The sequence below is a fragment of the Salmo salar genome, chromosome ssa19 (genome assembly GCF_905237065.1).
Source record: "Salmo salar chromosome ssa19, Ssal_v3.1, whole genome shotgun sequence".
Taxonomy (NCBI): Eukaryota; Metazoa; Chordata; class Actinopteri; order Salmoniformes; family Salmonidae; genus Salmo; species Salmo salar.
In genome coordinates, this window is record NC_059460.1 from 74,031,179 (window position 1) to 74,161,991 (window position 130,813).

The window sequence follows — 130,813 nt, forward strand, 5'->3', positions numbered from 1 at the left end:
AGGAAAATACGTTTTACAAAACATTTTGAAAATAAAAACCTCTCAATCAATCTCATTTGACTCAGTGGTGAGTTACGGTGTTCCATTGTTACCTGAGTAGTCACACCTGTATGCTACACCCATCATAGAGAGCCAAGCTAGTGAGGCTAGCCCTCTTGGGATTTCCACTGGCCCAAATACACATTGGTATTTATTAGGTCAGGAGACAGTGAAATAGTTTGTTGTTATCCTAATGCCTGTTAGTTAATCCATCGTCGAGAGAACCACCAGTGCAGTGAAAGCGTTTGTTAATCCTTCCATATCAGACTCCTGTATATTACATTTACATTTAAGTCATTTAGCAGACGCTCTTATCCAGAGCGACTTACAAATTGGTGCATTCACCTTATAATATCCAGTGGAACAACCACTTTACAATAGTGCATCTAAATCTTTTAAGGGGGGGGTTAGAAGGATTACTTTATCCTATCCCAGGTATTCCTTGAAGAGGTGGGGTTTCAGGTGTCTCCGGAAGGTGGTGATTGACTCCGCTGTCCTGGCGTCGTGAGGGAGCTTGTTCCACCATTGGGGTGCCAGAGCAGCGAACAGTTTTGACTGGGCTGAGCGGGAACTGTGCTTCCTCAGAGGTAGGGGGGCCAGCAGGCCAGAGGTGGATGAACGGAGTGCCCTTGTTTGGGTGTAGGGCCTGATCAGAGCCTGAAGGTATGGAGGTGCCGTTCCCCTCACAGCTCCATAGGCAAGCACCATGGTCTTGTAGCGGATGCGAGCTTCGACTGGAAGCCAGTGGAGAGAGCGGAGGAGCGGGGTGACGTGAGAGAACTTGGGAAGGTTGAACACCAGACGGGCTGCGGCGTTCTGGATGAGTTGTAGAACTGGAGTCAGTGCCTCTGTAATCTCGGAGTTAACTCCGAGATGTGGTTGCTAAATTCTGGTCACTTTCCCCAAATTCGCAGGTTTTTCAGAGATCCCGGTTGGAAGATTCAATATGCTGCAAATCTGGAATCCTTCAACTGGGATTTCTGGGAAACTTGGACATTATAGAACGATACCTGTATTTTGCAACCTTAGTCACTCTTCCTTTAGTCTGGACTGACTATGATGAGTGGGCTAGCCAAAAACCTTGAACTTTTATCTCACTCACTCACTCACTCACTCACTCACTCACTCACTCACTCACTCACTCACTCACTCACTCACTCACTCACTCACTCACTCACTCACTCACTCACTCACTCACTCACTCACTCACTCACTCACTCACTCACTCACTCATCCATCAGTAATCACTCCTGGATCAGTAATTTAATGATTGATGTAGCTGTTGTTTACAGGAAACTGGAAAAGGCCTCAGATGTTTGCTATTGTATTATTGGGGGGGGGGGGGGGTCCTTTCTGGGGCATACATCTACATTCAAAAATTTTTTTGGGGGGGCTAAGATTTAGCAGCGGTGGTGCTTACTGCGTATAGGGGAAACACTGCAACCACTCTACAGGGGAAAAAAAAGGTCCTTCAACACACATGACCTAGGAAATGGCACGTCCCCAGTCTTTCAACACACATGACCTAGGAAATGGCACGTCCCCAGTCCTTCAACACACATGACCTAGGAAATGGCACGTCCCCAGTCCTTCAACACACATGACCTAGGAAATGGCACGTCCCCAGTCCTTTAACACACATGACCTAGGAAATGGCACGTCCCCAGTCCTTCAACACACATGACCTAGGAAATGGCACGTCCCCAGTCCTTCAACACACATGACCTAGGAAATGGCACGTCCCCAGTCCTTTAACACACATGACCTAGGAAATGGCACGTCCCCAGTCCTTCAACACACATGACCTAGGAAATGGCACGTCCCCAGTCCTTCAACACACATGACCTAGGAAATGGCCTTTTTTGTAATGAAATCGAGGACCTACTACTCTGTCCTTTCCTCTTGCTGTGGTTATTTATTAACAGCGGTTCTCATAACTGTCTTTTGTCGGAGAGGGCTGACGTGGACCTGATTGAGACCCTCTAGGGAACTGGTTCGATTTTATGATGCCAGCACTTACATGTAGTTTGTTTTTCTTCTCCAGAGAGAATTGCTGTGATTTTTATATATATTTCTGTATTAAGAAATAGGAACTTCAATCACTCTTCTTTTTACAAAATAAAACATTGCAAATGTAGTAAAGTCTGCTGCGTTCAAATCATGGAATGTATGTTAAATATCACTAATTGTTGAATGTTCTGTCTATTTTAGGTACAAATATATGAGCTGGAGGAGCATAAAATTGAAACGTGGAGAGGTATGGGAACTTTCCAGCTATTTTACAGCAACTTTCCCATTTCAAAAGCAACATTTTTATCAGTTGTCCAACAAATAAAAGACATTTATTTTGTAGTTTGATGATTTTATTTTTAACATTTTTTTAAGAGCTCTACCTACAAGAAACCTTTAAGCCGTTAGTGAACATATCACCTGATGCAAGGTAAGCTTGTTATACATGACACCTGCATTTCCTATTTGTCTTTATTTTATGTAGTTTAAATAACAGTTATGATGGGGGGGAAATGAAACTGCAGATCCATGAATAGGATAGTAATGATCCATTCATGATTGACTTAGTGTGCGACCCATTCAGAGCTCTTTGTTCATATAAACAGACCGATTTAAACCCAATCTATAATCATCTCATAGTTGATTGAGAATTAAAATGTTAAATTAAATGTTCCCTATTTATTTTTTTCCCCCCACATATAAATACAATTGTATGGTCATAAACACAGTAAATAAGTCTCACTCCACATTAATTTATAGGTAGAGTAATTTACTGTCAATACACTCTCCCAGGTGGAGTTTTATATTTCTTGTCCATTCCCTATATTTCCCCTGGGGGAAGGTCTGGTACCTTCCCCTTGTATTTCTGCAACTTTTTCCATGTTCTTTCCATTGGGAGCATAGTTTATTTTCCTCACTCTGAATCATTCAAGGTCCATTTTGTGAAAAGACGTATGGGCCAGACTCTTCAATAAAAAAAAAAATGTATCTATCTATCTATCTATCTATCTATCTATCTATCTATCTATCTATCTATCTATCTATCTATCTATCTATCTATCTATCTATCTATCATACTTTGCTTAAAATACTACTCACCTCTCCGTCATCCCAGGTTAATCAACTCAAGCCTCTGGTTTGGTTATGGGCATTTTCTGGCTCCTTTTGGGAGAACACCAGCATCATTTAATTGCTTAGTGACTGATTCCGCTGTCTTCATGGCCAGGTCTTACTGACTGATTCAGCTGTTCATTGCCAGGTTTTCTGATTATGTACTCTAGTGTATTTGTTTTATGGGAGAGACCGACTGACTGTTAGACATCCCTGATAGTCCCTTGTTTCTGATGACTTCCTGTATGGTTTCTGGTTTAACACGCATGGATGCTTTGTGTGTGTACATCTGGTCAATTTGCTTCAGCCCTTTACTAAATCAAGATTATGCTCACTTTATTGGTCAATTGCCAGCCAAAATGTGACCTTTGCTCTTAACCCAAACCCTCTGAAAGACACAACTTTTGCAAGGCACTGTTTCATTCCCCTTGGCGTTTTTCCTATTTTGTTGCATTACAACCTGCCATTTTAAATGGATTTTTATTTGGATTTCATGTAATGGACATAAACAAAATAGTCCAAATTGGTGAAGTGAGAAATAAAAAAAGTGTTTAACAAAAAAAATGCTAACAAATAAAAAACAGAAAAGTGGTGTGTGCATATGTATTCACCCCCTTTGCTATGAAGCCCCTAAATAAGATCTGGTGCAACCAATTACCTTCAGAAGTCATAATTAGTTTGATTGCACACAGGTGGACTTTAAGTGTCACATGACCTCTGTGTGTGTGTGTGTATATATATATATGACCTAGGAAATATATAATCATACATACATACATACATACATACATACATACATACATACATACATACATACATCTGTTCTCAAAGGCCTCAGTCTGCGGCACCATGAAGACCAAGGAGCTCTCCAAACAGGTCAGGGACAAAGTTGTGGAGAAGTACAGATCAGGGTTGGGTTATTAAAAAAAGATGCAAAACTTTGAACATCCCACGGAGCACCATTAAATCCATTATTAATAAATGGAAAGAATATGGCACCACAACAAACCTGTCAAGAGAGGGCCGCCCACCAACACTCACGAACCAGGCAAGAAGGGCATTAACCAGAGAGGCAACAAGGAGACCAAAGATGAAAAAAATCTATTTTAATTCCAGGTTGTAAGGCAACAAAATAGGAAAAATGCCAAGGGGGGGTGAATACTTTCGCAAGCCACTACACACACACACACACACACACACACACATACATTTTGGAGAGGTGCGGGGGGCTGCCACATTGGGCCTTCAAGGCATCTAGGATATGATACCAGCAACCCTCCGGTTGCCAGCTCACTTTTCCCATCAGATGCGGGATTCTAACTGGCAACCCTTCGGTTGCTGGCTCAACTCTCTAACCACTAGGCTACCTGCCACCTCAATCAGGTCTACGTAACGTTTTATGGCACCTCTGTTAGGTACTGTAACATTTCACTCCTAGCAGAAACAAATGGTGTGAAACAGGGGTGAGTTTTGAAAGCCTCGTAGCCAGCGCAGTACTTCACTCTCTATAACCAGGACCCATTTAGAACAGCACAGCAAAGTGCTTAATTTGACTGTTTGTTCATGCACAGAAGATTGGCTGTCAAACATTGGTTTTAGAGTTGTTACTCTCTCATGGCTGTCTGCCAGGGTTGTGCGGAGCACGTTATTTCTAAGTTAGCTATGAGGCTTTCTGAAAACTCACCATAGTTTAGTTATGGGCAGACCCTCAGGATACCAAACATTAGGAACATCTTCCTAATATTGAGTTGCGCCCCCTTTGGCACTCAGAACAGCCTCAATTCTTCGGGGCATGAACTACAAGGTGTCAAGTGTTCCACAGGGATGCTCGCCCATGTTGACTCATACTTCCCACAGTTATCAAGTTGGCTGGATGTCCTTTGGGTGGTGGACCATTCTTTGATACACACGAGAAAATGTTGAGCGTGAAAAACCCTGCAGCGTTGCAGTTCTTGACACACTCAAACCATGTGCCTGGCACCTACTACTATACCCCGTTCAAAGGAATTTAAATATTTTCTTTCCCATTCACCCTCTGAATGGCACACACACAATCTGTCTCAATTGTCTCAAGGCTGAAAAATCATTAACTTTTCTCCTTCATCTACACTGATTGAAGTGGATTTAACAGGTGACATCAATAAGGGATCATAGCTTTCACCTGGAGTCACCTGGTCAGTCTGTCATGGAAAGAGCTGTTCTTCGTTTTCTATACTCGGTGTAAATCTATGCTTTTTCTCTCAAACTATTCACTATCACTTTAATTCAGAAGAGCTCTCTCGCAGCACACTCACTGTTATTGTTCTATGCTCTTAACATCAAACAGATTGACTAAGTAGGATGAATGACTGCACTTAAAGGTAACTTGGACTTTGAACCTGTTCTTTTGTAGAAGACTCCACCATGGCAGTGCTGTTTTAAAGATGGAGACTATTGATTGATGAAGAGTCGATGTATCAACACCCTCTGTCTCCAGTGCTTTATTGGCAACAACAAGTTGTCTTATTTTAACCTGATCTTCTATCTTACCCCTCTCTCAGTATATTTGACGCAGTATACTCGCTCATCATGAACAAGATCCACCGGCTGCCCGTCATCGACCCAGTCAGCGGCAACGCACTTTATATCCTCACACACAAGAGAATCCTCAAGTTCCTCCAGCTCTTTGTAAGTAAGCCTAGCACTGGATTGATGAAGCATGGGCTCTCTTATGTAAACAAACAGTGGATTGGAATGTAAGAGCATGCTGCCCCCTGCTGGATCTCCATGGAATTAAAGATTACATTTGTACATTTTAGTAATTTAGCAGACGCTCTTATCCGGAGCGACTTACATGATCAATTAGAGTTAAGTGCCTTGCTCAAGGGCACATCGACAGATGTTACACCTAGACGGCTCTGGGATTCAAACCAGTGACCTTTCGATTACTGGCCCAACGCTCGCAACCGCTAGGCTACCTGCCGCCCCATCTGACGAAAGGGAAATTAAAGAGGAAACACAATGGCAGGGTGATGAAAGGATGGCAACAGAGCCTAGAGAGCTGTCCTGATTCAGTAGAGGATTAGTTTAATCTGATGATCTGGGATGACCTCACCAGTCTAGAGGAGAGAATGTCTGGGATGACCTCCTCACCAGTCTAGAGGAGAGAATATGTCTGGGATGACCTCACCAGTCTAGAGGAGAGAATATATGTCTGGGATGACCTCACCAGTCTAGAGGAGAGAATATGTCTGGGATGACCTCACCAGTCTAGAGGAGAGAATATATATCTGGGATGACCTCCTCACCAGTCTAGAGGAGAGAATATATGTCTGGGATGTTCTCCTCACCAGTCTAGAGGAGAGAATATGTCTGGGGTGACCTCCTCACCAGTCTAGAGGAGAGAATATGTCTGGGGTGTCCTCCTCACCAGTCTAGAGGAGAGAATATATGTCTGGGGTGTCCTCCTCACCAGTCTAGAGGAGAGAATATGTCTGGGGTGACCTCCTCACCAGTCTAGAGGAGAGAATATGTGTCTGGGATGACCTCCTCACCAGTCTAGAGGAGAGAATATGTGTCTGGGATGACCTCCTCACCAGTCTAGAGGAGAGAATATGTGTCTGGGATGACCTCCTCACCAGTCTAGAGGAGAGAATATATATCTGGGATGACCTCCTCACCAGTCTAGAGGAGAGAATATGTCTGGGGTGACCTCCTCACCAGTCTAGAGGAGAGAATATGTCTGGGGTGACCTCCTCACCAGTCTAGAGGAGAGAATATATATCTGGGATGACCTCCTCACCAGTCTAGAGGAGAGAATATATATCTGGGATGACCTCCTCACCAGTCTAGAGGAGAGAATATGTCTGGGGTGACCTCCTCACCAGTCTAGAGGAGAGAATATTGTCTGGGGTGACCTCCTCACCAGTCTAGAGGAGAGAATATGTCTACGGGTGACCTCCTCACCAGTCTAGAGGAGAGAATATGGTGACTATACAATGTAGTTCACCCGTTTCAAATCCATTCATTCAGGAGATGAATTTGAGAGTTGGAGTCCAATGAGGATTCCTTGAATTCCTGTGAACTGTATTCCATTTTGTTAGATTTCCTGAATTGATCGTGTTAACAGGGTAGTACTGTAGCGGTCTGCCGGGTAGAGAAATAGTATTGTCTAAATGTAAAGTGTCTGACGTAGAAGTGAGTGTGAAATGTAAACCACCTCTGCATAATGAAATAGACAGCAGGAAAGACGTTTGGAAACATGAACCCACTTGACCAAAGGACATCCGTCTGTCCTGGGCTAGACGAAATGATAGACCATAGGTGTCTGCACACACAGGGACAGATACAGACCGAATGTAAGATCGGTAGACAGACAGACAGAATATGAGACAGATTGGAAAAAAGACAGACATTCATTAGTTATATGAGAAGGACAGACAAACCTGACAGACCGACATGGAAAATATCAAATGGGACACGTACACTGCTAGAAAGACAGAGCTGACACTACATTAGACGGTCAAATGGAGATGAAACCAGTTTAGTTGATACTCAAATGCCCTCATTAGGGCTCGCAACGAAAACTTTTGCAACATTTCTGAACAGAAAACAAAAGTGAGTTTCTCATTGGCCATGTCTAGGTACTGCTGCCTGGTTTGTCTGTTTTCTAACGTTCCCCCCCCCCCCCCACAAAATCTCTCTTCTGAACATATCCCAGGTGTGTGAGATGCCAAAGCCTGCCTTTATGAAGCAGACCCTGGAGGAGCTGACCATCGGCACCTACCACAACATCGCCTTCATCCACCCCGACACACCCATCATCAAGGCCCTGAGCATCTTCGTGGTCCGGAGGGTGTCCGCACTGCCAGTTGTGGACGAGTCGGGTATGTGTGTGCGTCAGAGTATATGTCTTTGCCGATATATTATTTTTGTGAAGTTGGATTCTGAATCTCTTTGGTTTTCCTCTTTTCAGGGAAAGTCGTGGATATTTATTCCAAGTTTGATGTCATTGTAAGTAATCCCTTCAGTTAACATTTCATGGAGAACCCTTTTAGGAATATTACTAATTTGTTGTTAATGAATATTCCTCATAAGTGTACGGTGAACATTCAGAGATGGACCAACTAGTTGTTCGTCTTTGCTGTGTGTAGAACCTTGCTGCTGAGAAGACCTACAACAACCTGGACATCACGGTGACCCAGGCTCTGAGGCATCGCTCGCAGTACTTCGAGGGCGTGATGAAGTGCAACCGGCTCGAGACACTGGAGACTATCGTGGACAGAATAGTCAAAGCAGAGGTGAGATTGACACACACACCTGACCTGAACCCTCTCCTGTCAGTCTGACATGGTAGCTAAATAACGTCTTGTTTTTTCTCCCATTTCCATTAAATCCCCTTCTTTCCCCGCTCCTCTTCTTCTTTCCCCGCTCCTCTTCTTCTTTCCCCGCTCCTCTTCTTCTTTCCCCGCTCCTCTTCTTCTTTCCCCGCTCCTCTTCTTCTTTCCCCGCTCCTCTTCTTCTTTCCCCGCTCCTATTTCTCCCCTCTCTCGTCTCCAGGTCCACAGGCTGGTGGTGGTGGGCGACAATGCCCACATCGTGGGCATCGTTTCCCTGTCGGACATCCTGCAGGCCCTGGTGCTCACCCCTGCAGGTATAAAGGCCCAGCGTTCCTCCTAACTATATATATTTAACCCAGGTCTTGTCTGGGTTGACCGAGGCTCTTAACTTGCTGTGACTGTGGTTTCCTTCTGGGGTATTGAAGCATGCAGGATGAAGATACTGACAAGGGAACCACTCCGTGCATGGAAAACACAGGGTTTGCTTGCTTCAACATATGCAAGCTTGTGTGTTTTTAGTATTGTTTGTCGCTAAGGCTGTTTCTGTTGTATTCAAATACATGTTCTAGCAAGAGTGACAATGTTTCTTCAGTGTGTGTGTCACATCATGAAGGCTGATAATGATGAATGAGTAGCAGGCCCCTCTATTTATCCTGACACTCTCCATGTGTTCATGCCCCACCCTCTCCTCTCTCCTCCCTGATGGATTGCTTCTCTACTACTTCCCCTCATCATTCCTCTTTCCCTCCTCTCCCCACTCCTCTTTCCCTCCTGTCCACCGTTCCTCGTTCCCTCCCCTCTCCCCCATTCCTCGTTCCCTCCTCTCCCCCCGTTCCTCTTTCCCCCCTCTCCCCATTCCCCCCCTTTCCCCGTTCCCTCCTCTCCACCGTTCCTCGTTCCCTCCTCTCCCCCGTTCCTCGTTCCCTCCTCTCCCCCATCCCTCTCTCATTTCTACATGTCAACACATTTCCCCCCTGCTATAACCATCCAGCATTGGTTTAAATAGTCATTTTCTTTCAAACACTTCAGCTTTGCTTGATTGAGCTTCCCTGGCGCTTGAGGAAGTGTGGTGAATGTTAACACGCACAGTCTTAAAACAGAAATGCAAAAACCTCATTTCTGAGGATAAGACTTTTTTTATATAAGAACACACAGATGCCACCAACAAACCTATAGGTGGCCTCTCCTGAGCAGCAGCAATAATTGAATCACAAATAGTTTGACTTGATTAGAGACATGATGAGAGATCACAGCCATTTACGGCCAAATAGATTTCACCTCATAACTTAACCTAAATGATCTTATCTAATCAGGAAACCCAAGACTTAAGTTAGAATGGGTATGCAGCTAATTTCACTTAATGTAGAACAACAAAAATAGATTTCCACTGCTAACTGGTCATTTCCACATCTCTGAATGCAGCTGCATGAGCATGGACAAGAGCCTCTGAGATGCTTCCATACTAACCCAACTCTTCTCGCTCTTTCTCTCTCCAGGCATCGGCAGAAAGAGCAGCCAAGCACAATCAAAAGCAGAGGTAGAGACAGAGGCACCACCAGAAACATTGGTAGAGGCAGAACTAGAGGCAGAGGTAGTAGGGGCTGAACCAGCGACAGGTAGAGGTGGTGAAAGCTGAGACAGAGACTGAGGTGGAGGGTAAGTCTGAAGTAGAGGTAGTGGGGGTTATGTCTGAAGTTGAGACCGAGACGGTGATGGCTGAAGCAGGGGTAGTGGGGGTTAAGACTGAAGTTGAGACTGAGATGGAGAACACTGAAGCCATGGCAAAGACTGAGGCAGTAGTGAAGGTAGAGACTGAAGCTGGACCAAAGGATGCTGAGGGAAAGGCGGAGTATGTGCTGTGTGTGTGACTGACCTGCCGTGACACGGGACATTGCTGTGAGAGGAAGTTGACAAGGAAGACTGATGGAAGTTGAACCCCCAGACTGATGCAGCATTGTCTGGGCTGAGAAAAGGGTTGGATCGGACTGGTGGGATGAGTGGTACAGTCAAAGTGACCCTCTGGGTAACCAGGGCCCTGATGGGTAATTTGCTGTGATAGGGGAGACGTGGTCACATGGGTGACTGATTCGGGCTGACCAACCTGGGATCATTTTACTAGAGGGTCTGGGGAGGCGGTGGTGCCTCCTCTTCTCCCCCTCAAGATTGTGCATCATCACTCCCCTCTACTTTTACCCCCTGGATGTTCCAGAAACAACCCCTACCCCCTAGGCCCTCATTTTAGACTTGACATGAGTGGAAAGGTATTAGCAACATGGCTAGTATTCCAGCTAGCCTATCTGAAGCCCCCGAGGTGGTTTGAGTTGTTATTATAAGCTTATTTTTAGTTGCAGGTTATTTTCCATTTTAATCATAATCGTGTCTGCTCTCCTTCAGGGAAAGAGTATTGAGTTGTTTTTTTCTGTATTTGCACAAGGTTTTGTGAATGGAACCAAGGGATGTCGGTGGCTCTCTGAAAACTACACCAATCCCCCTCTGCTACTTATGATGTCCCTGTGACAGTGGGCGGAGTTTGCTGTCCTGTCTTTAACGGCATTGGTGCCTTTCGAGAGAGATTTTTTTGAAAGAGGTGATGGTATGACGACTTTGTTGTTCAATGCAATTCAAGAAGCAGCAGCTGCCTATATACAATATGTATGTATACTTCTCCAGTTACTTGGAGGCATGCAAGATATATCTTGTACTCTGTATCGATCATACTGGAAATATAGAGAAACCTTTTGTACTGAGGAAACTAAGTGCCAGAGAAAGGACAGTTATATTTTTTCTCTTTAGTCAATATTGTAAGATCATGTTCTTTTTGTAAAATGTACTGATTTATTTTCTTGTCATTCAGATTGTGAAGTTATATTGTTAGTCTCTGAGTGGTTTATCTATTGAAAATGAACAGATGTGTCATGAGTGTGACATAATACATGTTTCTGTTATTACATTTTTCTTTTGCTGTTTAAAAAAGTAATAAAACATACTACTGAAATCTTTTTGTCTTGTGTGTATGATTGTGGTATTTAATTGAAGTATAATGACATCACCTAGTGGCACAATTGTGCAAATGACACATTGAACTAGGCTACACATTTAGCAATGAGGTATAAGTGCCTTGCTCAAGGGCACATCAACAGATTGTTTTACCTGTTCAGCTCAGGGATTTGAACCAGAAACCTTTTGGCTACTGGCCCAATGCTCTTAACCGCTAGGCTACCTGCCGCAAACCAAGAGAAGATCCAGATCATCAGAGCCCAGTTGCTATAAAAACAATTCTGGATCAGAATTATCTGGATTCTGTAATCCTCTTTTTTTGCAATCCAGGATCAGATCCATTTGGCTGTTTTTTTTTTTTTTTGTACTTTATTTTCAACTACCAAAAAATCTGGAATATTCTGATCTTGATACCTCAAAATCAAAGAATCTTTATTTTCAGTGTTTTAAACAAGTCTACACCTTGCCATCTACTGGACAGGTTATGCTACTAGTGCCATACTGAGGGAAACAGGCTTTTTTAGAATCCGAGAGGGGAAATTCTTACAATCTCAACATGTAGGCTCAGAATTCCAGAATAGTCTCTTAACAAATTAGAAAGTTGAATAAACTTAATTTCAAATTACTTTACCTGTTGTCTGCTGATTTTGTCCCCATGTCGGAGGTAATCTGAGACAAAATATCCACAGGCAAACATTCTCGACCTGACCTTCAGTCGAGGGTCTGTTTATATTTTTTCGCACACAAAAAACACTTCCAAAATATAGCAAAGCCTAACCGAACCACAGACCGAATATGCGATCAACTGGCATATTCCACAAACACTTCCAGCTGATTGCGAGAACTCGCCTCAGTCGACTATGTTGGGTTAAATGTGGCTATTTTTTCCATATTGTGCATCAAGTTCAATGCCTAAGGAGATTGAAAATACAAGTGACCGAACCCATCAATGCCGCAAAAATGCATGTTAACACTTTCCTGTGATTACCCTATCTCCACCTCCTACCGCCAAAAGGACCAACAGCACAGACAACCGGTAAAGTAAGGGTGTATATATAATTTTGACTTGAATCTTTTTTAAGCAGACTTCTTTCAGACTGAATATCCATGAGGTAACCATGGTAAGTCTGTTTAGGCAAAGGGAAACAGATGCGTAAACTATATAAAGGTATCTAGATTAAAAATAAGAGCCTGCATATCACTTAAGTACACACATTTATTTTACTTAATATAACAACTGAGCCCATCTATAGCCTACTGCTGTCAATTTAACATAATGAAGCTTTGGTTTTCAGATGTAAGAACGTTTTTTTAAAACCTTGTCACTCACCTTAGTTAAACATTTCTTGTTTGTAGTGCCATTCACCATCCTAATTCCACCGTTCCAGCGGGATCAATACTATTCTAATCACCTTTGAAAAAGACCAATCTGAAGCCCTATCTGGAGGATCAGAAACACATTTTTCAGTTTTGCAAAACCCAATTGTTACGTTTAATCCTATCTGATTGCTGAAATCCGATATAACTTTTTAAAAACTGGGGGCAGGGAAATTGATGGGTTTTCAAATCTGCCTGACCATTCAAACATTTTTTACCTGCCCTGACCGCAACAAATAGGAAACTCAGACACATTTAAAAGAGCGTGAGAATAATAAGAGCGGGAGAAAGGTCAGGCTATGCCTAGTTATGTAAATTGATAAGCTACTAGAATACAAGATGGGTTAATGCTATTAAGTGCCACTGAAAACAAAGTAAGCCTACTATTCGCTTACTGCTCCACTTTAAACACAGCCTAATTTCAATGTTTTAGTTGCAATTAAAATATCCATGGTGTCTGGAACGCATAACGGCCAAGCTGATTGGCAAAATGGTTCTTATCAATAACAGAGAATTCTGTATGGCAAATCAATGTAAGAAAGTTATTTGGAACAAATTCAAAATGAAAGCGTGAGATAAATGTGCAGGAAGTATCACTTCCGAAAGTGGTTTGTGAGCGCGCGCTGTCTATCCGAGCACAGATGTGTGCGTATGATATGTGCTAAAAAGTACACTAGATATACTTTGCAGTACACAGCCTATTGATATGAGCTATTAGAATGTGATTCTGATCAACCTCACGAAGACACAATCCTGGTATGGTTCAAGTGACTGTCACACAGCAGGCGCTTCACACTTGGAATAAAGTAGAATAACTTCAGTTGGAGCGCTTCCTGAAAGCATCTCATTGGTTGTTTCTACTGATAGTGAGGGACACCTGACTAAAAACTCTACATAGACATTATAAATTGTCCATACACTCCCATAGAGATAGCACGTAGGCACATCGGACAGACAGAGAGAGCTGAATAAAATCCCTATATTTAAAGGTAATTCTTTTAGAAATTATGATTTCTTATAAAGCCTTCTATTGTTATTCATGCTACAGGAACTGTATGTACACTCACGTTTACGCAACAAGTGTGCAACATTCAGATGTACCTATCAATATATATAGACTACCTGTAACACTTGGATAATATTTTGTTCTTTGTCTTTAAACCCAAATGGTTGGATTTATAGGCTACCTTGTTCCATTCACAAATTAATTAATTAAATGTTAGCTTGTTTGTCGCTATGAATAGATTTCAATCAATTACAAGTGTAAGCGTGTGAAGTCGTTTTTGGGAAATATCAATGCATAGGCTATTTTATTGTCAGCAAAATTATTATAACATAGGAGATTGTTGGCTCCTTTTGTTATAGATGGTTTATCGTAGGCTATTGGGCAAATGTCTGGCATTATGAGACGTACAAATGCACAATAAAATGCCTTTTGGTTTGCAGAATTGACAATAAAACATCATACAGTATCTCATGCATGCGCCCCCTTGTTGTAAATGTAGCAACTCTTTAGCACCCAAAGCACTACGTGACAGTCGGTGCGCACACATCCACACTCGAGTTAGCAGCATTCTTCAGTTTGCCCGACACCTGCTCAATATGAGGCCCAGTCGGCTGGGCGCTATTTCCGAATCAACTTCTGCTGTCGTTTACTGCTTATGGTGTATTGGTTTACTCAACAGAACCAAATACTGTATATGCGCCCCATTGGTGTTGCATAGGAAACATTCCTTTTAGAAATCCACCCATAATGTGATTTTGACAACGGCCAAATCAACTTCAAAATTAGAAGGTGTTATATTTTGAATATTTTACCATTTCACCCCAAATTAATACCGTACATGGAAACTGGGTTTATATATTTTATGCAACTGTTAAGAGTTAAATGTCCTACCATAACTGCAACTGCTTTGTATAAAGTGACCTTACCATAGCTTTGTATCTGTCCAGATGTTGACCTCTCGAGCACTCGTGCGCGGGCTGAAGAGCTGGTTTTGGAGACCACTTTCATCTACCAGCAGCGTGCAGGCTGCTCATGGAAAAGGTAAACTCTTCCTATAAGTCTCATGTCCCACAGTTTAGGCTACATTCGAGAGTGGTCATCTCCCGAGGTCTGATTTGATAGGTTACCCCGAAGCAAATACATTTGTAAATACGCGCTCTCATACTTTTACACTCGCTTGCCAAAACCGCTACACAATGCACATTGGCCACATTTTAAAACAGTGTTGTTTGGTTTTCATGATATAAGCAGGGTGCTAATTGGTAACAAGGGTGTCCGCGCAAATTGTGCTTAGGACAAGACTGGTATACTATAATGATTAAGCTGTCAATCCGCGCAAATTGTGCTTCAGACAAGACTGGCATAGTATAATGATTAAGCTGTCAAGTGCCACTTGCTTTGGAGCCACTCAGACAGTTAAGGCACAAATTATGGGTATCACATTCCACAAGGTCTGGTCTTTGCGCCAACCATGTCACAGGGTCATTGGGAGTGCTGTATGGCGCTGGACTACGCACTATTCGGCCAGTAGAGGGAGTGATAACATCATTGACTGTCCTGTGTGAGTTAATGTAGGCTAAATTTGATTGGATCTTTGAAATACATTATATCACGAACATTACAAATAAAGACAGTTTCCAATCAGTTTACCAAGCACCATTGATGTCACTGTCTGTCTCTGTTTTTGTGTCCGAATATATAGATGTGAGCCCTGATGTGCTTGACCCCTCAGTGCCACAGTACAACAACCGCCTAGACACTCCTCTCTCTGACGTTCCATTCGTTAGGAACCTCAACTCAGAGCAGAGGCAGCTCAAGGAGAAGGAGAAGGGGCCCTGGACCAAGCTCACCAAGGAGGAGAAAATTGCATGTAAATCCTAGTGATCAAATCACATTCAAAACTGGATTATGTTCACCAGGGCACACAACAGAAACGGTTTTAAATTGTTTTGTAACGGGAAATGACAGTTGCAGTTTCTTGTTGGTAGTTACCCCCTGTTTCAGATAGTTTGCTTCCATTTGGTGCCTAATGAAAATGACCTCGGTGGGTCAACAAATATCCATTCATATGAAAACAAAGGCGAAGGAATTGAACTATTTCTAAATGTTTGACAGTGTTAAATACAAATTACAATCACATTTCCTCATGTAATACAATGAGGGACTTTGGCCCCAGGTGTTTCATACATGATAAGAAAGCTCTCCCTTTATGTTGGAAAGGGCTGTATACAGTTCTTTAGAATCGCTCACTGGGTAATAGTGCATCTTTAATTCAGAGACACACCTACAGTATGGTGTACTGGGCTGCATTGCATTTATAGCAGGTGAATGGGTAGAAATAATGTTTTGAAAAACATAATCTGGAAGTGCTCCAAAGGTACAATAAATTCAGCTCTCAATAGATTCAGCTGTCAATAGATTAATCTCTCAATAGATTAATCTCTCAATAGATTCATCTCTCAATAGATTCATCTCTCAATAGATTCAGCTGTCAATAGATTCAGCCGTCAATAGATTCAGCTGTCAACAGATTCATCTCAATAGATTCATCTGTCAATAGATTCAGCCGTCAATAGATTCAGCCGTCAATAGATTCAGCCGTCAATAGATTCAGCTGTCAATAGATTCATCTCAATAGATTCATCTCAATAGATTCAGCCGTCAATAGATTCAGCTGTCAACAGATTCATCTCAATAGATTCATCTGTCAATAGATTCAGCCGTCAATAGATTAATCTCAATAGATTAATCTCAATAGATTAATCTCAATAGATTCAGCCGTCAATAGATTCAGCTGTCAACAGATTCATCTCAATAGATTCATCTGTCAATAGATTCAGCCGTCAATAGATTCAGCTCTCAATAGATTCAGCTCTCAATAGATTCAGCTGTCAATTGATACAACTCTCAATAGATTCAGTCTGAGCGTTTAACGTTGGAATCTTCTAATGCAGTAAAAATGTGGTGCCATTTTCCTATCTTGTTTTATGACCACATTAGTTTGATTAGATTTGGAGTTTTAATTTTTTAATAGGATTAGGACGTTAGGTGTGAAGGTGTAATACTGACCACTAACGTTCATAAATAGGTGAAAGATCACTGTTACTGTTGAATCTGCATGAGCATTACTTGAATATTGACAATGTGTAGTTCAAACACAAGGTGGCAATATAAACTCACTTTATGCAAGAGTTATTTCTCATGGTGCATTGTTCTGAACAGATTCTAGGCTGCCCATATGAGATGACAACTCAAAGAGATATTATTCACCAGTTTGATAATAAGCTTCAATAATCTTGCATATAATATTGTAATCAAAATACATATTGTCTTCTCACAATGAAGACAGTGACTCCTGAATTTTGATCAGAATTAAATATGAAATATGATTTGTGTCAAGCAATTATGCAAAGAAATACTTTGAATTACATAATGTATCAAACCCTCTTCATTTTCAATCAGATAGTTACAAAAAATTATTTCAACATTGATATGCAATCCTGATGAACTCTTTCTCGTTCTCTGTCTCTCTCATTCTCTCTTCATCTCCCTCCCTCCATCCCTCCTGTTGCCTGATAGTGTACCGTCTGACCCATGAGCTGACCTACCCTGAGATGAGGAGAGGCTCCAGTGAGTGGAAGACGGTACTGGGAGGGGTCTTCATCTTCCTGGGCTTCTCTGGCATGCTGGTCTGGTGGCAGAGGATCTTTGGTGGGTCTCCCTGTCACTTTGTCATTATTTCAGTTGTTGTTATATAGTGGGTAAAGAGTGGATCAGGAGAGCTGAACCTAGGCCAGCTAAAAGCCAAATGCAGCTGTTTTTTTATTATATCAAAGTCAAATCATTTATCAATATCAAATAATTCCTTTGTTACAATTAAGTACCTCACTGTAATAGATTTTTTTTTAAACAAAAAAACTGTACTGTAATAGATTTCCATTAAAAAGGTCAAAAGTAGCTTTTTAGCAAAAAACTATTTCTCAAGCAAGAATTGAGCTAGGACTGTCTGGGAGTGGTCTAAGTGCAGAGAGGAAACCTGTTATTGGCAGAGAGGTTTGTAACTCTCTTTGTTATTGGTCTATTTGTCATAAAGTTCGTCGTCTGAAGAGGAGAAATCATTGGACCAATATGCAGCGGTTAAATTGCTCATCTTCTTATTTATTAAAGAAAGGAAAAAAATACTCATACAAAACAAACGATGAAAAACAGTCCTGTAAGGTGCTCAGACTATACACGGAAACAACCACCCACAAACACAAGAGAAAATAAACCCACTTAAATATGGCTTCCAATTAGAGGCAACGACAACCAGCTGCCTCTAATTGGAGGTCGTTCCAAAACCCCAACATAGAAATAGAAAACCCAGATAAACACATAGAAATAGAAAATATAGAACATACACCAAAAACCCTGAAACACACAAAACAAACACCCTCTGGCACGCCCTGACCACACTACAATAACAAACAACCCCTTTTACTGGTCAGGACGTGACAGTACCCCCCCCCAAGGTGCAGACCCTGGATGCGCCGAAACACAAAACCCCACAAAAAAATAACCCCAAACTAAAGGGAGGGAAGGGAGGGTGGCTACCGTCACCGACGGCTCCCGTGCTACACCCCCCCTCCCCAATCCTCCAACTACGGAGGTGGCTCAGGCTCCGGCTTTAGTCCCCATCCTAACCTGCCCACCCCCCTTGAAGGCTCATGGCTGTAGACCACTGCTGAAGGCTCTGGGCTAAGGCGCGTCGCTGCAGGCCCCGGACTGTGGGCCGTCTCTGCAGGCTCCGGACTGTGGGCCGTCTCTGCAAGCTCCGGACTGTGGGCCGTCTCTGCAGGCTCCGGACTGTGGGCCGTCTCTGCCGGCTCCGGACTGTGGGCCGTCTCTGCCGGCTCCGGACTGTGGGCCGTCTCTGCCGGCTCCGGACTGTGGGCCGTCTCTGCAGGCTCCGGACTGTGGGTCGTCTCTGTCGGCTCCGGACTGTGGGACGTCGCCGGAAGCACTGGACGGGGAACTGTCGCCGGAAGCTCTAGACGGGGCACTGTCGCCGGAAGCTCTGGACGGGGAACTGTCGCCGGAAGCTCTGGACGGGGAACTGTCGCCGGAAGCTACTGTCGCCGGAAGCTCTGGACGGGGAACTGTCGTCGGAAGCTCTGGACGTGGAACTGTCGCCGGAAGCTCTGGACGGGGACTGCGCACTGAAGGCCTGATGCGTGGGGCTGGCTTTGGAGGCGCCAGACTAGTGACACGCACCACAGGGCTAGTGCGAGGAGCAGGAACAGGACGTACTGGACTGGGCAGGCGCACCATAGGCCTGATGCGTGGGGCTGGCTTTGGAGGCACCAGCCTAGTAACACGCACCTCAAAGCTAGTGCGAGGAGCAGGAACAGGATACACTGGGCCATGAACCCGCACTGGAGGTCTGGAGCGCACAGCCTGCACAACCCCGTCCTGGCTGGATGCCCACTCTAGCACGGCACTTGCGGGGGGCTGGTATCGACCGCACCGGACTGTGCGTGAGGATGGGCGAGACCGTGCGCACTTCTGCATAGCACGGTGCTCTCCATGCCAAATGCTCCCCATAATAAGCACGGGTAGTTGGCTTAGGGCTCACCCTTGGCCCAGCCAAACTACCCGTGTGCCCCCCCCACATTTTTTGGGGGCGGGGCTGCCTCCTCTCCTCCTGAAATGGAGGATATAAGGCCTCATACCTCCGTCGCTCTGCCTTTGCTGCCTCCAGCTCCTCCTTCGGGCGCTGGTACTCCCCAGCCTGGCTCCATGGACCCTTACCGTCGAGGACCTCCTCCCATGTCCATGACTCCAAATAGCTCCTCTGTTGCTCCTTCCTCCGCTGCTTGGTCCTTCTTTGGTGGGTGGTTCTGTCATAAAGTTCGTCGTCTGAAGAGGAGAAATCATCGGACCAATATGCAGCGGTTAAATTGCTCATCTTCTTATTTATTAAAGAAAGGAAAAAATACTCATACAAAACAAACGGCGAAAACAGTACTGTAAGGTGCTCAAACTATACATGGAAACAACCACCCACAAACACAAGAGAAAATAAACCACTTAAATATGGCCTCCAATTAGAGGGAACGACAACCAGCTGCCTCTAATTGGAGGTCGTTCCAAAACCCCAACATAGAAATAGAAAACCCAGATAAACACATAGAAATAGAAAATATAGAACATACACCAAAAACCCCGAAACACATAAAACAAACACCCTCTGCCACGCCCTGACCACACTACAATAACAAACAACCCCTTTTACTGGTCAGGACATGACACTATTAACCAATTCACCACATGAAGATGTCACATTGGAACACTGACACTCCTGCCCATGCAATCCTGCTGATTAGAAGGTCCTGTGTAGATTGTATTTTCAACCAGTAACTATCAGGAAATATCACAGATTTAAAAATATCACACTTTTATAGTGCTAGTTTATCAGCTGTTGTACAATTAAGCAATAACGCCCGAGGGGCTGTGGTATATTGCGAATATACCACGGCTAAGGGCTGTTCTTATGCACGATGCAACGTGGAGTGCTAGGACACAGCCATTAGCTGTGGTATATTGGCCATATACCACAAACATCCAAGGTGCCTTATTGTTATTATAAACTGGTTACCAACGTAATTAGGACAATAAAAATAAATGTTTTGTCATACCCGTGGTATACGGTCTGGTATACCACGGCTTTCAGCCAATCAGCATTCAGGGCTTGACCCACCCAGTTTATAATATAATATGAAACACATGGCACATAATTGTGACTGCACTTGTCCTTTAAAGGTAGACTCACTTGAGTGTCCCTGTTATACACACTAAATGCTGTATTGTTGTATTTCTAGACCAGTCTTAATTTATTAATGTATTATAAATTGTCTTTCTGCTTTAATTATGATGACATAACGTGATAAGCATGAATAAAAGTACCTGATATCAGATTATGCCAACTGACTTTACACAGACTTGGTTTAATGGTCAGCTAGCTAAAGAGTAAGGCCTGGTTAGATTGCATACGGCTGATTTCTGTCATTTTATACATTCGCTCTTATGACTTCTTCTGACATCTCACACTAGTACTGTAGAAATAATGCAGTGGAAATGGAACGAGTTAAAGCTAAGTGTTACTAGACGTTACTTCACTAGACAGTTTGGTGCAGTGTTGGGTTGTACTAAACCTTAATCCAGGCCCTTACAGAGAATGGTCTCGGTACAAGTGATTCTGATTTAATTATCATAACATTAGCATTGTATCACAAAATATATATCTATTTTTTTTTTTTATTATAGACCGATAGGCCATGTGCTAAAGAAAAAAAATAACATATATTATGGCTTGGCTGAAATCGAAAATGTTATACTTTATATCAGGGATTATTAAATAAGTGTATATTCAGTCAACCAGGAAGAAAATGGTCAACTCTGGTATTCTATTAGCCTACTGTAGTGCAGATCTCAGATTCACAGTGTCAGACTTGCAGTAGACACAGCCTTTTCACCTGCAGCACCCGCTCCCTATTTAACAGAGTTCACTCAATCTCTCCACAAGCTAAAATAATTGGATCATGCTGTGTTAGAGAGAGAGAGAGAGAGAGAGAGAGAGAGAGAGAGAGAGAGAGAGAGAGAGAGAGAGAGAGAGAGAGAGAGAGAGAGAGAGAGAGAGGGAGAGAGAGACAACACACTGGTGTTTGAGCCAGGGCTTCAGTTGAGGAATCCCCCTAGACACACCCTGTTAACAATGATGGTGATGAGCACCTGGTCTAGTTTCAAGGTTGTGTGTGTGTCTATCTGTTGGAAGTAACACAAATTCTCTCTCTTTCTCTTTCTCTCCATCTCCTCCTTGAGAAACCCCATAGCGTTCAGGGAGGAAGTAAAACGCTATATCAGGAGAAAGCCAGCCAGGAAATGAATAGGACCACAACACAGAGAAAGAGGCAGAGAACAGAGAGAGAGAGAGAGAGGAGACACACAGGACAAGAGAAGAGAAACAGAGTGAGGAACAAAGGTAGGGAGAGGGAAAGAGATGGAGTTAGAAGCAAAGCAAAGGGCAAGTGAAATAAGGAGAAAGGAAAGAAAAGGGAGAGTGCAAAAGAAAAATAGGTTGATGTGAAGTGTGTCAATGAGCAAATGAGATAAAGGGACTTGAAAGGAAAGAGGAATTAAGAGGCTGATACACGGATAGAGAGAGAGACAAAAAGAGGGAGACCCACAGACAGACGGGAAGGCAATTCAGTTTAGGATGGGGTATTTCCCTTAGTTTGGAGTTCAGGTTGGGACTTGAAAAGCAGGGTGCATGCAACGCTGAGGGGGCTCCCTCCACCTAATTAGAGAAAAAAATAGTTGCTTCCTGGATAGACTTTACCACTCGCTACTCTTCTAATAGAGCGGATAAAGATCAATGGTGATTTTCCCAATCTCTCTCTTCCCCTCAGGATACAGGTTCATTCCCACCCGCCTCCGGCACATTCCGACACACAAGTGGCTTTCACCGTTCCCACAGAATTCCCATTTTGGGAATGCTCCCTTAAAGAATGTTTGGTATTCCTTGTAGTTGATGGTTTTGTGTGCCTTTGAGTGCTTCAGCGAAATAGCATCATTTTGTCACAAAGGTTGGTTTTGATATTGGAGCGTTGTGATGTTAGAGTAGCTCTCTAGGCATTGGAATATTGAAGGTTGAAATTCTCCCATGGGTATAGGTGCTTTACTTCTCAGTTGGCACAGTACAGTAGTACCCTCCCGTAGTACCCTCCTCACTGTGTGGTATATTTACAGCACAGTAAGCTGCTGAGGGGTGGACAGCTCCCCTTTGACGGAACAGAGCAAATGGAATGGCATCAAACACCTGGAAACCATGTGTTTGATGTATTTGATACCATTCCACTGATTCCGCTCCGGTCCTTACCACAAGCCCCTTCTTCCCAATGAAGGTGCCACCAACCTCCTGTGATTTACAGTAGCATTGTTAACAGTTAATAGGGAGAAGCTGTTTCATAACATAATAATCTATTCATTTCACACTTAATTTCTCCACTACACCCGTCATCTATAGACAAATGTGATAAAAAGTTGATACTACTATAGGTAGGCTAGGGCTAACTAACGGTTGTTTGATACTAGGTAGGCTAGGGCTAGCTAACTGTTGGTTGATGCTAGGTAGGCTAGGGCTAGCTAACTGTTGTTTAATGCTACGTAGACTAGGGCTAGCGAACTGTTGGTTGATACAAGGTAGGCTAAGGCTTGCTAACTGTTGGTTGATGCTTGGCAGGCTAGGGCTAGCTAACTGTTGGTTGTTGCTAGGTAGGTTAAGGCTTGCTAACTGTTGTTTAATGCTGTGTAGGCTAGGGCTAGCTAACTGTTGGTTGATGCTACACTCTTAGAAAAAAGGGTTCCAAAAGGGTTCTTCGGCTGTCCTGGAACCAACAAGGGTTCTTCAAAGGGTTCTCCTATGTGGACAGCCAAAGAACCCTTTTAAGTTTTCTGAGTGTAGGCAGGCTAGCTTGCTAACTAACTGTTGGTTGTATGTATTGCACTCTCTCTGGGCTCACTCTCAGACAATATGCTGCCCCTGGAATTCACTAACACTCATTTCTTTATTGTGTAATCACTCTACCACTGAAGATAACGTGACAGAAGGGCATTTGGCACTTTTCTGTCTGCTGTACGCTCTGGTGCCATGATTAATTACTACCTTCCCTGTTTCCTCCAGTGTAGCGGCAGTATGAAGACTAGATGGGTGGGTGGGTGGGGGGATTTTGTACAATCAACAGTTTTACATTTGTTTATGCCATTATTTTATGTGTGAAGTTAACTGTCTTGTGGCTGAGTGAGTGTCCATTAGTTAGTAACTGAATGGAATGAACATTTGTTTGATGTAGAAATAACAATCCCCTTTAAGGCGAATGGGATCATTGAGTTGGTCAAATTGTCATGGTTCATGGTTGAACCACCTTGCACCTTCTGTAAAGGAATTTAAGCAGAATGACTTCATAGCTTCATGCATGCAGACTCAAAACATAAGTGCTTTTAATATCGAACCTAAAATAATAGATTCTTTACTTCAGCTCAAGTGTGGCTGAGTTCACTTCTGCTTATGCACGGACTGGTGTACATGGCCTGACACTCAAGACGAACTACCTCAAGATGACTATTTATCTAATGCCTTTTTGGTCTCATGCAATGTCTCATCCAATGCACTGAGGAAGACAACACAAAACACCTGACTGTAGACCGGTTTTCCAGGATACAGTTTAATAATACTAGTCCTCGGCTAAAAAGTGGAGATCCTCCATTGATGCCAGTTGTTTTGCCCTGGACTAGGCTTAATCTCTGTCCAGGAAACAGGCCCAAACTGTTTGCCTCACTGAGACAATGTTTTTACAAGAAGAGTGTCCTGGAAGATTCTTGAAACAATAAACAATTGATTCTTATAAATGATGTTTACCCATTTTGCGTCCTTGTATGATCCAGAAAAACATCTTGCAACACAGTTTTGCCATTGTGTGGAGACAGTCACGTTTTATCTCTTGAGACTGACATTGTCTAATGCAACAGTCATGTCTTTCTCTCTCTCTCCCTTTTTCCCTCTCCCTTTCTCTCTCTTCTTTTCTCTCTCTCCCTTTCCCTCTCTCCCGCTCCCTATCTCTCTCTCACTCTCTCTCTCCTTCTCTCTCTCTCCCTCTCTCTCCCTCTCACTCTCTCTCTCTCTTTCTCAGTGTTTGGCGAGGTTCCTCACACTCTGTCTGATGAATGGGTGGAGAAGCAGACCCAGAGAATGATTGACATGAGGATAAACCCCATCGGTGGGTTTGCCTATCACTGGGACTACGCGAAGAAGCAGTGGAAATAGGAACTTGTGTGTATATGAGCCGTTTTTGTTGCGTTAGTTCACTCTAAATACAAATGAACATGATTTTGCCAGTTCCCTTGGTTGTAGTTAAAGGTAAGTGGGAAATCATGTTAATTTGTATTTCGAGTGAACTATCCCTTTAAGTGCCTCAGTAACATTGCTCTCACTTTCAGGGCTGAACATCAATTCTTATTTTAAGATGGATTCATTCTATAAACCAAATAAACATAAACTGTGACCAATTTCCTTTAAAGGTCAGATTTTGTTCATCTTGCAAAATCTCTGTCGAAATGTTGATAAGCTGCAGCAACATTTCTGAATTTTTAAGCACATGTTTCTGGAATTGCATTCCTTTTTGTCTCTGAAAAAGCTAAACTAAACATACTCGTGTTCGCCACATTTAGTTCCAACCCTGAAATTAAACATAGTCTTAAATTCTGTGACCGTCATCATTTTTGATGCCCGAACAATTCGCAAAAAACAGGCCTCGATGCCAGCAATTATCTAGCTATCCACACAACTAACTACCCCGCAAGCGAAACTGCTAACTAAAAAAACACTACTTATTTTTTCCACATGATTTAAAATTCTCTTTCTTCTCCTCCTATGTAGTCCAAGTGTTACATACAGTTTCTTCTTAACAGTGATAGCTCTGGACTCAAATTAAATTAATTCCCAAGTTCTCAGCAGGATGTAGCTCCCACACTGGAATTCTGAGGACGGGGTTAAGTCCTGCGGGTGTGGGATGCTGAGAGGGGTTAAAGCAGCCTTAATTTGGAACCAGCAGCTGGTTATCCAGGGAGACATAGTAATTAGACTGTGCCTTGCCCTGGCACAGTTGGATGAATACAGATCATCATCTTAATCATAGGGCTGATCATAGTGTAATCAGCGATGGCTACCATCATCACCATCGTCCTCTGTAGCAGCTGCAACAGCAGTAGATAGGCAGGTAAAATAGAGAGCAGAGGTTGCCATTTGGTACAGGCATAAACCTGGGTGCATTTTGATGCCAGCGACCTCCCGACGAGTCATTGTCACACTTCACAGCTTTGTTCCTTCCCTCAGGTGACTATTACTGTAATACTGCAATGGGGAAGCTATGATAAATACCACCCTGAAGTGTGTCTGTGTGCGCACAGAAGCTTTAGTACCCAGTGGATTCAGCACACCTCCTCAAATACTATTCATCACGCACGCACGCACGCACGCACGCACGCACGCACGCACGACACGCACGCACACACACACACACACACACACACACACACACACACACACACACACACACACACACACACACACACACACACACACACACACACACACACACACACACACACACACACACACACACACACACACACACCTTACAGCACCTCAGGCTATGGAGGTCTTTTTATATTCCATACCGTACTGTGCAGTTAGGAGATTGCATAATGTGAGTGCTATTCATGTTTAAGGGATAGTACACCAAATTACAAAATTACATATTTGTTTTTGTTCCTAGTAAGCAGTCTATTAACAATGACAGAGTACAATACTTTCTTTGGGTTTGTTTACGTTGCCACTGCCACCATCCGCTGATGTTAACATTGTCTAACCAACAACCGATGCAAGTCAATGTACCGGATATTAGCATGTTTTTAAATTTCATGCCCAAGTCGTCTCAAAGGCTGTGTTTACACAGGCAGGCCAATTCTGCTCTTTTTTCCCAATTATTGGAAAAAGATCTGATTCTGATCAAAAGAACTGGGCAAAAGATCAGAATTGGTCTGTCTGTGTAAACAAAGCCAAAGTACCTCCAACCAAGTCAGTGAGATAGGCTACCAATTCCTTTCAAAGCATACACATCGAACAGATCTTTTAGTCAGAAGAACACAAAATATTGAAAAATACCCATTCATGCTTGTGTCATGGCATACTCCGATCCCAAGCGTTGCTTTTTTCTTCAAAACCGCTTAAAAAAAAACAACCAGATAGTCATGCTTGAACTACTATCAAAGATATGACAAGTTTAAAAGAGTGAGAGATTAAAGTGTTATCGTCATTCATAATGAAAATAGCATGGCTATACAATTAGATATTACCATGGAGACTAGAGGCGTAGTCTAAATACAGAATTATCATTAAAATAACTTAATTGTAAACCTATTTATGTGCATGTAGGTACTACCACAATTCTATTTAGATTTCACTGAGAAAGTTGGTTTGCTAAGAAGTCAACAACAGAAGGTAAAAAGAATGATACAGAACTATCGTATTTTCTTCTGTTTGTCCTACGTGTTTCAGTTTTAGTCAACAACAGATGCAAAACAGGTCCTTCGACTCCAAGAATACAGGTGCAAAACAGGTCCTTTGACTCCAAGAATTCATAAAACAAGATAACATTTTCTCTTGTTTATTTCCATATCTGACTCTCTTTAATTTCATCTCACCTCAGTAATTCTCATGTGGCTTCTTCAACATAGACATAATACAATGTGGAACAATCAAATACTAGCAGCTCTGTGTACAGTTTATGAAAACTACTCCTGCCTTGGCAGTGAAATATCAATTAAACACGTAAATATTAATTCAACACAAACTGTGGTTTGTAGACCTAGCCCTCACTGTTTCGGTACGATTGGTAGGCTGACTATCACCTCTTCATGGTTTTTGTTCAGATCAATATCCAGTAACTAATCATCCCTATGTGCTGTTCAAATCTTATTTTGTTTCCTTCTGAAGAGAGAAAAATGTCAAAACCGTTAGTTCCATAACATATTTGTGATCTTCAGTGCAGTTGAAGATCTTGATGGATCTCATCACACCACTCTGCATTACAGACATTTTCCTGATGATACAAGACCATGAACTGCAGTATAGTATTGCTTTCACTGATACTGCCAAACTCGAGATGCATGTGCATCGTATTTAAGTCTGTCTTTATATATTTTGATATTTCCATATGGAAATCATGATTCATCAATTTTTTTGTGTCTGTTATATTTTTGCTATTTTTGCTCACTCCAATCTCAGCTTTAGGAAGACGTCTCATGGACCTCTGTGCTCTAATGAGTAAAAGCAAATGGAAATGTAGTTATGATCAGTGTTATAGGATTTCTCCATCTTTGCATTTTTATCACGTAGCCTACAGAGTAGCAAGGTAAACTGTGAAAACTGAGGATCGAAACAAAAAAAGACTATGGAAGTTCAAATGAAAATGAATGACCTGATCTGTCTAGCCAGATAAGAGAGGGAGCAGTGGGAAAATAAAAAGCTGCCAAACAATACTTTTTTGGAGCGTCCTTTGTATGTTCAGCTTTAACAGTCTTATCACACAATCGTCAGAAACAGTTAAAAGATTTACCCTATGGTGTATCCTACAACCTTTAGTTAATATACTATATGCAAACTACACAGCATTATTTTAATTACATTGCAACTGGAATTTCAGGGTTGCAGTCTAATTCATCTCAACTCAAGATACACGATACATTTCTATCTTAATCCTAGCCTTGTACCCTTCTGAACCGACACCTGCTTTTAAGAACATAGCAATTCAGAAGATCCAATGACAGTAGTTACAGTACACATCGGAAGTAACCAACCAGAGGCCGTGGAACACCAGCTCTGTCCAATAAGAGGCTTTAAAAATAAAATGTCTCCCTGATGGGAAGAGTGGTGCCTCGGTGTCTGCTTCCACTGATGAGAAATCAACCCTCCCGTCATTGGGTTGTTATATGATACCAGGTGATCGATGCATCTCTCTCTTGGTTGGAAGTGGCAGCAGACAGATTTGGTAAAAGAAACATTAAAAAAAACATTATCACTGTAATGTACCATTATCACTGTAATGTACCATTATCCCTGTAATGTACCATTATCACTGATCCATATGTTTGTCTGGACTTAGCTTTAGCCAATTAAGAATTACAAGCCAGGAAACGAGGGGGTGAGAGAGTGGGATAGAGATAGTGACAAAGAGATGGAGAGAGAATGAGCCGTGTGTGTGTGTGTGTGTGTGTGTGTGTGTGTGTGTGTGTGTGTGTGTGTGTGTGTGTGTGTGTGTGTGTGTGTGTGTGTGTGTGTGTGTGTGTGTGTGTGTGTGTGTGTGTGTGTGTGTTTGTGTGTGTGTGAGAGAGAATGAGTCGTGTGTGTGTATGACAGAGAGAATGAGCCGTATGTGTGTGTGTGTGAGAGAGAGAGAGAGAATGAGTTGTGTGTATGAAAGAGAGAATGAGCCGTATGTGTGTGTGTGTGTGTGAGAGAGAGAGAATGAGTCGTGTGTGCGAATGAAAGAGTGAATGAGCTGTGTGTGTGTGTGTGTGTGTGTGTGTGTGTGTGTGTGTGTGTGTGTGTGTGTGTGTGTGTGTGTGTGAGAGAGAGAATGAGCCGTGTGTGTGTGAGGGAAAAAGAGAGAGAGAGAGAGAGAATGAGTCGTGTGTGTGTGTGTGTGTGTGCGTGCGTACGTGCGTGCGTGTGTGCGTGCATGCGTGTGACAGAGAAAAACTGAAGAAAGGGGGAGATAAAAAGACAATAAGTTGAGAGAGAAGAACAGACGCTGTAGCTAAGAGGGAGAGTGTAATAGCAGAATAGTAACAGCAGAAGCACACCTGTGGAATGCACCAATATGTGACCTTGGTTGGGAGGTGGAGGGGATTCTGGACCATCACCAAACCAAAGCCCTATCAATCTTGTTTTCCCATAGCAGCTTCAGTAGCTCCTCTGTTCTCTGGAGCTAGTGCACACACACACACACACACACACACACACACACACACACACACACACACACACACACACACACACACACACACACACGCACACGCACGCACACGCACGCGCACGCGCACGCGCACGCGCACGCGCACGCGCACACACACACACACACACACACACACACAGCTGCTTGGGATTAACAGTTTTATCTCTGTGGAGCATCCAATGGGAGAAAGGCCTTTACCAGGTGGGTCAGCGAAAGTCATGATCCTCCACATGACGCTTATCTAGGTTCTCTCAACACCCTCTGCTCACACAGAAACCGGATGCACGGCCCATCGAAGGGTTTGGGTCAAGGGGTAGGGCCGGCTAAATACATTCAGGCGTGCTTGAAAAGGGCTTCTTACCCGCAGAACATAAGTGAGAGAATCTGGAGAATTTTCCTTCAGTCCTTGTCAACATTAGTTCCACAAAGAGAGAAACAGGGAGGACCAATCAGCGCTTTAATAAGGAATTCATCTGTTGATTGAAGTTCCCTTGGGGGTTTGTGTACAGTGAGCTTTCACCAACCAAACACATAGAAAAACACCTAGGCTGTGTTTAATAGGCCGGAAAACAAAAATCACCATTTCTTATTGGACAAGTTTGGATTGTAACTCTTGGTTTCGGGCCGTTTTCTTCCATTTCGGGCCCACTGAACACAACCCTGACTTTGTCCGAACCAATCATTCTGCCAAACGTGCTCCATGTCATCAAAAGGCATCATGCATACATGGACACTGGCAAAAATGGCCACTTTCACCACACATGCTGGCGATGGAAGCTGGGTGTGTAATGTACATTTGGGATGTTTTTGTTTGTTTTTGTTTTACTTTTCGGTCAGTGTCATTGTTACAATGTTACATGTACCACAGAATCATGCTGAAAACAGTTATCTAAAAAAACAGGTTGTTTTTCAGTTTATGGATAAACAATCACTTGTTGTGTTATGTTCATTAACCATATATCATACAAGTAATTTGGTTGTGAGAATGCACGCTGAGTTTGTGTGAATATGTTCACCTCCAAAATGCAATATTCATTGTGTCTGTTGGTGTGTGTCTATGTATGAGTGTATAATTATCCAACAAGTATGTATTCAATCTTTCCATAGATATTCCTTGTTGTTAAGTTCCTACAGTAGTATAGAATATGCATGGGTGCATCCGTCTGTGTGTGTATGCATATACAAGGCTGTACTTTTCATTTCGCAGGAGGACGGGTCATAGAGTATGAAAGAACTGTTCTGTTGGCAGTTGGGGAGTAACAGAGTTGTGCAGTTTCCTTTGAAGAGCCGGGAGCTCTGGGATAGAACCAGGCTACAGACCCGGGCTGGGCAGTGCTAAGCTGGGAGGTGCTTTCATAGATACATGAGGAAAAACGAAAGAGATGGGAATGAGAGATGAAATCTTGTAGTCTGTGCACAGCAAAGTTATAGGCTGCCAGTGTTTTGGAAAGAAAACTTGCTGTGGGCCTTTTTTTGAGGGGGGGGGCTACTGGGTAAGGAGCCTTCATCTGGTAGCAGGCGATTGACGAGAGGGAGGGTCTTCTGGGGGCTTTTGAATCACTTCTGGGTGAACAAGGCTCCGATGGTGACTCCAGCGGCTCCCAGGGCGGCCAGGCCGAACACTGTCTTTAGGTACGGCCAGGAGTGAGAGATCCTCTGCTGCTCATAGATCTCCACAAAGGCGTCCTGAGAGAGGGAGAGGGAGAGAGAGACGGGGAGAGGCAGAGAGAGACGGGGAGAGAGATGGGGAGAGAGAGAGGTTAGTATCACCATCATCAAAGCCACCCTTTAACATTACATCTGTTCTTTATTCTGGTTACTGAACATTCACCTGCTGTGTATGTGACTTTGTTACATTATCAGTTTGTGTCCCATCAAGCCCTGAGTGTACAAGACATTAGGAACACCTTCCTAATATTGTGTTGCAACCCATTTTGCCCTCAGAACAGCCTCAATTCGTCAGGGAATAGACTCTACAAGGTGTTGAAAGCATTCCACAGGACTGCTGGCCAATGTTGACTCCAATGCTTCCCACAGTTGTGTCAAGTTGGCTGAATGTCCTTTGGGTGGTGGACCATTCTTGATACACACAGGAAACTGTTGAGCGTGAAAAACCCAGCAGCATTGCAGTTCTTGACACAAACCGGTGCACCTGGCACCTACTACTATACCCCATTTAAATGCACTTAAATATTTTGTTTTGTCCGTTTACTCTCTGAATGGCACACATACACAATCCATTTCTCAATTGTCTCAAGGCTTAAAAATCCTTCTTTAACCTGTCTCCTCCCCTTCATCTACACTGATTGAAGTGGATTTAACAAGTGACATCAATAAGCGATCATAGCTTTCACCTGATTCACCTGGTCAGTCTATGTCATGGAAATGTTTTGTCCACTCAGTGTATGTATAGGCACTAGGCATCAGGAAACCCAAACCCCCCTGGGCCTTGGTCCAGCAAGGTCTCAATGACAATGGCTGCATGTGGCCCAGATCTCTGAGGCTCTACTCCTGAGCCTCCCCTGTCTGTGGTACACATTGGGACAAAAGACAGGAACAGACAACCATGTCTCACAGCCAGCCTCTCAGTAAGAAAGAGACTCAGAATAATGCCTCACACACACACACACACACACACACACACACACACACACACACACACACACACACACACACACACACACACACACACACACACACACACACACACACACACACACACACACACACACAGAGAGACTTTTCAGGTCATTATGGTGACTTTTTAGGTCATTATGGTGACTTTTCAGGTCATTGTGGTGACTTTTCAGGTCAATATGGTAACTTTTCAGGTCATTGTAAGGACTTTTCAGGTCATTGTGGTGACTTTTCAGGTTTTATGGTGACTTTCAGGACATTTTGTTTCTGATAAAGTAGGAAAACTTGTACACACACACACACACACACACACACACACACACACACACACACACACACACACACACACACACACACACACACACATTTACGCTCCTTCTTTGCCAGGCATAGCAAGACCAAAACATCAAATTCTACACGACTATGAACCACATGTAAATGTATCTCAGCATATCTTGGTTTGCAACAGGTTCTTCCCCAAATGACCAGTTACAAGGAAACGTTCAGGTTCTTCCCCCTGGGTGTTCAGTGTAGTGTAATTGTAAAATGATAAGCAAGGGGATAACCCTAATGAATCACTGTTCCTGGTAATACTTTGCTTTTTATAACTAGTTGGAAAAAATGTAATCTGATGCAATATAATCCCACTGCAGCTCCTCTAGATGGAACCTTTACAAAGTTAGTTTAAGAGGATGTAATACTGCCTCAGGTGCTAGACTGCCTCCAGTGTTTGACGTATTTTGGTCGACATCGAAGGCTGTTTTATCACTGTAAACACTGTTACTGTGTGTGGTTGTGACCTGTGACCTGTGACCCCAGGTTGTGCAGTAGGAGCTGGGTATGTAACACTGTATTCACAAAGCTTCACAAATTTGTGTGTTTCTTTTTTACAGCCAGAACTCTATGGCCAGAACCCTAGATCCTAGTGTGTGTGTGTGCGTGTGTGTGTGTGTGTGCGTGCGTGCGTGTGTGTGTGTGCGTGGTTGATAGATTGTAAGGCATTTCACTGTACTTGTGCATGTGACATTCAGACTTGAAACTTGAAACTAGATTGAATACTAGTGTGCCTACGATTTCTTCCCCCCCTCCCCATACACAGAGGAGTAGCCTGCTTAATAAGTAAAGCCACATTGTTTTTATTGCAGCGTACTTGAACCGTATTACACTTGGCACAGACTCTCATCTGCAGCTCAAACCCGTCATCTGCGTTCAGCGTTCCACAACGTGCTGCCTGGGAGGAGGGTAACAGACTGCAAAAAGGAAGCTTCCCCAACGTGCTGCATGGGAGAAGGTTAACCCACAACCGCCGCACATCAAAACCAGTTAGAGCAGATGACGAGACGTGAAGGGGAGGAAAGAGAGAGAAAGGGGGGGAGAAGGAGAGGGGTAGAGGCGTGCTCTGGTGCTGGGATGTTAACCCACAGCTGCACATCAAAACCAGTCAGAGTAGACGAGACTTGGAGGGAAGAGGGGAGACAGAGAGCAAAGAAGACCTAGCTCAAGTCAGAGCGCTGATGCAATATTCAGCACCATTTATCCAGAGGTGTAGCTCACACAAGTCTGTCTTCATAGTCCAGAATCATCCTCTAGTTAGAATGGATAGGCCAACGAAGTTGGATTTAAGTCTTGGAGTAATCCCAATTTCCCATACACACATACCTTCCCTCATTCTACACTAAATGTCACTGAGGAAAAAGCACGTCATGGATCTTTTCTCTGACAGTCACGGGTCAATATCCTGTGTCTTGTATGACGAGCACAGCATCACATCATGTACTTAATCCCCTCTCTTCCAGAAATATCATGTTTATAGCCATCCTTCCCACTTCCAATATTCACCCACGCTGCTTACTGTAGTAAAGATGATCAATTGAAAAGTGCATCATTCAAAGTGTTCAATTACGAGAACAATTTCTCTACATTTCCACCACTCAGCAAAAAAAGAGATTGATGACATCATGGGAAATTCCTTGATTGCTCAGTCTGGTCATACAGAGGCGTGACAGCATCACAATAGGAACTGCCTCTACTTGTCTCATTAGCTTATTCATAAACGTTGTCCTATCACGGCTAATTACATTAATCGATTCCAGCTGGGGGAACAGTTGTCCAGACGAGTACAGTTGATCATGCATATCCAGCGTTAACAAAGCAACTTTGTGCATGTACTGTAAAGAGTAGATGTCACACTGGTTCCCTGTTGTCACAGTTGTGTCCACTGTCGTGCTTCCACAGTATGGGGCAATACACTAGCACTGACAAGAGAGCTGTCCAAAACATGGACATACGTCAGTCCAAAGATACCAACGCTGGTTTGATGTCATGGTTTATTCCATTCTCTCGACTCGTTTGTTCCCCCTCTGGCCAGATAGAGCAGACGTGCAGTGTGTATTTCATTATGACACACAAGCAAGGGCTATTAGGTGTTTACACCTGCAACAACAGCTGCTTTGTTGATCACCTGATACACACACACTCTGTCCCCTCTCTCTCCTCTATCTCTCTCTCCCTACCCTCTCTCCTCCTCTATCTCTCTCTCCCTACCCTCTCTCTCCTCCTCTATCTCTCTCTCCCTACCCTCTCTCTCCTCCTCTATCTCTCTCTCCCTACCCTACCCTCTCTCTCCTCCTCTATCTCTCTCCTCCTCTATCTCTCTCTCCTCCTCTATCTCTCTCTCTCTCCCTAACCTCTCTCTCCTCCTCTCTCTCTCTCCCTACCCTCTCTCTCCTCCTCTATCTCTCTCTCTCCCTACCCTCTCTCTCCCTACCCTCTCTCTCCTCCTCTATCTCTCTCTCTCTCCCTACCCTCTCTCTCCTCCTCTATCTCTCTCTCCCTACCCTCTCGCTCTCTCCTCCTCTATCTCTCTCTCTCTCTCTCCCTACCCTCTCTCTCCTCCTCTATCTCTCTCTCCCTACCCTCTCTCTCCCTACCCTCTCTCTCTCTCCCTACCCTCTTTCTCTCTTCAGGTTACTTTATGGTGCTGTCCTCTCCAATGGCTTCCATTCCTCCTCGTCTAATGTTTTGCTCTCACAAATACAAGAGCAGGTCCCCAAGGAATGCAATGACTTTAATTTGGAGTAAACCTTTCTTAGCAGCTATCCTGTTTGCTAGCCAGAGGGTCGGTGACAGACAGGACCCCTTGGATTTCCAACATGTTGACAGGTTGGCTACCTCCATCCCTGTTTGCTTTACGTTTTTCCCCCCACCTCGGCAAACATTGTCACTCGGCAAGCTTCCGGCGTGTGTTTGAACAGACCGGCTCTGTTTTCCCAAGGCCAGTACTAATAACCTCTGAACGCAGCTCTGACTTTTAGATGGAGCAGCTGAGCTAGCTAGCTGAGCCAAAGATGATCTGTTATATTGACAAGATGGACCAGTGACCGGTCTAAACAATGGAAATACATGTCCTCAAAGATAGAAGGCGAGAGCAGGCGAGATCAGGTGGGACCATTCTAGCCAATGAAAGGGCAGATACGCGTGTGAACATTTTTGCAGAAATGCCACGTGTCCACTTATTATCAGTGCATTTGTAACAACCTAGCCATTACAAAACTTATATTCAATCAAATAAGCCTAATGTAGCAAATGAATAATTACATTTTATGTTGACCAAATTCAACATTCTCTCATTGACCTCCAAACCAAAATTCCTCACTTCCTGGTCTTATTTTTGTGGACTGATTTTGGGGCGGAGTAAACCCACTTGCTTCGCCAGTGCTGTCATGGCCACCAGGATATACTAGCCTACTTGTTCGGGCTTACGTAATGTTAACAGCGAGGTGAATGAAAAAAAGTGGCCACTATGTAAAGATGTCAGTAAATATTAGTAAAGGGTAAGTTGTGAATCTTCCGAATGTCACATCTGACCATTGCTCTATAAACAGATGTCATTATTTGTTATGCAGACTTTGCAGAAGCTTTATATGCATCCTAAGAAGTAGTGTTACTGACATCTCTTTACAAACAAAACGCTGACATTTACTCAACCTGAAAATGGCGCCAACATGCAGGGCTGCCTCGCTTCTTGCTCTTAGGAAACTTTGCAGTATTTAGTTTTTTTATGTATTATTTCTTACATTGTTAGCCCAGAATTATTGGGGGGTTATTACATACACCTGGGAAGAATTATTGGATATCAGAGCGGCGATAACTCACCAGCACTGCCAGCATCACGACCAGGAATACGACTTTCCCGAAGCAGAATCTTTGTTCGCATCTCCCAGGGCAATTGAACTGACTCCAGAAGCCGACCCAAAACAATGGAGGTGAAGGAGAGGTACTCGGAGTGGTCTTCTAGTCCAATTTAGGAGACGCACACACCACCCACCGCTTCCGAGTATATTACTCGCTAATGTTCAGTCTCTGGATAATAAAGTTGACGAGCTCAGGGCGCGAGTCTCTTTCCAGAGAGACATTAGGAATTGTAACATACTCTGCTTCACGGAAACATGGCTCTCTCGGGATATACGCGCAGACAGGAATAAATATCTCTCCGGGAAGAAGAAGGGCAGGGTGTATGTTTCATGATTAACGACTCATGGTGTAATTGTGATAACATACAGGAACTCAAGTCCTTTTGTTCACTTGATCTAGAATACCTCACAATCAAATGCCGACCATATTATTTGCCAAGAGAATTCTCATTGGTTATAGCCACGGTGAAGGTAGGAAACAACACCTCCACTTCTCTGATCCTCAATACTGGGGTCCCACAAGGACGTGTGCTCAGTCCCCTCCTGTACTTCCTGTTCACCCATGACTGCATGGCCAAGCACGCCTCCAACGCAATCATCAAGTTTGCAGATGACACAACAGTAGTAGGGGAAGGTGAGGGCTCTGGGAGTGTGGTAGCAGGAAAATAACCTCTCACTCAACGTCAACAAAACAAAGGAGATGATTGTGGACTTCAGGAAACAGTAGAGGGTACACCCCCCCTATCCACATCGACGGGACTGCAGTGGAGAAGATGGAAAGCGTCAAGTTCCTCGGCATACACATCACTGACAAACTGAAATGGTCCACTCACACAGACAGTGTGGTGAAGAAGGTGCAACAGCACCTCTTCAACCTCAGGAAGCTGAAGAAATTTGGCATGTCACCTAAAACCCTCACAAACTTTTACAGGTGCACAATCAAGAGCATCCTGTTGGGCTGTATCACTGCTTGGTATGGCAACTGCACCGCCTACAACCGCAGGGCTCTCCAGAGGGTGGTGCGTTCTGCCCAACGCATCACTGAGGTCAAACTACCTGCCCTCCAGGACACCTACAGCACCCGATGTCACAGGAAGGCCAAAAATATCATCAAGGACAACAACCACCTGAGCCACTGCCTGTTCACCTCGTTATCATCCAGAAGGCGAGGTCAGTACAAGAGCATCAAAGCTGGGACCGAGAGACTGAAAAACAGCTTCTATCTCAAGGCCATCAGACTGTTAAACAGCCATCACAAGCACATAGAGGCTGCTGCCTAGACTTGAAATCACTGGCCTCTTTAATAAATGGAACACTAGTCACTTTAATAATGTCTACATATCTTGCATTACCCATCTCATATGTATAACTGTTTCCTATACTATTCTACTGTGTCTTATTCTATGCCGCTCTGACATTGCTCGTCCATATATTTTACATTCTTAATTCCATTCCGTTACTAGATTTGTGTGTATTGGGTATATGTTGAGTAATTGTTAGATATTACTTGTTAGATATTACTGCACTGACAGAGCTAGAAGCACAAGCATTTCGCTACACCCGCAATAACATCTGCTAAACACATATATGTGACCAATAATTATTTTTGATTTGACCCATCAGTGTACCTATTCTTCAACAACCTGATTAGCGCAATGATAACTGACTTCCTTGGAATATCAATAGCAATACTACCTAAAAACAGCCAACCAAGCCCTTTCCCAGAGTTTTCCCTAATGGATTGGATCAGAGCCCAGGTAATGTGACAAAGCCAGCCAAATGTGACAGGCTCTGACTCACGGTACCCTTACATGGGTTATTAGGGGTTTGAGGTCGTTTAATCCAGGGGGATTAGCCAAATGGATGGGATTTAGACGGATTTGCATGAGATGCTGATTAGGTCATCAGACTGGGTAATGGAGGAATGCTTCATCTGGGGAGTTATCTCTGTCGGTTCACTGGGGGTTCAGCATGATGGGATGGCTCACTGTGGAGAGACGATCAAACTCATAAGTGCTCTCTTTCTCTTTCCTCTCTCTCATTTCCTTATTCCTGGGTCTCTTTTCTCTCTCTCATTTCCTTATCCCTGGGTCTCTTTTCTCTCTCTCATTTCCTTATCCCTGGGTCTCTTTCCTCTCTCTCATAGCCTTATCCCTGGGTCTCTTTCTTCTCTCTCATTTCCTTATCCCTGGGTCTCTTTCCTCTCTCTCATTTCCTTATCCTTGGGTCTCTTTCTTCTCTCTCATTTCCTTATCCCTGGGTCTCTTTCCTCTCTCTCATTTCCTTATCCCTGGGTCTCTTTTCTCTCTCTCATTTCCTTATCCCTGGGTCTCTTTCCTCTCTCTCATAGCCTTATCCCTGGGTCTCTTTCTTCTCTCTCATTTCCTTATCCCTGGGTCTCTTTCCTCTCTCTCATTTCCTTATCCCCAGGTCTCTTTCCTCTCTCTCATTTCCTTATCCCTGGGTCTCTTTTCTCTCTCATTTCCTTATTCCTGGGTCTCTTTCCTCTCTCTCATCTACATATCCCTGGGTCTCTTTCCTCTCTCTCATATCCATATCCCTGAGTCTCTCACCTCTATCATACACATCCCTCTCTGTTTGTTCTTTATCTCTGTCTCTGGGCTTGATTCAATCCATAGCGCTGAAGTTCTGTGCTGTAGCGCGGTTGAAATTGAAAGTGAATTTCCGATTGAGCCAACATACGCAGCGTTTAGTGTGAATGCAGTCTACACGGGAACATTGCTTTTAAATTTATTGCGTTGTAGTACAGGTCTTCAGCGCTATGGATTTAATTGAGCCCTCTGTCTCACACTCCACCTCTCTCTACTTACATACATTAACTAGGACATATATACATTTACATTTACATTTACGTCATTTAGCAGACGCTCTTATCCAGAGCGACTTACAGATTGGTGCATTCAAAAGTACATACCAGTGGAGGCTGCTGAGGGGAGGACGGCTCATAATAATGTCTGGAACAGAGTGAATGAAATGGAACACATGGACACCACGTGTTTGATACCATTCCACTTATTCCACTCCAGCCATTACAAGCCTGTCCTCCCCAAATAAGGTCCCACCAACCTCCTGTGGTACAAACACAAACAGTAAAATATATCATAAAAATGCAGAGTGGTTAAAGATCAGAAAAGGAACCAAAAGGTTCAGTCATGAAGGTCCTGTGTCAAGGTCCTAACAATTATAGGAAGACGCGTGTGTGTCAGTGTGTGTGTGTGTGTCCAGTGTCGGTGTGTGTGTGTTGAGTGTGTGTGTGTCCAGTGTGCGTGTGTGTGTCTCAGTGCGTGTCCGTTCAGTGTGTGAGTGTGTGTCCAGTGTTGGTGTGTGTGTCCAGTGTGTGTGTGTGTGTCCAGTGTGTGTGTGTGTGTGTGTGTGTGTGTGTGTGTGTGTGTGTGTGTGTCCGGTGCGTGTGTGTCCAGTGTGGGTGTGTGTGTCCGGTGCGTGTGTGTCCGGTGCGTGTGTGTGCCGGTGTCCAGTGTGTGTGTGCCGGTGTCCGGTGTGGGTATGTGTGTGTGTCCAGTGTGGGTGTGTGTGTGTGTGTGTCCAGTGTGTGTGTGTGTGTGTGTGTGTGTGTGTCCAGTGTGCGTGTCCAGTGTGCATGCCCATCCAGCGTGTCCAGTGTGTGTGTGTTTATGTGTTATGCCATCCAGTGTGTGTCCGTCCAGTGTGTGTGTGTCCAGTGTGTGTGTGTGTGTGTCCAGAGTGTGTGTGTGTCCAGTGTGTGTCCATTTGTGTGTCTCTGTCCAGTGTGTCTCTGTCAAGTGTGTGTGTGTCTGTGTCAGTGTTTGTCCTATATATATATATATATATATATATATATATATATATATATATATATATATATATATACAGTGCATTCGGAAAGTATTCAGACCCCTTAACTTTTTCCACATTTTGTTACGTTACATCCTTATTCCAAATAGGGCTATCTTCTTTATTCTGTCCATACCTTGTCACAACACAACTGATTGGCTCAGACTCATTAAGAAGGAAAGAAATTCCACAAATTAACTTTTAACAAAGAACACCTGTTAATTGAAATGCATTCCAGGTGACTATCTCATGAAGCTGGTTGAGAGAATACCAAGAGTGTGCAAAGCTGTCATCAAGGCAAAGGGTGGCTACTTTGAAGAATCTCAAATATAAAATATATTTTGATTTGTTTTGGTTACCACATGATTCCATATGTTTTATTTCATAGTTTTGATGTCTTCACTATTATTCTGTAATGTAGAAAATAGTCAAAATAATGAAAAACCCTTGAATGAGTAGGTGTTCTAAAACTTTTGACCGGTTGTGTATAACCAGAGTCTATACCAGGTAATCGCCTTTGATCAAATGACGTAGGTGGTCCAATTCCAGGTGAGGTAGTCTGCTTAATGTGGAAGGACTGAGAAAAATCCCTTGTTGTTCTTAGTGTAAAACAAAAAGAGATCGGTTATTCTCAAAGATCCAACAAAGGACTACCTCTTGGATTCTTGTCAGGCAGGGAGTTGAGAACGAGAATAGGAACGTTGAGGGCATTTCCCTGCTCAGGCACCTGTCACATGTTGGCAACAACACATCCCCCCTGCCTCTCATTTGTGCTGAAAAACCTCCACTGACCCCAACCCACACACAGATTTTATTAAGAGGGCCTCTTTTCTGGCAGGCATAAAAAAAATAGTTTAACGGTTTTAGATTGCCAGAAGGATGTCGCAATAGAGGAGAAAGGAAGCAAAACTCTCTGAAAAAGGGGAGGCTTCCGATTCAGGCCTACCCACCGTGTCAGGTGACAGTTGACCTGTTGTTTGCGTCAAAAGCCAGGCCCTTTGATTCATTGTTGTAAGTTCAAGGAAAGAAAGTAAATCGTATTGCCTTGGAGCTTTTGGTTGTGGCATCAATTGACAATGCTGGGATTGTACACAGAATAACATTGACTGTGTGTGTGTGTGTGTGTGTGTTTCTTTTAATTTGAGTCTCTTAAGGAGAAAACAAGGCCTTAGTTCATGTCATGGCCTCCAGGTCTCTGGCTTTGTCACGTCACATGTCAAGTGTAGTCAGTCCTGGAAAATTATGAGCTCAGACAATCACACACTCTTGAGTTTAAGAATGCAATTATTTGCTGATCTACTTGCTGCCTATCCCATGATGCACTGTGTGTTTAGCTCACAGGCCTCCTATGAGCCTTACCCTAACACATTATGACAAGCCATACCCTAACACATTGACATCCTTTCACAAAGCCATTAACCTGAGTCAACCCGTCCCAACTGACAACTGTACCATACAGCCAAGAAGGCCTCAGGTCTCATAACCCCAGAGCTGAACACGAATGTCTCCATCCATCCAATCACGTGGAAGCATGACTCTGGGTAAGGTTTTTCCGGTCATGTTTTCAACCATCAGAGCGGATTAATTAGCTGGCCACAGATATAAATGCACCATGGGAGAGGGAACAAGGCACGATTAACACTGCACTGCCTAAGAAGAGGAGGGTGTAGAGCTGTGGCAGTCATGACATTTGTCAGCTGGTGATCGTCATGCAAATATCTGCCAGTCTCACTTTAATTGACCGCTAATTAACATAAAACACATTTAGCATCTTGTGGCTTCCACGCATAGTTTACAAGCCACTGATGCAGACCCTTGGAACATCTACATTTTAAAAAAGTTGTATAAATCAACGTAATAGCCTACACCATCACAATAAATGCATTATTTATTTTAGACAGGTCTAAAGAAACATGATATGAAGAAAATGTGGTCTATTTCAGAAGAACAGAATAGCATATTCTGAGTTGTCCTTATGTTAGGCCCTGATCTGGCTATGTCAAATGTCTGTGCGCTACACAAGTTCATTTAGCAGACAAAATTGGCTAAGAATTCTGTGCCATTATTTTACATATTATTTTATAGTATGAAGAATACTATTAAACAAAGCTGAATAAAATAGAACGGATATTTTCTCCAAATTATTTGAGGGAGTGCACACATGCGAATATTCTGTGTTGAGCGGTTAACAAAGAAACAGGTCCTCCTATATGCTTCATTTAGAGTTAATGTAACTTTAGTTGTCCTACAAACGTTGGGCTACATGTTTTGGTTGTTAATACATTCTAAGGCTGCATGACGCGACTCTAATGACGACTTGAAAAAAGTTGCATGAAAGGCATGAGCTCTGCTCTGTTTCTTCCGCAGGCTGCACATCAGTCTCTCATTCACAATTTGACAAACACTTTATAATATTTTTTACCAATCAGACTATCCTTAATTTAATTTGGTCTACTAGCGTGGAATACATTTTGATTTAGAATGGCCCATACAAAAACATGTCATCTGTAGCCTGCACTCGAATAGCGAATGGCGGTTACGTGCGGTTACGTTTTTAATATGCAAGCGCAGGCTGCGCGTCCTAGGTTTAGGGAAGCTATGTTTCCCTGAAGTAGATGTAATTAAATTGGCAAAACTATATAGCCTAATTAGCATACTCCTGTCTATACAGAAATAAATAAAATCATTCAAAATAGGCTACTAAAGCATGATTTGGCCACAGAAGAATAATAGTTGTTTTTTTTATCGTTTGGATTGTTCTAAATTGCATTGCCTACAGTCAGAAGGAAAGGCAGCGCACGCAATTTGGGCAGATTATTGTTGAGTATCAATGGTCAGTGAAAAGTTGAGATGTCAAACCAGGCATATCGCAATATTTCGGAAAAACATAGTTTGGAAAGCAAATGGTTATAACTGTAAAGAGATGACAATGTAAAAAATACTCTAAACTGTCTTTTAGTTATCCAAATTCTAAACTTAATTGAGCGGACAACAGTAGGCCTGTAACCTATCTTATTGGCAGCAGCGGAGAGCATCGGCAATATCTCCGGTGAGTGCGCACTTTGCAAATTCACTGTTTATCATTGTTAGGTCAGTACGACTTAAAAGTGTTTTGGACAATAATTTCCTCCTCCAGTTTAGATGGATTTCATATTCTATTTGCATCTCTACTTCTCGTAGGCCTAATTTATGGACAACGTTATTTTTATTCATCTGTTTGTCAGTGTCAGCTGAGTAGGATACCCTTTAATTTGTCGTATTAAAAAAGACTGCTAATTTCTCCAGTCATATAAGTGTAGTAGAATTACATGAAATATGTTTATAAAAGGCCATACCCAATAGCCTAGGCCTACTCTACGTTATATGCGCTCAGGCATTGAACAGCCATTTTGCGAACAGTGATTGAGCTATATTGTCAGCCTAAATTATGACTATCCAATCTACTCATCACATAAGGTATAGTAGTCTATTTTACATAAGTCTGCAAATACAATGATGCGTGGAATTCTTTATTGTAAATTGACAGATGACAGTTGACCTGTTATTTGGATCAAAAGCCAGGCCCTTTGATTCGTTATTGTAAATTCAAGGGAAGATAGTAAATCGTATTGCCTTGGAGCTTTTGGTTGTGACCTCAATTGACGAAACTGGGATTGTACACAGAACAAAATTGACTGTGTGTGTGTGTGTTTCTGTAAATAAGAATTTGTTCTTAACTGACTTGCCTAGTTAAAAAAAGAAATACTTGTTTTTGTAAAGGTGAATTTTTATAGAGAAAATTAGCTTCCACAAACTTGAAACACAAGTGCCGCCTATGTACGCTACACTGGTTGTAAAGCGGATTCATGTGCTTCATTTTAAGAATGAAGCAAGAAATATAGCAGCACGAAAAAACTGGGCCAGTCAAAACTCTGTTTTCGTACATGATTGCGCAATGACTGGGCTTATAAGAACACGTTTCACTAGGCTCTGCAGGCTATGTGCTCTCCAACTATGTTCCAGGGGTCCGAGGATTATAGGCCCAGTTTGGAGTTATTTGGACACTTTAGTTGTGATACAAACCTTATCAAAACATATAGGCCTTTGGACAAGGCTACATGATGTGTGTGACTATGATTTGAAAAAGTCTAAATAAAGGCATGTGCTGTTTCTTGCCTAAGACTGCACACGCTGGACATCATTCACAAGTGGTAATAATGCATCATTCACATGTGACAATATTGTCACGCATTAGACTATTCTCAATTCTCAATCTTGTTTTTACATATACTAAATAATATAGGTGTGAAAGTAGTTCGTTTTGATTTAGAATGGAACATTATCATGCACCTGTCGGTACAGGGGTATATTTGGATTGATGTCAGAGTGATTAGAGGGACAATAGAGCGCTGAGTACCAAGCCATTAGTGACGGGCAGTTAGCCAGTTTGATAGGCTACTAATGACCATCAGTGGCATCAGAGTACAGTCTTGGAGAAGACTAGTTACCATGACTAAACGGTCAAGTGGAATTTGAGTCTTGACTCGGTAACTATGTCATGGTGTGTTACTGTTGGAACAGATGCATGCTGGGATTTACAAACAACAACGTTTCAATGTTTTAGAACGGTTCATACACATTAAACACAGAAATAACTACACCGGTGTTGTGTTATACATGTACTGTTCAGTATATCACCTTGACTTTAAATTAAAACAACGTAGAGTGACTTCCTGGGGAAATTGATATCTGACACAAAAAACTCTGCCCCTAGTGCCCCAGACCACTACACTAAAATGAAATGTGTTTATTTCTCAGAACTTTCCTTTTAGCTGTTACCCTAGCAACACTTCCTCTTCTTACAGCTCACTATCATGGACCTGCTGGGGACTAATGAGGTCTTACAAGCATTTCTTCTCCTTGAAATAACGAGATTCCAGTCATTAAGGCAATGCAGTGGAGGTGAAGACAGACCCCCATACTGTGCACAGGTTGGCACACCCCTGACTTCAGGGGCCCCCTTCCCAGGGTACCCTCCATCAGGGGGTCAGCATCACAGATAAAAAAACAGAAATGAAAAAGCACACATCCTCACAGTTCTATCCAATCAGTGTGTAGACCAGGGTGTGTGTGTGAGCACGTAAATATGTGTGTGGTAGAGAGAGAGAGTAGGGGTGGGGAAAGGGAATTGTGTCCGCTTTGATGTAGTAACCACAGGGCCTGAACGTTAGCTCCAGATGCACCTCCCACTGTATGCACCCCACGGCCGGGCAAGCGCAACGCAGAAAGCAGGAAATCATTTTGTTTAGATGAAGTAGCTTGGGGCAGATGTTGTCCCTTTGTGATGTTTTTTCTTTTCCATAGAGGAAACATTAACTTGTCTAGAAAATGTCTTTGCTCTTAGCGTCTTGTCGACCCAATTTCATATATTTTATTTTGTTATCATGTTATCGTGTGTTTAATGCAAAAAACATACGCTGACATTCTCATGGAGCGGTAACTAACTTGCGGTAGCACATATAAATCTGCAGCATAGTCAAGACCTTATATCATTATTTTCTCACACTTTATACCTTTATCCTTAATTGAATGATGAAACAGGATTTCAGTGTTGTGCTTTAAGGCCTAACAATGCTATTGGCAAGAGTAAGAGGCATGAGACATGAATAATGTTGTTAAATGTACGAAGCCTGGAGGGAGAGAGATAGATTTATGTTTTGTCTGTTGCTCTGTACCAGAGTCAGGAGTTTAAACTGAAAACAATTACCTTTTTAGGATGCATTGGATTACGAGGTCAAGGTTCAATCCCCCCTCCCTTCTGTGCTTCCCCACTCTGCTTCTATTTCTTATTTTATGGCGTTGACCCCTGTGACCCAGGGCGGGCAGCCCCACACTGACATGAGAGGATTGTGGTTTAGGAAGGTTCGGAGCGTGTAACATGGCACCAGACACTGAACCAAGAGGAGGGTCACACTGTTGCTGTTTCAGGAGAGACTTATGGGTAATGAGATTGGCCACCGTGGAAAGTCCTCTGTCTTGGAGGGGTGGTTGGGGCATGTCCCCCCACCCCATCTCCACTTTACTTAATGGGTTTTATTTAGTCCCTTTGTCCTCTCCTCCCCTTGACCGTGTTTTGGTTTGGAATAATTCTCTAGGGGACAGTGGGGTAAGTTGAGCCATTTTTTACATTCAACATCACTCCATCAAGGGAAATGTAGTATTCTTTCTAACAAAGATATCTACATATACACTGAGTGTACAAAACATTAAAAACACCTGCTCTTTCCATGATATAGACTGACCAGGTGAATCCAGGTGAAAACTATGATCACTGATTGACATCACTTGTTAAATCCACTTCGATCAGTGTGTAGATGAAGGGGAGGAGACAGGTTAAAGAAGGATTTTTAAGCCTTGAGATAACTGAGTCAATGATTGTGTATGTGTGCCATTCAGAGAGGAATGGGCAAGACAAAAAATGTAAGTGCCTTTGAACGGGGTATGGTAGTAGTTACCAGGCGCACCGGTTTGGGTCAAGAACTGAAATGCTGCTGGGTTTTTCATGATCAACAGTTCATCCAGCCAACTTGACGCTACTGTGGGAAGCATTGGAGTCAGCATGGGCCAGCATCCCTGCAGAATGCATTTGACACCTTGTAGTTCATGCCCTGACAAATTGAGTCTGTTCTGAAGGCAAAAAGGGGGGTGCAACTCAATATTAGGAAGGTGTTCCTAATGATTGGTGTACTTAGTGTATTTCAGAATGTTGTGTATCCCTGGAAATAATCTGAATTGTCCTAAAAAAGTGGTCTCTAGGCACAACTTACCGGGAATGGGGTAAGTTGAGCCGTTGGACATAGTGAGTTTAGCCACCTACAAACGTCTATACTGAATGAAATATTACCACTACCTTTTCAAAACCATGTATCTTTATTTCCCAAACACAATTCAACACAATCTCAATCGCTTTTTTGTCTTTTAATCATTTTAAGCATATTTTAACACAGGCTTAACACCTAACAAACACTTTGTACTGTTTTAAAGACTTTTAACATAGGTCAAGCCCTGTTGTTACCTCATATCCCAGCGATAATGCCTTGCATTACACCTGGGAAGAAAACACTTAATTGTGCTCAACTTGCCATTGGCTCAACCATTAGCTTAACTTATGCTAGGTTTTAGACTTCATATTGAAGCTTATAGAGTACCCAACAGATGTATAGAACAATCTTTAAATGATCTACTTTGGTTTAGATACAAGCATCATGAAACCTCTAACACAAACTAATTTGACCTGGTGAAAATCTGTTTTTTGGATCTAACTTGCTTTCAATTTTTTTTTCCTTCACAGACTCCATGAAATGATGACCTCTACCTAAATATTTTGTCAAATTATTCATTTTGTGCATGGTTTCCTAGAAACAAGGGTGGCTCAACTTACCCCTTTGGCTCAACTTACCCCTTTGGCTCAACTTACCCCACTTTCCCCCATTGTATGTTGTTTTAATAGGGAATAAAGCTTAGATCTGCTTAGAATGGCCTCTTAGGAGAGATTGACAGTGCATGATCATGGTATCACACACATCCCTAGTAACCTATGTCCTAATTTGCAATGAAGACAAAGAGATAGTGTATCCTTCTATCTCCCATCCGTCACTATGCATGTTTGTTTGTTTGTGCTAAAAACAGCTATGTTGAATGTGTTACTCCTCAATGCATGCTTTTGGGTTTTGTCTAAATTGACAGTCACAGTGGTTGACAGTCACAGTGTGCAATAATCTTTACAATAAAACAACAAGGTGACCCCTGAAAGCCATATGGCGATGGGTAAATTAGACGCGCATTCAGTCTTTATATTACTGTAGCATAGGCTATGCTGCAGCAAATGAAGGCCTACCTGTCACAAGAAAAAGGTTACTATGATGAGATGATAGGTCTACATGCATTGTGAACTGCACTCCATACTGAGATGGTCTGTCTGTCCCCACCCTGAGATGGGCTGTCTGTCCACACCCTGAGATGGGCTGTCTGTCCACACCCTGAGATGGGCTGTCTGTCCACACCCTGAGATGGGCTGTCTGTCCACACCCTGAGATGGGCTGTCTGTCCACACCCTGAGATGGTCTGTCTGTCCCCACCCTGAGATGGGCTGTCTGTCCCCACCCTGAGATGGGCTGTCTGTCCACACCCTGAGCCTTGATTCATCATGCAGAGGCTGTAGAGAAGCCAGATTTAGACATCACGTATAATTTAGCAGTTCCATTTCACGCCATGCTGTTCATATAAATCATTTATTATAATTTACAGTTTTCTCACAGTTATTTTTCCCGGGAAAGGGGAGTGTTTTTGGTTGGCAAATCCCGGCAAATCTCGGTAACCGGGTTCCCGCCATTCAACCCTAGTGCAACCCCTGTTCATGGCTGAGCATAGCTATCTTCAACAGATGCACTGGATAGGAAGTGGAAATAGAGGGATGGAGGGGGTGAAACTACTCCCAGCCAATGGAGTCCACCGATCTGGTTTCATTCACCATTCTGCCAAAGGATTCTAGAGAGCCAATTAGGGTACAAGAAGAGTGGGGGAAAGGAAATAGAACTACCCCGAGCCCCCCCATCCAGCTGTCTCCCCTTCCCCTTGTTTCTCTGTCCCCATATCCAATGCCCAAAATGGAAGGCAACAGGGATTTATGCAAAAATCCCTTCCCAGGAAAAGTATAAATTGTGTCACATGCAGATTACTTATATTAGCTAATGGAAAAAAATAATGTTTATTATTTAGTGACGAAATGCTTGTTCTTGAACAGAGGCAGATAAAGTGAGAATGAACACATTGAATAATAGTTCAAAGCTGTAAGAACCTTAAGTAACCTTTAGTTTGTAAAATGCTCACCATTGTTGGAACATTACTGTATGGTAATGAGTGGGCGTGGGTGTGTTCTGTGTGTACGCTAGTCAAAGTGAATGATGTATGAGGGAGGAAGCAAAGACAGAGGGGGTTGGGGGCACATCTAAAATGTATGAAACAAGGCGTTGATTAAGATCAGAGAAAGCATGTCACCGGTGTACTTTGATGAAACAAATCAACACATATCAAAAATGAACCTTTAGCGTGAACAGACATGTCCCAGCCTCAACATCAACCCCGCTCTCTTTTAGATAAAGATTTTAAATATGACTAAGGATGAAGAATGTCTTAGTTCCTAGTCTAAAGCTGCTGTGTCCATACTGTTAACTCTGCTTTTGGGTTTTGTCTAAATTGACAGTCACAGTGGTTGACAGTCACAGTGTGCAATAATCTTTACAATAAAACAACAAGGTGACCCCTGAAAGCCATATGGTGATGGGTAAATTAGACGCGCATTCAGTCTTTATATTACTGTAGCATAGGCTATGCTGCAGCAAATGAAGGCCTACCTGTCACAAGAAAAAGGTTACCATGATGAGATGATAGGTCTACATGCATTGTGAACTGCACTCCATACTGAGATGGTCTGTCTGTCCCCACCCTGAGATGGGCTGTCTGTCCACACCCTGAGATGGGCTGTCTGTCCACACCCTGAGCCTTGATTCATCATGCAGAGGCTGTAGAGAAGCCAGATTTAGACATCACGTATAATTTAGCAGTTCCATTTCACGCCATGTTGTTCATATAAATCATTTATTGTAATTTACTGGTTTCTTGCAGATATTTTTCCCGGGAGAAGGGAGTGGTTTTGTGCGGTAAATCCCGGAAAATCTCGGAAACCGTGTTCCCGCCATTCAACCCTAGTGCAAGTCCTGTTCGTGGCTGAGCATAGCTATCTTCAACAGATGCACTGGACAGGAAGTGGAAATAGAGGGATGGAGGGGGTGAAACTACTCCCAGCCAATGGAGTCCACCGATCTGGTTTCATTCACTATTCTGCCAAAGGATCCTAGAGAGCCAATTAGGGTACAAGAAGAGTGGGGGAAAGGAAATAGAACTACCCCGAGCCCCCCCATCCAGCTGTCTCCCCTTCCCCTTGTTTCTCTGTCCCCATATCCAATGCCCAAAATGGAAGGCAACAGGGATTTATGCAAAAATCCCTTCCCAGGAAAAGTATAAATTGTGTCACATGCAGATTACTTATATTAGCTAATGGAAAAAAATAATGTTTATTATTTAGTGACGAAATGCTTGTTCTTGAACAGAGGCAGATAAAGTGAGAATGAACACATTAAATAATAGTTCAAAGCTGTAAGAACCTTACATAACCTTTAGTTTGTAAAATGCTCACCATTGTTGGAACATTACTGTATGGTAATGAGTGGGCGTGGGTGTGTTCTGTGTGTACGCTAGTCAAAGTGAATGATGTATGAGGGAGGAAGCAAAGACAGAGGGGGTTGGGGGCACATCTAAAATGTATGAAACAAGGCGTTGATTAAGATCAGAGAAAGCATGTCACCGGTGTACTTTGATGAAACAAATCAACACATATTAAAAATGAACCTTTAGCGTGAACAGACATGTCCCAGCCTCAACATCAACATCATTTAAATATGACTAAGAATGAAGAGTGTCTCAGTTCCTAGTCTAGAGTTGCTGTGTCCATGCTGTTAACTCTGAGGGGGGAGGTTAGGTGAGGTCATCTCTTGGCTTAGCGCCAAGCAAGGACATCCGAGGAAACGATGAATCTGTCACTCTGAAATCCAACCCTCTGTCACTGACAACTGTCACCGTCCTTATTAGGATGGAACACACTGACCACAACAGAGTCAGGAGGCCATTCAGTCTGTAGAGGCATTGAGTCTCCCCATTCACCAGGACTCTATTTCTCTCTTCTCTAAAGGGTGCTGGGGGTTATTTATAATCTGATGTATTAATGGCTGATGGAACCGTTGGCCTCTTCCACCACAGAGCCGTCCCAGGTTTACAGGCTGTTCTGTATGTTTGACACCACTACACCAGAGAGCAGTGAAGACCTGCTTGGCCTTTAGCGTCTGTGGTAAGTGCAGTTAGCTGTTGTTAATGTGGCCGGGTAATTAATCTGCTCTGACTGTTTAAAACATGTCAGGGGAAAGAAACTGATCTAGAGGCATGTTTCCTCATGATTGGGATGGAAAAGCCTTGCGAAACAGTCCTTGAGCTTGGATACAGACTTGAGGTTGCCTTGGCTTGGTAACTTAGGCATTATATTTTTCAGGATGAACAGTTGCAGTATACTAAATCACAGGAAGTCATAAGAAGCTGACTATGATTAGGATGCTTTAGTATTTAGGAAACCCATTTTTTTCCCTACTTAGTAGAGGTCTTGAATGTTCCAGTATATCTGTGTGTGTGTTTGTGTGTGTAAAGGGCCACAGCAGTAGAGAATCTGACTCACATTTAAAGCTTGCTATTCATTAGAATGAGGTGAAATCCCTGCAGTGTCTAGAAGTGAGAAAGAGACTCTACCGCCTGCCCAGTACCTGCAAACCTGTGAAAAAACACTGCGTTCCAAGAAGAATCTATCGACGGGATGGCAAAGGGTGACGCACCCATTTTCTTTGTCATGGGACGAGGTGTAAAGTGCTGACTCTGATACACACTGCCAAGGTCATGTCCCTATAGGATAACCCTTTTTGGTTCCAGGTAGAACCCTGTGGTGGTGAAAAAAGTACTACTTAGAACCTTGTATTAGTGAAAGGGTTCCAAATACAGGATAAATACAATAAAATTGATTTTCCTAAGTCAGCTGCTGACTTTTCGTTGGGTCTTTGGAAGGCGAGACATTCTCAACCTCACCATCCTCCTCCCGTACCGTATCCCTCAACCTGCCCTTTCTGTTCCACTGATGATGTGGGGTACTTACCGTATCCCTCAACCTGCCCTTTCTGTTCCACTGATGATGTGGGGTACGTACCGTATCCCTCAACCTGCCCTTTCTGTTCCACTGATGATGTGGGGTACTTACCGTATCCCTCAACCTGCCCTTTCTGTTCCACTGATGATGTGGGGTACGTACCGTATCCCTCAAACTGCCCTTTCTGTTCCACTGATGATGTGGGGCACTGCACCGTATCCCTCAACCTGCCCTTTCTCTTCCACTGATGATGTGGGGTACGTGCACGTATCCCTCAACCTGCCCTTTCTCTTCCACTGATGATGTGGGGTACTTACCGTATCCCTCAACCTGCCCTTTCTGTTCCACTGATGATGTGGGGATGCGTACCGTATCCCTCAACCTGCCCTTTCTGTTCCACTGATGATGTGGGGTACGTACCGTATCCCTCAACCTGCCCTTTCTGTTCCACTGATGATGTGGGGTACGTACCGTATCCCTCAACCTGCCCTTTCTCTTCCACTGATGATGTGGGGTACGTACCGTATCCCTCAACCTGCCCTTTCTGTTCCACTGATGATGTGGGGTACGTACCGTATCCCTCAACCTGCCCTTTCTGTTCCACTGATGATGTGGGTGCGTACCGTATCCCTCAACCTGCCCTTTCTGTTCCACTGATGATGTGGGGTGCGTACCGTATCCCTCAACCTGCCCTTTCTGTTCCACTGATGATGTGGGGCAGTGCACCGTATCCCTCAACCTGCCCTTTCTCTTCCACTGATGATGTGGGGCAGTGCACCGTATCCCTCAACCTGCCCTTTCTCTTCCACTGATGATGTGGGGTACGTGCACCGTATCCCTCAACCTGCCCTTTCTCTTCCACTGATGATGTGGGGTACGTACCGTATCCCTCAACCTGCCCTTTCTGTTCCACTGATGATGTGGGGTGCGTACCGTATCCCTCAACCTGCCCTTTCTGTTCCACTGATGATGTGGGGTACGTACCGTATCCCTCAACCTGCCCTTTCTGTTCCACTGATGATGTGGGGTACGTACCGTATCCCTCAACCTGCCCTTTCTGTTCCACTGATGATGTGGGGTACGTACCGTATCCCTCAACCTGCCCTTTCTGTTCCACTGATGATGTGGGGTACGTACCGTATCCCTCAACCTGCCCTTTCTGTTCCACTGATGATGTGGGGTACGTACCGTATCCCTCAACCTGCCCTTTCTGTTCCACTGATGATGTGGGGTACGTACCGTATCCCTCAACCTGCCCTTTCTGTTCCACTGATGATGTGGGGTACGTACCGTATCCCTCAACCTGCCCTTTCTGTTCCACTGATGATGTGGGGCACGCACCGTATCCCTCAACCTGCCCTTTCTGTTCCACTGATGATGTGGGGTGCGTACCGTATCCCTCAACCTGCCCTTTCTGTTCCACTGATGATGTGGGGTACGTACCGTATCCCTCAACCTGCCCTTTCTGTTCCACTGATGATGTGGGGTACGTACCGTATCCCTCAACCTGCCCTTTCTGTTCCACTGATGATGTGGGGTACTTACCGTATCCCTCAACCTGCCCTTTCTGTTCCACTGATTATGTGGGGTACGTACCGTATCCCTCAACCTGCCCTTTCTGTTCCACTGATGATGTGGGGTGCATGCACGTATCCCTCAACCTGCCCTTTCTGTTCCACTGATGATGTGGGGTACGTACCGTATCCCTCAACCTGCCCTTTCTGTTCCACTGATGATGTGGGGTACTTACCGTATCCCTCAACCTGCCCTTTCTGTTCCACTGATGATGTGGGGTACGTACCGTATCCCTCAACCTGCCCTTTCTGTTCCACTGATGATGTGGGGTACTTACCGTATCCCTCAACCTGCCCTTCCTGTTCCACTGATGATGTGTGGTACATTATATATCCCTTCCTCAGTCCATTCTCTCTTCAACCTCTCCTTCACATTTCAACCACACACATCCAGCTTGCTGGCTTTGAACTGGGGTAGGATTTTGTATCAGCTTTCTGAACAGCAAGACACGATCGCAGGGAGGAATGTGTGTGTGTGTGTGTGTGTGTGTGTGGCTGGTCACACAATGGCACTGAGGTTGTTTGATGTTGGAGCCACAGAATCTAGTCCCCCCAACCAGTACCCTGCGTTCCCATGGCAGCTCAAGTTTGCTGTGAGAGCAGCAACTCGATCTCTACCCAAAAGTAGAGGCAAAAAGAGATTGAAAGAAACTAAAACTAAACCCAAACTCTTGGTGAGGTATAATGTACATATTGACACTGCCTAATTGCATGACAGAGACTATTGCATTACGTCACATGACATCATAGTGTTGCTTGATGAGGTATCTACAGATTGATTGTAGTGGTTGGATTGTTGAAGCACTGATAGCATGTAAATCCTTCGGATTCATAGGTCAATGTCAGAGGATGTTCAAGGTTCTTCCGAAATGTTATCAGAAGCAACAATACATATTTTCTTCAGCAAGACTGCCTTGACTGAAGAATAACCCTGCTGCGCACTTTTAAGTATCTTAACAAGAAAAGTGCCAACAAACACTTAGATTATGTCAGCAGAGTACCAAGCCAGAAATAATCAGACACCCATTTTTCAAGCTAGCATATAATGTCACAAAAACCCAGAAGACAGCTAAATGCAGCACTAACCTTTGATGATCTTCATCAGATGACACACCTAGGACATTATGTTATACAATACATGCATGTTTTGTTCAATCAAGTTCATATTTATATCAAAAAACAGCTTTTTACATTAGCATGTGACGTTCAGAACTAGCATACCCCCCGCAAACTTCCGGAGGAATTTGCTAATAATTTACTAAATTACTGACGATAAACGTTCACAAAAAGCATAACAATTATTTTAAGAATTATAGATACAGAACTCCTCTATGCACTCGATATGTCCGATTTTAAAATAGCTTTTTGGTGAAAGCACATTTCGCAATATTCTAAGTACATAGCCCAGCCATCACGGGCTAGCTATTTAGACACCCGGCAAGTTTAGCACTCACCAATATCAGATTTACTATTATAAAAGTTTGATTACCTTTTGTTGTCTTCATCAGAATGCACTCCCAGGACTGCCACTTCAATAACAAATGTTGGTTTGGTCCAAAATAATCCATCGTTATATCCGAATAGCGGCGTTTTGTTCGTGCGTCCCAGACACTATCCGAAATGGTAAATAAGGGTCGTGCGCATGGCGCAATTCGTGACAAAAAAATTCTAAATATTCCATTACCGTACTTCGAAGCATGTCAACCGCTGTTTAAAATCAATTTTTATGCCATTTTTCTCGTAGAAAAGCGATAATATTCCGACCGGGAATCTCCTTTTCGGCAAACAGAGGAAAAAATCACAAAGACGGGGGCGGCCAGGTCAGGCGATAATGTGTTTTAGCCTGGGGCTGGGATGACGACATTCAGGTTTTTCCCGGGCTCTGAGCGCCCATGGACGACGTAGGAAGTGTCACGTTAGAGCAGAGATCCTTTGTAAAAGATAGAGATGGCAAAGAAGTTCCAGAAATGGTCAGACAGGCCACTTCCTGTAAAGGAATCTCTCAGGTTTTGACCTGCCATTTGAATTCTGTTATACTCACAGACACCATTCAAACAGTTTTAGAAACTTTAGGGTGTTTTCTATCCATATATAATAAGTATATGCATATTCTAGTTACTGGGTAGGATTAGTAACCAGATTAAATCGGGTACGTTTTTTATCCAGCCGTGAAAATACTGCCCCCTAGCCATAAGAGGTTAAACTTCTTATGGATAGGGGGCACTATTTTCACGTCCGGATGAAAAGCATGCCCAAAGTAAACTGCCTGCTAATCAGGCCCAGAAGCTAGGATATGCATATTATTAGTAGACTTGGATAGAAAACACTCTGACGTTTCTAAAACTGTTTGAATAATGTCTGTGTAAAACAGAACTGATTTGGCAGGCGAAACCCCGAGCACAATCCATCCAGGGATTCTTTTTTTTTTAGGTCAATCTGTTTTCCATTAGCTTTCTATGGGAAGCCCTTTTTAATAGGAATATGGTTGCAGTTCCTATGGCTTCCACTAGATGTCAACAGTCTTTAGAAATTGTTTGATGTTTTTCTTTTGAGAAATGAAGAAGTAGTCCTGTTCTTTCCATGTGTCACTCAGATGGACTCAAGTCTTTTGGTGGGCGTGACCTGGAACGCGCTTCACGTTGTTTTTATCCGGTATTGAACACAGTATTTCCCGTCTTAAATTTTATTGATTATTTACGTTTCAGGGTACCTAAGGTTGGATTAGGAACGTTGTTTGAAATGTTTGGACCAAGTTTACAGGTAACTTATTAGATACTTTGTAGGCATGTTGGGCGAGTTGAAACCGGTGAATTTCTGAATCAAACGCGCCAAATAAATGGAAATTTTTGGGACATAAAGAAGGACATTATCAAACAAAAGGACCATTTGTGATGTTTCTGGGACATTTTGGAGTGCCAACAGAAGAAGATCTTCAAAGGTAAGGCATGAATTATATCGCTATTTCTGACTTTTGTCACGCACCTGCCTGGTTGAAATCTGATTTTCATGTGTTTGTATGCGGGGTGCTGTCCTCAGATAATAGCATGGTTTGCTTTTGCCGTAAAGCCTTTTTGAAATCTGACACAGCGGCTGGATTAACAAGAAGTTAAGCTTTATTTTGATGTATTACACTTGTGATTTCATGAAAGTTAAATATTTATAGTAATTTAATATGAATTTGGCGCTCTGCAACTTCACCGGATGTTGTCAAATCGATCCCGCTAAAGGGATTTGATCCCTAAGAAGTTTTAAAAAGGCACACCTGTTAAGCTGGTTGAGAGAATGCCAAGACTGTGCAAAGCTGTCATCAAAGCAAATGGTGGCTATTTGAAGAATCTCATATAAAATATATTTTGATTTGTTTAACACTTTTTTGGTTACTACATGATTACATGTGTTATTTCATAGTTTTGATGTCTTCACTACTGTTCTACAATGTAGAAGATAGTAAAAATAAAGAAAAGCCCTTGAATGAGTAGGTGTTCTAAAACTTTTGACCGGTAGTGTATGTTTGTTCAATTATTTGAATTCCATTTTATTTTATTTTTTTGTGAGCTTGATGCTCAATGCAAAGCCAAAACTGTGCAATGCAGTAGAGAGGCCAATATTCAACATAGTTTAGCGCAGAAAATGTGGTAATTAACTACAATGACCATAATCCATTGTGTGCCTACTTGTCCGGTCTGTGTGTTTCTTTTACGCCTGCTACATTAGGTTAGTGTGGGGCAGACGCGTCTAGGGGAAAAAGAGACAAGAATGTGTGATCAAGAGGGATAGAGAGAAGTTTATTCTTAAGGTATCACTACCTGAAAATACATGATCTAAGTGATTGATAGTTGGTATTCAGCAGTCATAAAAGTATGCCTTATTTACTTTGAAGAACTACTAAAATAGTGATTTTGTCAGAAAGCATAGGCAGCAGTTGTATAGAGATGATGACTTGGAATGAAATAATAAAGTCATCAAATAAAGCAAATGTAATAAACACAACTGAAATATTTGATTAAAGTAATGTGAATAAATGATGGTTAATAAGTGATAAGCAGTAATGGGCAGTCACTACCATCATGGCACTTTTATTCATTGTTATATTCTGTGTTGTTACAGCATTCCACCCACATAATGCATATTGCATTTAATGTTTACCAAAATTATCGAAATCAAAAACCGTGATGATTTTTTAATAATCTAACCGAATCTGAACCGACCTCAAAAAGCACTAACTGCTCAGTACTCCAAACCAGGACTTTTATGACTTGATTAAATTATTGAATATCAGGCTTTTGTATTGATTTTTATCTCCTTGGTTTCTGTTATCCCATTACAAACAACAGTTTATTACCATCTGTTAACATGAGCATTATTGGTATTAGTAGTTTATTATTAGAGAGAGTAAAACTAGGTAAGTTGGGATAGAGAGGTGGGCCTATCAGGTATGAGGAGACATTCACCCAGAAGTCTTTATTTAAGGCTTTTAAACTTTTTGTCTCATCGCTCTTCATAATTACAATTTGAGAGTATCTAAGGGAACATTATACCTTCCGAAACACACACACACACACACACACACACACACACACACACACACACACACACACACACACACACACACACACACACACACACACACACACACACACACACACACACACACACACAATGACACCTCAACCTACACATCGATTCTGTTTCCACATTAGGATAGACATAGCAGTATCCTGGCTCACCCTTTCCAGATTCTCCACGGTATCATAACCTTGACGATTTGGGAGGAATAATCAAAGCATCCAATTCAATAATCTGCCATAAAGTAACTTCCATCCTGCAGAGAAGCTGAGAAAGAATCATCCTCTAAAGTTTTCCCTGGAAGATTATTGGTCTCTCTAAAAGCCCTGCCTGTCCATTCACGAAACCATACCTGATGTCTATCAACTCAATGTTCATGCATAATTTAGCAGCTTGATGCCTGTTGTAAATACATAGTCCTTTATTATGACTGGGGCATCAAATATTCATCCAACAAGGGATTAAGATGGTGTTACATGCAATACATCATATGTATCAGGCAGAACCCACTCAAGGCTCGTCTTCCGGTAAGGCAGAATGCACACTTACTGAATTAATGATGCTCCTGGACATAACAAAAATGACTCTTCTTCCAGACAGTGATCCATAATGTGGAAATTGCACATCTATGCACAGATAATGACTCTCTGATTTTGGGAGAAGAAATAGGTGGGAGAGGGAGAATGCTTCTTTCAGATTTTGCAGGTATGATATAAACTGAGTGTACAAAACATTAGGAACACCTTCTTAATATTGGGTTGCACCCCCTTTTGCGCTAAGAAGAGCCTCAATGGTCGAAAGCGTTCCACAGGGATGCTGGCCCATGTTGACTCCACTGCTTCTCACAATTGTGTCAAGTTGGCTGGATGTCCTTTGGGTGGGGGACCATTCTTGATACACATGGGAAACTGTTGAGCGTGAAAAACCCGGCAGTGTTGCAGTTCTTGACACAAACCGGCACTTAAATCTTTTGTCTTGCCCATTCACCCTCTGAATGACACACACATAATCCATGTCTCAATTGTCTCAAGGCTTAAAATTCCTTCTTTAACCTGTCTCCTCCCCTTCATCTACACTGATTGAAGTGGATTTAACAAGTGACATCAATAAGGGATCATAGTTTTTCCTGGATTCACCTGGTCAGTCTATGTCATGGAAAGAACAGTTCTGAATACATTATTACAATCAATAGGCTACACAGTACAATTATTGAACAATTGTTTATATAAGGTGTCAAAGAAAGTATAGTCCAAAACAGTCTCCTGGTCTTCAATGCTATCAAAGACCACTAGTGTACAATAGGTGCTGCTAATGCTAAAAATAAACAGACCCGTAGCAGAGTGTGTAACGCTCTATAAAAGTACTTAATCTTTAAACAAAGATGGCTCATTAAGGGGAAAGGGGGGGAGTGACACTGTAGATTAACTGGCAGACTGAGTCATCACTCAATGACTGGCACCAGCAGACAGGATGTGCTAGTAAGTTCCACCCCAGCAGCCCACCTGGGCCACCTTGCTCAGGGTTACGATTAGTAACCACCATCCTTCCCCATACCACCCACCCATCTCATGCTAAGAGATCACACACACCACACGGACTGTCTGTTAACCATTCATCTGCTGTTCATCTGCCGTTCATCTACTGTTCATTCGGCGTGTTCATCTATCGTTCGTCGGTTCAACCATCCGGCGGTTGCATTTGACTGCCGTCATCTTCAGAGGTTCCTACATGTTGGTTTGCCAGTCGGTAGAGACATCCCAGCAGGCATGGAGGGTAGGGACTTTCGAGAGCAAAATACATTATCGTGTTATTAGCATTGCAAATGCTAATTTCAAGGAAATTGGTAATGCAATGGATCTAGGCCCTCTAACTCTAATGGCTTAGCATTGCTTACATGTTTAAGGGGCCCAAGGCCTACGAGACCAGTGGTCTTTATACAGTATATACTAGTGATGCACCGATATGACATTTATGTCCGATACCGATATCTGATATTTCCGTGCCCCAAAAAAAGATACCGATACCGATAACCGATGGTGCCGGAGAAGAAGGCAGATGTTTTATGTGCCTCCAGCCAATTGTGTTTTTTGTTTGTTTATAACTTATTTTTGTACTTATTTTGTACATAATGTTGCCGCTATTGTCTCTTATGACTCTGACGGGCCCGACGCGAAGGATATACTGCTTCCTCGGGAACAGGCTCTGAATCCTGTGATCTGCGTGAAGAGGTGGCGGAGAAAGAGGGGCCGAAGGGCGGACTGCCTTTTGAGAATTCGTAGGCGATCGAATAAACCCCCACTTCCCTCCATTCTGCTAGCAAACATGCAATATCAACATACAGCTGGCTGGTTATACGATGTACCGGCAGGATAGAACAGCGGCGCCTGGTAAGACAAGGGGCGGAAGTCTCGCGTTATTGCTCGCCTGAGGTAGAGTATCTCATGATAAGCTGTAGACCACACTACCTCCCGAGAGAGTTTTCATTTGTATTCTTCGTAGCTGTTTACATACCACCACAGTCAGAGGCTGGCACTAAGACAGCATTGAATGAGCTGTATTCCGCCATAAGCAAACAAGAAAACGCTCACCTAGAGGCGGCACTCCTAGTAGCCAGGGACTTTAACCTGTTGGGGATAGGGGGCAGTATTTGCACGGCCGGATAAAAAACGTACCCGATTTAATCTGGTTACTACTCCTGCCCAGTAACATATAGAAAACACTCTAAAGTTTCTAAAACTGTTTGAATGGTGTCTGTGAGTATAACAGAACTCATATGGCAGTCAAAAACCTGAGACAAATCCTAACAGGAAGTGGAAATCTGATGTGTGGAATCACTTTCAAGCCTTTGCTATTGAAACACACAGGGACTTATTAATCATTTAGCACTTCCTAAGGCTTCCACTAGATGTCAACAGTCTTTACAAAGTGGTTTGAGTCTTCAATGGTAGAAACTGACCCAAAGAGAGGCTTGGGAAGTTGGTCACAGGGGGAGGGCCATTACTACTATGATGCGGGCGCCCATGGGAACCCTTTTGTTCCGAAACGTTTAGTAAGACAATGCAATCGTCCGCTTTGAATATTATTGAAGCTCTGGTTGAAAAAGGCCCTAAAGATTTATGTTATACAACGTTTGACATGTTTGAACGAACGTAAATATATATTTTTTGCATATTCGTGACGACAAGTCCAGCGCGCCTCGTACATTATGAGTAGCCTTCGGAACGCGCTAACAAGAAAGAACTATTGGGACATAAATTATTAACTTTTTCGAACAAAACTACATTTGTTGTGGACCTGGGATTCCTGGAAGTGCCTTCTGATGAAGATAATCAAAGGTAAGGGAATATTTACAATAGTATATTTGATTTTAGATGGTTCCAAGATGGTGCTAACATGTATCACCTAGCCTATTTTTCTGAGCATACCATGTCGTTTATTGCAAAGTGTGATTTCCCAGTAAAGTTATTTTTAAATCTGGCAATGCGGTTGCATTCACGAGATGTTAATCTATAATTCCTTGAATGACAATATTACATTTTAACAATGTTTTCGAATAGTAATTTTGTAAATTGTAGCGCTGATCCACCGGAAGCATTTGAGGGAAAATAGTTTCTGAACGTCACGCGCCGATGTAAACTGCTGTTTTTATATATAAATATGAACTTTATCGAACAAAAAATGCATGTATTGTGTAACATGATGTCCTAGGAGTGTCATCTGATGAAGATTGGCAAAGGTTAGTGCTGCATTTAGCTGTGTTTTGGGTATTTGTGAAGCATGCTAGTTGCTTTGAAAATGGCAGTGTGATTTTTTTGGCAGGGTACTCTCCTAACATAATCTAATGTTTTGCTTTTGCTGTAAAGCCTTTTTGAAATCGGACAACGTGGTTCGATTCAGGAGAGGTGTATCTATAAAATGGTGTAAAATAGTCATATGTTTGAGAAATTGAAGTTATAGCATTTATGAGGTATTTCTATTTCGCGCGACGCGATTCCACTGGCTGTGGACGCAAGCGTCCCACATTCCCAGACAGGTTAATGCAGGGAAACTTACATCCGTTTTACCAAATTTCTATCAGCATGTTAAATGTGCAACCAGAGGAAAAAGAACTCTGGAACACCTATACTCCACACACAGAGACGCATACAAAGCTCTCCCGCGCCCTCCATTTGCCAAATCTGACCATAATTCTATCCTCCTGATTCCTGCTTACAAGCAAAAATAAAAGCAGGAAGCACCTGTGACTAGATCAAAAATTGGTCAGATGAAACAGATGCTAAGCTACAGGACTGTTTTGCTAACACAGACTGGAATATGTTCCGGGATTCCTCTGATGGAAATGAGGAGTACACCACATACAGTGAGGGAAAAAAGTATTTGATCCCCTGCTGATTTTGTACGTTTGCCCACTGACAAAGAAATGATCAGTCTATACTTTTAATGGTAGGTTTATTTGAACAGTGAGAGACAGAATAACAACAAAAAAAGCCAGAAAAACACATGTAAAAAATGTTATAAATTGATTAGCATTTTAATGAGGTAAATAAGTATTTGACCCCCTCTCAATCAGAAAGATTTCTGGCTCCCAGGTGTCTTTTATAGAGGTAACGAGCTGAGATTAGGAGCACACTCTTAAAGGGAGTGCTCCTAATCTCAGTTTGTTACCTGTATAAAAGACACCTGTCCACAGAAGCAATCAATCAATCAGATTCCAAACTCTCCACCATGGCCAAGACCAAAGAGCACTCCAAGGATGTCAGGGATAAGATTGTAGACCTACACAAGGCTGGAATGGGCTACAAGACCATCGCCATGCAGCTTTGTGAGAAGGTGACAACAGTTGGTGCAATTATTCGCAAATGGAAGAAACACAAAAGAACTGTCAATCTCCCTCGGCCTGGGGCTCCATGCAAGATCTCACCTCGTGGAGTTGCAATGATCATGAGAACGGTGAGGAATCACCCCAGAACTACACGGGAGGATCTTGTCAATGATCTCAAGGCAGCTGGGACCATAGTCACCAAGAAAACAATTGGTAACACACTACGCCGTGAAGGACTGAAATCCTGCAGCGCCCGCAAGGTCCCCCTGCTCAAGAAAGCACATATACATGCCCGTCTGAAGTTTGTCAATGAACATCTGAATGATTCAGAGGATAACTGGGTGAATGTGTTGTGGTCAGATGAGACCAAAATGGAGCTCTTTGGCATCAACTCAACTCGCCGTGTTTGGAGGAGGAGGAATGCTGCCTATGACCCCAAGAACAGCATCCCCACCGTCAAACATGGAGGTGGAAACATGCTTTGAGGGTGTTTTTCTGCTAAGGGGACAGGACAACTTGACCGCATCAAAGGGACGATGGACGGGGCCATGTACCATCAAATCTTGGGTGAGAACCTCCTTCCCTCAGCCAGGGCATTGAAAATGGGTCATGGATGGGTATTCCAGCAAGTGTCTTTACTGACATATTCAACCTCTCCCTGTCCGAGTCTGAAATACCAACATGTTTTAAACAGACCACCATAGTGCCTGTGCCCAAGAACACTAAGGTAACCTGCCTAAATGACTACCGACCTGTACCACTCACGTCTGTAGCCATGAAGTGCTTTGAAAGGCTGGTCATGGCTCACATCAACACCATCATCCCAAACCGCCTCAATAGATCCACAAATGATGCAATCTCTATTGCACTCCATGCTGCCCTTTCCCACCTGGACAAAAGGAACACCTATGTGAGAATGCTATTCATTCACTACAGCTCAGCATTCAACACCATAGTGCCCTCAAAGCTCATCAATAATCTAAAGACCCTGGGTCTAAACACCTCCATCTGCAACTGGATCCTGGACTTCCTGACGGGCCACCCCCAGGTGGTAAGGGTAGGTAACAACACATCCGCCATGCTGATCCTCAACACAGGGGCCCCTCAGGGGTGCGTGCTCAGTCCCCTCCTGTACTCCCTGTTCACTCATGACTGCATGACCAGGCACGACTCCAACACAATCATTAAATTTGCTGATGACACAACAGGGTAGGCCTGATCACCGACAACGACGAGACAGCCTATAGGGAGGATGTCAGAAACCTGGCCATGTGGTGCCAGGACAACAACCTCTCCCTCAAAGTTCCTTGGTGTGCTGGTCATAAAAAAAGCTAGCTAGCTCATGAATGCAAACAATGTTCTTCCCCAAAAACATAGCAAAAAAACAATCTATTTCAGTAGCTATAGTTAGCTAGCTAACATAAAGTTAGCTAGGTGTCATCATCTTAAATAACCCTAATTTATAAGACAGTTCTTATTTGATTAATGGTGGTCAGACCCATCTATGTGAAGCTAGCCACAATAAGGATTAGCCACAACAGCAGACTTTGCGGTTAGCCTTCAAAATAAAAGTATGGAATAATTCTACTATTTGTATTCATTTGCATCACTGTCAATGACATACTTTTATTTTGAAGGCAAACCGCAAATTCCACTATTGTGCCCAATCCTTATTGTGGCTAGCTTCACATACACAACCCGGTCCTGTCGAGCGTCACAAGCCAGATGAAGCTAGCTGGCTGCTTATAACATTAGCTTTGGGCAACAGGTTTAAGTAGCTGGCTAGCTATTTATTTTCATGAACTGAAGTTCAATTTCAATAGGCGAACAACAAGTGACAACCTAGCTAATACTTACTCACAAGGATTCCTAAATCATTGCTAAGAACAATGAAAATGACTGCAGTTTCTACTGGTCATTGTTTTCAGGCTGGTTGTATTGGTGCTAGCTAGGTAACAAGCGAAAGCTAGCTACCCCAGAAGTTGAGGTCTAACAAGTTATGCTTTATTACCAATGTGGTATTGAAAACACATTGTTTGTGGCCGGTATTTGCTTGTTTGCAGACTTTTTTGGACAGCTTTGACAGTGCCACCTTTTCTTTTTTGACACGCAAAGACCCAAATGGCGTTCCATAATAAGTATGTCATGAAGCTAATAGCAGTGACGCTATTACTGTGTAAAAATAGCTCACTTGGTACTGTATACCGGTGGTCGACCAGTCGGCGAAAGCCAACATCACCCACGACAGAGAATGATTGATTGTCAAGGGCAATGAATCCCATTATCTTAACTTTAATGGATTTCGCCTTTGAGTTGTCTCACTGGAATGTTCTTACTCTTTCAAATGACTGCTTGACTTGTTGAGTGCTCGATCCACACAGCAGACATTGTGGGCTAGGTTAGGAATGCTGTGTTGCACGTGAAGTGCAACATTTTACGTGGCGCCATTACGTCACGTACCTACGTTATATAGGTATGCACGTCAGCTTTGACATCGGTTTTGCACATCGGCTTTAAACTAGACATCGGCCGATACTGATGTTGGCATTTTTAGCTAATATCGGCCGATTCCGATATGTTCACCGATAAATTGTGTATCCCTAATATAGACACTATATCACACAGGCGGTTGGCGGCACCTTTATTGGGGAGAACGGGTTCGTGGTAATGGCTGGAGTGGAATCAGTGGAATGGTATCAAATACATCAAACACTGGTTCCCAGGTTCTCCCATCAGCAGCCTCCACTGCTATATCATACAGAACACTGATCAGTATAGAAGCCTTTGCCATCCTTGATAATGACTGACTGATCCTTGATCAGAATGGTGGAGGACATCAGTAATCAGCACGTTGACATATTTGCTCAACAACAGACAAGGGCTTCTTGATCTAATGGACTATTTATTGTAATTACAGTCATTTCTAGTTAGATGTGCTTGCTAAAGCACGACAACGGTATCAATTTGACATGTCAATGACTAACCTCTCTAGCATCAACTCATTCCCCAAATTGAAACAATGTCAAACAAATGACTTTCTATTGCAACAAATAACACCATTAAACTACCGAAAATATCAATTAATCTCTTGTTTGCATTTCCCTGAAATGATGAATCAGCGATAGCCTATGTATGGACTGCCCAGAAATGAGAGCGAGGAGAAGAGAATCTCTTACTGGAACAAAGAGGCTAGGTGGGACCGAACACAGAGGGGCATACAGTTACATACAGATACACTTCCCCATCGACAGTTAAAAGGGCAAGAAGAGACAAAAACAGCAGCAGCTGGTTGACTGTACATGACACACAATCTCCAGTATGACATTTCCAGCCAGACTTCATCCACCTCCAGTTTAACAGTTTGTACTTCTTCTGAGGAACAGAATATCCCCATCGATAACATGTGTTATCCTCTCTTAAAAGGGGAAATCTGCGGTTCAAACAATAAAAAAATACTACACCCCGTCACTGTTTCAGTGAACAGCTGAGGGACAGGGCTGGAGAAATGTAACCACTCAAAATCATAAACAAAGTTATTGATGTAAGGACTGGCTATCCAGGAGATCTATATGATAGTTTGAACCATGTGTTGAGGTTATACAGCATTTGTTTACAATTACATTGTTCACAAAATGGATTAAAACAAGTTTTATTTTTTGGGTTCTGTTGGGCTATGGCAGTTGAACTAAGCTCATGAGGCATTTGTAAATTATATTCTTCAAGAATCTGTGTATATAGCGTAAAAAAAAAAACATTATATTCTTCAAGAATCTATGAGTATATAGCGTTTAATTTAATAAACTCGATATTTGTAATTTTTTTCCTGGACTCTCATTATTGCTGTTAAATACACACATGAAAACATCAGATCAGACTGGGAAATGTGCTTCTAACAAACAGATAATTAACTTCAAGACAGAACTTCAAACAATGACTATTGTTCCAGAACATTCAGGCTACAGTTGGGCAACAAAGTTGAGTGACTTCTAAAGACAGGGAGATGTTACGTTAGCATTAAAGAAGTAATATACCCAAAATGCAAACATACTGTAGAAACATTTAGTCTATAATAATGCTGGCTCTGCTTGGGCTACATGGCCTCTTTCACTGGCAGTAGAGCTGTTTTGAATGTGCAGTCAATGTGTGACATCGGAATGCATGAGAGAGAGCCGTGATGGTGGTAAGAGGCGGTGGTGCGAAGGCGATTTTGGCTGCAGTCTAGCTGGGATTGGCACATGTGCATATCTCTCACGTACTGTGGGAAGGAAACAAGTGCTTTGCCTCCATCCTGAGAGTCACGATGTGCCCTTCCAAATCTCCCAGTAGTAGTCAACATACGGAGTTCCTGTTGGTATTCCTTCTCAGTGCTTTAAAGGTTGGAAATAAACCACTTTAACGCAACTCAACCCCCCCACCAAATACAATTACCTTTTACTGAGATCTGTTAGGACCTGTTAGAACTGAAAAGTCTATACGACACAAAGTTCTACCACACTTTCACTGGTCTCTCTGCCAACGATCTTGATCCATCTGAATTCCAAGTCAATTATATTGAATTCAACAACTAATTGATGGGCAAAATGTCTACTTTCAAGTGAGAATATGTAATAATGGATGAGGAATGCAGATTGCTGAGTTCTGTAATTCATAATGCAATGTGAGGACCCTGCAGGCTAAGGGCTACGCTAAACATTTAGCCTCTGAAAACAGTGAAAGCTTTTGCATTACTTTAGCCAACCCAGGCTTGGAAGAAACCATTCCTTAAGGAGAAGAGGGGGAACCAGTGGGCGACTGAAGATTCCATGCATTCAAAGGGGAGAAGCCATTGCACCGAGGATGCACAGCGTTGCTGTGGGTTTAACAACAGCCAACTAGCTCAGGCCGCAGGGTCATAGTCAGCAGACTGAATCTTTTAAAAAGCCCTGAGGTGTGGCATTTGGTTAGAGTTCTCACACGGAACCCAAACCGGCTGCGCGTGTGCGCCATCGTGCGCTCTCGTGCATACATTTATTTTGTCCCCCTACACCAAACATGATCACGACATGCAGGTTAAAATATCAAAACAAACTCTGAACCAATGACATTAATTTGGGGACAGGTCGAAAAGCATTAAACATGTATGGCAATTTATCTAGTTAGCTTGCAATTGCTAGCTAATTTGTCTTATTTAGCTAGCTTGCTGTTGCTACCTAATTTGTCCTGGGATATAAACACTGAGTTGTTATTTTACCTGAAATGCACAAGGTCCTCAACTCCGACAATTAATCCACACATAAAACGGTCAACCGAATCGTTTGTAGTCATCTCTCCTCCTTCCAGACTTTTTCATCTTTGAACGTATATGGTGATTGGCATCTACACTTTCATAGTATTACCACGACAACCGGCAAAACAGTTCGTCTTTCAATCACCCATGTGGGTATAACCAATGAGAAGATGGCACGTGGGTACCTGCTTCTATAAACCAATGAGGAGATGGGAGAGGAGGACTTGCAGCGCGATCTGCGTCAGAAATAGGAATGACTTCTATTTTAGCCCTTGGCAACGCAGACGCTCGTTGGCGCGCGAGACCATTGTGGGTGCAATAATTGAATAACATGGATTTCTACATTTATTTTGCGAAGCTTGCGTCACGTAGTCAGGGTATCAGGCTTAGCCCCAAGGGTTATGAGGCTGCATGTTTCAATAGCAAGAAAGGGTGATGACACTTAACATACAACTACTCTATCTCTCACAACATTGAGATATGTAATAACAATTGTTATAAAAGTATAAATACCACCCGGCCCCGCCCCTCTGGTAACTCTCTTTCACAAAGCTACAGATCTGGATCACGTTCTACACGTGTACTTTTACGCACACGTTTTGTTCTAAGTAGCTGTTGCTCACCCTCTTCTGAACCATGATGATGTAGCCTATGTCTCTGCCTCATATTTCTGAATAGCTGAAATAAAAACCCAGCAGCGATTTGAATGAACATTCAAGGCCTTTATGAAGGCTACAATCCTTCTCTGCACTTCTCTGTCTGTTGTTGCCATATCTTAGCCACTAGTCAGAGTTGCTGAAAAAGAACACTACTACTCTGATTGCCTGTCTGCTAGAGCCGGGACGATACCAGTATCGCGATACTCATTAGTATCGTGGCAAGGAAGCAAAACATGAAGCGGATTTAACTTCTTTAGGAAAACAGCCCTAATGTTGGAAACAAACATCATTATGTTGTTATCCAGAGTCACATGTCTTTATTTTCTAAGCTATAGCGCACAACATTTTACAAACAGCAGGTTTTTAACCTGTTGGGTCTAGGGGGCAGCATTTGCACGTCTGGATAAAAAAAATGTACCCGATTTAATCTGGTTACTAATCCTACCCAGTAACTAGAATATGCATATACTTATTATATATGGATAGAAAACACTCTAAAGTTTCCAAAACTGTTTGAATGGTGTCTGTGAGTATAACAGAACTCATTTGGCAGGCAAAACCCTGAGACATTTTCTGACAGGAAGTGGATACCTGATGTGTTGTATTGACTTTAAACCTATCCCATTGAAAAACACAGGGGTTTAGGAATATTTTGGCACTTCCTATTGCTTCCACTAGATGTCACCAGCCTTTACAAAGTGTTTTGAGTCTTCTGGAGGGAGATCTGACCGAACAAGAGCCATGGAACGATGATGTCCCATTAGACACCTGGCGCGCGAGTTCATGTTGGGTACCCTCGTTCCAATACGTTATAAAAGAGTATGCATTCGTCCACCTTGAATATTATTCATGTTCTGGTTAAAAAGGCCCTAATGATTTATGCTATACAACGTTTGACATGTTTGAACGAACGGAAATATATTTTTTCCCCTCGTTCATGACGAGAAGTCCGGCTGGCTTACATCATGTGCTAACGAGACGGAGATTTTTGGACATAAATGATGAGCTTTTTTGAACAAAACTACATTCGTTATGGACCTGTGATACCTGGAAGTGACATCTGATGAAGAGAATCAAAGGTAATGGATTATTTACATAGTATTTTCGATTTTAGATCTCCCCAACATGACGTCTAGTCTGTATCGCAACGCGTATTTTTCTGGGCGCAGTGCTCAGATTATTGCAAAGTGTGATTTCCCAGTAAGGTTATTTTTAAATCTGGCAAGTTGATTGCGTTCAAGAGATGTAAATCTATAATTCTTTAAATGACAATATAATATTTTACCAATGTTTTCTCATTTTAATTATTTAATTTGTGACGCTGACTTGACTGCCGGTTATTGGAGGGAAACGATTTCCTCAACATCAATGCCATAGTAAAACGCTGTTTTTGGATATAAATATGAACTTGATAGAACTAAAAATGCATGCATTGTCTAACATAATGTCCTAGGAGTGTCATCTGATGGAGATTGTAAAAGGTTAGTGCATCATTTTAGCTGGTTTTGTGGTTTTGGTGACCCTGTCTTTGACTTGACAAAACATTACACACAACTCTTGTAAATGTACTGTCCTAACATACTCTAAATGTATGCTTTCGCCGTAAAACCTTTTTGAAATCGTAAAACGTGGTTAGATTAAGGAGATGTTTATCTTTCAAATGGTGTAAAATAGTTGTATTTTTGAAAATTTTTAATTTTGACATTTATTTGGATTCAAATTTGCCGCTCTTGAAATGCACCTGCTGTTGATGGAGTGCACCACGGGTGGCACGCTAGCGTCCCACCTAGCCCCAAGAGGTTAAAGGACCCATAGTTCTAGGGCTTGTTGGCTTTTTAAATTTTTGCCATTGAAAAAACACCGGTATCGTCACTACTGTCTGGCTCCTGCTTAGTCAATGTTTGCAATGATGATTAAAAAATAACATTACATCGTTAATTAGACTGTGTCTGTGTCTTGCTTGTATTGATCATGTCTTTTGTGTACAACATGTAAATAGCTGCATGTAGCCTAACCCTCCTCCTGAAAAAAGAACATGAAATTGTGCTTATGCTTAATAACCTTCTGAGGCATGCAATGCAGTAGTTAGAACATGTCAACCATGTCCTTTGTGTACAACATGACATTTGTAGGCTACACTAGACAATGGTGGTCGTCGCTGAACAAGGAGTGGGAAGTGGCATTGGAGCACCGAGCAGCAGCTAGCTACGTATGCAGCGGAGTGAGCAGCAGCTAGCTACGTATGCAGCGGAGTGAGCAGCAGCTAGCTACGTATGCAGCGGAGTGAGCAGCAGCTAGCTACGTATGCAGCGGAGTGAGCAGCAGCTAGCTACATATGCAGCGGAGTGAGCAGCAGCTAGCTACGTATGCAGCGGAGTGAGCAGCAGCTACGTCAAAAAAATCTCTGTATCTTAACAAATCGGGTTTCCAGAAAATCCAAAAACCGCAGCCACTCCGTATAAAAACCTATGGTACAATATAACTGCTTTCTTTGTCATGACACATGGAAGTGTAAATCTATAAATTTTCTAACACATTTATTGAGATGCTTCTTTGTGAAAGATGAGTTGGGCTGCTCATGAGATGTTATGACAAATTTACCAGTGTTGTTACAACAGAAGTATGTAAGTTCACATTTTCTGCATCTCTCTTTATAGATCAAGATGATTTTATTGAAATGGGAGACTGAGTTTAATCTGTGAACGATTGAATGTTGCATTTAACCAATTTAGGTAGGAGGTAGATTGCTTTAAGACTATCCTGATGGAACAAAGGCTTGCAGGCAATTAAAAAACATTCCATTTGGAGACCAGGATTGCTCTTTAAGTATTCTCTGAGATCATAACATGGAAGCAATTGTGTGTGTTTTCAAAGGTACTCCAAGTGCCTGCCAACTATTTGTCACATCTGCTCCTGCCACACCCTCTATTGCTTATCCTGTGTCTCCTTGAACTGCCGCCACCCCCCCCCCAGTGCCCGCTCGCTCTCTCTCTGTGTGTGTGTGTGTGTGTGTGGAGACAGGTGTGCTGAAGTCAGAGCAGATCCCCACCAGCTGCAACCTGTTCCATAATCAAGACCTCTACAAATACTCAGTCCTGCCAGATCGTAATCTCTGCTCAGTCAGTCCATGTTTCTAGCCGTTTGTTACTGTTGTGCCTGTTTTCCCTTGCCTGACACTGTTTTCCTCTCCTCTACAGTTCTATGACTCTGGTCCCTGTCTCCAGTCCGCTATGACTCTGGTCCCTGTCTCCAGTCCGACTTCTTGTCAGTCCTGCTACTCTGTCCTGGATTCCCCACTCTACGCTCCCTTGGATTCCCCTCCAGACTTGCTGACCCTGTCCCAACACCTGGTTTCCGGCAACCCGCCCGAATTTCCCCAACTTCCCAGTCTCTTGTCGTCAGGATAACTAGCTATCGATTCCATGTTGCTACACCACAGTTTACCTGAAACGATTTATCTAGCATTAACAGTTAGCTAGCGATTATAGCTATCTAGTTAACCTGTAAAGACATGAACCCAGCAGACTCAGATCCTCTCCACCAAACCCTCGCTGGCCAAGGCGCCCAGCTTGAGCAACATGACCAAGCCCTGAAAACCCTTCTGGAGCACATCAAGGAGTTTTCACAGAGCCTGTCTGACCTACAGGGCCGAACTTTCGCCCAGAGCTTGCAATCAGCCCATAGTTCGCCTCCTCTGCTCCGTGAGCCGTTTGTTCCAGCCCCCGAGTATTACGACGGCAACCTCGGAGCTTGCAGAGCCTTTTTGTTACAATGTTCGCTGGTATACGAGCAACAGCCCTATGCTTATGCTAGCAAATGGGCCAAGATTTCCTTCCTGATTGGCAGCCTCTGTGGAGCAGCGCTTTCTTGGGCCACAGCTGTGTGGGAGAAACAGTCCCCTGTCTGCTCCTCCTACTCCAGCTTCACGGAGGAGATGAGGAGTCTTTGACCACCCTGTCTGCGGTAAGGATGCCGCCAAGCGACTCCTGTCCCTCCGTCAAGGCTCCCATAGTGTTGCTTAGATGGCGATCGAGTTTAGCACCCTCGCCGCTGAGAGCGACTGGAATGAGGAGGCCTTTCAGGGAGCATTCAAGAATGCTCTCACCGAGAACTGTTATAATGACTGCAGTTCAATCAAAAATGTACTTTATATATATACACATTAGTGATGGGGGGAAAATCTATACAGCTACATACCGGGATAGAGAGAGAGAGACAAAGAGACACAGAGATATTTTCATTTATTTAAGAAAGAGAGACACAGATATATATATATATATAGAGAGAGAGAGGGAACCTGAATGTAAATACATAAGAATCCATAGTCTCCTTCATGGTCCCATGAATGATTTCAGCACTCGTGCATATTCAGCGGAGTGCACTTTAATCAAGGTAAACGGTACAAAATAAAACATTGCTGTTTTAGTAGCATTCCATGCTTTACCAAGGCTGCCGACTCAATGTTGGGGCCCACATTGCAGTTGTAAGTACCGTAATTGCACTGTTGTGGTTTAGTTTTATGGTGCTTCCCCCTAACCAACAAACAAATGTATAGACCTTGGATGGAAGGATATGGAATAATGTGCTCTAGTCATATCTTTAGATCATAATTGCATGTTATTATAGGTCTTAAAAGGTCCTTTCTGGAATATCTAAACACCAAACATGGAATTCGTGCCCATCAGATTAATTTTCTCAAAAACCATACTGGAGTATTCCGTGTCATCTTTTTGCAGTCGCCCTGCAGATCTTAGGGGATTACTCTATCATATTAAAGAAAGGTGGGCGGAGCAATAATGCTCCTGACACTTGTGTCCTTTTTCTCTCCAGATAAAAAAGTCTGTTCACCTGAAAACCATGAAATAATCAACAGAGCCTTGTCACAAGCATTGCCATGATAAGCGAGGTGGCCATATCTACATTACATAGTAATTTATGTTACTATCATTCGGAATTGTTGTACATGACCTAAATTTGATTTGAACCAAAACTGCCAATGCCTGCACAATACTCAAAATTAAATTTATCGCTAAGGTTAAATCTATAAAATAAGTCCCATTTAATTAATAGAACAGTGAGCACTTAGTAAAAATAAAGCTGAAATGTACAAGAGGCTGCCATTTCTGTGAGCCTGGGAGGTTTGTTTCTTTTTTGACACCACACCATTAACACGTCAACTCCCTTTGGTTTGGATCTCTCTTTTATCTTCACAAAAGTCATCCTCCTCTATTCTGTAGTACGCCTCACCCCAGTTCTGAGAATGGAAGAGATTCACCACAACCGGTATTCTTAGAGTTAGGGCAAATACCAGGCCTATGGTCTGAATATATCGCTTGGTATAAATTTGGAATGCAGTGCAAGCTCTGTGCACTATTTGCTTTCTGCTATGTCTTTTTATAGTTTAGCAGAGAGATGCAGAGATGCATTTCATACCATGTACCCTAAAGGCTGTGGCTTTGTTGCCCTACAAGCCAGCAGATGTAGACATACATCGACAGCTAAAGTGTCGTAATCATTTCTCAAGAAATTCTCTGATAGAGGTGTTTGAGGTTGGGGGAGTATAAAGTCGTGAATCAACTGGTTCCTTCTCTCTCTCATGCGCTCGCACGCACGCACACACACACACACACACACACACACACACACACACACACACATTTACATACATACAAGTATTTAGGCAGCTGATATGCTACAGCCTTTGACATTCTTGTTGCTTCATATCCATCCGCAATTCAGCTTTTTTCTATTCCCCTGGTGTCAGTTGTCCAGTAATCATTTCCTGAAATGAAATGGCATTGAGAAACCGCTTCCTAAAATGGCGTTTACATCTTTTTGTGAATGGCCTGCACGACTTAAATCAAGCGGTCAAAACATGTTAATTTTCAAACTCATACTGACAAACACATTTAATTTTTACAAACACAACATATGATACACACTTACACGACCCCTACATTAACACTTTAATCTTGCAGAATTCACTCAACCTTTTTTTATGTGCTCAATAGCAAAGGCATAGTAGCACGTGATTTCAACAGAACTAAGCTGGTAGAAACTTGGGAATCATTGTATCAGCAATCCTGTGGCTTGACCTTTTGAAGAGGCGTTTGTTCACACCACAGCTCAGCTGATTGAAGCTCGAAGCCGGAAATGGAAGCTCAGCAATTACCTGGAAAGGGTTTTCTGGGTATTACCAAATACACACAGAGTTCTAATTAAGATAAAACTGGGCTGAACCACAAACCAAGAGAGAGAGAAAAAAAGAATGAGAAAAGAAAGCAAAAGTTTTTGACTTCCTGTTAACTCATTTTGTTCTATATAATTTTATAGTTGTTCCATTTGGTCTGCAAAGTGATCCCAAGGATGAGTTAACGAAGTAACATTTTATTTCTGGTCGCTAAGTCAACTACTACTTAGCTAAATGGCTATTTATTGAAATGTGACATATCCATGCCCAGAAATAAAATAATTTCAAAACAATATCAATATGATCTGTTGTAGGCCTATGTATCTTTATAATACATGTGTTTAATCGTTCAGTTCAAGATGGACGTTCCATCACAATACATGTAATCAGGTGTTGAATAGTAAGGAGCCATTTCCAGCAGTCAAAGGACCAAATCTCCCTCTAGTGGCCTCATGGGTGGAAGGTTATTCATATTTTCTTTAATAATTTCATTATAAATAAATATTATAAAAAAAAACTGCTGAAAAACTGATGTTTTTTTTTATGTCTTCTGTGATGTATATAAAGCGTAATATTGGGATACAAACTAAAACTTTAATATATTTAAACTCTAAATCTGACATGGTACAGGTGTCTTCTATTTTTTTAAGCCCATAACCATGTGTATGAGGTGTGTACTTTGTTCCAAAGTAGATTTGTTTAAGACTACCAAGAAGCACTCTGTGTGACTCTGATTTAGCCCACTGCAATAAAAGGTGTTAATACAGTACAGTACAAATCAATCTGAAATTACTTTACTTTTCCCTCATGTTAGTCTGCAATAATATACAAAACCTAACCATGACACTTCCCTAACCATGACACTTATGTAATATCTACCTAACCAGGCCGGATTCCCTTCTTGCTACTGTAAAACATCTAATGATTTCAAAGCAGTCTTCGCCCTTGCGTCCAAGTCTTCATGATATAGAACACATTGTCTCCACAACCTTTTGATGTTTGATTTGCTCACATTGAGATTTTTGCTAATTAAAAAGCCACAAATGGAGGGGCCAAGCAGTTTAGTACACTGTGGTTGAGTTGTTTGTGAAACTCCCATAGCCATTAATGGGAGCGGTAACAATTATGTGTTTCAGGAGAACTCTGGGCCTGACTTTGAAGTGGGTAGACTGATGCACTCCATAATACATATTTTCACAGCGTGAGCAGCAGGTGCAACAAAGCATTCTGGATCCACCCAGATTTTGACCAATAAAGTGATGCGTGTTGCGCTAGCTCAGCTAAGATACATTATCCTCACTTTTTACACCTTGGCTTCAAAGGGGGTATTTTCTCATTCAAGTAATTTGGCTCGAATAAACCAGTTTCATATTCACTATAATGGCAAACCCCACTGAGTGAAACTCAGAGTTAGCATTGTGGTATCATGTAAAGTTCACAGTGAACCCACAGCGACGAGAAGACTGCGTCATACCGATAGACCATAATGCTTAGGGGAAAAAAATACCAAAACACAAACACAAGCACGCGCTTCAAAACATATGTTTTCCGCTTTCCCCCTCCTTTTAAATCATACGCTCCAGAAATGGCAACCTTATCCCCTAGTGTGTTGCTATGAGTCAGCCAGTGCAAATAAGGGGAATGTCCCCTTCACCGAGCCACATAAATGAAGACATGTCTTTTCATCTTAAATGGGAGGGAATGAGTAGGAATGAATAACCACTAGTGATAGGGGAAAACATCGATACAGTTACATATCGCAATATTATTTTGGAAGATTTTATATTGATACTTTGACTGCATGTAACGATTAAATTAAAAAGGTAGGTAGCGTTAGCTAGCGCTAGATCGCTGTACTTGCGCCAAAATGCCGGTATTGTTCATCCTATAGCTTGTTCTCCATCTTCTTTTTAAATAGTGAGCCAACATGTTTTCAGCACTTTTATTTCCATGACTGATCAAAACAAATTTTCGCAGGATCGCTCATCTCTCTGCAGCAGACATGTAGTGAGCAATATGTTTGGAACATCAAATCACAAAAAAAATCGCTGTATCGAATTACAATACATATAGAATTGTGAGAATCATGAGTATCGCAATACATGTCGTATCGGCACCTAAGTATCATGATAATATCGTATCGTGAGGCCCCTGGCAATTCCAAGAATTCAACCAGTCCATTCTAAGAATGGAAGTGTCCTTAAGTGGATGTTGATGTTATCTTGGCGCTTGAACACGTTGCAGTGCTGGGACGTCCAATTTCATATCATGTGACCCACTAATGCATCCCTCTATGGTTGTTATGTTTCTATGCAGACATGCACACACACACAGACACACACACACACACACACGCACGCACGCACACACACACGCACACACAACCGCACCCACACACACACCCACAGAGACACACAAGCGCGTGGGGAAGACTATTGCGAAATGCTGTGTTTTTACCCCTTGGTTCAACATATTTTCATTATATAGAGATTTATGTAATAGCCAGCAATGTAGGATGAGCATATTTCTGTCCCATTTGTCGTAGGGGGAAAGGGAGGGGATTACATCACTGTAATGAAAACAATGCAGGGGAATGCTGTTGTGCTTTTCAAGGTTAATGAACTTCAGATGAGACATCAGAGGTTCGAATTGGACAGTATGGGAAATGTTTTAACAAGGACCAATATTTAAATACATTTGCCTCATACATCTTCAATTAACAACAGCTATGATAATATAATCAACTTCTGAAGACATTACTTTGCAGGCATTTCAATTAGTGAAGATGATCCCAAATGCACAGAAAAAGGCATTTTCTCTCAGCATAGTCTACTCTATTCCATAGGATCAAGGATACAAATAACCACAAAAAAAAATAAACGAAGACAGACTGTTGTGTTGAAAACAAAAAAGCTACTTTTGCTTTTACCACCAGGGAAGTCCACTTCCTGCCTACGCTCACCACCATAGCCTTTTCCTCAAGCCTGGGAATCCACACGCCTGCACAGGGTTACATTCTTTCATGTTGTTTCACATTCATCTGATTTTATACATCTCTGTGGTGAACAGCAACTTCCAACTGCGGAATAGACAAAAATACATGGAGGATAGAAAAGAAAGAAATAAAGAAAAAAAAAGGAAAAAAAGAAAGAAAGAAAAAAAAGAGAGGAAGGAAGAGAGAGAAAGAAAGAAAAGAAAGAGAAGTGCAAACGGAAGAAGAGGAACGGAAGACAGAACGAGAGATGGAAAGAGACAACTAGAAAGAACAATTATGAAAGCGAGAGAAAGACTGCCCACACAAGCTTTGTGGGGGCGGTGACCAGACCACGTGGAGGCCCATTTCAGATGGAAAGATTCCCCTAGTACGGCCAGTCGAAAGAGAAAACATTTCTGCAGCATTAGCTCGGAAAAGGGGGATTATTAGGTGGCTGCTGCTGGAAATGCTTCAATCTGGGACCTCATCTCATGTTTTCCCCCAACCATAGGCTGCGCGTGAGTTTCAAGTTTGGGGAAGCTCATTTTCACCATAAAAACGCACCTTCATCATTGCATGTGCAGACTTATTATAATTATTTTTAATGGAACCTTTATTTAACAAGGCAAGTCAGTTAAGAACAAATTCTTATTTACAATGACGGCCTACATCGTCCAAACCCGGACGACGCTGGGCCAATTGTGCGACGCCCTATGGGACTCCCAATCACAGCCGGTTGTGATACAACTTATGTGAGCCTACTGTACTATTCCTAATGTGATGAGTTGATTCGATAGTCCTAATTTAAGCTAATAATGTAACTCAATCACTGTTCACAAAAAAAGACTGTTCAATGCCTGGCTGAGCGCGTATAGCGTAGAGTAGGCCTTGGCTATAGGCTAAAGCCCAGGGATCATCAACTACATTCAGCCACATTTTTTCTTGAATGGATGGTCAGGGGATGGTCAGGGGGCTGCAACATAAATACAAATAATTAGTTTCTTCTCCTTTCTTTGCACGGGAAGAATTTGGCCTTTTATAAACACATTTCATGCAATTCTACTACACTTTATAAACTTAGCAAAAAAAGAAACGTCCTCTCACTGTCAACTGCGTTTATTTTCAGCAAACATGTGTAAATATTTGTATGAACATAACAAAATTCAACAACTGAGACATAAACTGAACAAGTTACACAGACATGTGACTAACAGAAATGGAATAATGTGTCCCTGAACAAAAGGGGGGGTCAAAATCAAAAGTAACAGTCAGTATCTGGTGTGGCATTAAGTACTGCAGTGCATCTCCTTCTCATGGACTGCACCAGATTTGTCATTTCTTGCTGTGAGATGTTACCCTACTCTTCCACCAAGGCACCTGCAAGTTCCCGGACATTTCTGGGGGGAATGGCCCTAGCCCTCACCCTCCGATCCAACAGGTCCCAGACGTGCTGGGTTTGTGCCCATAGGCGACGTTGTTGCCGGTGATGTCTGGTGAGGACCTGCCTTACAACAAGCCTACAGCCTCTCTCAGCCTATTGAGGACAGTCTGAGTACTGATGGAGGGATTGTGCATTCCTGGTGTAACTCGGGCAGTTGTTGTTGCCATCCTGTACCTGTCCCGCAGGTGTGATGTTCGGATGTACCGATCCTGTGCCGGTGTTGTTACACGTGGTCTGCCACGGCGAGGACGATCAGCTGTCCGTCCTGTCTCCCTGTAGTGCCGTCTTAGGTTTCTCACAGTACAGACATTGCAATTTATTGCCCTGGCCACATCTGCAATCCCCATGCCTCCTTGCAGCATGCCTAAGGCACGTTCACGCAGATGAGCAGGGACCCTGGGCATCTTTCTTTTGGTGTTTTTGAGAGTCAGTAGAAAGGCCTCTCGTGTCCTAAGTTTTCATAACTGTGACCTTAATTGCCTACCGTCTGTAAGTTGTTCGTGTCTTAACGACCATTCCTCAGGTGCATGTTCATTAATTGTTTATGGTTCAAGCACGGGAAAAAGTGTTTAAACCCTTTACATTGAAGATCTGTGAAGTTATTTGGATTTTTACGAATGATCTTTGAAAGACAGGGTCCTGAAAAAGGGACGTTTCTTTTTTTGCTGAGTTTATGACTGGAGCCATTAGCAGAATCTTTCTTAATACAACAAATTACAGGGTAGCCTACTCTGCTGACACTGACAATGTCACGCCCTGACCTTAGAGATCCTTTTATGTCTCTATTTTGGTTGGTCAGGGCGTGAGTTGGGGTGGGCATTCTATGTCCTTTTTTCTATGTTTGGTATTTCTTTGTTTCGGCCGGGTATAGCTCTCAATCAGGGATAGCTGTGTATCATTGTTGCTGATTGGGAGCCATTGTTGCTGATTGGTAGTTAATTTCTGTTTAGTGTGTTAGGATACCTGACAGGACTGTTTGGCTGTCGTTTGTTTTTTCTTTGTGAAGTGCCTATTTTCATCCAAAATAAAAGATGAACAAATTCCACGCTGCACCTTGGTCCTCTTCTTCCAAAGACAGCCGTTACAGACAAACAGATCAATAAAAATAACGTTGTCTGATGCATACATTAGGCGTACGAGAAGTTGAGACACAATTACAATATGACATCCTTCTAACCTGGAGGAGGAAATTATTGTCCAAAATCAAACTTTCAAGTGGCACTGACCCAAAAATTATAAAGAGTGAATATGCGCACTCACCGGGGATATTACCGATGCTCTCTCCATGCTCTCTATAGACATACAATTAAGTTGAGAATTTGGATAACTAAAAGACAGATTAAAGTCTTTTCATTGTCTTCTCTTTACAGCAATACCCATTTTCTTTCCAAACTATGTTTTCCCGCGATTGTATTTTGAAATATTGAGATATGCCTGGCTGGGCCTATACTTTTCACTGACAGTCGCATCTGAACAATCATCTATTTGGTATTTGCAGCGAGCGCTGCTCAAATTGCCAACTTTAGGAAATGTGATTTAAAACAATCCACAGCTTACTTTTTTTTAAGAAGCTCATGATCCTTTGTGGCCAAATCATGCTTTCTGGTGTAGGTGCCAATTTTGAATGATTTTTTTGTGTATAGATAGGAGTAGGCTAATGTGGCTATATAATCTTGCCAATTTAATTCAATTTACTTTAAGGGAAGCTTTATGGACGTGCCACCTATGCCCCCAACCACGATGTAAGCAGAGCTCACAACCAGACTGGCCTCTTCCACCCCCGCCAGCCCCAACTTCCCCTGACACCCACGCACACCTCCCCCTGACTGACTCCACCACTCCGTCAACACCCACTCCTTCCTCCCTCTTTGTCTGGGGCTGGAAACCAAGGAAAAGTTCAATGACCTCTCTTTAACTCTCTCTTATTCGTTCTGCGTGTTTTTGGGTATCAGCTGAGCTCATTCTGGCCATGTAAAGGAATGAGAGGAAAGCGTTGATGTTCGGGTGAGTGAGACAATCTGTCGTTGTTTTGCTTTCTGTGTAATAAGCTTGTAGCTGGGTACCAGTCTGCTTAACTAACACTCCTCGTACTCTCTTTCATTATGACATGACAGGAGTGGCAAGGAGTGGAATGACTGGTAGCCAGGCTAATAGGCTTGGGTAGCCACATCTGAGATGATCCTCACCCACTACATCATCCTCTCCTCAAGCTCTTCAGCGCCAAATCTCTTCTAACGTACATAAGAGGCTTCCCTGATCAACGGAACAATGGATACCCAAAACAGGGGCCATCCATTATTGAACCAAAAGAGCAAAACTACTCAATCAACAGTACAGACTGAATACCGACTGGAATACCGCGACTCTCAAAATCAGCTACCAAAATGCTGTCACTGTCGAACGTTAAGCTTTTTCAGACACCTGAACAATTGCTTCAAACTCTACGAAATGTAGAACTTGGGGATTCTTGAGTATGCAAAATAACTTTTGAGGATCCCTTGATCTTCAATGCTTCAGAGAAGTTTCTCTTCTACTTGAAATGCAAGGTGAATCACAACCTCACTCTTCACTCTTCTAGTGAGTTATAGTTCTCATTAGAGGCAAGATCTTCTCTATGAATACCGTATTAAGCGTTGACAAAACATGGCCAGCATGGGCTCCACCTCCATCTGGACCTTCAAACAAAAGTTGACAGAAAGCCAGAGTTGCCAATTAACACAGAATTATGTTATTTACTCCCCAGTTATCGCTCTCCAAACAGAACAATGAGGATCAGCGGTTCAGGCCGACCCACGCTCCGGTTTCATGTTTCTGCTGCGAGGCCCAGTTTGTGTGAGCGTAATCCTTGATAAAGCAGCTTTTTACAAAACACAAAGAGCGATGCTGGAGCCAGTGACCTCATCACCAGATAAAAGTGTGGAACAAACAATTTTCCCCTATGAGGCAAACTGGTGTCTGGTGTTATATCAGGGAGAGGTTTTTTCCATCCTTGCGATGAGTGCTGTGAAAACATGACTTCACCTGAGAGTCAAATGGGACTATCATATCTTGGATGTAGGATTGGTGTATACTGTTGGTTTGAATGACTGTTGCTTGTTGAAGAGATACTTCTGTTCAAAGGCTGCATTCAAAAACACACATTGTATTAAGATCCAATAAAAAATACATTTCACAATATAATTCAGTCTTTTTTTGTGCACAATATTTCAGCGTTTACTGACACGTACCATTTGCAACAATGAGAATGTCCATTTGAAATGTGAAAATATTGTAACACTTCATTAGTCGTGTCATAAAAAATGTAATTCATATTCAAAATAATATTCAAGCGTCATCACGCATGTCTTACAGCTTTATAGCGGCTTTATTACCTATTGCCAGCTTTATGGTACTTAGAACTGAGCATCTTAACCCCCAGGGTTTCTATTATGATGTTTGAGTTTGTTCTCCTTTTGCAGGGGGGAATACCAAGGGGACTTTCAATTTCTGTCAGGTGAACAAGATGGTAAACAGAACAGAGATAATGCCTGAAAAAATGGGGATTTTCCACCTTTGCATATATTTGCATTCGCGTCAAAACAGGATAGTTGGGCCCTTTCTCTGTGTTTCAATTTGAAATACAGTTTAGAGACTCAAAACTTGTTTTCGAATCACTGCAAGAGCCAACTGGTTCTTTCAAACAGAGGCAATTAAAGAAAAACCCTCTTTGTCACATTGTACCGTGCTAATATTTGGTTAGCATTTGATGACCTCTAATTCACAATGCATTGTACCGTGCTAATATTTGGTTAGCATTTGATGACCTCTCATTCACAATGCATTGTACCATGCTAATATTTGGTTAATATTTGATGACCTCTCATTCACAATGCATTGTACGCACGGTACAATTGTACGCACGGTACATTGTACCATTGGGCTCCCAAGTGGTGCAGTGGTCTAAGACACTGCATCTCAGTGCAAGAGCTGTCACTGCAGTATTTGGTTGAATCCAGGCTGCATCACATCTGGCTGTGATTGGGAGTCCCATACGGCGGTGCACAATTGGCCCAATGTCGTCTGGGTTTGGCAGGGGTAGGCTGCCACTGTAAATAAGAATTTGTTCTTAACTGACTTGCCTCGCTAAATAAAGGTAAAACAAATTGTACCGTGCTAATATTTGGTTAGCATCTGATGACCTCTCCTTCACAATGCATTGCACATCTGCTAGGAAAGGTTAACATGGACAATGTGGTCCAGCCAAGTGCATTGTTGAAAAAGATATATGATGCCCGCAGATATCCTGCCAAAGCCACAATAGTCCCTCTGGTGTGTTTAATACAAGAAATCTGGGTGGAACCACAGGTACCGTTAACGTCTGAGGGGTCAAGGTCTCCAAACTGATGTCAGCTCTCCATTCTCAAGGTCTCTCTCTCCATCTCTGTGTGTATAGCAGTGTCACTGAAGCCATAGTGCTAATGCAACCGCTATCCTGCCGTCAAATATCCAACCGCTCCCATTGCGTTGTTAGCCTTTCAGTCTGGTCTTCTTCAGTGGCAGCCCTGGGGGCATCAAGTCACGGAGCTAACGCTCATTACTTAGACACCCACACTCCACACTCTCTCCCCTCTCTGAACCATATAATCACCCCCAAACTACCCAGCACCCCCCAACTAACCAGATATCTATTGGAGCTCCCAAAGCGCTTTGTAAACCAACCCCAGAAAAGCATATTCCAAAGCGTAGAATGACAGATTGGCCCTTCAGGGCCTGATGAGTGGGATCACAGAGCAATGTGATAAAAACAACAACCCTTGAAAGGAATACAAACAAAAACACAGACGATGGTGTATTAAGCAGAGAGGAGAGAGTGTGTTGCTATGCATCTCGTCTGTATCCAGTCTTAGGTTGTAGGGCGCCCCTCCGGGCTCCCTGAATGCTAAATCACCCATCTGCCACTGTGTTCCCCTTATGTCCGTCCCCTTGCCCCTGTGGAGCTACAGGTAACTGCCAGAATAAAGGAAACGCTTGAGTAAATGAGGGATACAAAGTATATTGAAAGCAGTGGCTTCCACACAAGTGTGGTTCCTGAGTTAATTAAGCAATTAACATCCCATCATGCTTAGGGTCATGTATAAAACACACAGTTACCCATTATTTTGGCTACCATGGCTAGAAGAAGAGATCTCAGTGGTTTTGACAGAGAGGTTTCAAAGGAGCATAGGGGTCAAAAGGGTGTGTGTGTGTGTGTGTGTGTGTGCGCGCATGTCTCAGTCACCAGATCTCAACCCAATTGAACACTCATGGGAGATTCTGGTGCGATGCCTGAAACAGTGTTTTCTACCACCATCAACAAAACCCCAAATGATGGAAATTTCTTGAGGAAGAATGGTGTCGCATCCCTCCAATAGATTTCCAGACACTTGTAGAATCTATGTCAAGGTGCATTGAATCTGTTCTGGCTCGTGGTGGCCCAACGCCCTATTAAGACACTTTATGTTGGTGTTTCCTTTATTTAGGCAGCTACCTGTACAATCTCCTCTACAGAATATATATATATATATATATATATATATATATATATATATATATATATATATATATATATATATTGTGTGTGTGTGTGTGTGTGTGTGTGTGTGTGTTTGAGTTTGAATAAAACAAGTCAGTTTGCATGAGAGAGGAAGTGTAAGCAGCGTACACTGAGTGGACAAAACATTAAGAACCTCTTCCTAATATTGAGTTGCACCCCCTTTTGCCCTCAGAACAGCCTCAAATCGTCGGGGCATGGACTCCACAGGGTGTCGAAAGCGTTCCACAGGGATGCTGGCCCATGTTGACTCCAATGCTTCCCACAGTTGTGTCAAGTTGGCTGAATGTCCTTTGGGTGGTGGATCATTCTTGATACACACAGGAAACTGTTGAGCGTGAAAAACCCAGCAGCATTGCAGTTCTTGACACAAACCGGCGCGCCTGGCACCTACTACCATACCCCATTCAAAAGCACTTCAATCTTTTGTCTTGTCTATTCACCCTCTGAATGGCACACATACACAATCCATGTCTCAACTGTCTCAAGGCTTAAAAATACTTCTTTAACCGTCTTATCTATACTGACTCAAGTGGATTTAACAAGTGACATCAATAAGGGATCATAGCTTTCACCTGGATTCACCTGGTCAGTCTATGTCATGGAAAGAGCAGGTGTCCTTAATGTTTTGTACACTCGGTGTATGCGTGCACTGGTATTTTGTGTGTGTGTCGGCATATTATGCCCAGCTTGTGTTGTGCCGTTGTCAACAGCATCAATAATTCTAGCCACTTGTGATTGACTGTTACTTTCCATCACTATCACAGAGGTGTTGAACTGCCTTCATGTGTGAGATGACTGTGTTTCACTCTTACAAAAAAAGGTGCTATCTAGAACCTTAAAGGGTTCTTCGGCTGTCCTTATAGAATAACCTTTTTGGAACTCTTTTTTATAAGCGTGTATGCCAGTGAAATTAATAGACTATCAAAACAAACAGAAACAGTTCCACACAAAATGTCTCCACCACACAGTCTGTGGTTAAAACGCAGACATTTGCCTCCACCGATCCATCCTAAATGTTGAAGTTAGTGCTATAATGTCACCTAATGACAAAACGTTATAGGTCCCTTTTAAAACACCATGGATACATTTTTAATTCCACCTTGCCCTGGTCTTTACTTTACCATGGAACCACGTCTAGACAACTCTATGCTTCATTTTCCCAGACTGCACTTGCTCGAGGAAAATCCCAGGAAGTGAACCCGAAACACACCACATGAGTTAAATCTTCAGATTGAAGGCGTGTCCCTCCATAAAAATGCTGATACTTTAACATGTCGACCTAACCACTGTAGTTTAGCTCACACTCGCTGTTGGTAATCACTGTATACTTTTCAGCTCAGTAGAATGGCATTCAAACAACAAATATATGTTTTTTTTATTTAACCTTAATTTAATTAGGCAAGTAAGTTAAGAACAAATTCTTATTTACAATGACGGCCTACCTCAGCTAAACCCTCCACTAACCCGGACGACGTTGGGCCAATTGTGCGACGCCCTGGTTGTGATACAGCCCAGGATCATACAGCCCAGGATCAAACCAGTGTCTTTAGTGACACTTCTAGCACTGAGATGTAGTGCCTTAGAACGCTGCTCCACTCGGGAGCAACTCCTGGGACCAGTATACAGCCTTTTATTACATACTCTTGGGCCTGAATGTGCGCACACATCTTCCATTGAAATCACTGCATGATTCACCCAAAAGTCTGAGTTAAATGCGCACATTTCCAGTAAGAATTCAGGCCCTCTGTGCATTATGACAGTCCACGAAATACATAAAAGCTATTGCTACATTCATAATGCATTAGTACAATTAGGCCCAGGGTAGAGCCAGCTCACTAGAAGCCAATAGCATCAGGGATGGTGAAGTTTATCCAGACAGATTCTGTTTCTGAAGCTAAGCTGGGCAGAACAACCAGAAAGCAGCTAGTGGGAGGAATTCATTTCTCAACGTTCCCAAGAGTGTTCTCTGCCAAACAAACACGAGGATGAGTGTGAGGTGTCCGCTTGACAGCAAAGTACAAATGTGTATGAGTGTATGTGTGAGTACATACAGTTGAAGTCGGAAGTTTACATACACCTTAGCCAAATACATTTAAACTCAGTTTTTCACAATTCCTGACATTTAATCCTAGTAAAAATTCCCTGTCTTAGGTCAGTTAGGATCACCACTTTATTTTAAGAATGTGAAATGTCAGAACAATAGTAGAGAGAATGATTGATTTCAGCTTTTATTTCTTTCATCACATTCCCAGTGGGTCAGAAGTTTACATACACTCAATTAGTATTTGGTAGCATTGCCTTTAAATTGTTTCATTTGGGTCAAACGTTTTGTGTTGCCTTCCACAATAAGTTGGGTGAATTTTGGCCCAGTCCTCCTTACAGAGCTGATGTAGCTGAGTCAGGTTTGTAGGCCTCCTTGCTCGCACACACCTTTTCAGTTCTGCCCACAAATTCTTTATAGGATTGAGGTCAGCGCTTTGTGATGGCCACTCCAATACCTTAACTTTGTTGTCTTTAAGCCATTTTGCCATAACTTTGGAAGTATGCTTGGGGTCATTGTCCATTTGGAAGACCCATTTGCGACCAAGCTTTAACTTCCTGACTGATGTCTTGAGATGTTGCTTCAATATATCCACATCATTTTCCTCCCTCATGATGCCATCTATTTTGTGAAGTGCCCCAGTCCCTCCTGCAGTAAAGCATCCCCACAACATGATGGTGCCACCCCGTGCTTCACGGTTGGGATGGTGTTCTTTGGCTTGCAAGCCTCCCCCTTTTTCCTCCAAACATAACGATGGTAGTTATGGCCTAACAGTTCTATTTTTTTTTCATCAGACCAGAGGACATTTCTCCAAAAAGTGCAATCTTTGTCCCCATGTGCAGTTGCAAACTGTAGTCTGGCTTTTTTATGGCGGTTTTGGAGTAGTGGCTTCTTCCTTGCTGAGCGGCCTTTCAGGTTATGTCGATATAGGACTCGTTTTACTGTGAATATAGATACTTTGGTACCTGTTTCCTCCAGCATCTTCACAAGGTCCTTTGCTGTTGTTCTGGGATTGATTTGCACTTTTCGCACCTAAATACCTTCATCTCTAGGAGACAGAACGCGTCTCCTTCCTGAGCGGTATGACGGCTGCGTGGTCCCATGGTGTTTATACTTGCGTACTATTGTTTGTACAGATGAAAGTGGTACCTTCAGGCGTTTGGAAATTGCTCCCAAGGAAGAACCAGACTTGTGGAGGTCTACCATTTTATTTCTGAGGTCTTGGCTGATTACTTTTGATTTTACAATTTTTTCAAGCAAAGAGGCACTAAGTTTGAAGGTAGGCCTTGAAATACATCCACAGGTACACCTTCAATTGACTCAAATTATGTCAATTAGCCTATCAGAAGCTTCAAAAACCATGACATAATTTTCTGGAATTTTCCAAGCTGTTTAAAGGCACAGTCAACTTAGTGTATGTAAACTTCTGACCCACTGGGTTTGTGATACAGTGAATTATAAGTGAAATAATCTGTCTGTAGACAATTGTTGGAAAAATTACTTGTGTCATGCACAAAGTAGATGCTCTAAACAACGTGACAAGACTATAATTTGTTAACAAGAAATTTGTGGAGTGGTTGAAAAACAAGTTTTAATGACTCCAACCTAAGTGTATGTAAACTTCTGACTTGAACTGTACATGTTCTTGTATGTTGTTATACGCATCTATATGTGTATTTGGATGCATGCGAGGATGTGTGTCATGTTAATGATACATGCTCCATCATTGTGTGTGTGTGTGTGTGTGTTTACGCATGCAAGCCTATGAGAAAGTTTGTCTTCACTCGACTACATTCCAATACATTGGAATGTCACAGTTCCCTCGCTTTCATCTCCCTTCATCACTCAGGTATACCCCCTTCTCCCCATCCCCGCCCCTCCCTGGCACTTCAAACCCCATCAGCTTTCATCAAAAGCCATGGGGGGAGCTCAAGTCAGCCTCTGAGAGGACTCCAATCTGCTGCCACCACCTCCACTGCCACCAGCATCACCACCACCTGCACTATTTGCCAACTTAAAAGGAGATTAGATGCTTATCAATCATGATGCTGTCCAGGAATCCGAAGGTAGATCCTGCCTTCCTCCTCTCTCTCAAGAAAGCCCTTGTCTGACTGAATACCGACTGTAATACCGCGACTCTCAAAGATGCCCGCTGCAGAATAAATAAGGGATGGACAATGTTTTGCTTTACGCTCTTCCAGTACATGACCAAAAGTATGTGGACACCTGATCGTTGAACATCTCATTCCAAAATCATGGGCATTAATATGGAGTTGGTCCCCCCCTTTGCTGCCGTCACAGCCTCCAGTCTTCTGGGAAGGCTTTCCACTAGATGTTGGAACATTGCTGCAGGGACTTGCTTTCATTCATCCACAAGAGAATTAGTGAGGTCGGGTACTTAGGCCTGGCTCGCAGTCGGTGTTCCAATTCATCCCAAAGTTGTTTGATGGGGTTGGGGTCAGGGCTCTGTTCAGGCCAGTCATGTTCTTCCACACCGATCTCAACAAAAAATGTCTGTATGGACCTCACTTTGGGCACTGGGGCATTGTCATGCTGAAACAGGAAAGGGCCTTCCCCAAACTGTTGCCACAAAGTTGGAAGCACAGAAATGTCTAGAATGTCATTGTATACTGTAGCGTTAAGGTTTCCCTTCAATGGAACTAAGGTGCCTAGCCGGAACCAATGAAAAACAGCCCCAGAACATTATTCCTCATCCACCAAACTTTACAGTTGATGCTATGCATTGGGGCAGGTAGGCATTGCGCCTGGTGATCTTATGCTTGTGTACGGCTGCTCGGCCATGGAAACCCATTTTATGAAGCTCCCGACGAACAGTTATTGTGCTGACGTTTCTTCCAGAGGCAGTTTGGAACTCGATAGTGAATGTTGCAACCGAGGACAGACAATATTTACGCGCTACGCGCTTTAGCACTCGGCGGCCTCGTTCTGTGAGCTTGTGTGGCTGAGCTGTTGCTGCTCCTAGACATTTCCGATTTGCAATAACAGGACTTACAGTACAGTTGACTGGGGCAGCACTAGCAGGGCATCCTATGACGGTGCCACGTTGAATGTCACTGAGCTCTTCAGTAAGGCCATTCTACTGCCAATATTTGTCTATGGAGATTGTATGGCCGTGTGCTCGATTTTATACACCTGTCAGCAACGTGCGTGGCTGAAATAGCTGAATCCCCTAACTTGAAGGGGTGTCCACATATTTTTGTATATACACAGTAGTGTATTTGACAGAGGCATTGAATGAGAATTGTCTTCTTTAGATGCCATAATGAATCTTGATCATAATTTTTATTTGATCATACCAGCATCTTTATGAAGTCACTTGTCTCTTGGTGATGATGTCATATACCAAACACTTTAATTGAAGCTGCCGACACTAGTCTTGTCTATTTTTAGACAGCCTACTGTAGCCTTTCTGAAGCCTCAGCTGTGGCATGGATGGTGAAAATGTGTTGCCCAAGGCAGGGGTAACCTGGAGGCTATAGGAGGAAGACATGGTGGCGCCCCATACAGCCTCTTCCTATTCCATTCTACTTGTGGCCAAGTTTTGACCCCATTACGACACAGTTTCCAAATTGTTGGGATAATACCCATGATGGTATGCGAATGCAGCCGGGGCCAACTAACGACCCTGGCGCGCGCGCCTCTCACTAATCCAGCAGACGGCACCGACCATGGCTTCAGCATGATCCAGGAAATCCCTCTATAATCCCCTGACACAATGAAGATTGAGGGTAGGGTGAGGTTGGTTTGGCATGTCCTCAGTCTTACGAGTGGACACTACTTTTAGACCAGAGGTGTCAAACTAATTTCCCTGTGGGCCGAATTCGGTCTTCACCAAGGTCCGTAGGGCTGCAGTTAAAATGTATACTTTTTCCTCACTGTCAAAATTTGCTTTCGAAATGTTCAATGCTCAGCAAGCTGGACAGAATGAAGAGACTATAAATGTAGGTTTATTATCATTTCTACACAGTTTCGAATTTGATTTTAGTAACGTCAATGTCGATTGAGATCGTCCCCCCCCCAAAAAAACCCAACTCAAATTAAATTCTTAAAACACTGCGGGCCTTGTGTTTCACATGTGTGATAGAGCTTGGTGGTCGCTGAGGTTGAGTAACAAAGTTTTAAGCCAGGATTTAAAATAGTAGTTTATTTTCACTTCCGATTCCTCTGGAAGATACAATTGAATCCATTGAGTCAAAGTATTCAACATTTCCCCTAAAGCCCTACAACATTACCACATCAACGGAACATTACCAGATGCTTCCTCATTAGCCTATATTTACAGACAGTAATGGAGGACAATAAGAGCAAAGCAGGAGGCCTTCTGTACATTGCATGTTAATACATTCATGAATGTGACCTGCGTGATGTGTACACTGCACTGCTGGGGTTTCTATGTTCAGCAACCGCCAACTCACATGCCTCAAAAAAAGATTCCCAGCATGCTTGCTATCAACCCTCCGTATGACATCTTGTGATGACACGTATCTGTGAAGAGTGGACACATCCTCGCTTCCAGCTGCGTCCTCATGCAAGAACATGACCGTCCAGCATAGAGTAGGATATGGCCCTCTTGTTGTGAGGGCGGCCCGTTTAGGCTTGGATGTTAGCATCACTAAGAATTATTAATTTACAGGAAAGGGTTGAGGGAAGTAAAAAGGGAGGAGAGAAACAGACAGACAGACAGACAGACAGACAGACAGACAGACAGACAGACAGACAGACAGACAGACAGACAGACAGACAGACAGACAGACAGACAGACAGACAGACAGACAGACAGACGTGATGCAATATTTACAAGACCGAAGCCTGCAAGTGATTCCACCAGCTTTTATGGAAACCTTAGTATCATTCATTTTTATCAATTACTGATTACATGCAGCTAATAGAATCATCATGATGCATCCATGTGCTGAAGAGCAGGTCAGTGGAGGGTAGATGGGTAAAAACTCTAAGGCTGTGTTCCAAATGCACCTGTTGATTTTTGGAGCTTTTACTAGAATGTTTTCTTCTAAGAAGAGATGTCTTCGAGTTTGGGACACACCCTAAATGTGAGCTTTAAATGACTCAAACTCAAAGCACCACTTTCTTTTATCCCCGTCCCCCCCAAAAATAAAACACCATTGAAGCACTGAGTAATATCTCAGCCCTATTGACTGACCAGAGGCATTACCCAGTCAAGAGAGACTTGATCAAGGGGAAGCAGAATTGTAATCATTGCTAGTTAATGAGCGACTTCAATTTTCAAAAGACAGTATGTTTAATGTTAACAGGAAAAGACTGCCTCCTTCGCCGGCATGATGAATAATTCATTGCACATCGGAGGGAACCTAAAATACATAATTACGGGTTGACTTATCTAAGCTTTGATTCTGCCATATCTGACATCAGTGCTGCCTAAACTTTGCCGTATCTTTTTAATAACGGCTTATTAGCATTCAACAGGGGCAGTGAGCAATGGCTCCTGGGTAGAATATTGTTTTTTTGGAGTATTGCCCTCTGCGTTTTACAGAGGATACAACAGTGTAAAGCGCACACAAAATTACGTCAAAACCACAATGAGGGAACAGACCTATTATTGTCCAAAATCATTTCAGTTGTGAATTTGGAGCCGAGTTTCTGGTCTTCTGGCTATCTCTAGTCCTGAGGGAGAAGCTTACTGTGGACATATGAAAGAGGGGGATTCATGTTTTGAGGACTGTACTGAGCTCCAGTTGGACCGATGGTAGAAAATGTAATTTTTTGTGTGCATGCTTTTTTTGGGATCACAGGCCCTGCGGTGGCGGGTGCAAACGGTACACCAGATGGCGAGCGACAGAGCCAGAACCCAACCCGGCGGTACCGGAGAGGGGGAACACTTGGCTTCAGCCCCTCTTCACTGTTTTAAGGGCACCCAGAATCTGTTTCCTTTAGACAACATAAGCCAAGGGAATAAAGGACTTGGAATGGGTGCTTGTGCCCCGTCACACTTTTGACAAGACCTCCACTGAGACAAATTGGTCTGTAATGACATGTTCATGAAAACAGTAGCTAGTTAGATTTATAAGGAGAGTTTCTTGTTTCTTCCTGATTAGTGCAGAGCAAAGTTGAGAAATGCTATTATATTTTCCATAATTGCAATGTACAGGTACATCATTCCATTTCTAGCAACTAGCGCATCTCCTTGTGTTTAAAAAGATCCAAAGACAATATAGCATTGAAATGGATAATAAAACAAATTAGTGCTTCTGCCCAGAGAGAAACAGAGAGACAAAGGAAGCACACAATACTGTAGCCTATAGCACAAAATAAAAACAAGCACAAAAAAACAACAAATGTGGTGGATAACCAGTATTTACATGAACAAGTAAGAGAGACTTTTATATTGGTTGTATATTGAGGAAATAAACAAATCACAGAATCGAGACTGAGGCAATTGTAGAACAGTAGAGAGAGAGAGAGACTGTTTAAAAGCAACACATCTAAGGGAACAAGGCAATCCGTACCCTGCTCCCAGACTAATTCCATTACAGCAAGCCACACAAACCTGCCCACACACCCTCCCACATGTAAGAACCGGGGTGCAGAATGCACACCAAACACAGTGTTTATATTCGTCTGAACATCTGAGTGTCTTTTTCCCATTTCTGTTTTCAATGTGTGGACCTGTTCAACTCTGTGTGTGCGTATTCAGTATTCGATGTTAAATCTCTGTTCTTATGCAAGTCTGCGTACTTTTCATGTGTGTATGTCCTTTTGTGTAAATACCAGTCGGTTGAGTCTTTGTACTTGTTTGTTTATATGTATGTGTGTGTACCGTCTGCATCTGTCTGTCCCGCTTTGAGCGGGAGACATGGATTTACAGTTAAATGCTCCTATGTGCCAACTGTCAGCGTTGACAACTTTTGTGTGGGTGGTTGAATGAACCGTGTTTTGACGGGAAGCGGGGTGGATTGCATGGTGCTGGCAGGGTTTTTTTTGTCAAACAAAATCGGATTTCCCTTTGTGTAGGGGACAGACGACTCCACAGCTACAGGAGAAAAAATTGTTTACTTGACAGGGTGCTTTGTCCCTATCTCCGTGCAAGATGGAGACAGTCGTTGAATACCTTAGTGCTGCCGAAATACATAACACTCTACGAAATGAAACTGACATCTTCAGTTAACCCTAAAAGCGACAACGGGGGTAATTTTTTATGAATTAATGATTGCAAAGAGACACTGTCTGTCAAGCATTAACACTTTATTTTATTAACCTTTTGTAACACAAGTAAATTGTTTAAATTACCCTAAAATAAACATATTTCTTAAACGAATTCACACATTTTAGTCAAATTTGATATTTCAATCAAAATAGACGTTTTTATACTTTTCGTGTTTTGAACATATTTTCTTAAATCAATTTAATCTATAACCACCTGCTATGAACATTTGTCTGTTGTTCATTCAAAGTGTTGTGTTTCTGTGATACTCAGAGGCTGAGAAATTGCTGATTGAGCTGATCTGACATACAGGTATGACCTAAGATGGCCACCGATATGCGCGATATGGGCACCGGTGCCATCAGACTTTTAGCTCGGACTCCGGAACGCTATGGGATATCAACTCAGTTCCAATTGCATCTGAAATATGACACTCGACTTGGAATAAAGACATTGACTGGAAGCTAAATATGTATTTACAACTTGTATTTTTCAGTTACAGTGGCTGCCATGCCCAAATCTGGGGTGGCTCCATATCTATATTTTTTCAGGGTACATACATCTACCTCCTTGCCAAATTTGGTCCTTTATCACGAAGTTTACTATTGAGTCCACGTTTTCAGTTTAGTATATCACTGGTATACAAAAGAGAGATTATTTTTCATTTAAAAATAGGTTTAAAAATGATTACATTATTTAACCCTTGTGCTCAAAATGTACCCGTTTATCTTCAGGCTACATTCCAAACAGTAGTCGTTGATGGGCAAAGGGTTTGATGTTGATGTCCCATATAGCATGGGTTAAGCCGGAACAAAGCCTATGGCCTTCTTGTTTGGTCCCCAATGGCAACTAGCAGTCGTCAGGAGGTGGATGATGGTTTGTCATTCATCTAATGAGTCTGGAAATGTGTAGAGTTTGAAAAACAAAATGTTTCCGTAAACATTTTCTGAATCCTAACGCAGTCCCAGCAACTGTAATTATGGCTTTGTACAGTATGTTGACAACCCTTCTGAGGTATGTTGTTGTACGTATCCTCTCTCTTAATCTCTCACTTATAGTCTCTTTCCCATTCACTACATTTTCTATTTTGGTATGAACCTAACACCTGCTGTGTGGACACCTTTTGTCATACACTCTCAGAAAAAAGGTTTCCAAAAGGGTTCTTCGGCTGTCCCCATAGGAGAACCTGTTTTGGTTCCAGGTAGAACTATTTTGGTTCCAGATAGAACCCTTTTGAGTCCCATGTAGAATCCTCTGTGGAAAGGGTTCTACATGGAACCCAAACAAAAAGGGTTGTACCTGGAACCAAAAAGGGTTCTCCTATGGGGACAGCCGAAGAACCCTTTTGGAAACCTTTTTCCGTAGAGTTTACCAGCTTACACAACCAGGCAGATAACCAACTGAGAGGAAGAAAACCAACCAATTGGAAGCTGGTGTGGAGCCACAGCAGATGGACAAAAGTCTTGTAACGCCCATACACCTAGCCCATTACTTTAAAATGGGATATAAATCAATTCCGACCAGATTACAGATATCCACAGTCCTCACAAATGGCAAATCTGCTTTGGCCAACAAAGGATCCCTGAGCCAGTCTGGAGCTGAGACAGGGGTCCCAACCTGCTGTATACTACAGTATACAGACCTTTATTGTACTTGGCATCGGATCTGGGTTCAAATACTATTTGAAATCATTGCAAATACTTTAGCTGGATTTGATTCAGCTTGCCTGGCAAAATGGAACTAATACAATAGTCCCAAAAGTGTAAGCACTGCCTATCTGGCACTTCAGGCAGGCTATAACAAATGCTCAAATAGTATTTGAACCCAGATCTGCTTGGCCTTTTCCATCAATAGTAATTTGGGGTGTGTGCAGATCATTGTGTATTTATATGTGTTAGGGGCTTACCCAGACACAAAACTTTCTTAAACAAAATGTGACCACATTTACATTTAGCAGAAAAGGGCGGCTCTGCAGAAGGACCGATTAATAAAAACACAAAGAACTTGGTGGCAACAATAAGGTTTTTAGGGTATTTTGTGACTCAAAGCTAAAAAGTGAAATGTTCTGTTAATATCTAGATGTGTGTTCAAGGTTACTCTGGTATTTCCCCTACGGTTTTGACTTTCTACTGAGACCACCTACTGTAGCGCACAGTTCCACAGTTCCTCCCTCTCTGTGATCTTGAAAAGTAGGTACTCTGAATTCTTTTAGAAATGCTTTCTTTAAAATAAATATCTGAGCTTCTCTGTGATTAATTCTGTCAGATGTTTGTGATTTGTGCTTTTCATCTTTTTTTTCTCATCTCCATAACGATGTCATGCAGAGATACAATTCCCCAAAATATTATACAGGTGTCTGTTCCTTGTATTCCTGGTATTATCTAGGTCAATGGGTCCCATACATTGCAGCCTGCATCGTAAGCCGGACACACAGCGACGGCTGACCCACGGATCTCCTCCATCCGTCTACACTTCCCTTTCTCTTCCTTTCCTCGTCTCCCTATACCTCTGCAATCAGCTTGGCTCTCTTCTCCTTTCAAACTGCTCCTGGTTCTCCTCTCTTTGGCCCACACTCCTTTCTTACCACTGCCGTCCCTCTGTTCTCTCCTCTCTTCTCTCTCCTCTGCCCTGATAGCCTGAGGGTAGGTACGGCAACTGCACAATATGCAGTGGGTTCGTTTGAAGCCATTATTTCTTAGGAAACATCAGAAAGAGAAAAGCTCCCGCTTGGTCTTTCTTGTCTTTATCTCTGGGGATTTTCACATACCGATCTCAGTGTCGAGTTCGCTTTTATAAACAATGTCACTTGAAAGCTCTTGGTAAGAGGCACATACACAGGGAAATGAATACCTGAGTGACGTTTCACTGATTGAAGCACTTTTCTTTTTCTTTCCCTTTCAACGCCCCTTCCTCTACTACCACCACAGCAATACCAACCAGGTCAAACATGCCTCATTGAGCTCCACCTGACAGTAAACATAGCCAATCAGCGTCCTTCATCGTGACAAACAAATGCCAAGAGCCACAGGTATGCACTGTGTGGGTCGAGCACCTGAATGACTCTAGCCTACTCACACAAACTAAAGAGCAAACTGATGAAAGGTTGGTAACTTATTGATACAGAGAATGTAACCCAGAGTGATTAAATGAGAATACAAAATACATTTACTATTACATTTGCAGAGACATTTGTGCCCGGCGTACACAGTCATTTGTTATCACTCATTATATTTGATTGAGCTCAAATGCCCTGTCCAGACAAATGAATGGACATTATTTCAAATGTTTTTAATAGCAACAGGCTAACCACAATCAGCTCAAACTGAGCCAAAAGGGATGAGTAGCGGAGTACATTAACGAGCATGTAATTCCTCCCTCATCCACATTGTAGGCAGTTAGGAACATGTACAGTGACTACGATAACCAACAACTATAATTTGTAGCATGACAAAAACACATTAAATGATTTAGAGATTAGCAGTAAGCAGACAATGAAAACCTCGTTAGGCAAGCTGCAATCCGGCAATTGCAAACGACACACTTCACCTGTCCTCATTTGCATACCCAAGTAGTTTCCTGCCAATGTTATTTTAGTTTGTTTGCTAAAAAAGTGTAATAATCTGGTTGGTGATACTGAAATTTCCAGTTTGCTGATTTGAACTATTGGACCATTTGGGGTAAACTACAGTATGATGAGGTATAGTGGTCATCTTCATGCCAGGCATGTCCTACCTTGACACAATCCTAACTACAGAGTACAAAAGAGTGAGTGACTTTAAATTTGAGAAGGCTTTTGTTCGTTTTTTTTCTTTTTTACATTTAGACATGAAAGAGCAACGTCGGCTCCCTACACCCTCATGCCAACAAAGAACAAAGCTTGAATCCAAGACCTAAAGAATGTCAAAAGTCTTCCAATTAATTGGAGGCAACTATATGCAGCTCTTATTGTGATTAAAAGTTTTCCTGACACATAAAGCAGAAATGGAAAATCTTCCCAGCATGGAAGACGTTGGCCAAAAAGAGACAGTGCGAACCATAATGGGCCCCCAGAGCATACTCTGGCTACTCTGCAATAACAGAAACAGGGAATCCAAGTTCATAATTGTGGCCCATACTAGGCCTTACTTACAGTATATATGTTGTTATTATAACTAGAATGTAACTCTGGACAATTTTTTGTAAAGGGGTCATAGAAATGAACAAACTGGATCGCAAGCCACCCACAAGGCAAAGCATGATCCTGTTGCCATGGTGTCAAGTGACCTTTTCCTGCCTGTAAACATTCCCATCCTTTTTCCACCTTATTTACTACGGATGTCATCAGCACTGATTTGTTTGTGCTGGATTCCCCCAGACAAAAGGGCTATCAAAACAAAAACAAAAATAGCATTCAGTCAAAGTCAAAATCTTCTCGGGGTAATAAACAATAAACGCAGGTTAGCTATTTTCGTCATGAATCTTGTTCTGGAGGCAGCTCTGCAGTGGTCAGTAGCTGGCACATTTTAAACCTAACTTTCACCCTAACCCTAACCACACTGCTAACCTTAATGCCTAACCCTAACCACACTGCTAACCTTAATGCCAAACCCTAACCACACTGCTAACCCTTAATGCCTAACCCTAACCACACTGCTAACCTTCATGCCTAACCCTAACCACACTGCTAAACTTAATGCCTAACCCTAACCACACTGCTAACCTTAATGCCTAACCCTAACCACACTGCTAACCTTAATGCCTAACCCTAACCACACTGCTAACCTTAATGCCTAGCCCTAGCCTTAAATTAACACCAAATGCACATTTTTGTTTTCATAAAAAAATCTTATTTTTCCAATTCTGACTTTGCATTTGGCCTATCTAATCGCTCAGTTCTGCCTCCAGTCCAAGACTCATGGGACTAAACGTCAACCTGCAGAATAAACAACAAAATAAGTCACCACAAACAGTTACCTGTAGACTAAATACAAAAAAGATATGAAGGCAATTCTTCAGAAACTCAAAATAAAACAGAAATGTAATTGGGCTAATACAAGACAAAGGGTCTTGATCACAGGCTGGTAAACTAGGGTTGTCCCAGCAGGGGATCTGAAATAACAGTAGTACTGAAAAGGCACAGGGTAGCGCAGCTGAATCATGTATTCTCCACAGACGGTGCAATTATTCGGCAGGCTTTATCCGAGGATTAATGAATCACATGGATTCAAAAGAAAGGATAATAAGTACAGCTTAGCCATAAGGGGGAAAGGGCAATTCTTCTTGACAAATAAGCTAAGCCATCTGACCAATTTAGAGCGTGCATCTGACTGACATGGCCATTCTTTGGTTGTAACGCATCGTTTCAAGATGTCTTTGTGCCAGGAGGACACATCAGAGGAATTGTGGGAAAGACCATGATCAGCCCAAAATGTGATAGTGAACAACCTTTCTCTATTACCTTACCTGTACATCGATGGCCAGAACGGAGCAAACGGAATGGCATCAAACACCTGGAAACCATTTGTTTGACGTGTTTGATACCATTCCACTGATTCCGCTCCAGTCATTACCACAAGCTCGTCCTCCCCAATTAAGGTGCCACCAACCTCCTGTGCTGTACATACAGTGAAACAGACAAGATGTAAGGAATACCCCCAAGACAGTACGTTCCTCGTCCTCGCAATTGGATAACAAGATTTAAAGGTCCACTGCAGTCAAAAATGTAATTTTCCTGGGTTTTGTTTATATCAAAACAAATTGTATATGTCACATGCGCCGAATACAACAGGTGTAGACCTTACTGTGAAATGCTTACTTAAAAGCCCTTAACCAACAATGCAGTTAAAGAATTAGAGTTAAGAAAACATTTACTTAATAAACTAAAGTAAAAAAGAAAAAGTATATTACCACACGATGAGGTTGGGATACTACTGTAAAATTGTGAAAATTATGTTAATCAGTGGAGGCTGCTGAGGGGAGGACGGCTCATAATAATGGCTGGAACGGAGCTAATGGAATGGCATTAAACACATAGAAACCATGCGTTTGATACCATTCCACTTATTCTTCTCCAGCCATTACCATGAGCCCGTCCTCCCCAATAAAGGTGCCACCAACCTCCTGTGATGTTAATGCCTTTTTAGTATAAGAGGTGTTCGAAAAGACCACCTGAAATTTTAACCTGTTGTGGTGGGATGGAGTTTTGGCCTGCCCGGTGATATCACCAGGCGGTAAATAAGTTCATAGACCAATAAGAAAGAGAGTTCCAAACCTCTCTGCCAATAACAGCTAGTTTTCAGATTCCCCATCCCCACTCAGACAGTTCGAACAAAATTATTGCTTGAGAAATTGCTCTTTGTTAAGAAGCTATTTTTGTTTATTTTTTACCATTTTAATTTGGAAACCATCACAGTAAGGTACTTAATTGTTACCCAGAAATGATTTGATATTGAGATAAAAACAACTGCATTGGACCTTTAAAGCTTCAACTGTGACCGTGCAAGAGCATAAAAAAACTCAGTTGTCTCATTTACTGTCACATCCATACATACACTAGTGGAATGATGCAAGCCTGTCTTTGCATGACAACAAGCTGTACCTGTACGTTATGTGCAGAATCTGATGTAACTGACACCACACAGGCAAAATCTGTGAACAGACGGCCAGTGGCCAGATGCCCATTTGGACAAACCTCCTTCATCTCCAGTGTACTGATTTACCAACCAGACTGAGACAAGACTCACCCAACATATTTGAACAGGTGTCAAATATAGAAAATTAAATTTAACAACCAGCTCTCTCAGCAATACAATATACAGTATATTGTATACAGGCATTAGTAATAACTATAATATATCTACATATAAAATCTGGTCTTGCTGGAACAATGCTAATGGTAATGAATAGCTACTGGAAAGAGTAATTCATGGATTAAATTAAAAGACTGTAAATGCTATTTTAACTGGAACTTGTCTTCCTCTGTGAACATAGTCTTAATACAAATGCAAAATGGTTCTTTTGATGACAAAATTAAATAAATGAATCATTGATTGGCTCGAGATGGGAGTGCTGGAACCTTCTGAATAATACAAACCAATGAAAAGTACCTCAGTGTTGATTGCTTCCTAATTTTCCTCTGATGGAACAAGTAGAAATTATCACTGCTATGCAAAAATATTATATAAACACAAGTACGCACACACACACACACACACACACACACACACACACACACACACACACACACACACACACACACACACACACACACACACACACACACTTATTGTTTTTGCAGAGCAAAGACATCTTCAATAATGCCAAGAAACCACCAAAATAACACACAACTTTATAATGAAAATGTGATTTCCCTAGCAGCCCTGGTGATGGTGGTTGAAGTGTATAGCCCCTGCTATTTATTCTGCTCCAGTTGTTGCTCAGTCCAGACAGCTACCACCTCCACTCTCCTTTTCCACAGCAGTCTATGCATACAGTATCTGTCTGGCCAGCAGACAAATGGCAACATCTGCCTGTGTCTTGGGAACCACGCATGCCACATTAATCATGATGACGGGTCAAGTGATGGGTCAAGTAAAGAGGACATGAAAGATATTGCCTTATCAATATCATGACATTTAAATAAACTTCGTTCTAAATCAAATGTAAACATGCTGACCAAAATAAATGTACACATACATGTTATTCAATCATTTCATTGCAACAAGCGTGCGTCAACAGGCGACTGCGTAGCCAGACGCTAAAATAGATAGTTATATTTTAGACGCGCTGCAAGTCCCGCCTCTCGCATCTCCTCATTGGTTTTTAGGAGCATATACACACGTGGGTGATTGAAAGATGAACTGAGGTCCCCACTCCAGTCCAGTTGGTGGCGGTAACGCACCTTAAAGTTGGTTGCCAACCACCATATAAAATCCATAGAAGAAGAATGTACAAGGCAATATTAATCAAAGAAAACTAAATAAAAACTAACTAGGTTTGCACTTTTATATGTGGATTAATTGTCGGAGTAGAAAACACACATTTTGTGTGACTCAATCGGTCAACATTCTGCAAAGATCCAGCAAAAAAAAGGACCATATGCATTTCAGGTAAAATAACAACACAAACAAATTAGCTAGCAACAGCAAGCTAGCTAAATGTTAGCTAAATTTACATGGATGTTTCATATGTGTTTTGACCTCTCCCTTAATTAATATTGTTGGTTCATAGTTGGTCTTGGTATTTTAATCTGTGTGTCATGAATGCGTCTGGTGAGGATAGACGAAATCAGCATGCGCATGATGGCGCACGGGGACGCACCCATGGAGCTGATTTGGTCATCATGTCCCTGTAACCATTGCTTCTCTATTTGAGCAGTTCATTTGCTCATCTGTGATTATGCAAATGATCAATCAAAGAAAAAGAGGGTGAATTAACTACCAAATGAGGAGTGCATTTGTGATTATGGTAATCTAGACACAGACTCCACTACACCAAGATGGGAGTGTATGAAAGCATGGTGTGCCTGTTGTAATTTCAGCCATAAATTATTCAACGCTAGAGCGATGCAGTAAAACAGACAGACAGGATGTAAAGAACTACGAGGAGAGACTGAAACAGGGGAGGGTTTTTTCTCCATTTGATGTGGAAGCTAAATAGGGAAATGCTCTGTTCATTCATTCAAACTGGAATGGTGGAAACCTGCCAATTTTCTCTTTGAAGACATCATGCTGTGTAGTAGTTCCACTCAAAGCACACATGTTGGGGGAGAGAAATTATGTCAGCCGTTTCCAAACATCTGGCAAACAAATTACAGAGTAAAATGCAGTCAAGCTCATTCAGTGTGTGCTTGACCTTCAGTCAGACTAGGTGTAGGGTTTCCATAGACTGACTGAAATATTGGCCAGCAGAATAGGGACAGCAAAAACAATCAATCCATGTAGGCCTATACTGTCCCCATCATGATAACAGGGTGGGCTGACATTGGAACCCAAATGTTAGACAATGGTAGTAGTCTGATTTTTGACGAGACAGAGGTAATGGTAGGGTCAGGTGCATGCTCCCCTGAAGGAATTAATCCACTGTAAGTTTATGTGCTTACTACTGATGCATTTGCAACTGATGCATATATGCCTATAGGTGTAATAGGTGGATAGAGGCTGAGCAAATGCGGAATGATTTATTAACAAACATACCCAGCCACCATTCTCCTGGATCCAGTTCTGTAGGGGTCCGTTCAAGTACTCCATCATCCAACGAGCGATGTTGTCTACCTGGGACGTCATCTCCCGGTTGACGCTCTCCACGCACATTGTCCCTCCAAACTCAAAGAAAGCCACAATCCGACCCCAGTTTACCCCGTCGCTGAAGAGCTCATCTATTACAGCGGTAAACCTTCTCTGTGCCGTGCTGGGTGTAAAATGCAACTGCCCCGACATCTCTGCAAAGTCCCGCTGATACATTCTTTCAATCTCGCCACCCGCATCGCGCAGGACCCTGTGGAGCCTGGCATGTGGGTCAGGTTGCGGACTCCTGTTTTGGTAAGGAGGGTCGGTGTCCTCGCCCGCGGCGGTGGGCTGGGACCTCCGTGCAAAAATTTCGGGGGAGTTGGGTGTAGAGGGGTCCCCAAAGCCATTATTTGGAGAATCGTTTTCTGCTTGAAATTTCCATACAAATCCCATGTTCAACAGTTTGTGATGGATGTATTTTTCGACAATAAAGCGACTGTTGTAAGGATTCTCGTTTGCCATCATGGTTTTGTAATATCCAGAAAGCTGTTTACGCAAAATACATTTCCAATAGTTGTTTGAGACAGCCTAAAAGATATCCCCTAAAATGAGATATGGTGTCAGACGATCAAATGTATCGCTAACATTGGGCAACAGTGCATGATCTGCATAGCAACGCTTGTTCCAGCCGTGGTAGAAAATAATACAAAGTAATCAAACCGTATTTCCAAATGACATATAGCCTATTCCAATAAGAGCATGTGGAAACGCTGTTTTCTTTTAAAAACATGCGCATTCAAATATTTAATCGGGTCAAATAAATGGGGCTATTCTAACATTCATTTCGAGTTCCAGCAGCCAGTCAACTTTACTGTACAGAATGCGCCCTTGTAGTAGAATGATCAGCCCGCAATGTCTGCTTCTTGCATATGGTACGCCCCTTTTCAGGAATCCATTGGAACAGTAATGCGTTGTGGATATGCTTTGAGCTGATCCTCACTTGAACACGAGCCTATGACTGTCTCAATCGGTTGCTTCAATCAACATTGTGTAGCTAGGCCTATTTGTCCAGAAAAAAAGTAGTCTTTGATTCAGTTACATTATTACGTTCTGGGGTTGAATCCTCTGACATTAACTACAAAGTCCCAGAAAGACGGAAGAGAAATGATTTGCAAGGCAGCTCTCGAAATAGCCTACTCTTATTTCACAGAGAAATGCACACAAAAAAACTCAAACGGAAGCACCAGACAGAAGGTCCAAGATTTATACGGATAGAAAAGCGCAGGTTACTTGTGTATTGTATGCAGACGATATCAGCGACGCTCCTCTCATGCAGTGAGTTACAGTAGCCCTCAGCTTTCTCTCGTCCACTCCCTGGTAGGCGAGCCACTCACTCCCACTCAGGGAGGTACTTCCTTCTAGCTACGTCACTCTCATTCAAGCTTTTCTTGTATTGTGTTAAGTGAAGCCATATGGCCATAGGATGATATGATGGTCATCTGTTTATGTTCGCACAATTTAACACATTACATATGTTATAACAGAGTAGCTAGCCCATAAAGTGGCATAACTAGGGACAGTAGGTTCTACATACTACATTATTACCATGTAGTTACAGGATAAGCCTATGATAAGACATTATAAACATCAAAATGTATAGAACAAATGGACATCAAAATGTATGGTAACAATGTTAAAGTAACAGTGTACTGCCCTTACTCTCATATGGTAGATGTATTATCAATATGATGGTTACAAAGAACTCATAGATTTCCAGAACAAAATGAGAACTGATACTATAAAATCCCCTACTGTACCTCCAGTTCACTGACCCATGTTAAACAACAGACCCTCACTACTGTCCTCTCCTGTACCTCTTGGTTTGGGCTACAGCTCCTCACATGAAACAGAATCCCTCAAACATATTTTTTTCTGTCTTGCACCACACATGTTCATAATTTTTCTACACTGTTGAGATGTGTGTGTGTGTGTGTGTGTGTGTGCGTGTGTGTGTGCGTGTGTGTGTGTGTGTGTGTGTGTGTGTGTGTGTGTGTGTGTGTGTGTGTGTGTGTGTGTGTGTGTGTGTGTGTGTGTGTGTGTGTGTGTGTGTGTGTGTGCACGCTAGTAGTGGATGGTGACTTAGAAAGCCTAAAAGAAACCTAACAGAAAGAGTCATGTTGCAGAATACTAAATAACATGACACAACAAAGCTATTGTATGCTCCCAAGCGGCCCAGCGGTCTAAGGCACTGCATCTCAGTGCTGGAGGCATCACTACAGACACCCAGGCTGTATCCAACCGGCCGTGATTGGGAGTCCCATAGGGCGGCGCACAATACGCCCAGTGTTGTCCGGGTTTGGCCGGTGTAGGCCGTCATTGTAAATAAGAATTTGTTCTTAACTGACTTGCCTAGTTAAATAAAGGTTAAATAAAAAAACTTAAAAAATCTAACATCGACTGAATGAGAACCCCTGTCTCACTTGAGAACATGAATGCAATTACATGAAGCATTGGGGTGCGCCATTGCAATAGTGATGTATTCCTCTTCTTGAAACAATGTCCCCAAGCCTTCTCTGCACTGGCAGTTACTTTAATAGGCAACTGGCATACTGGAAAGGAATGCACTGAATGTGTCCAGAGAGACAAGTGACAACATTTGGGGCCCTATGGAATTGAGGCAAGCATGGCTGCTGCTACTACACACCATATGGTTTGTAGTCATTGTTGTGTTAACTTGTCATGCTTTACAATATATTTACATTTCAGTCAATCTTATCCAGAGCAACTGGAGATAAGTGCCTTGCTCAAGGGCACATTAATAGTTTTTTCAACTAGTCGGCTTGGGGACTCAAACAAGCAACCTTTTGATTACTGGCTCAATGCTCTTAACCACTATGCTACCTGCGTTGTTCACAGTGTTTCCTGTAGACAGGTAATGTGATGTAGAAGTATTCAGTGAAAGAAGGTACTCTAAGCAGGTTTTGATATGTTAGATTTGTCGTACTGACACCTGTATGTGAATCTCTGATCAGTTATTATGAAATGTTGATCAATCAAGTTGCCCCTAAAATTATATGATTATGGATTATAAACCCTTCAAGATTTCCTTTTTACTCATGATTTCATTATATCACTTCAGATACAATCTTATCGTCCCAACATGGAATGCACCTTTTAATTAAAATTATTATTATTTTTCATTTTAGTCTGTTTTTCACCATAGTGCATTTCTGAAATGCTGGTTTTATTAATTAAATTAATGTGACTTATTCATATAGGAGACCAAGAGACCAAGCCATGCAGTAAGTAAGCACTGAAGGATGTCGTATAAAGTTTTAACTCATAAAGTAGCCATTTATTTTGTCTTTCAGCCATCTGTACATTGGAGAGCCATTTCATAACATTGATGAGTGAACAATAGTCTCTTCTAAACATTAATTTGAAAACACACTCTATTATCTTCACAAGTGTCAACAAGTGTCAATAGCTGTACCTTCAAGTTCATAAAAAAACTAGCTACCATTATCATTTTTTTCTTCAAATAATCACTTATAAATCCTAATCACAGTTTAAACCAATTATCTTTTTTAATTAAGATACAGCTATCTACTGTATCTTACTGCTCAGAATTTATAGCAGCACTCTACTCTGCATGTTGTATGCATGTCCCTAACTGATAATCCAATGGAAATGTATATCATTACCTTTAAAATGATGAGGGATGAGATTGGGATTAGCTTTAAATCCTACATCTGCACTTCAAAGACATTGTAACTGGAGTGCTCTGCCTGCCTTACTATATTGTTGTAAACTATGCATAGTTTGCCATCTGGTGGACTAAGCATTCAACACAAATCTGAACTGAAATGTAGCTGCAAGCAGCAACAAAGGCTCTTAGCCACAACATCTTTAGAATTTGAATGACATAATCACTGGGAGTTCTACATATATTACATTTCTAATAACTTATTATTGCCCCTTGAGGATTCGGCCCAAAATATGATAACAGTTTAGGTTCACAACAGACAGGGGGATACCTAGTCAGTTGTACAACTGAATGCAAATGTGTCTTCCGCATTTAAACCAACCCCTCTGAATCAGAGAGGTGCGGAGGGCAGCCTGAATCGTCGTCCACGACTTCTGCAACCGGGGAATAGTTGGTTTACTGCCTTGCTCAGGTGCAGAACGACAGATTTGTTACCTTGTCAACTCTGGGATTCAATCCAGCAACCTTTCGGTTACTGGCCCAACGCTCCTACCTGTCAGGCTACCTGCCACCCCACAATTTCATCCTGTTTCCATGTTGTTGAAAATATCAACATGTTTCAGAGTAAACCTAACTTGCAGTGCCCTTAAGCCCCACAGTCAGTTTCAATTGGATGGATAACAGAGAAGTTGAGTAGTTGGGTTTAGTTGGGTTTGGGGTGGGAACATTTACTTTAGTTTTTCCAAAATTGACATTTTCTCTCTCATCTTTTGACAAAATTCGTTGCTTTTTACAAACACAGTACAGACTTGCGTTGCTATGTGGCTGGGCTGAGCTTTTGAATTTAAGTGCTTATTATAGCACCACCTATGGGCCATTCAGTTCAGGGTTTAGCCCTAAAATTACTCTATTGGTGTTCTGCTTGTATGCATATTTGTATAATTTTTTGACAATCTGGGATTGAGATATTGGCCCCATGCAAGGAGACTGTAACCTAAACCATAAGGTTACCAGCCGCTATGTGTCTAGGAACCTTAATTCTACAGCTCAGATTCATTGTTGCTTGTTTAAATAAAGAATTGTGAAAAAAAATCTATATTAGTAAAATATACAACAGTAATATATTGTAATGTATGTTTAGTGACACAACCAGAATCAAAATGTCAATTTACCACATTTAGGAGAACTAGGTTGTTTTATATGAAATCATTTTTAAAAGAAAGGACTAGACATTAAGGATCATTCATGTACACATTTATTTAAACTTGGTAATAGTTTCTAACTTTGTGCTGCAGGTATTTTAAAATCTTACTTGAAGATGTTATATATAGGGCAGCAGGTAGCCTAGTGGTTAGAGCGTTGGGCCAGTAACCAAAAGGTTGCGAGATCGAATCCCCAAACTGACGAGGTAAAAACCTGTCATTCTGCCCCTGAACAAGGCAGTTAACCCACTGTTCCTAGGCTGTCATTGTAAATAAGAGTTTGTTCTTAACTGACTTGCCTAGTTAAATAAAGGTAAAATATATTTTTTGGTATTCTTAACAAAGTTCATTACTGTATTGGTGTCAGTATCTTCACAGATCCACTAGAGACAAAAAACCCAGGATAGAGGGGGTGTGAATGTGGTCTGGACTCTGTGGAGGAGGGTCATTGTGTCAGAGACACTGTAGAAAGACAGAGTTCCTGCCCTGTGGTCCAGGTACACTTCTACTCTAGTGAAGCAGGGGACAGGTATGTCAGTCCGTTTACTATTGTGATAGAAGGAGCAGCCAAAGACACTACACATCAAACACCAGGCCTGGTTACTGATGATAAACCACTCATCAAAACCTCCCCTGCTTGTCCCTTTATATGAGACAACTATTTTAACCCCCCACCCACTCCACTCTACCTCCCAGTAGCAGTCCCTCTCTGCACAGAACCTCTCTACACAACACCTGGGGGTAGAGGGTACATCTGTCTGGATGGTCAGAATAGGACTGAACCTTATTACTCCATGTCACCTTTCTGTTCCCCTCAGATAGACACAGGTATTTTTGTGCTGTGTTGGGATCCAATATGAGCTGACAGGAATCTAAAGATTAATAATAAACAACTGGTGAAATGTATGTGTGCATCCAGGTGTGTGTGTGCGATTGAATGTGTACATGCAGATGCACAGTATGTCCTTTACTCACATTCCAAGAACTCCTGTCTGGTCTTGGGTTCAGGCCTTGTCTCCTGACAGGTGATGTCATTCCTACGTGATGCTAGTCCTCCAACTGACAATCCAGACTGAGTCCTCCCAAATGACGGAGGATAATGGGGCTCAGAAGGTGTAACAATGTGGACGTTTGTCACTATGGAGACACAGGAAATCAAATATCACAATACTGATCATGACATAAACATAGTAGAAAGTCAAAGGGGTCAGTGATTGAAAGAGGTTTAGGTCATTTGTTTTAGTAGTTAGTTATATCAATCACCAGATGGACTCCGACTGTATTTATTTGGACAGTGAAGCTATGTATAAATTTGTCTCTATACTCCAACTGTAACGTCTGCTTCCAACACACAGTCTCAAACACATAGATCCCCTGAACACAGTTCACTCTCCAGATCCCAGTCACCTGAATTCTGATCACCTGTTCACCCACCTGTATGTCATTATCACACCTATTTAGTTCAGTTCTTTGCACCCTGTCATTGTGAGGTATTGTTTGTTTTGTGACACACGTCTATTTGAAGCTCTGAGTTTCCCGTAATTTAATCCTCCCGTGTAGGATAGTTTTTGCCTACCTCACTAATAATGCCTTTTACCTATTCCCTGCCTGTACTTTAGCCTATCGTATTTCTTCTTATCAACCTATTACCTGATCTCCTGAATTACGTTACTAGCCTTTTCCCTGCCTGTACTGTCGCCTTTTTTGGACTTCCTGTGTATGACCTTCTGCCTGCCCCTGGACCCAGCTACCTGCCTCCTCCTGTGGTCCTTTACAATAAACACCTGCTGCGCCCTGCACTTGAAACCAGCTCTCTGTCTCCCATCGTGTTCATTTCACCAGCATTTTGGATTTGATATCAAATGTTTGGTATACGGGCACAGTATATAATGTCACATTTCATTTGAGGGCATTTTCATAAATATCTGTTTTACCATTTAGAAATGAAAGCACTTTATGTATCAATTGAATACATATATTTTGGGGACAAATTCAGTTATAGTGTATTGAAGTATTAAAAAGTTTTGTATTTGGTCCCATATTTTTTGCACGCAATGAGTACAAACTTCTTAGGGCTAGGCCCCTTTTTTCTCAATTTCTGCCTGAATGAATTGTCCAAAGTAAACTGCCTGTTGCTCAGGCCCTGAAGCCAGGATATGCATATAATTGGTACCATTGGAAAGAAAACACATTGACGTATGTAGAAATGTTAAAATAATGTAGGAGAATATAACACACTAATATGAAGGAGAAAATCCAAAGAAAAACCATCCAGAATCTTTTTGTTGTTGTTGAGAGACCATCCTCTTAGAAAGGCAAGTAAAAGATCATATTGAAAATTAGCTCCCTGGATGCAATTCCCATGTCTTCCACTGGGTGTCAGCAGTCTTTGTTCATCGTTTCAGGCTTGTAACTTCAAAAACGAATAAGACATATTAGTTTTAGTACAGGGACACAGTCTTGGAAAGTTGTGTTTGCGCACGCCATGAAGACAAGACACACCTGCTAAAATCGGTTTCCTATTGAACATACTTATTTACGTAAGAAATATTATAGTTTAATACATTTTAGGGTATCTGAGGAGTGAATAGAAACGTATTTTGACTTGTTGAAACAAAGTTTAGGGGTAGATTTTTGGATTCCTTTCTCTGCATGTTGAACGAGTGGATTACTCAAATTGATGGTGCCAACTAAACTGACTTTTTGGGATATAAAGAAGGATTTTATCTAACAAAACAACACTACATGTTATAGCTGGGACCCTTTGGATGACAAATCAATCAGAGGAAGATTTTCAAAAAGTAAGTGAATATTTAATCGCTATTTGTGAATGTATGAAACCTGTGCCAGTGGGAAAATATTTTGAAGGGGGAGCCATCCTCAAACAATTGCATGGCATGTTTTCGCTGTAATAGCTACTGTAAATCTGATAGTGCAGTTAGATTAACAAGAATTTAAGCTTTCAACCAATGTAAGACACTAATATGTACCTAAATGTTTAATATCCATAATATTTATGATTATTTATTTGAATTGCGCGCCCTCCAGTTTCACTGGAAGCGGGGGCGCCTATCCCTAAGATTAAAGCTTGTGACTGAAAGCGTTTTGGATGCATTTGCAGTTTGTTTTGGTTGTGTTTCAGATTACGTTTTGCCCAATAGGAACTGAATGGACAATACTATATCATTCCATTTTGGAGTCACTTGTTTCTGAACACTTCTAAATTAATGTGCATTTTTTTGGGGTGCATGATATTTGTTCCTCTGTAACCTTGTCACTCATCATTATTCACTATTCATTCACGATTATCCATAATCATGGTAGCATCCACATTAATGTAGAAGTGAAAACAGAAACATCATCTATTCTTATTTACAATAAGTGACTCCAAAATGACGCAATAAAGTATTCACCATTAATTTATTTTGGGCGTAACATAGTCTGAAACACAACCAAAACAAACTGCTAATGCAGCCAACAAGTTTGTTGAGTCACAAGTTTGATGTAGTCATTGTGTGCTCGGAATATGGGACCAAATACTGAAGTTTTGACAATAATACACTATAAGTGAATTTCAAATGAAATAACATTTTATTGGTCGCATACACATGGTTAGCAGATGTTAATGCGAGTGTAGCAAAATGCTTGTGCTTCTAGTTCTGACAGTGCAGTAATATCTAACAAGTAATCTAACAATTCCCCAACATCTACCTAACACACACAAATCTAAAGGGGGGAATGAGAATATGTACATGTAAGTATATGGATGAGCAATGGCCGAGCGGCATAGGCAAGGTGCAATAGATTGTATAAAATACAGTATATACACATATGATATGAGTAATGTAAGATATGTAAACATTATTAAAGTGGCATTATTTAAAGTGGCATTGTTTAAAGTGACTAGTGATCCATTTAATAAAGTGGCCAGTGATTGTGTCTCAATGTAGGTAGCAGCCTCTCTGAGTTAGTGATATGCTGTTTAGCAGTCTGATGGCCTTGAGATAGAAACTGTTTTTCAGTCTCTTGGTCCCAGCTTTGATGCACCTGTACTGACCTCGCCTTCTGGATGGTAGCAGTGTGAACAGGCAGTGGCTCGGGTGGTTGTTGTCCTTGATGATCTTTTTGGCTGTCCTGTGACATCAGGTGCTGTAGGTGTCCTGGAGGGCAGGTAGCTTGCCCCCGGTGATGCGTTGTACCAAATTTCTTCAGCCTCCTGAGGCTGTCTGTGTGGGTGGACCATTTCAGTTTGTCTGTGATGTGTACGCTGATGAACTTAACACTTTCTACCTTCTCCACTGATGTCCCTTCAATGTGGTTAAGGGGGTGCTCCCTCTGCTATTTCCTGAAGTCCACAATCATCTCCTTTGTTTTGTTGACGTTGAGTGAGAGGTTGTTTTCCTGACACCACACTCCGAGTGCTCTCACCTCCTCCCTGTAGGTTGTCTCATCGTTGATGGTAATCAAGCCCACTATTGTTGTGCCATCTGCAAACTTGATGATTGAGTTGGAGGCGTGCATGGCCACGCAGTTGTGGGTGGAAAGGGAGTACAGGAGGGGGCTGAGTATGCACCCTTGTGGGGCCCCAATATTGAGGATCAGAACAGTGGAGATGTTGTTTCCTACCTTCACCACCTGGGGGCGGCCCATCAGAAAGTCCAGGACCCAATTGCACAGGGTGGGGTTGAGACCCAGGGCCTCCAGCTTGATGATGAGCTTGGAGGGTACTATCGTGTTGAATGCTGAGCTGTAGTCAATGAACAGCATTCTTACATAGGTATTCCTCTTGTCCAGATGGGATAGGGCAGTGTGCAGTGTGATGGCAATTGCATCGTCTGTGGACCTGTTGGGGCGGTATACAAACTGAAGTGAGTCTAGGGTGGCCAGTAAGTTGGAGGTGATATGATCCTTGACTAGTCTCTCAAAGCCCTTCATGCTGACAGAGGTGAGTGCTACGGGGGGTAGTCATTTAGTTCAGCTATCTTTGCCTTCTTGGGTACAGGAACAATGGTGTCCATCTTGAAGTATGTGGGGAAAGCAGACTGGGATAGGGAGCGATTGAATATGTCCGTAAACACACCAGCAAGCTGGTCTGCGCATGCTCTGTGGATGCGGCTTGGGACGCTGTCTGGGCCAGCAGCCTTGCGAGGGTTAACACGTTAAATTGTTTTACTCACGTTGGCCACAGATAAGGAGAGGTGGGCTGGTGCAGTCCTTGTTAGCGGGCCGTGACGGTGGCACTGTATTATCTTCAATGCGGGCAAAGACAATGTTTAGTTTGTCTGGAAGTGTGCCGTTGGTGTCCGTGACGTGGCTGGTTTTCTTTTTGTAGTCCGTGATTTCCTGTAGACCCTGCCACATAAGTCCCGTGTCTGAGCCGTTGAATTGCGATTCCACTTTGTCCCTGTACCAGCATTTCACTTGTTTGATTGCCTTGTGGAGGGAATAACTACACATTCAGCCATATTCCCAGACCTCTCCATGGTTAAATGCGGTGGTTCGCGCTTTCAGTTTTGCGCGAATGCCGCCATCCATCCACAGTTTCTGGTTAGGGTAGGTTTTAATAGTCACAATGGGTACAACATCTCCAATGCACTTCTTTATACATTTACTCACTGAGTCAGCGTATAGATCGATGGTGTTCTCTGAGGCTGACCGGAACATATCCCAGTCCTCGTGATCAAAACGATCTTGAAGCGTGGATTCAGATTGGTCAGACCAGCGATGAAAGGTTCTAGTCACTGGTACACCCTGTTTGGGTTTCATTCTATAAGACGGTAGGAGCAAGATGGCATCGTGGTCGGATTTGAGGAAGGGAGGGTGGGGGAGGGCATTGTGTGCATCGCGAATTTGTCAAAATACTTATGAAAAAAAATCTTTATCAAATGGGGGACTAGACACATAGCGTGCCTTCATTTCTGAAACATTTATGTATAAAAATGTCCTAAAATTAAAGGTGACATTCTGAGCTGTCACCTCATAAAACATTTGATCTCAAACCCAAAATGCTCGATTATAGAGAGACATTTACACATTTTAGCTTCACTGTCCAAAAAGTGTATGTTACCAACCGTTTACAGAGATTTTGGCAATTTCTCCAGAGCAGATCTTTTCAACTTGACATTTCAGCCCAGAGACTGATTTCTTAACATCCTCAAATGAGATGTGCTGGTTGACAGTGATGCAGGGTAAGGCCTCAGATCCAGGAGAGACACAGAGAGATTGGAAACTCTACAGCAACAGATCAGAAAACAGGGAAAGATTATTGTTGAGAAAGAAAAACATTTCACTTTCATCAGAAACTCCTGATGCTGTGGACAAAGATCCAGTGATGTCACCTGGAGGAATGTGATGTTGTCATCTGTGTGTGAGAGCTGCTCCAGCTCAGCTTCTCTCCTCCTGAGCTCAGGCATCTCCTGCTCCAGTTGCTTCAGGAGTCTTTCAGCTCGACTCACTTCAACTTTCTCCTGGGCTCTGATTTGTTCCTTCACCTCAGAGCACCTTCTCTCAATTGAGCGGATCAGCTCAGTAAAGATCCTCTCATTGTCTTCCACTGCTGCTTGTGCAGAGTTCTGTTAAGACAAACAGATAGATAGAAAAAAATCAACAGGCGAAGGTGAAAATGGTGCCATCTGGTTTGCCTAATATAAGTTATTTGTAATTATTTATACTTTTACTTTTGATACTTAAGTATATTTTAGCAATTACATTTACTATTGATACTAAGTTGATTTCAAACCAAATACTTTTAGACTTTTACTAAAATAATATTTTACTTGGTGACTTTCACTTTTACATTTTCAATTAAGGTATCTTTACTTTTAATCAAGTATGACAAGTGGGTACTTTTTCCACCACTGATAAATGGTCAACACTCACCTTGAGTGACTTCACAGCATGTCTCATCTCCTGTGTCTCTTTCTCTGTCTTCTGGATTCTGTTGAATTTCTGTTGTTTCTCCGCCAGCTGGCTCTGCAGTTAACACATGTAATTCCATGGTTCATTTGTACAAGTGATTCTTTCTGTCTTAGTGAAAACAGATGAAACTTTATGATAGGTCAGAGTTTATGCATAATGGGGAAAAGCAATGTGTGTGTCTGTGTGCGTCTGTACGCATGTGACAGATCGGGTTCAATCCCGGGTATCCTGCATGCCAGAAAAGTGCATTAGACTGCTAAGCCAAAGCTTAGGCATTAACTGAAGGAGGCAATGCAACTCTTCAGGTCTCAGTAAATATTATATCACATGAGTGTGAATATTAGCACAGCTATATTATTGGGTGTTGGCTGACTTCCAAGCTATCAAATCAAATTTTATTTGTCACAGTAGTCACTAATATTCAGTTATGAATGGTATTTTCACAGTGATACTCTGAAAGAGCAGCAATTACAGATTGTCCTTACCTGTATCTCAGTCTTTTCTGATTCAGCTGTGACTGTATCATGACCTTTATGTTCACCCACCACACACAGCAGACAGATGTACTGCCGTACTGATCAGCAGTTTATCTCCAGTAGTTTGTCATGACGAGAGCAGATCTTCTCCTCTAGTTGTGTGGAGGCTTTGACCAGCTTGTGCTTCTTAAAACTTCTTTGGGATAGGGGGCAGTATTTTCACGGCCGGATAAAAAACGTACCCAATTTAATCTGGTTACTACTCCTGCCCAGAAACTAGAATATGCATATAATTAGTAGATTTGGATAGAAAACACTCTAAAGTTTCTAAAACTGTTTGAATGGTGTCTGTGAGTATAACAGAACTCATATGGCAGGCAAAAACCTGAGAAGATTCCATGCAGGAAGTGCCCTGTCTGACAATTTGTTGTCCTTCTGTTGCATCTCTATCGAAATTACAGCATCTGAGCTGTTACGTGACACGTTTTAAGGCTTCCATTGGCTCTCACATTACAACATTAATTGAGGAACACTGAAGTGACTATTCAGGAGAACAAATTCAGTAGGGGGTATGGTGGAAGATCAGGGGGACACTGGAGTATGTGAACTGGGCTTCCATTTCACTTGGTACTGCATCAATGGTAATCCATGGTCATAGACTGAGAGTGTGTTCAAGGGGATCGCTATGAGCAAGGTGCTGTGAGAACATAATGTGTAGTTATTCAGCTGATCCTGTCAAACAGGTTAGTTAGAAGATAGAGGTTGGAGAAAGGAGGGAGGCTTCCAAACACTGCAGACATGATAAAACCCTATTCTCCATACTATACTCCACAAGCAATTTTTTGTTGAATTATTATTGTTGACAACACAACACTGTGGCAGTATTATAACATGGGAAAGTTTTGAAAGCCTATTGACTTGGTCACATACAGCCAGGGCCGGTTCTAGGAATGTCATATTGAGACTAGTCTCTTTTGCAAATGAGCCCTGCACAATACAAAAATAAACACATCAATTAACATAAATATACACACTATACACATTAAATACACATTAAGATGTAAAACACATTCAATTAAAACAAACACATCCTTCATTTTAAAAATCCTCTGTTAACTGTCTAATTGCCCTTTGGGACACCAAAGCTTCCAATCGTAATGTATTTTGGAGATTATTTCAAACATACGGTGCAAGGAAGTTAAAGGCTGATTTACCTAAATCTGTAGTTACTAAAGAAATCTCCAGGGTTAACCAACCCTGTGAACAGGTTTGATAACTTGTAATTTGAAATCTGAACAGTGGAGTTAGGTAAATTGGAAGCTTATGGAGCAGAGTTTTGTAAACAAAAAGAGTGTAGTGATGTGATCTACATGACTTTAAAGAGGTCTAGCCAACCTTTTGATACAGGAGGCAGTGGTGAGTATTAAAATTGTCACCTGTGATAAAGTGAAGGGTGCTATGGAAGACATTATCCAGGGGTTTAAGAGTAGTGGCAGCTGCAATTTATTACCTCATATCAGTCTCATTCTGAACGTCGCAAAATTCTTAGATATCGGCACGAACCCTAGTCTAAATGATGACTCAGCGATACACAAATTGGCTTAATTATTTATTTACTAACAAACTAAATAATCACACAGAAATACATAAACACACACACGGTATACGTTGAATTGATTACTAATATAATGCAATGAAAATACCCTAGTGGACTAACCCGATATGACGACTTGTTACCCAATGGAAGGGAGGGGTAAGATACACATATATTTACGCTTGTATGCCTTTGTCATCTCTCTGTTGAAAACACGCATCCGTCTATGGCGAGTAGTTCGATGTCAGTCTCTGGTTGTGTAAGTCTCTGGTTGTTCACCAGAGGTAACAATGTCATCAGTAGTAGTAATAGGCTTCTTTGTCTCTGAGTGTTCGTTAGACTGGTTACATCAGAGGTACACACGCGGTGGACTTGGTTGAGTTTACTAGACTGAAGTACTTAAACAGCTGCAGACTGAATGTTCCGGAGTAGTCTTTAACTTCTTTACTTGAGAGTTACCAATTTCTGGTCTGATAGTTTTAAACCATTTCATCGTATTCAGCTCGCGCTGCACGTATACTGGTCTTGTAGTTTCAAACCATTTCAATGTGTAGCCACCGCTCCAAGCTTTCTGGTCTGAATGTTAATTCTTCAGCAGGTCCATTTAAGCACTCGCCTTGGAGGGCAGTTCCATCACGTTGCCACAATGTCTGTGCTCACGTGGGCGTGGTCACTGACTCAGCAAGAGCTTACATGAAAAACAATTATCCTCTAGAAGGCTAAAATCCCATTTCATCTTGACACAAATAGTTTCATTTTTTATCATAGAAGTTTTACAGGACAGGACATATACATTTGTAGAGTTACAGTTATTTAGTTATACCGTCCTTAATGATATCATAAAACAATAACCGTTCGACAGGGTTTATTGTTTGGATCCCCACCAACTATTTCCCACATTCTTTATGTTAGGAATGTTGTTTCATTATCCACTTTTGGATGTTGGAGTTTTGGTGGCAGATTCTCTCTCTACACACATCAGATTCCTTTGTTCAACGGGTCGTTAAAATCATAAGACCGGCCCACTTACCCCCTTCCTCTCTGGGGAAGGGGGGAAGGGGGGAAGTTTTGTACAGTCATGACACTGTACAATTTTGGACTGTAGCCTTGTAACATCCAGGTCAGCAGTTGGGCCAATTGCGTCCATAATAGTATCATCTGCATATAAATGAAATGTACAACTATAAACAGATTGACCAACAGCCTTTATATAAATAGTGAAAAGAACAGGTCGAGGAATCGACCCCTGCGGAACATCTTTATGTTTTTCAAGAAATTCGTCCACAAACAAGGCAGCACAATTCATTTTAGCATCTACGGCAGTGACAATATCATTAACAACTAATATGGATGCTGTGATAGTGCTGTGCCCTGGCCTATACCCAGATTTATTTATATTCAAAATATCATAATCGGATAAAAGAGAGCGAAATTGCTTATTTACCAAGGATTCGAGAATCGTATCTTTTTGAAATTTTATTGAGCCTTTATTTAACCAGGTAAGACCCATTGCGGTTAAAAACCTATTTTGCGAGGGCGACCTGGCAAGAAGGCAAAACAGGGAAATAGCAGCGTGAACAGTACATCAAATATTACAAAAAAATCCAAGTTATGGATACAATTTGAATATTATAAACAACTGCAGCTATCACAAACAGTGTTGCCAATCAGATTCTTAAAAACAGGCAAGGACACTAACTCCCCTAACTTTAATATCTTTTGAAGCATGTTCCAGGATGAAGGAGCATTATGGGAAAAATATTGTTTCCCCATCTCAGTTCTAGCCTTAGGAACAGACAAGGACAGCAGCGACTGTGAATGAAGACGGTATTGAGTGACTAATCTGATCAGTAAGGAACAGAGACTCAAAGGGAGTTGTCCTATCAATGCTTTGTGCACAAAAGTGTGCCCGTGCTTTAGCCTCCTGGTGGAGATAGAGGTCCATTGCACCATAGCATACAAATCACATTGATGGGTGAGTGATCTAGCGTTTATAATAGATCTTAAAGCACCATGATACACTGTTTCCAGAGTTTTCAAGGTACTTGCTGAGGCCTGCATATAGACAATATCACCAAAATCCAGCACTGATAAAAAAAGTGCTTTGAACAAGATCTTTTCTGGCTAACATCGAAAAGCAAGATTTGTTCCTAAAATAGAAACCCAATTTCAACTTCAGTTTCTTGGTCAAATTATCAACGTGCTTGTCACGACTTCTGCCGATGTCGGCTCCCCTCCTTGTTCGGGCGGCGTTCGGCGGTCGACGTCACCGACCTTCTAGCCATCGCCGCTCCATTTTTCATTGTTCCATTTGTTTTGTCTTGTTTCCCGCACACCTGGTTTACATTCCCTAATCACACTGCATATATATATTCCTCTGTTCCCCCCATGTCTTTGTGTAGAATTGTTTTGTTACGTGTTTAGTGTTACGTGCCAGACTGGTTTCCCCGGGTATCGTGTTTTGACCTGTAGTATGTTTATTGTCATACATTTGCATTATTGTGAGTGTTTTCGCGCTTATTCACTTTTGCCATTGGCTGGAGTTTTTTTTGACGCAGTTGCGTCTGTCTTTTGTGCTTCTGCCAAATAAAATGCGCCTGATCACAACCCTCTGCTCTCCTGCACCTGACTTCTTACCAGTAGAGCACAACCTTGACAGTGCTGTTTAAAATGTAGCTTTTCATCTAACCAAATATACTCCCAATTTGTAAGTCGCTCTGGATAAGAGCGTCTGCTAAATGACTTAAATGTAAATGTAAAATACTTATAGGCTGTGACCCTATCAATTTGCTGGCTTTTTATAGTTAAAATCTGCAAGTGACTCCATCTGTTTACTTTAAGGGAAGAGAAAACCATACATGTAGTTTTCCTTGCATTAAGCACACATTTCAATTCAAAAAGCTGCCTTTGAATAACATCAAAAGCCAACTGTAAGTCCTGAAAAGCCTTCTCAATATTAGATGCACTAGAATAAATAATTGTGTCATCAGCATACAGATGGAGATTGGCAGAGTCAACGTGATCAACACAAAGGAGATGATTGTGGACTACAGGAAAAGGAGGACCGAGCACACCCCCATTCTCGTCGACGGGGCTATAATGGAGCAGGTTGAGAGCTTCAAGTTCCTTGGCGTCCACATCACCAACCATCTAACATGGTCCAAGCACACCAAGACAGTCGTGAAGAGGGCACAACAAAACCTACTCCCCCTCATGAGACTGAAAAGATTTGGCATGGGTCCTCAGATCCTCAAAAGGTTTTACAGCTGCACCATCGAGAGCATCCTGACGGGTTGCATCACCGCCTGGTATGGCAACTGCTCCGTCTCCGAATGCAAGGCACTACAGAGGGTAGTGCGAACACTGGGGCTAAGCTTCCTGCCATCCAGGGCCTCTATACCAGGCGGTGTCAGGGGAAGGTCCTAAAAATTGTCAAAGTCTCCAGCCACTCTAGTCATAGACTGTTCTCTCTGCTACTGCATGGCAAGCGGTATCGGAGCGCCAAGTCTAGGTCCAAGAGGTTCCTAAATAGCTTCTACCCCCATGCCATAAGGCTCCTGAACAGCTAATTAAATGGCTACCCAGACTACTTGCATTGCCCCCCCCGGAACGCTGCTGCTACTCTCTGTTATTATCTATGCATAGTCATTTTAATAACTCTACCTACATGTACATATTACCACATTACCTCGACACCAGTGCCCCCGCACATTGACTTTGTGCTGGTTCCCCCTGTATCTAGCCCCGCTATTGTTATTTACTGCTGCTCTTTAATAATTTGTTATTCTTATCTATTACTTTTTGTTTGGTATTGTCTTAAAACTGCATTGTTGGTTAAGGGCTTGTAAGAAAGCATTTTACTGTAAGGTCTACAACTGTTTTATTCGGCGCATGTGACAAATACAATTTGATTTGATTTGAACAGTCTTCCCTATAGTCTTCCCTATATCATTTATGTACAGTGTAAAAAGGATCAGACCTAAAATTGAGCCCTGGGGAACTTGTCAGCATTCACTTAGGGGTCATGATTTGGGGCTGTACAAATGTTTGATGTATTAGAATAATTAATTATGCTTATGTTATAACCCCTCCTCTTCTATTAATATAAGACCCCTCCCTCCTTACATTTATAGGGTCCTAGACTACAGATTAACAGTATATATATATTCATTATATAGTTTTAGAATTGGTCCACAGTTTGCTCTTTCTTTCTTTCTCTCTCTCTCATAATGTGTGACTGAGACAGAACTCTGCAGGGGAGTGTGGGAGATAAGAGACTACTCAGACATTCCACAATAAATCAACTTTGGGGAGGGGACATTTATTGCCTAGCTTTTAGATAAAAACTGAAACTCTATGTTTGTATAGCTATGGATGCAGGGTTTTGGTTTCAGGAGTAAAAAGGTAATGACGTAGTCAGTGACATCACTAAGGCGGGACTTCGGTTTAATAAAACAACTTGAGACCTTTTGTTTGATGCAGAACTTACGCAGCAACATTCGTGCTATGTTCCTGTTTGTCAACTTCTGTCTGCAATTGCATTAATAAAGGTTTTTGAATGATTTAATTAAAGATATTGTCATAATGCTAATTTCACCAATGAGACAATGATGATTGACAAGGAGGAAAGGAACGAACCTAACAAACTCCTTTTGGAAGACTGGAGTTAAGACGATAATAATCAAGATCACTACTATCCCCACACTTATGGAGTGGCAGCACATAAGCTGTTTTGCATACTTTTGTAATATTTCATGATACCTATTTATATATAAGATATAGGTTACTGAGCCAGCAATGAGGGGGGCAGCACACTTGAGCAGACCCGGCTCCAATTGGTCAGCTCCTGTGGATTTCTTGGTATCTATAGCAAGTAAGGCATCAAGGAATATTTTATTTACTTCACAGTCATTATGTCCTGCATGAAGCAGTAATAACAAACTTCAGCTTAACTTTTTCAAGACTTCACTACCATTTTCAGAGTCCTTAATGCCTTACTGCAAAATGTCAAAATCAGTGTTTAGCCCAATCTTAGAGATATAAGGGTCAGACGTTCTTTCAAAAAGATAGCGTGTTGAAATAAAATGATGATTAAATGCATCAATTATGGTATTTTTGTCCGTAATGGGGCCAGTGTCTGAATTAATTTGTTGGGTCAGAGAGGAGGAAGTGTAATCCTTTAGAGTTTTCCAGAATTTAGCCTGGTTCCCATTACAATCAGAAAGAGTAGTAATAATCACATTTAGACATTTTGGTCAGTATTACATATTGATTCCTCAGTTGGCTAAAAGATTGCCAGTGCTTGACCCAGGGAACATTTCTCTTATGAATGACTTTGGATAATTCAGGTGTGAACCAGCCTTGGTTTCAGGCATGTTAACATTAGAAGCCTCCTCCCTAAGTTTGTTTTATTCACTGCTTTAGCACACTCTGCCAACCCGGATGTCCTAGCCGTGTCTGAATCCTGGCTTAGGAAGACCACCAAAAACTCTGAAATCCACATCCCTAACTACAACATTTTCAGGCAAGTTAGAACGGCCAAAGGGGGCGGTGTTGCAATCTACTGCAGAGATAGCCTGCAGAGTTCAGTCCTACTATCCAGGTCTGTACCCAAACAATTTGAACTTCTACTTTAAAAAATCCATCTCTCTAACAACAAGTCTCTCACCGTTGCCGCCTGCTATAGACCACCCTCTGCCCCCAGCTGTGCTCTGGACTCCATATGTGAACTGATTGCCCCCCATCTATCTTCAGAGCTCGTGTTTCTAGGTGACCTAAACTGGGACATGCTTAACACCCCAGCCATCCTACAATCTAAGCTTGATGCCCTCAATCTCACACAAATTATCAATGAACCTACCAGGTACCACCCCAAAGCCGTAAACACGGGCACCCTCATAGATATCATCCTAACCAACTTGCCCTCTAAATACACCTCTGCTGTTTTCAACCAAGATCTCAGAGATCACTGCCTCATTGCCTGCATCCGTAATGGGTCAGTGGTTAAACGACCTCCACTCATCACTGTCAAACGCTCCCTGAAACACTTCAGCGAGCAAGCCTTTCTAATTGACCTGGCCCGGGTATCCTGGAAGGATATTGACCTCATCCCGTCAGTAGAGGATGCCTGGTTATTTAAAAAAAAAATGCCTTTCACCATCTTAAATAAGCATGCCCCATTCAAGAAATTTAGAACCAGGAACAGATATAGCCCTTGGTTCTCTCCAGACCTGACTGCCCTTAACCAACACAAAAACATCCTGTGGCGTTCTGCATTAGCATCGAACAGCCCCCGTTATATGCAACTTTTCAGGAAAGTTTGAAACCAATATACACAGGCAGTTAGAAAAGCCAAGGCTAGCTTTTTCAAGCAGAAATTTGCTTCCTGCAACAGGAACTCAAAAAAGCTCTGGGATACTGTAAAGTCCATGGAGAATAAGAACACCTCCTCCCAGCTGCCCACTGCACTGAGGCTAGGAAACTCTGTCACCACCGATAAATCCACTATAATTGAGAATTTCAATAAGCATTTTTCTACGGCTGGCCTTGCTTTCCATCTGGCTACCCCTACCGCGGTCAACAGCACTGCACCCCCCACAGCTACTCGCCCAAGCCTTCCCCATTTCTCCTTCTCCCAAATCCAGTCAGCTGATGTTCTGAAAGAGCTGCAAAATCTGGACCCCTACAAATCAGCCGGGCTAGACAATCTGGACCCTTTCTTTCTAAAATGATCTGCCGAAATTGTTGCAACCCCTATTACTAGCCTGTTCAACCTCTCTTTCGTGTCGTCTGAGATTCCCAAAGATTGGAAAGCAGCTGCGGTCATCCCCCTCTTCGAAGGGGGGACACTCTTGATCCAAACTGCTACAGACCTATATCTGTCCTACCCTGCCTTTCTAAGGTCTTCGAAAGCCAAGTCAACAAACAGATTACCGACCATTTCGAATCCCACCGCACCTTCTCCGCTATGCAATCTGGTTTCAGAGCTGGTCATGGGTGCACCTCAGCCACGCTCAAGGTCCTAAACGATATCGTAACCGCCATCGATAAGAAACAATACTGTGCTGCCATATTCATTGTCCTGGCCAAGGCTTTCGACTCAGTCAATCACCACATCCTCATCGGCAGACTCAATAGACTTGGTTTCTCAAATGATTGCCTCGCCTGGTTCACCAACTACTTCTCTGATAGAGTTCAATGTGTCAAATCGGATGGCCTGTTGTCCGGGCCTCTGGCAGTCTCTATGGGGGTGCCACAGGGTTCAATTCTTGGGCCAACTCTTTTCTCTGTATACATCAATGATGTCACTCTTGCTGCTGGTGAGTCTCTGATCCAGCTCTACACAGACGACACCATTCTGTATACTTCTGGCCCTTCTTTGGACACTGTGTTAACAACCCTCCAGATGAGCTTCAATGCCATACAACTCTCCTTCCGTGGCCTCCAACTGCTCTTAAATACAAGAAAAACTAAATGCATGCTCTTCAACCGATCGCTGCCTTCACCTGCACGCCCGTCCAGCATCACTACTCTGGATGGTTCTGGTTAGACTAGGTGTCTGGTTAGGTGTCTGGTTAGACTGTAAACTCTCCTTCCAGACTCACATCAAACATCTCCAATCCAAAGTTAAATCTAGAATTGGCTTCCTATTTCGCAACAAAGCATCCCTCACTCATGCTGCCAAACATACCCTCGTAAAACTGACCATCCTACCGATCCTCGACTTCGGCGATGTAATTTATAAAATAGCCTCCAATACCCTACTCAATAAACTGGATGCGGTCTATCACAGTGCCATCCGTTTTGTCACAAAAGCCCCATATACTACCCACCACTGCAACCTGTACACTCTCGTTGGCTGGCCCTCGCTTCATACTCATCGCCAAACCCACTGGCTCCAGGTCATCTACAAGACCCTGCTAGGTAAAGCCCCCCTTATCTCAGCTCACTGGTTACCATAGCAGCACCCACCTGTAGCACACGCTCCAGCAGGTATATCTCTCTGGTCACCCCCAAAGCCAATTCCTTATTTGGCCGTCTCTCCTTCCAGTTCTCTGCTGCCAATGACTGGAACGAACTACAAAAATCTCTGACACTGGAAACACTTATCTCCCGCACTAGCTTTAAGCACCAGCTGTCAGAGCAGCTCACAGATCACTGCACCTGTACACAGCCCATCTATAATTTAGCCCAAACAACTCCCTCTTCCCCTACTGTATTTATTTATTTTGCACCCCATTATTTATATTTCTAGTTTGCACTTTCTTCCACTACAAATCTACCATTCCAGTTTTTTACTTGCTATATTGTATTTACTTTGCCACCATGGCCTTTTTTTGCCCTTACCTCCCTTATCTCACCTCATTTGCTCACATTGTATATAGACTTATTTTTCTACTGTATTATTGACTGTATGTTTGTTTTACTCCATGTGTAACTCTGTGTTGTTGTATGTGTCGAACTGCTTTGCTTTATCTTGGCCAGGTCGCAATTGTAAATGAGAACTTGTTCTCAACTTGCCTACCTGGTTAAATAAAGGTGAAATAAAATAAAATAAAATAAAAAAACAGGCATTCGATCTACCTTTAACTCTCAAAGTTGAGAAGGGGGCATGATTATCTCCAATACTATTGAAGACATTTGCAAATAAGCTTAACGCTAAATCAAGTTCAGGTATAGCTGAGATACAATTAAGGTCCCTAAAATAAAGATCATGTAAAAAAGGTTATTCACTAAAGTTTTTGAAGTTCCTCTTAGTGATGTCACAAGGCTTAGATGTATGCATTTTCACATCTCTGACAGACAACTGGGCAATGGTAACTAAAATCCAACTGCAAAATCCCACTAGCAACATATTTATCTGGAGTATGTGTCAAAATAAAGTCGATTTTGATGTATCTTGAGAATTCGGCCGTGTAGGCTGAGTTATCAGCTGAGATGGGTTTAACTCAGCACAAATATCTTTCAGTGCATCTGACACTGACGTCATCCAATACATTTTAAAATCGGCCATAATTCATATTTAAAATTTACCATAAATGGATAGAAATTCAGATGAATCGTTAAGAGCACACAAGGAAGCCGAGGAAGGACAATACACTCCTACTAGTGTCAGCTGGTTATTATGACCAAGGCCCACATTAAGAACAAGACAATCAAACTGTTTAGGGACAGATGTAAATATAGAAACACCTCCACCTCTGCCAATTCTGTCTGATCTGTAAACATTATAACCAGAGAGATGCACTACATGACCTAAAGTATGTGGACACCTGATCGTCGAACGTCTCATTCCAAAATCACGGGCATTAATATTGCTGCTATAACAGCCTCCACGTAGGGCGATTCTATCAGGTTGAGGTCAGGGCTCTGTGCAGGCCAGTCAAGTTCTTCCACACCGATCTCCACAAAACATTTCAGTATGGACTTTGCTCACCATGTTGAAACAGGAAAGGGCCTTCCCCAAAATGTTGCCACAAAGTTGGAAGCACAGAATTGTCTAGAATGTCATTGTATGCTGTAGCGTTAAGATTTCCCTTCACTGGAACTAACCATGAAAAACAGCCCTGGACCATTATTCCTCCTCCACCAAATTTTAAACTTGGCACATTGCATTGGGGCAGGTAGCTTTCTCCCGGCATCCTCCAAACCCAGATTTGTCCATTGGACTGCCAGTTGGGGAAGCATGATTCATCACTCCAGAGCACGCGTTTTCCACTTCTCCATAGTCCAATGGCGGTTAGTTTCACAGCACTCCAGCCGATGCTTGGCATTGAGCATGGTGCTCTTAGGCTTGAGTGAGGCTACTCGGCCATGGAAACCCATTTCTTGAAGCTCCCGATGAACAGTTATTGTGCTGACGTTGCTTCCGGAGGCAGTACGGAACTCGGTAGTGAGAGTAGCAACTGAAGACAGACAATATTTACGAACTAAACGCATCAACACTCGGTGGTCCCATTCTGTGAGCTTGTGTGGCCTACCACATCATGGCAGAGCTGTTGTTGGTCCTAGACATTTCCACTTCACAATAACAGCACTTACAGTTGACTGGGGCAGCTCTAGCCGGGCAGAAATTTGACAAACTGGCTTGTTGGAAAGGTGGCATACGATGATGGTGCCACGTTGAAAGTCACTGAGCTTTTCAGTAAGGCCATTTTACTGCAACATTTTTGTCTATGGAAATTTAATGGCTGTGTGCTTTATTTTATACACCTGTCAGCAATGGGTGTGACTGCTGCTGCTACTGAATCCACTCATTTGAAGGCGTGTCCACATACTTTTGTATATATAGTGTATCTCTAGCTTAAACTGACATATTTTTACGGGGATTTTTTTATTATGCTAATTAGATTTCCGTGGGGGTGAAGAAATTGACCTTTTATATACATAATGTGAAAATATTTTAATGACATATGTAAGTTAGTCTGTACTCTTATTACTATGAAATTATTAACCTGTTGGGGGTAGGGGGCAGTATTGACACGGCCGGATAAAAAAACATACCCGATTTAATCTGGTTACTACTCCTGCCCAGTAACTAGAATATGCATATAATTATTGGCTTTGGATAGAAAACATCCTAAAGTTTCTAAAACTGTTTGAATGGTGTCTGTGAGTATAACAGAACTCATATGGCAGGCAAAAACCTGAGAAGATTCCTTACAGGAAGTGCCCTCTCTGACAAGATCTTGTTCTTCTTGTCTCTGTTTATTGAAGACTGAGGATCTTTGCTGTAACGTGACACTTCCTACGGCTCCCATAGGCTCTCAGAGCCCGGGAAAAAGCTGAATGATATCGAGGCAGCCCCAGGCTGAAACACATTTGCACTTTTGGCAAGTGGCCGATCAGAGGACAATGGGCTTAGGCGCATGCATGAGTCGACCCCGTGCTTTATTTTCTTTCGTCTTTTTACCTAAACGCAGATTCCCGGTCGGAATATTATCGCTTTTTTACGAGAAAAATGGCATAAAAATTGATTTTAAACAGCGGTTGACATGCTTCGAAGTACGGCAATGGAATATTTAGAATTTTTTTGTCACGAAATGCATCGTGCTCGTCATCCTTCTTTACCCTTTCGGATAGTGTCTTGAACGCACGAATAAAACGCCGCTGTTTGGATATAACTATGGATTATTTGGGACCAAACCAACATTTGTTATTGAAGTAGAAGTCCTGGGAGTGCATTCTGACGAAGAACACCAATGGTAATCAAACTTTTGTAATAGTAAATCGAAGTTTGGTGAAGGCTAAACTTGCTGGGTGTCTAAATAGCTAGCCCTGTGATGCCGGGCTATCTACTTAGAATATTGCAAAATGTGCTTTCACCGAAAAGCTATTTTAATATCGGACATATCGAGTGCATAGAGGAGTTCTGTATCTATAATTCTTAAAATAATTGTTATGCTTTTTGTGAACGTTTATCGTGAGTAATTTAGTACATTTTTAGTAAATTCACCGGAAGTTTGCTAGTTCTGAACGTCACATGCTAATGTAAAAAGCTGTTTTTTGATATAAATATGAACTTGATTGAACAAAACATGCATGTATTGTATAACATAATGTCCTAGGGTTGTCATCTGATGAAGATCATCAAAGGTTAGTGCTGCATTTAGCTGTCTTCTGGGTTTTTGTGACATTATATGCTAGCTTGAAAAATGGGTGTCTGATTATTTCTGGCTGGGTACTCTGCTGACATAATCTAATGTTTTGCTTTCGTTGTAAAGCCTTTTTGAAATCGGATAGTGTGGTTAGATTAACGAGAGTCTTGTCTTTAAAATGGTGTAAAATAGTCATATGTTTGAGAAATTGAAGTAATAGCATTTCTAAGGTATTTGAATAACGCGCCACAGGATTCCACTGGCTGTTACGTAGGTGGGACGTAACAGAGAGGGTAACAGGGCACCAGTCCTTTCTCAGACACAACTGGTCTTCTAAGAAGGCCTGACTTATGAGTTATTTACACAAATTATAATAGTAGTGATAAATTAATGAATCTGAAGATATGAATTATTTGAGAATCAATTGGCCAGAATAAATAGACAAAGACAAGTTCTTTGTTCAATCAACATTTAATAACTTATTAAAATATTTACAAACATAAAGACAATGATCAGGAAAGGTAGGAAATAGAAGAACAGGGACCTCAAGAATATTAATGTATTTGAATATTCAAGATGTGGTACTCAGTCTCTGAACAAAATCTGTTGTCCTTGGATCTCGTTAGGCTGTGTGGAACTGAACAAAGGAAAGATGGCGGTGTCCTCTTCCTTTCTAGCTTCTTTTCCTCTGAGTTTGGATGGTCCCTTGTGGGCTGCTCCTGTGAGTTGCAGAAGATGTGCTCTAATTTGTCTTCTCCTTCTTTCCTTTTAGAAGGTTAGATTAAATGTACCGTTTAGGCTGCACTTGGTCTTTAAAGACTTAAGCTGTGTTCGAATACTCATAGTAACCGCACTAACCGTACTATTTGTGACGTGAATTGAGTATATAGTATGCTTATTGGTCATAGTATGGATATATTTAGTATGCCAGAAGTTCACAGATGATGTACCAAATTCGCCAAAATTTGAAGTATACATGCAGTGGACACTATTTCCGTGCTTTTAGGGCCCATAATGCAACTCTTCTGAAAATGGGTTCATAAGAAAATGGCGGAAAGTATGCAGCCGAAGTCTGACGAGAGCGGATACAAATTCATTGCTTTAACTAATTATGACAAGTGATAAGAAAATGTTGAAAAATGTAATAAAGTAATACCTTTTCAAATAAGTTACGTTACACATGGCTGACAATTTGTTAGCTACGTGTCACGAGAATTTTTATCCCAATGGTTGAACTCAACTATCACTAAAGCTTTGTCTATTTCCCCAGAGGTCGTAAATCTCCGATTTAATAAAGAATTAGACAAAGTCTCAGATTCTGCAATAGATCAATACTTTATTCAGAGAGCCCTCTGACTTCAAAATGAGAACACAATTATTTTATAACATACACACACATGTGACCTCACATCAGTAGAAACTCCACCTCTCTTTAGGTGGGTTGTATTTTTCCACAATACTAACACATAGTTTCTCATTATCTTCTGCAAGCCTAGCCATTTCTAACAGTTACTCCCCTACCTAGGTTGGGGAGGCCTCTTTCCTGTTATTGGTTTCAGAGTTCTCACAAGTCGACAGTTCAGTTGGCCTTGAGTGTCTCAGCTATACCCAGCTCATATTGTGAAATAGTAACACAATGGCCTAGTCACACACATTACTGAATTATGACTCTTAACACATTTCATACAATTATATGGTTTCAGGGTGGAACACTTTAGTCATTATCTTAAACATACAAATTATTCTATCACTACGCTATCCTTACGAACCGCATTGCATTATAGCAGTATGTACCAGTATGTTAGCTAGTTACCTAACGTTTGTTGGCTACCAATACATCGAACTTGCCGGGCAGTCTATTAACTATCTAACTAACTAACCCAATGTTTCTTGACTT

General features: G+C 42.3%; 3 protein-coding genes and 1 long non-coding RNA gene across 12 annotated transcripts in view; 3 read left to right on the forward strand and 1 right to left on the reverse strand.

Annotated features, from left to right (window-relative positions):
• Positions 1-11,472, forward strand: part of prkag2a (protein kinase, AMP-activated, gamma 2 non-catalytic subunit a) — a 157,431-nt gene extending 145,959 nt beyond the window's left edge. For 6 of the 8 annotated variants that reach the window (XM_045702715.1, XM_045702717.1, XM_045702718.1 and 3 more), the window contains 8 exons: positions 2,251-2,296; positions 2,425-2,479; positions 5,700-5,826; positions 7,859-8,024; positions 8,114-8,151; positions 8,292-8,438; positions 8,698-8,791; positions 9,974-11,185. In XM_045702715.1, the coding sequence (XP_045558671.1) occupies positions 2,251-2,296; positions 2,425-2,479; positions 5,700-5,826; positions 7,859-8,024; positions 8,114-8,151; positions 8,292-8,438; positions 8,698-8,791; positions 9,974-10,113 (813 nt within the window). In that variant the 3' untranslated portion in view covers positions 10,114-11,185. Of the gene's footprint in view, positions 1-2,250; positions 2,297-2,424; positions 2,480-5,699; positions 5,827-7,858; positions 8,025-8,113; positions 8,152-8,291; positions 8,439-8,697; positions 8,792-9,973 lie in introns of all 8 variants that reach the window. The other 2 variants (XM_014159648.2, XM_014159651.2) reach the window with 2 other exon arrangements.
• Positions 11,473-13,694: 2,222 nt separating this feature from the next.
• cox4i1l (cytochrome c oxidase subunit 4I1, like) lies at positions 13,695-24,960 on the forward strand. 2 transcript variants are annotated; one of them, XM_045702721.1, is made up of 6 exons: positions 13,695-13,840; positions 14,805-14,898; positions 15,338-15,418; positions 15,560-15,727; positions 17,437-17,568; positions 24,585-24,960. In XM_045702721.1, exons 2-6 carry the CDS (start codon positions 14,805-14,807, stop codon positions 24,716-24,718), a joined length of 609 nt encoding a protein of 202 aa, XP_045558677.1. In that variant the 5' UTR covers positions 13,695-13,840; the 3' UTR covers positions 24,719-24,960. The 2 variants fall into 2 exon arrangements, with proteins under 2 accessions (XP_045558677.1, XP_014015122.1); XM_014159647.2 differs by lacking the exon at positions 15,338-15,418.
• A 4,951-nt stretch (positions 24,961-29,911) lies between these two features.
• On the reverse strand, positions 29,912-104,810 carry LOC106579593 (apoptosis regulator Bcl-2). Its single transcript, XM_014159646.2, has 2 exons — positions 103,391-104,810; positions 29,912-31,154 (listed from the first exon to the last, which is right to left on the reverse strand). The coding sequence occupies exons 1-2, from the start codon at positions 103,946-103,948 to the stop codon at positions 31,026-31,028; spliced, it is 687 nt and encodes a 228-aa protein (XP_014015121.2). The 5' UTR covers positions 103,949-104,810; the 3' UTR covers positions 29,912-31,025.
• On the forward strand, positions 81,281-82,578 carry LOC106579595 (uncharacterized). Its single transcript, XR_001322685.2, has 2 exons — positions 81,281-81,407; positions 81,518-82,578. It is a non-coding gene; the product is annotated as an uncharacterized lncRNA (long non-coding RNA).
• Positions 104,811-130,813: the final 26,003 nt, after the last annotated feature.

Coding starts and splice junctions, on each gene's coding strand:
- cox4i1l (XM_045702721.1), top strand. CDS start 14,805: ATGTTGACCTCTCGAGCACTCGTGCGCGGGCTGAAGAGCTGGTTTTGG. Junction 15,728..17,436: donor CAAGGAGGAGAAAATTGCAT/GTAAATCCTAGT, acceptor GTTGCCTGATAG/TGTACCGTCTGACCCATGAG. Junction 17,569..24,584: donor CTGGTGGCAGAGGATCTTTG/GTGGGTCTCCCT, acceptor TCTCTTTCTCAG/TGTTTGGCGAGGTTCCTCAC.
- LOC106579593 (XM_014159646.2), bottom strand. CDS start 103,948: ATGATGGCAAACGAGAATCCTTACAACAGTCGCTTTATTGTCGAAAAA. Junction 31,155..103,390: donor TCCAGGAGAATGGTGGCTGG/GTATGTTTGTTA, acceptor TCCCTCTCTCAG/GACGCCTTTGTGGAGATCTA.